A 143,220-nucleotide genomic window follows, 5' to 3' on the forward strand; every position below is an offset into this window, starting at 1 on the left:
TGTGTCCAAAATGGCACCCTATTCCCTATATATAGTGCACTACTTTTGACCACAGTCCAATGAGCCCTACGTGGCCTAGGTCAAAAGTAGTGCACTATATAGGGAATAAGGTACCCTTTGGGACACAAGCAATGTCTGTATTAAGTCTTCCTCCTTGGTTTTAAGTGCTTCCAAGCCATGTACCCATAACTGTACCTAATGCCTAATACTGTACATGTTGTCTTGGCAAAAGTCCCAGTCAGAACCACCATAACATGACACCGCGGATAGTGAAGGGACTCAAGGGAGGTCAAACAACATGTGAGGTCAATGGCGTGGTCTATAAATGGGGTGTGAGCTCCGTGGCTCAGTGAGTATGAGGAACAATGAGTGGTTAGAGTCAGCGGGCGGAGCGGGCCAGATGTGGCATGGTGAGGCTGAGCGGGGAGACAGATTTACGTCTCTTTCTTTAATGAGGTAACATCCTTTTCACTCATAAGACTTTTAAGAACCTTTTTCTCCCACGTGCGAGGAAGCAGTTCTCTACCGAGGTGAAGGGAGAGAAAAACGGGAAGAGATATTGTCTAATTTGCTACGTCAACGTAAACAAAACGAAAGTAGTCAGTAAAGGGAGTTTCTGGCTATTCATGGAAAGTCAGATGACTCTAATAGCAATGTCAAGGGACTGTTCGACCGTTCATGACCGTCTACATTACCTCTTATCAAAGCCAAATGAGTCTACTACCAAAGAAAGCCAAAGCGTGATTAGAGCCCACAGTAGTGTGTTGTATAAATCTGAAGGCCCTAGATTGTTTTTTTGCCGAAGCAGTGGGCGGCCCTTTATGAGCCGCTAACATGAATGAAACAAGGTTTTAAAACAGAGTAGGTAACAGTGGATTTGTGTGGCTGCACTCTGGGGCCTCCTGAACACAGGGCTAGATTGTTGCTCGGTCCTGAATGGTTGAGTCAGCACCCTTTAACTCCTCGACTCCAGGTCTGAGTCCCAAATGGCACCCTAATTCCTTACATAGTGCACTACTTTTGACCCGGAACCTGTGGGAAAAGGGTGGCATTTGGGATGAAACCCTGCACTACAGGCTCTCCACTTTTACTCGACAATGTTTGAACGGTGTTGAAGGACCCTCGGATGAAGAAAAAAAAACACCCATATCATTCATGAATGGGTGTTGCTTTCTGGGCTTTCCATAATGAAGGAGGGAGAAAATGTCACAGAGGACCATGAACGACAAGAGTGTAAATAGAACTTCTGGGAAAGTGATGTAATCCGGTGCTCCGGGTCATGCAGAGATGTTATTATCTCGGTTTGGGGTTCATTAATCCCGTGCGGAGCGGCCCGATGACAGGGTTTCCACCTTGTCCCAGCTGCCTGGACCTGCCAGCTGATTTAGGAAGGCTCCCTGCCTTGGTATGTAAACCATTTGCAGCAGGAATGTATAAGCAAGCCATAAAAAGAGGATTTGGGCTGAGACACACAAGACAGATCGTGCCATAAAACAATGCGCCCCATCTCCAGTGGCCAACGGTGGTTCTCACCGGCAGAGGGGAGCCCGCAGGTTCAGAGTTCGCCCAATGACAGACCATAGATTTGAGGGGGAGCGTGTTTAAACCTGAGAATGGATTATTATCCCAGAACATTTCAATCCTCCTCAAAAACAAACTAAATATAATACACGACTCTCATGAGGGGTACTTAAAGGCCCAATGCAGCCGTTTTTATCGCAACATCAAATCATTTCTAGGTAAAAATTAAGTTCCTTACTGTGATTGTTTTCTATTAAAATGGTCAAAAATAAACAAAATAGCTTCTTAGCAAAAAGCAATTTCTCAGGCAAGAAAGGACTGTCTGGGAGTGGTTTGAGTGGGGAGGGGGGAAATGAAAACTAACTGTTATTGGCAGAGAGGTTTGGAACTCTCTTTCTTATTGGTCTATTAACTAATTTACCGGCTGGTGATGTCACCAGGCAGGCCAAAACTCCATCCCACCAAAAAAAAACAGGCTGACATTTCAGGCGGTCTTTTCAAACAGCTCTTACACTAAAAGGGCATTATCACAATTTTCACAATTTCACAGTATTATTCCAACCTCATAGTGTGGAAATATACATAAAACACAGGACAGTCACATTTTTGACTGCACTGGGCCTTTAAGAAGAAGACATGCACAGAAGAAGAAAGAATATCTCAGAAAATCTAAATTCAGCCAGTCAAAATCATGGCTCCGTGGCAGATTTTTTTTTATTGTTCGTAATTGGCATGCACAGAAATAGACCTACAAGATGGGCTCGCATGCTATGAGAAGAGTTCACAGGAGATCCGTGCACACTGCTCTCTCCATCCATCCACGTCTCTCTCTCTCTCTCTCTCTCTCTCTCTCTCGCGCTCTCTCTCTTCCACCCTGTCCATGCATTACGTGTGGATAATTACATTTTTTTTCTCTCCAGATATTCTGAATAAAAGTGAAATAAGTAATTATAATTTATATTATTTTACTTGATAGGGACCATGTACAACAGTTATTGTACCAGATTTAATGACATAGTTAATTTTAATCTGCAGTCCCTGTGTTCAATATTGAATCAATAAAGATCAACGAAAGACAGGATAACATTTCTCTCCCATTAAACGACATCTGATCCAGGACCAGTGTCACGCCTTGACTCTGGGGACTGGTATTTGTTGAGTCAGGGTGTGTATTTTCTGTGTGGTATGTTCCTATGTTGTATTTTCTAGGTTTAGATCTAGATGGTGTAGATCTATGTTGGCCGGTGTGGTTCCCAATCAGAGGCAGCTGTCGCTCGTTGTCTCTGATTGGGGACCATACTTAGGTAGCCTATTGGCACTAGTGGGTTGTGTTGTGTTGTGTTGTGTTGTGTTGTGTTGTGTTGTGTTGTGTTGTGTTGTGTTGTGTTGTGTTGTGTTGTGTTGTGTTGTGTTGTGTTGTGTTGTGTTGTGTTGTGTTGCGTTGCGTTGCGTTGCGTTGCGTTGCGTTGCGTTGCGTTGCGTTGCGTTGCGTTGCGTTGCGTTGCGTTGCGTTGCGTTGCGTTGCGTTGCGTTGCGTTGCGATGCGCTGCGCTGCGCTGCGCTGCGCTGCCTTGGACTTCACGTTTCGTTTTGTTTGTTATTTTGTCGTTGTGGTTAATATTTAATAAACATGTATGCATATCACGCTGCGCCTTGGTCCGTCCCCTCTGTAAACTAACGTGTCCGACCGTACATCTCCTCCACAAAAGAGAAACGGACACCATTACACAGGAACAAAACACACAAACCTTTAACAAAAAGGTTCATTGTTAAACAACAACTTTTTGCCTTTCCAGCATAAATCAAGTAACATTGAGCTCCCTTTGTTCATTAAAAAAATATCCTTCATTTTGGTGGCAGCCAGGCAGCACATATAGTCTTCATGCAAATGAGTGAAATGTATACAGAGAATTACAACATGTCATACTGCATAAGACAACAGCTGAGCAGAGAGTTCACAGAAACCTGCGCTCAGGCAAGGTAGAAAGCTTTTTCTTTTTTATAAATTGCCCAATGGGTCTACATTACACAGAGATGATTTCCTACCTTCCTAAATAGCGAAGTGTACTAAATATCCAAGTGAATTGGATTAAAGTATATATACGTTTTAGGGAGGATAAATCAACAATGTTATCACTGCTGAAAACTGGCATGGACAGAGATAGGAAAGTAGTGCTTCCTATTACATACAGTGAGGGGGAAAAGTATTTGATCCCCTGCTGATTTTGTACGTTTGCCCACTGACAAAGACATGATCCGTCTATAATTTTAATGGTAGGTTTATTTCAACAGTGAGAGACAGAATAACAACAAAATCCAGAAAAAAGCATGTAAAAATTTTTATAAATTGATTTGCATTTTAATGAGGGAAATAAGTATTTGACCCCTCTGCAAAACATGAATTAGTAATTGGTGGCAAAACCCTTGTTGGCAATCACAGAGGTCAGACGTTTCTTGTAGTTGGCCACCAGGTTTTCACACATCTCAGGAGGGATTTTGTCCCACTCCTCTTTGCAGATCTTCTCCAAGTCATTAAGGTTTCGAGGTTGACGTTTGGCAACTCGAACCTTCAGCTCCCTCCACAGATTTTCTATGGGATTAAGGTCTGGAGACTGGCTAGGCCACTCCAGGACCTTAATGTGCTTCTTCTTGAGCCACTCCTTTGTTGCCTTGGCCGTGTGTTTTGGGTCATTGTCATGCTGGAATACCCATCCACGACCCATTTTCAATGCCCTGGCTGAGGGAAGGAGGTTCTCACCCAAGATTTGACGGTACATGGCCCCGTCCATCGTCCCTTTGATGCGGTGAAGTTGTCCTGTCCCCTTAGCAGAAAAACACCCCCAAAGCATAATGTTTCCACCTCCATGTTTGACGGTGGGGATGGTGTTCTTGGGGTCATAGGCAGCATTCCTTCTCCTCCAAACACGGCGAGTTGAGTTGATGCCAAAGAGCTCCATTTTGGTCTCATCTGACCACACCACTTTCACCCAATTCTCCTCTGAATCATTCAGATGTTCATTGGCAAACTTCAGACGGGCCTGTATATGTGCTTTCTTGAGCAGGGTGACCTTGCGGGCGCTGCACGATTTCAGTCCTTCATGGCGTAGTGTGTTACCAATTGTTTTCTTGGTGAATATGGTCCCAGCTGCCTTGAGATCATTGACAAGATCCTCCCGTGTAGTTCTGGGCTGATTCCTCACCATTCTCATGATCATTGCAACTCCACGAGTTGACACCCTGACACCCTTGGAGAGCTCTTTGGTCTTGGCCATGGTGGAGAGTTTGGAATCTGATTGATTGATTGCTTCTGTGGACAGGTGTCTTTTATACAGGTAAAAAGCTGAGGTTAGGAGCACTCTCTTTAAGAGTGTGCTCCTAATCTCAGCTCGTTACCTGTATAAAAGACACCTGGGAGCCAGAAATCTTTCTGATTGAGAGGGGGTCAAATACTTATTTCCCTCATTAAAATGCAAATCAATTTATTACATTTTTGCCATGCCTTTTTCTGGATTTTTTTGTTGTTATTCTGTCTCTCACTGTTCAAATAAACCTACCATTAAAATCAGCAGGGGATCAGATACTTTTTTCCCTCACTGTATCTATATGGACATAAATATATATATTCACATGCTCTGTATTCCTGCCATTGTACGATAGTGTACACTCTGTCTAATGCATGGCAGACATCATGTGTCAGAGACAGAGGAGCTGCCATAAAAATGCCCCAGAGGAAGAGGAAAGAAAAGAGAGCTGGGAGAGGGAGGAGGAAGGGGAGGAGGGGAGGAGGAGGAGGGGAGGGGGAGGGGAGGAGGGGGGGGTGAGGAGGGGGTAGGAGGGGAAGAGGAGGAGGAGGAGGTGGGGAGGGGGAGGGGAGGAGGGGAGGAGGAGGAGGAAGGGGAGGAGGGGAGGAGGAGGAGGGGAGGGGGAGGGGAGGAGGGGAGGAGGAGGAGAGGAGGGGAGGAGGAGGGGAGAAGGGGGTAGGAGGGAGGAGGAGGGGAGGAGGAGGAGGAGGGGAGGGGGAGGGGAGGAGGGGAGGAGGAGGGGAGAAGGGGGTAGGAGGGAGGAGGAGGGGAGGAGGAGGAGGAGGGGAGGGGGAGGGGAGGAGGGGAGGAGGAGGAGGGGAGGGGGAGGGGAGGATGGGGGGGGGTGAGGAGGGGGTAGGAGGGGAGGAGGAGGAGAGGAGGGGAGGAGGAGGGGAGGAGGAGGAGGAGGGTAGGGGGAGGGGGGGAGGAGGGGGGGGGAGGAGGAGAAGGAGGGGGGGGAGGGGAGGGGAGGGGAGGGGAGGGGAGGGGAGGGGGAGGGGAGGGGAGGAGGGGGAGGAGGGGAGGAGGAGGAGGGGAGGAGGAGGAGGAGGAGGGGAGGAGGAGGAGGAGGGGAGGGGGAGGGGAGGGGGAGGGGGAGGGGGAGGAGGGGGGAGGGGAGGAGGAGGGGAGGGGAGGGGGAGGGGAGGAGGGGGTAGGAGGGGAGGAGGAGGAGGGGAGGGGGAGGTGGGGAGGAGGGGAGAAGGGGAGGAGGGGAGGAGGGGGGAGGATGGGAGGAGGAGGAGGGGAGTAGGAGGAGGAGGGGAGGAGGAGGAGGGGAGGGGGGGAGGGGAGGGGAGGGGAGGGGAGGGGAGGGGAGGGGAGGCGAGGGGAGGAGGGGGGAGGGGGGAGGGGGGAGGAGGAGGGGAGTGTGGTGGTGTCTGCTTTTTCTCAGGAGCGATGCTGCAGAGTGAGGCCGACGTGGAAAAGCCAGGGAATGGGAAAGCGGTGCGAGCGGGGCAGAACCTCCAGCCCTAAGCATGGCTCCAAACCCACCCCAGGCCCACGACCCAGGACAGGGACAGCACGAAGCCCTGGTCCCAGAGGCGGTTTGGGTCCAGATGAGACCCTGGGCCGGGGCCAGGCTGTGATGGCCCATCCTGGGTTCAGACGAGCAAGGTGGTTCACTGGCTGCTCAGCTGAGATTTTCTCTTCCCAGAGAATTTCCCCCATAACGAGGTTCAAACAATATGGACAGATGTGTTCCAGGCTTCCATTATTTATATTATGTAAAAAAAAAACTGATCTAAAAACATCTGAAAGTACAATATTGTCATACACCTTGATGGATGAATAACAATATTACATTCGATACAAGGATCGTTATTTCTCTCAATGGAAACACATTGAGGTAGTGTATATTTTTGAATGGAAGAGTCTCTTGAAATATTCCCTCCCATCAATTTCATAGGGAATTGGTCCCTATTGTAGAAATCAAAACAGGAGAGCACCACGACAGCAGTATCCTCTTTCCTTTGGGAAGTGAGTCCACTTCCTCTCAGACAAGACCTCAAAGTGCCACGGCCCAGACAGAATCACTGTAATTCACATGAAAATAACTTCATTTGTTGGTGTGGTATGGCGTTCAAAACACTCACGTCGCTCTCTTTGCATTACGTTATCCTGTGGTCATAATGCTATTTTGTTGTTTTGCCACACACACACACACACACACACACGTTCCCTCTGTGATTATTATACACATACTGTAAATGGGAAAGTCCAGACTGCAGATAGCGGCTACCTCACCGAGGCATGGCATCCATGGCTCATAATCAGCCTGCGTCCCAAAATGTCACCAGATTCCTAAGATAGTGCACTACTTTTGACCTGGGCCCATTGGACTCTGGTCAGAAGTAGTGCACTATATAGGGAATAGGGTGCCATTTGGGACGCGGCCCGCCCGAATGTCATAACATTAGCGCAGAGATTACCATGGTTATGATAAGCGATCCAATCAGGAACAGCATTGCTGTGATAAGGATCCAATCGAGCGTTGGTCTGAGAGCTTGTCACTGCATTCAGGTGGCAGATCTGACATTATCGTGCAGCCTGACGCAGATATACTTTTTAGGGTCTATTCAGATACATGTAGATGCTTCCGGGAGGTGGACAGGACAGGAGACTGCATGGCGTGGGCACATTATCAAGTCATACCCCTGTCCTGGTAACCCAACTGATTCGGACCAGCGAATCGACATGCCTTGCAATGCTAGCCTGGTCCCAGATCTGCTGTCTCCTTCTATAGCCTGGTCCCAGATCTGTTGTCTTCTTCTATAGCCTGGTCCCAGATCTGCTGTCTCCTTCTATAGCCTGGTCCCAGATCTGCTGTCTCCTTCTATAGCCTGGTCCCAGATCTGTTGTCTCCTTCTATAGCCTGGTCCCAGATCTGTTGTCTCCTTCTATAGCCTGGTCCCAGATCTGTTGTCTCCTTCTATAGCCTGGTCCCAGATCTGCTGTCTCCTTCTATAGCCTGGTCCCAGATCTGCTGTCTCCTTCTATAGCCTGGTCCCAGATCTGTTGTCTCCTTCTATAGCCTGGTCCCAGATCTGTTTGTGCTCTTGCCTACTCCTTGTCACTCGTTGGCACATATCATCATCATGTCTGGCGTGACAATTCCATAAGGAGTTGTCAGGAGAGGGTGGAATGCCAGAGAGCAGAAACAGGCTATTGTAATGCAAGACACTTATGATAGCGTTTAGGGGAATTTTTCACTCCATGGCCTTAAGAGTGGTATGCTACACCATCTTTTTGATCCTCTTACAGTTCACTGAAAACGTTTTTGCCTCGAACAAACAGGTTTTCCAGATGCTTACAGTAACAGATTCACTTTGCTCTTTGAGATTTTGCCACATGCCTCTCAGTCCTCCTCTCTGCTTCTTGGTTTCTCTGTCAGTCTGTGTGATGTGTAACTTTGTTAAACCTAAACTAACCTCTTACAATGCTCCCTCCAGGAAAGCTAATGGCAATCTCACATCTGTAGCTCATTCATTGGTTTTAATGAGCGGAGAGACTCCAGTATGAACGAACAAACATGACCTTGAGCGCCTACCTGTTTCTACCATTAAAGGCAATTAGTCCTACAAACACAATGACAACAGCACCATTATAGCATACACCGACACATAGTATTATAGAATGGTACATAAAAACGGATCTTTAGTACAAAATGTTACTTCCAGTATCAACTAAGCCCTTTAAAACGAACTTCCCAGGGTCACATCTATAGGATGATGTTTTTTGTGTGTCAACGCTGTTCTCCCAAAATACTCTGCAGCATTTTGACATAGAGCAGCTGTGCTCTTTTAAAATGACTCCTGTGAAATCATTAGTGCCAGTCCCGTTGGTGGTCTCAGGAGCCGGGACTGTAAAATGGGTGGTGGTGGGGGGGGGGGGGGGGGTATTTGTGTGGGGTGTCTCGTGTCTGCCCAGAGATGGGGCTGGGGCTGGTATTCTGCTGGGGCTGCTGGGTAGGCTTCTGTCCAGACCACTGGTCTCGCTCTCCCTGGCTGAAAACACACAGCATAAATCAGCTCCGAGGGCACCAGGGTCTCCCAACCTCATCACTGCTGTAAACAATCACAAGAATCTACCCCAAATGTACCTCGCCGAGCCACCCTCACCACATTCCAGCCGGATTGTCTTATCTTTATTGGTGGAGGATGGGAGGAAAAACACAACACAGCGACCGACGGTCACGAGGGTGATGCATGAGAGAGATGCTGCTTGAGATTGAATGGGGACAGGGAGACGGCCAGGGAGGCACATGAAGCCAAAGTGCATATTTCCCCGCCCTAACGAGCAGCCGTGGAGAGAGACTGTCTGTTTGTGTGCATAACGTTTAATCAATTTGCATTTAGAAGTTTCATGCGAGAGATGGTTATAAGGGAATACGGTAAAGAGAAGAAGAGAGGGAGCATACTGTGTGGAATAGTTATGCCATGCTGAGCACGTTAGCTTTGAATCATTCTGGGGATATTTGTTTAAAAATCTGAAGTCCAGAGTAAGCATTCTGAAGAGGGGGGAAACGGCACCATTGAAAAATCTACATGATGACACAAATAATTCCGAGGAGAATTCATAACACGGTCAAGATGGTTCCTATGACCTATTTTGGATGTTTCCCCAGGCACAGCTAGAAAAGACAGAGAAACAGAGAGAGACAGAGGGGGAGAGCGAGAGAGAGAAATAAAGAAAGGAGAGAGAGAGAGAGAGAGAGAGAGAGAGAGAGAGAGAGAGAGAGAGAGAGAGAGAGAGAGAGAGAGAGAGAGAGAGAGAGAGAGAGAGAGAGAGAGAGAGAGAGAGAGAGAGAGAGAGAGAGAGAGAGAGACAGAGAGAGAGAGCGAGAGAGAAATAAAGAAAGGAGAGAGAGAGAGAGAGAGAGAGAGAGAGAGAGAGAGAGAGAGAGAGAGAGAGAGAGAGAGAGAGAGAGAGAGACAGAGAGAGAGAGAGAGAGAGAGACAGAGAGAGAGAGCGAGAGAGAGAAATAAAGAAAGGAGAGAGAGAGAGAGAGAGAGAGAGAGAGAGAGAGAGAGAGACAGAGAGAGAGAGATGGGAGTTCAGAGGTAAAGGCATACGGTTAAGAGGTCACTGTTGGTGCCAGGGACCAGGGTCTTTCAGTGCTCCTGTTGGTGCCAGAGACCAGGGTCTTTCAGTGCTCCTGTTGGTGCCAGGGACCAGGGTCTTTCAGTGCTCCTGTTGGTGCCAGACCCCAGGGTCTTTCAGTGCTCCTGTGGTGCCAGAGACCAGGGTTTTTCAGTGCTCCTGTTGGTGCCAGACCCCAGGGTCTTTCAGTGCTCCTGTTGGTGCCAGAGACCAGGGTCTTTCAGTGCTCCTGTTGGTGCCAGGGACCAGGGTCTTTCAGTGCTCCTGTTGGTGCCAGGGACCAGGGTCTTTCAGTGCTCCTGTTGGTGCCAGGGACCAGGGTCTTTCAGTGCTCCTGTTGGTGCCAGGGTCCAGGGTCTTTCAGTGCTCCTGTTGGTGCCAGGGACCAGGGTCTTTCGGTGCTCCTGTTGGTGCCACAAGATGCCCGAGCCTATCCAAGACTATGAGGACGCTGATGCCTTTTTAGTGTTGAAAAGTGTTGGCTACAGCGAGCTATAGAAAAATATGACCAGTATTATATTTCATATCTGTGTAGTGGAAGTCTTAATCAACAGTGTCAGGTTTTCTTTTCAAGAGGCTGTGTCTGCATTGGTCGTTTCATACTGACAGGAGAACTGTGAGGGGCAGATACTATACAAATGGAGGGTATATTAAATGGAGTGATTGTAAATCATTCATTCTTCTTGAGATACCTGTGAAAATTGAGCCTTCCCACTGGGCACAGACATCAAATCAACTTGTATTCCACATTGGTTCAACATCATTTCATTGTAATGACATGGAAACAATGTTGATTCAACCAGTGTGTGCCCAGTGGGACGGCTCAACTAAATAAAATGGATAGAAATGATGACAAGAAATGAAATCTAAATCAAAGAACAGCGGTAAAAAAACAAAAAAACATTCCAAAAATAAATTGTAAAGGCAAAATAAAAAGCAGAGGTAACGATGTAAAATACTTGCAAGTTGCAAACTGTTGAATCAAATACAGTCTAATGTTACTAGAACAATGTAGGCTATATCCAATAATATTGAAAATGTCAAGCAAAACAATTCTGGTGCACTCGAAAACAACAGAGTTGGCCAAAAAAAATGACACTGACATTCGGATTATCGTTGCAATTTAACAACTGAACACCAATTATTTGATATGGTCCTACATCTTACTGACCGTGAAAAGGAAGCTAGCTGATCATGACTGCATGGCCACTTCTCTGACAGCACAGCCATTCATAATGGGCATATTGTTGTGACTGATTATTTCTCGTGACCGTTGGCATTAACATAGGTGACGTTAAAATATGTAGCCAACTGCCCTAATGTAAACAGTGGCCTTCCAAGGAGTGCTTTTATGGAATACGTGCGCTAAACAGGAACGTGACACCGCTGATTTATTACTATATTTAGATAAGAAATGCAGTAAATGGTTTCTAAATAGCGTCAAGGTCATACAATGTAATGGGATAATGTTTTAGGCTGATAGAGATTAGATGGTATGTTAGTATGGGGCTGTAGTAGGCAGCGATGCGGAATGCTACTTGACTGAGCTATGGAGAATGAATAATACTGAGCCCGAAGAGAGATAACCGGCGCGTTCCTTTCAGCTGCCCCCCTCGCGACTGGCTCTCCCGTTATAGCGTCGTTGAAGCACGTGACGCTACAGCTCTCCGTGTAGGCCCAGTGTATTTGTACACACGCGTTACACAAAATATTTACAAAATATTCACACACAGAACCGTCATTCATTTTAACCCCAAGACCATAAACATTAATTCAAATTGTGCGTCATGCGTTTGAATTGTAAACATTTAGCCTATGAGAAAATGAATACTTTTATTACATTTTTTTTTTTTTATAACATTAATGTTTTTGTAGCATATCAATACTTAGACTATATGCTGTTCCCGCATATTTTTACTTGATAAAAATGTAATTACTTGAACAGTGAATAAATAATCTCATATCAGAAGCCTCTCCAATTAACGGAATACAGACTAATAAATAATGTATCCTTTCCATGTTTATAATATAATAATAAGCCATTTAGCAGACGCTTTTATCCAAAGCGACTTACAGTCATGTGTGCATACATTTTTACGTATGGGTGGTCCCGGGGATTGAACCCACTACCCTGGCGTTACAAGCGCCATGCTCTACCAATTGAGCTACAGAGGACCAGGTCACATTAACTGCATGGACATTTTAATAATAACCTCTAATGAATGTGTGTTATTGTGCAAACAAGTAGACTTATTTGACGAAATAGGCAGCTTCGAAATGTTTATATTTTATTCCCAAATAGGACCAATATTCCAAAAGATTCACCGTGTTGAATGTAAAAAGTAACTTGCTAGATTTACGAAACGATGTTATCATTTCATTATTCAGAGGACACACAAATATTAGGCTACACTTTTTTCCCCCTATTCAGGTAAACTCATCAAGTGAGGTCATTATTTAAATTACCTTTATAAATTAAGTTTCTATGGTTTTATATGATTAGGCATTTATATAAAACTATAACAAAGGTTGATTCTACAGTTCCGGTATGATTAAAAGCAAAAAAAAAATTAAAAGCATGGTTAGAATGGACCGTTTTTGGATTGGGTAAACAACAAAAGGAATTGTGTGATGGGACGATTTCAAATGTAGGGGGTGAAAGAGCAGAGAACAAAACAATTGACGCATTTGAAAGGTTAATTAATAAAACATTTGTTTCCTAATGTTCTTGTAGGGTTGGCACTGCTCAGTCACACATCTCACCAATGAGAATACACAGTTTGCGCACTAACCGAGTAGACCATATTATCAATTTTGCAAAATAATAATGTTAAGATACACCATTGCATTTTATTTCTAATGTAGGCCTATTACCTATACGTTTTGCCTACACGTTTATTTAGCATTTCTATCTCTAGCCTACATTATATTGAATTAACCATTTCCCTTCCTCAAAGTATTTCACATCTAATTGTATTAGATGTGAAATATATTACAAAGCCTATATGCTCACAAAGAAATAAGCTACAACATGTATGCAAGGAACTTATTTTTTCCACAAATGCATGTAATATAGGACCAATGGAATCCATGCTGAACGAAAACACAATATTTTACTAACTGAAGCAAAACATAAATATAAAAATGATAAATTCTGAGTGTGGGGAAAAACCGCGCGTAAAGGCTGCAGAGAGCTCATTATGGAATCCGCAGGAGCATTTTCCACTATGAGTGTTCGAATTAAACATGAAAACTATGCTCTTCTTCGGGTTGAAAGGGGAACAGGCCGTGCAAATTACGTATTGGTTTGCGTCCGCTCGCATACGGGTTTTGGTTGTGGCACCATGGCACATGTTATTGTAAACCTCGCTGACTGCGCTGCTCTCCCACACTCTCCACCCCAACCTGTGGCCATCTCACCTCATTGGCTGACTGGTCATTCTGTTGTTTTGGAAACCATATAAACCTGAGGCCCAGCACCTTCAGCAGGGTCAAATTTCTTGCGCAAATGAGAGCAATCCCACGAAAAAGGAGTGCTCTCCAGATTGCCAAAACCTGTCTGGATTATACTCCTTCACTTCACACGTAATTGTTCTAGTCTATCAGAATGACGACGGTTTCTCAACAAACTTGACTCTTTTTTATTTATTTAGGAGAAACGTTTAAAAACGTGTGTTGCTTGTCTTATGTGTTTGTATTTGTTATAGTGAAGGTCTTCCTATGTCAATTGGAGCATCATTCGCTAATGTCACTTTCTCCTGATCACTATAGCATTGGTCAGTGACGAGTTTTACCAACCTCAAGACTCCAACAAAAGACCTGCTGGGACCTGTGGAGATTTTTGTTTATCTATTTTTAAAAAAATGAACCTTATTGGGAGCTACCAGCATCATCATCTGATGCACGAGACCTTTCCATTCGTCCAGAGGTGTCATCAAGATACCCCGTACTTCCAAAGCTGGGTGGTGAACCACGGCGAAGTCCCTCCTGATTTCCAGATCCAGACGCCGTACTCCACGGAGTTTGGGGCTCAGGGTCCGGCTCACGACAGCCAGCTGGACGCTCCCTCAGCGCGCACTGGGAAGAGGAGAGCCTCGGGGCCGAAGAAGGAGCGGAGGAGGACGGAGAGCATCAACACTGCGTTCGCTGAACTGAGAGAATGTATACCAAACGTACCCGCAGACACGAAACTGTCCAAAATTAAAACGTTACGACTAGCAACAAGTTACATTGCCTACCTAATGGACGTGCTGGCTAAAGACACTGGGGAGACGGAGGGATTCAAGGCCGAAATCAAGAAATATGATAACAGAGATTTGAAACGGAAACGGGAAACGGTAGGCTATGTGTACTAAAATGCTTATTCTGAAAACTTTGTAGGCCTAAAAAGTCTTTATTGGAATTTACATTCTGCCATCAACCTAAATTACTTTAATCGTTATTGAGTGTATTTAAGGCGTAATTAAGGAATATGCACCTTCGTGATTGTGGTTTTAATTGTTGAAACAAAGTTGAGGCCATAATGTTGCAATTACTATATAGGCCTATTCATTTGATGTTCAAATAATTTGCTTAACCACGTTTGTTGACTCTTCAAAGCGAAAACATTTCACTGTATAGAACAATGAAAGTCATTTTAGAATCCCATATCAGAGTTATATTTTTTGCTCAATTGAACAAGCCTGAGAAGGCCTTTAAAGATACACAGTCGAGCACTATGATCCTGCTAGCCTGGTTGTTAAATAGTAAATGTAGGCTAATTTGTGTGTATTTAATTCAGACCATGTCAATTTACATTGAGTTAAAAGTCAGTCAGCAATACAATTGCATAATGCTATATCAATATTCTAAACCACCATTTTCCTTTCTTTCACAGAACGAGGACCTGCAAGAGTCATTAGGAAACGAGAAAAAGTTCAAAGGACGGACAGGTTGGCCTCAGCAAGTCTGGGCTTTGGAATTGAACCAGTGACTGTTCTGACCTCATTGAGCAGAGCGGCAGCAGAAACCCACGCAGACTCCGTATTCAAGCACTTCGCTGCAAGGAATACAACCACTTATATACACATCTATAGGCCTTCTACGTGCAATGTTCAAATTCAAACAAGGTAGACTTGGTGAAATGCAATATTATGCAAATGATTCAAAAACTGCCTGGATACCTTTTCTTTGTCATTTGTATTCTTTGATAGAATATAAATGAAAGTTAGGCTATATAGCTTAGAATAAATATTTTTGGTTGTGGATAGGCCACAATACCGAACGGAGAGACTGACACCGTGGGATATGTGCGGTGTTTCTTTATTCTTTACGCGGCAATCAATGTTCAGCACTATTTTTTTCTGCTATGCATTGTCTTGTTATAGTAGTGTCGACTTGTCGTGCTATGTCTTGTAAATATATTTTTTTGGGAATCTACCTCAAATTAATGTAACTGTCCCTTTGAAATAGAAAACTACAGGTATATTTTACTTCCAAAGGACACAGGTGGCTAATTATTAGACTATATATTTGAATCTGACGAAATTGTTCTTTGTGTGAATTGGATGTAAAATTATATTAATAGATGACTTAATAAATGAATGACATAATTCATCACAACATCGTTGTAAAACGGCAATGAAATCATTCAGTGCTTCAAAAGAATGATTAGGTATAGGCCTCCAAATCTTGACATGCATATCCCTAGGCTACTATTTATTAATTTATTTTATTTGAGGATACATTCTCTAAATATTTACATTTTTTTATTGATACCAATCATGAGACACATCCGAGTAATGGTACAGTTTGGTAAAAAAAAAATGTTGGTTACAAATGGTACAATTTAATCATAGCATGTGTGAAAAATAAAAAAAGGCTGTGGAAGACCATAAGAACACCCATTCCCTCCCACTACCCCAGGTCCCCATACCGCTGACCCTCGAGGATACATTCTCTTATTTTGTTTCTTCAATCTTTTGTTTTATGGTAATGTACTAGATAACATAAGGGTTTGAGGTGCAGTAGTTTAACATATATAAACACATGCTTCAGTGTGCTGGGGTCCGAAGTAAAATAAATAATCAGTGGCATATATCTCTAGCCATAATTGATATAGGCGAGAGAAGTCATATGCCATTTGTGATGGCAGTTATAGGCTATTTTCTTGGGTATAAGCTAAAACATTTGATTGGCTCTATACGATATTTACCACATTCTGAAATTAATTATAGATCAATATAGGTCTATAGCAATTCAGTTGAAAATGTAGACGAAAAACTAATATTTTGTTACGTTCAATTTACGGTTATATATACCATTTTGGCATGGGACAGACGCACGCTGTTTCGCCTGAACCAATAAAACTGTCTTTCGATTGACTTATCAGCCCACAAGATAAACTCGTCCCATCAATCAATCAATTTCAAAGCATAGCCTATACCAGGGTTTCCCAAACTAGTTCCTGGGGCCACGTTTTGGTTTTTGTCCTAGCAGCTGATTCAAATAACCAACTCATCATCAAGCTTTGATGATTTGAATCAGCTGTGTAGTGCTTGGTGCAAAAACTGAAACGTGCACCAGAGATGACGTAGGGCTATTATTTCAATGACGCAAAAACATATAGCCTTGAACAAAAATGTGCTTATAGATCACTCAGCAACTATTTTTAAATATTAGGACAGCATAATATTGGTTTGGTAGTCTATATTTGCAGAGCCCTATGCACATACAGTGCATTCAGAAAGTATTCATACCTGTTGACTTGTTCCACATTTTGTTGTGTTACAGCCTGAATTCACAATGGATTAAATAAAACATTCTCACCCATCTACACACAATACCCCATAATGACAAAATTAAAACATGTTTTTAGAAATGTTAGCAAATTAATTGAAAATGAAATACAGAAATATCTCATTAACAAAAGTATTCACACCCGAGTCAATACTTTTGTAGAAGCACCTTTGGCAGCGATTACAGCTGTGAGTCCCTAAGAGGTTTCCACACCTGGATTGTGCAACATTTTCCCGTTATTATTTTCTAAATTCTTCAAGCTCTGTCAAGTTGGTTGTTGATCGTTGCTTAGATTTAAGTCAAATCTGTAACTCGGCCACTCAGGAACATTCACTGTCTTCTTTGGCCTTGTGTTTTAGTTTTTGTCCTGTTGAAGGGTGAATTCGTCTCCCAGTGTCTGGTGGAAAGCAGACTAAACCAGGATTTCCTCTAGGATTTTGCCTGTGCTTGGCTCCATTATGTTTCTTTTTTATCCTGAAAAACTCCCCTGTCCTTAACGATTACAAGTATACCCATAACATGATGCAGCCACCACTGTGCTTGAAAATATGAAGAATGGTACTCAGTAATGTGTTGTATTGGATTTGCCCCAAACATAACGTAATTGCTTTGCCACATTTTTTGCAGTATTACTTTAGTGCCTTGTTGCAAACAGGATGCAATGTTTTGGAATATGTTTTATTCCATACAGGCTTCCTTTTCAATCTGTCAATTAGGTTAGTATTGTGGAGTAACTACAATGTTGTTGATCCATCCTCAGTTTTCTCCTATCACAGCCATTAAACTCTGTAACTTTTTTAAAGTCACCATTGGCCTCATGGTGAAATCCCTGAGCGGTTTCCTTCCTCTCCGGCAACTGAGTTAGGAAGGACGCCTGTATCTTTGTAGTGACTGGGTGTATTGATACAACATCCAAAGAGTAATTAAGAACTTCACCATGCTCAAAGGGATATTAATTTTCAGCATAAAAAAAAAAAAAAAACTTTTACCCATCTACCAATAGGTGCCCTTCTTTGCGAGACTTTAGAAAACCTTGCTGGTCTTTGTGGTTGAAATTCACTGCTCGACTGAGGGGTCTTACAGATAATTGTATGTGTGGGGTACAGAGATGAGGTAGTCATTGAAAAATCATGTTAAACACTACTATTGCGCACAGAGTGAGTCCATGCAACTTATGTGACTTGTTAAGCATATCTTTACTCCTGAACTTATTTAGGCTTGACATAACAAAGGGGTAGAATACTTATTGACTCAAGACATTTCCGCCTTTCATTTTTAATTAATTTGTCAAATTGGGGATATTGTGTGTAGGCCAGTGACAAAAAAACCCAACTCAATTTAGGTGGTTCAAATACAGTTCATTGCTCTCAAGTTGAGACTTTCTACGTTGTGCCTGTGTCAGTACAGCAACTACATTTGCTTTTGAAATAATACATTATAATATATATATATATATATATATATATATATATATATATATATATATATACATATAGTAACAATGACGCATTTTCAACCCTAATGAACACAGCTTCAATTAATTGCTTAAAATGAGTCTCAAAAGCTGAAAGCATGAAAATGACACAAAATCCAAAAACTGTTGAAATAGTTATTTCCCACCAGACACAACTTTACATAGAAATCTTACAATCAAGGATGAACTAAAGTACTGTTCTTATATTTCTCACAAATAACGATATAAAAAGAATGAAAACAGACATAAAATAGCTATTCGGGATCCACAGGACGTTCCTACGGTTAAGGTAAGGGTTATGGCTAGGGGTTAAGGTTTAGGGTCTTCCCAGGGAAGCCGGATAGCACTAGCCATAAGTTGTATAGGCTATATATGGCCCGTCTAACCCATTTGGTCCTACAGGCAAGAAACCGGTTCCTCCAGCAAATAGTTGCATCTGCGCACATGCAATGGTCTTAACCAGGCCAAGTTCATTCCACATCAACGAATCATGTACAGGCGGCAATATTTACTTTGGAAAAAACACGTGTCATTCTCTTATTGCATAGCCTACGAAATGTCACATGTAGGTAACATGTCAGGTTTCAGCCCTGTTACCTTCATGTGGAGCGGGTCTAGCATTGTTTCTGCCTGCCCCCCCCACTGGAGCCCAACAGAATGCTGCTGACATCTAGCGGTAGATCTAGTAACCACACAGACAGACAGACAGAGAGAGAATAATGTATGCATGTGGTAGAGGTGCACTTTAAATCTGCAATACTAGTGATATGGCTGCATAATTACATCTCACTGTATGTGGTTGCAAAAGCATGAAAGGAGAGCGGTTTGTCAGTTACTAATCCTATCCAGCTACTAAATCAGAAGAGAGAGTGACTGGCCCCACAGCAAATAAAGACAAGCCATTATCTATGTACAATACGTTTATTAAAATGCAATACGCAGCCATATTTAAATACGTCTTATCTATTACAAGTTCGGTTAATGCGGCACAGCCAATACAGTATTAACGTAGTACAGCCAATATGTTCAAGAGGGGGAAATCTACATGGCACTAACAAGGCTACAAGCAAAAACAAAAGCCATCGATACTTCTGCAACGACACACCTGACATGGCTGGCTGATGATGTAGGATGGAACACAGCAGACATGGCTGGCTGATGATGATGTAGGATGGAACACAGCAGACATGGCTGGCTGATGATGATGTAGGATGGAACACAGCAGACATGGCTGGCTGATGATGATGTAGGATGGAACACAGCAGACATGGCTGGCTGATGATGTAGGATGGAACACAGCAGACATGGCTGGCTGATGATGATGTAGGATGGAACACAGCAGACATGGCTGGCTGATGATGATGTAGGATGGAACACAGCAGACATGGCTGGCTGATGATGATGTAGGATGGAACACAGCAGACATGGCTGGCTGATGATGATGTAGGATGGAACACAGCAGACATGGCTGGCTGATGATGATGTAGGATGGAACACAGCAGACATGGCTGGCTGATGATGATGTAGGATGGAACACAGCAGACATGGCTGGCTGATGATGTAGGATGGAACACAGCAGACATTACTCCTTTCTTAGGACTTAAATAAAGGCCAGGGAAAATTGAAACAACTCAATACTAAAAGGCATTACCATATCGTCTGTGGAGAGACTCAAACAAACCAGCAAACCACAGTGTTGAAGTGGAGAAGAAACTACCAAATCAGTGACACAGAGGAAGCTAAAAGTAAATTGTATTTTTTTGTTGTACAACTCCCATCTTCCTCCAGTGACTATAATTGGTACTGTTATCGTGTGTTCACTAGACACACACATAATTTCAACACTGTGCCAGGAAAGGAAATGGACTTGACAGCCGAGGGGGACATGATTGCTCAGAAATACATTCCAATAGAACAGAACAAACATATTGTGAACACTAAAGCAAAGTACAGCCAGTGCTCGTGTGCACCGTGAAAGCAATTTAGGTGGTTCAAATACAGTTCACTCTGTTAGTACAGCAACTACATTGGCTTTTGAAATAATACGTTATAATATATATATATATATATATATATATATATATATATATATATATATATATATATATATATATATATATAGTAACAATGACGCATTTTCAACCCTAATGAACACAGCTTCAATTAATTGCTTAAAATGAGTCTCAAAAGCTGAAAGCATGAAAATGACAAAATCCAAAACTGTTGAAATAGTTATTTCCCACCAGACACAACTTTACATAGAAATCTTACAATCAAGGATGAACTAAAGTACTGTTCTTTATATTTCTCACAAAAGGTAGTGAGTAAAAGAAAAGACAAATCATAGAAAATCACCACCAATACTTGAAAAAGAGCTTGTGTTTCACTGAAACGCCACTTCAGTCTGTGTGTGTTTCACTGAAACGCCACTTCAGTCTGTGTGTGTTTCACTGAAACGCCACTTCAGTCTGTGTGTGTTTCAGCGTAGAAGACAGGAGAGGGAAAAGTCTGAGTGAAAAAAATACAATTTAAGAAAATAAGACTCGGCCCAAATGCTACATCGTTCAACATCCTCAGTCTTCACATGCATGTCACACCACTGGATGACACAATGAGTACGAGCTGGACTCCAGAAAATGTACAACGCTTCCCAAAACCCTTTCAATTATCTTTTCATTCACAAAACGCACCCTGTCCAGTTTATTGATATCTTAAGTTTGTACACTCTGGGTTTGGCACAAGCATTAAAAAATAATAATAATAATTGTTAACAGTCGACGCAAAAAAACTAAAAATACCAAACATCTTTACGGCAGCTATCATACATTGCATTCTACGTGTTGCTGAAATCTTCATACTCTGTTCATTTTGTACATATCGGCATATTCACATTACAGCATTACATTACCCTGCGGAGTCTCAACAACGGTCTTAAAATCAGGTTCGGCTGCCTGTCGGAAACACCTTGTTATCAAACACACGTGTCCATGTCCAAGTCTTGGTATGGGAGGTTCACTGGTGGCCTTTACTCCAGCGGTTTGCTGCCGTCCGACTTCTGGTCCATTCGGCTTTTGGTGCTCTTCACCATATAAATAAAATAGGACAGAGTCTCCTTCTCGTTCACCGGGATATTCCGGAAGTGACGACTGACAGTCTGAAAACAAATAAACATTGAGGCCAAAATCACTAAGTTACCACAGAGGAGAACAACGTTCTGTATGTAAGAGATTACATTAGAGAGAAAGAGGAGGTCGGTGCAATCAGTCTATTGATTGAACATCCAGTTGTTTTCTGCCCACTTTAATAAAAACATTCTGTCAAAGATGAGTGATATTGAATATAGAATGTTATATCTAAGAGCAGGAGGCAAGACCAACAAAAGACCAAGTGGGATCATCAGTCTGTGACCAAAACATTGAGTCCCATACTGTCAAGGATTAGAACTCGATGTATAAATTCACGAGACGCGTTTCTAGGAGACATTCAATCCCCTCTAAACCCAAAACACAGAGATCATTCGATTTAAAATAACAAGCGTGAGGGGAAATAAACATCCTCTGTGTAGTTTCACCCAGCTCCATTCAGGCTGACGGTTCCACTCAATGTGGGCGGCACATGGAGAGCTGTAATTGGTTGGACCTGTTGGCGTGTGCTTTATTAATGAGGTGACAGGCTCATTAATGGAGGTCTTGGGCCTCTCTACAGCCTGGGGAAACATTCAACTTTACAGGGCAGCTTCATTTATTTCAACCAGCTCCCGCAACCCCCCCAGCACCGGGTCAGGCTGGAAACACCATAAAGGGGTTTTTGTAAGGACGGGGCTCGAGCCAGCTGCAAGATTACATGTCGATTTCACAAATTCTCCTAACAATCCGTCTATGTCCAATTACTGTGTAATTGGGCTCCCACACCACATACATCATGGTAAATAATAATAATAATAATAATAATATAGGGGTATGGTCGCACCTACTGAGGATGAGGGCACCTCTTTAGAGGATACTGGACTTCTTAGAAGAGGAAAAGGACTATGAATAATTGTCTCGACGAAACCCCAAGACAGAAGTTAACTCTGTTAGAGCTAAATCCTTCCGAGACAGCTTACCATGTTCTTTGGACGGGATATATATATATATATATATTTTACAGGACTGCATTGCTGTACAAAAATAAATGCAAGTGTTGAAATCTGTGACGTAAGATTTTTTTTTTTTATAGTCCACCTACGATCATTGCGGCAATAAACAATGCACCGTTTGTCCTATGGATTTATTAACACTAAGCAGTCCATGCCAAAATTAGGTTGGAATAAGCTTATTTGGACAAGGAATGAGAGTGACATGAGTAGTTTGACCACCCTTTGGGTTTAACTGCCGCTTATCCAATCAGATGTTCTGTTCTACCAGCCAGCACAGAGCAGATGTTGCGGTTTGTTTTGGGTCACCGCTGGGAGACTTGATAGGTTGTAGTCCAGTATTATGAAGTACATCTAGATTGCAAAATTATCAATACACCATATAGGACAATACATGAACATATTCATCAAAGGGAAAAATGTTGCCTGAACTCATCTTTAGCTGGAAAATGTTGTTAAGATGCGCCACTGGTGTGTAGACTGTTACCAGTCTATGCTATATTACATTCATCTTACAGCTGTGGGTTTACTGGTCTTCCTTGCTTTAAAAAAAAAACACTCGCACTTGTATTTCTTACTAGCACTAATTTTTGCTAACAGTCGTTAAATTTTGAGAAAAGTTTTACTTGCAATGACTGTGATACGTGGTTGTCTTAGCTACCTTAGTTGAATGCACTGACTGTAAGTCTCTCTGGATAAGACAGGAAGCTTAACGACTACAATGTAAATGCAGGTCTACCTCGGCCAGTTGGGCCTTGTTTAAGCCAGGTCTGGTCTGCAGCTTGTAGTGTCTCTTGTAGCGTCTCAGCGTGTTCACCTGGAGCTGGAACAGGTCCACCTGACATCACAGAAACAACCGACCGTCAGGAAAGACTGGCGTGTTACCCATAAAGGATTGAATACCTTTAAGCACATTTTACTGTTCTCTATCACATTTTTTGTCATTTTAGCAGACGCTCTTATCCAGAGCAACTTACAGTTAGTGAGTGCATAAAACATTTTTTTCATACTGCCCCCCCCCCCCGGGAATCGAACCCACAACCCTGGCGTTGCAAATGCCATGCTCTACCAACTGAGCTACATCCCTGCCGGCCCAGCTGCGCCACTCTATCAATTACATTTCACACAGAAAATGCATAGAGATTTCATACTATTAGGAATTTGCAACAATAGCCATCTTATATTGTCTTTCATATCGAGTGGCGCAGTGGTCTAAGGCACTGCATCCCAGTGCTAGCTGTGCCACTAGAGATCCTGGTTCGAATCCAGGCTCTGTCGTAGCCGGCCGCGACCGGGAGACCCATGGGGCGGCGCACAATTGGCCCAGCGTCATCCAGGGTAGGGGAGGGAATGGCCGGCAGAAGAAAAATGTTTTATGCACTCACTACCTGTAAGTCGCTCTGGATAAGAGTGTCTGCTAAATGACTAAAATGTATTCAACTTGCTGGTATTTTCTTCAACAATTATGTTTCCTATTGAGAAGCAATGTCATGCTTTAGAGTCACATGATTTAAGTGAAGACAATGGGCTTGTTTTCCAGCCTGTTACCTCTGGAACTTCCAAGTCATGGTCTGGAGACTCCCCTCCGTCGTCGCTAGTCTTCCTCTTCCTCTTGTTACGAACACTCTGGATGAAGTTTTTATGGAAGTCGCATATGTAGAGGTGTCGAACCTAAAATAAGACAGATATATAATTATGATGATGCACAAGTGGAAAAAAAACAAATCGAAAATTCACAAGAAAGTTCTTCTTTGGGTGTGACAGATGTTGACACTATGCCAGTTTAACTCCTCATAACGTACGTTTCCACATCATTTTGTGGTTAGCGAGGACCCTTGTAGCACCGAGCGCCGAAAGACAGAGTTCGATCTCGTCTGTGGCGGATACATCGTATACATTTCGCAGCTGGATCTTACAGACAATTAGCTATACACTACGGGACTTTTTTCATTCAACACACTTGCTTGTAGCCAAATAGAACTGCCTGATCCTCAACTTTTGTGTCTTTCCCACCGGACAACCTATAGCTTCCTTAGTAACAGCCATTTTAGGGAGTGGAGGCGTGGAAAAAACTGTCTACGCAGGGTGAAACAGCCAGCCAAGGCTCGGATTGGAGGTGGGGGAGAAACCTTTCTAGTTTTGCTGTCCCACTGGCTGCTACTCCAAATGAAACCATAAGCAGTCAGAGAGAAGTCCACCATTTTTCGTGACACATAATTATGGCGCAGAACAAAACCATAATAAAAGTGTGAGGTTGAATTTGACAAGCTTGCTCGATTAGCAAGTGCTTGGCTTGCTTAGCCAGCTGGTAGAGGGGATGTCTAGGGGGCTAACTACATAGTCTCAAATGGTTGGGACAACTAGTTAGCAATAAAACACTTACGCTTTTGTCGATGTCCAGCTTTAGTTTTTTCTGCGATATGCTTTTTTGGATACGCTTGCTGAAGGAGGCGTTTCCAGCTGATCGTCCGCAGCGCTCACCGTCCTCAATCAAACAACAAGTCTGGCCGTAAAACGGCGGCGCTGGTGGGCCGTCGTGGCTGTCTTCTTCTGTGCTGAACCCGTTCATGATTGTTGGTTTGGGGACTGTTCTTGTAAAAACCACTGAGAACGTTATTTTCTCCTCCCACAATGTCCCCTTTCTTCTTTACAGACAAGCGTTAACTAGGAAAAGGCTGTTTTTCTCTCAAATTAAACAACAATGCGGAAAAACTATAACAATTAAAATGACACGTTAATGAGATTCCTCGTCGAGCTGGAAACGGTCTATGGCTAAAAATCCATTCCACAATACAGGCTAGAATGGCTAGCTAGCTAAGCTAGCTGTGCTCACGAACAAATTCCTGAGCCGACAACGGTGATGTCGATTATGTACAACGCGCAACCGTTACTTTTCGCTCATTCGTACATGCAGCTCTAACCGGTTAACACGTATCAAACTAAATCGGAACACAAAAATCGTCTTTCACCGATTAAACAACTTTGAAGAAATCACGTATTTCAGACTTCACCTCAATAGCCGCGGTATTCTTTCAGAACAGCTTGTACAATGAACATGTCCCTGCTCCTGCAGCGGAAGTTCTTCCTGGATCACTATTGGTCATTTTCTAATAGAGGTGGAATTAACGTGTTTGTATTGCTCTTCGGTTGGTTAAAAAAATATGTCAATCATTCAGTTGTTGCTTCCTGGATCAGGATGCGTATTTGTTTTGTATGAAAATACGAGTCTGACATAGCCACTGTGTTGATGTGTAATCTTCATACTGAAAAACAGACATACGGGATTTTAGTGTGCATATACTGATGTCATCATGTACTATGATAGTCATATTATTTAAGTCTGAATACACTGTTGATGTAGTCTCCTTTCGAATACGATTTCATAATGCATTCGTTTGGACATCTGCAACACAGAAGTCATTTTGTTGTTGCATGTGATGACTGGAACTAAAAACTTGCTCAGCCAGTCCTGGGCCCGGTTTCCCAAAAGCATCTTAAGGCATTAGAACCATTGGTTCTAACGATGAATTTAGCTTTGCGATCCTTTTGAGAAACCGGGCCCTGGATAGTTTCTTCTTCAGAAGCCAGTAGCATTATATGAATAAAAAGTGGATTCAAAACAGACAAACGACAACATTTGAGTAAAAAAAAAAAAAGTGACGATCAAACAGAAAAACACTCAATTCCAATACTGCTGCAAATAAAATGGTGGTTCGAGATCACGACTATGGCTGGCACAATGCGCAAGATACATTCACTGCTTAAAAATTGGGAATCTTTTAGGAGACAAACGTCATCCTCACTATTTAACTAGTCAGAGGAGTACTTAGCTACAGTATAGCAAAACAGTAAGCGCTGTTGCCATGTAGCTTTCACATTCACATGCATGTTGCATTCTTTTGCCACCAAGAGCAGCCAAAGTTTGAACCTAAATTGGAAAGTTTTGCAAGAAATCCCCTTTATGTGTGAAAATGTAATGCAGACTATAAGAAGCTATAGGTATGAAATTATTAGTTCGATGACGGTAAAGTATAGTACTGTTCTGACGTTTGCCTTTGGGTCAGCTAACAATCACAGGCCTGTGAGGATAAACTTCTCATATCACGCCATCTCCAGGTTCTTCATGAACATCGCACGAGTTGGTTGCCAGGTCAGAAGTAGAAAAAAAGTCACAGCACAAATTTTCTAATGCATATTAATAAATATTCTTTATTTTGTCAATTTTACACATTGCGCCCTTCTTAACATTACATCCAATCCCTGTTATAAATGGATGTTTTACTGTAAAATCTGTTCAGATGTCATTTCTGTACACATTTATTGGTACAACTTTTTTCCACTAAAATGAAGTGTCACAGAGGAAGAGACCGAGACAAATTGGAAAATGCGAAAACAAAAACAAAACGACTGACTACTAACAGCTAAACCCTAACGTCACAGCTTGCAAGCTTAATTATCAGATCCACTGTGCTCTAAACCAGCAGCCCTACAAAATGAGACCAGAAAGAAACAGCTGGGTTTGGTCAGGGTGGGGAGGAGGACAACAAGGACGGTGTGACAAGGTAAACAGGAAGAGGTGAAAAGAGAGGAGAGAGATAGACAGAGTGAAGAAGAACAGAGGTGGGAAATTAAGAATCACATTTACTTCAACCAAATGGGGGGGGGGGGGGGGGGAATAAGGAATCATTGAACAAGACACCAAAATGTACTACTGAATTCTTTCTCCCTATAAAAAAGGTGGCACGAGCAGAGCAGTGGTAATCTGGTAATCACCATGAGTGTTGTCCCATTAACAAGATTTCACGACAGAGTAGTGCAACAGCAGCTAATTCATTAATTGACGCTGGTGGTGGCGGCAGCAGCAGCGAACCAATCTCCACCTCCGCGGCAGTACTTGGTGAATTTATCTTTCAGGTGCTGTCGGTACTGGTCGCGGTTGTTGTAGAAGGACTTGTTGTTGTCCACAAACGACTGGATCTCGTCCTGCGTGAGGCAGTTCTCATCATCTGAAGTCACTTCAGAGTCGTCCTGTTTTTAGTACAAAAAAAAGCGCTGATCAATGGACCTTCCAAACACACACACACACGTTGAATCATATTTTACATCCTACAGCGCCACTCAAAACTAGTACAAATAATGACATCGACACTGAAGTGACCATCACAGCTTTTGGAAAAACGTCACTGACCAGTAGTTCCATAAGACTCTTGGCATTGGTATCCTCCTGACCACAGATATTTGCCTCCAGACAATAGCTCGTGTTCTTCCGATGTTCTCCCCATGGCAGTGCAATGCTAGAACAGGTGTCGAGGCACAACTGGGCACACGTCTCTTTGGTTCTGCACACCGGTGACGTTGCAGCAGTGTTTTGCGCTCTCCTGTTCTCTTCCACAACACAACCCTCTGCATTTGGACCCTGTGGAGAAAAAAAAAAAAGAGAAAAAGTTTACGTTTTGTTTAATAGTTTCCACCTGAGAAGCAACGAATGACATGTCCTGATCACACCTCTGACTAGGCTAACATATCATCAGGAAAATCTGGCTATGGGAAAGGTCCATTTCAATTATAGGCTATATGAATGGAAAATGATGTACTAAAAGCAGGAATTTCTGATAAATCACATCTACGACATTCTCATCTCACCTGATGGTAAGACAACAAGCCCTTGTTCTTCCTAGTCTTCTTCTTCTTCTTCGTGTTTTCTTTTGAGTTGGCCCAGCACTCCACACAGCTGTCCACCCCGCCGTCCTCCTTGTCTTCAGCACAGTGATGACCACACAAGTAGTCTCCTTCAGATGACAAGAAGACAAGGAGATGACAGGTACGCCACATTTAGAGCCTTCCACAAAATGAAAATGACAGCAACACTACTAGGGATGGAACAAATGGGGAAAAAAATCATAAAGGTTTTAACTGCATTTTTTCCATTGAAAAGATATAAAAAATTCATAAAATTTCACGTGAATAGCGAGGGAAAGCTGTATCTCGCAATGGAATGCTGCATCTCGCAATTTCTTGGCTTGCCATGTCTGATAACTTGAGTAAAGCAGAGGCTATCATCAATGAATAGGCTAGGATATTCTAGAAGCAACAGACCAAAGACTGAACATACACTGGCATCATTAGCAAAGAGCAAGAGCAGGCAATGTCGTCGTCGTCTTGCAGGCCTCGCAAATTCACCAAAGTTGCCTAAAGTTCACCTCTTACTCTGGTTTTATTTAAATTACACAACTTACCCCAGGCCTCTATAGCTTATCGTCTAGTTAGGCCATAACACAGAAAATAATGTTTTGTAATAACTGCACTGTGATTTAAAATTTTGTGGGGAAAAAAGAAAAATTTAACATTTTTCAGGTAGGGATTTTTCTTAACGTTAAGGATCCCAATTTCAAATTTACACACCTAGCCACTACTATTTTTGGACCATTAACTGAAAATGGACCAACCTGCTTCGTCGTGGTTGCAGATTCCCTCAGCGCAGGCGACGTCAGAGCCTTCCTGTGAACCAGGCTCGCTGCCTTCCATGCTAGAAGAGTAGCCACAGTCACTCCCATTGCTGTGAGGTGACAGACCTGGAGAAGGGGAAAAAAAAGAAGAAAAAAAAGTTGCTGACAAGTGTATAAAATTGAGCACACAGCCATGCAATCTCCATAGACAAACATTGGCAGTAGAATGGCATTACTGAAGAGTTCAGTGACTTTCAACGTGGCACCGTCATAGTATGCCACCTTTCCAACAAGTCAGTTTGTCATATTTCTGCCCTGCTAGAGCTGCCCCGGTCAACTGTAATGGCTGTTGTTGTGAAGTGGAAACGTCTAGGAGCAACAACGGCTCAGCCGCGAAGTGGTAGGCCACACAAGCTCACAGAACGGGACCGCCGAGTGCTGAAGCGCGTAGTGCTTAAAAATCGTCTGTCCTCGGTTGCAACATTCACTAGAGCTCCAAACTGCCTCTGGAAGCAACGTCCGCAAAATAACTGTTCGTCGGGAGCTTCATGAAATGGGTTTCCATGGCCGAGCAGCCGCACACAAACCTAAGATCACCATGCGCAATGCCAAGCGTCGGCTGGAGTGGTGTAAAGCTTGCTGCCATTGGACTCTGGAGCAGTGGAAACGCGTTCTCTTGAGTGATGAATCACGCTTCACCATCTGGCAGTCCGACGGACAAATCTGGGTAAGGCGGATGCCAGGAGAACGCTACCTGCCTGAATGCATAGTGCCAACTGTAAAGTTTGGTGGAGGAATAATGGTCTGGGGCTGTTTTTAATGGAGTCGGGCTAGGCCCCTTAGTTCCAGTGAAGGGAAATGTTAACGCTACAGCATACAATGACATTCTAGAGGATTCTGTGCTTCCAACTTTGTGGCAACAGTTTGGGGAAGGCCCTTTCCTGTTTCAGCATGACAATGCCCCCGTGCACAAAGCGAGGTCCATACAGAAATGGTTTGTCGAGATCGGTATGGAAAAAAACTTCACTGGCCTGTACAGAGCCCCAACCTCAACCCCATCGAACACCTTTGGGATGAATTGGAACGTCGACTGCGAGCCAGGCCTAATCGCCCAACATCAGTGCCCAACCTCACTAATGCTTGTGGCTGAATGGAAGCAAGTCCCCGCAATGTTCCAACATCTAGTGGAAAGCCTTCCCAAAAGAGTGGAGGCTGTTATAACAGCAAAGGGGGGACCAACTCCATATTAATGCCCATGATTTTGGAATGAGATGTTCGACGAGCAGGTGTCCACATACTGTTGGATATATGTACACACACACAAGGGTTGGGCGATGTAGGGGTCAATTGGCAGGAAAAACACAATATAAAGTACACATTGGTTATACCAGAACTGTGATTTGGTGAATAATATCATTCTAATAAAGATGTGGGAACAGCAGCAGACCTGACCGAAGTCACTTGCAGCGTACGCAAAAAGATTCAGGGAAAAGGATGGACAGACTACAAACCTCAGTCAACATTTACAAGTCCATCGTCCTGCTCAATTCACTACTCTGGGGCAGAAAAGGTGAACATTCTGGTGGTCCCTTCCAGACATGGTAAATCAACTAGACCTGATGGTTCCTCATTGCCCTTTTATTTGTTTTGATGTAGCCTATATTCAAATCCAGATTCATCTTATTGGAAATACACCCTGAAGGCATAGAGACACAGACCCGAGCACAGAGAGAGAGAGAGAGAGAGAGAGAGAGAGAGAGAGAGAGAGAGAGAGAGAGAGAGAGAGAGACACACAGACCCGAGCACAGAGAGAGAGAGAGACACAGACCCGAGCACAGAGAGAGAGAGAGAGAGAGAGAGAGAGAGAGAGAGAGACACAGACCCGAGCACAGAGAGAGAGAGAGAGAGACACAGACCCGAGCACAGAGAGAGAGAGAGAGAGAGAGAGAGAGACACAGACCCGAGCACAGAGAGAGAGAGAGAGAGACACAGACCCGAGCACAGAGAGAGAGAGAGACACACAGACCCGAGCACAGAGAGAGAGAGAGAGAGAGAGAGAGAGAGAGAGAGAGACACAGACCCGAGCACAGAGAGAGAGGGAGAGAGAGAGACACAGACCCGAGCACAGAGAGAGAGAGAGAGAGACAGACCCGAGCACAGAGAGAGAGAGAGAGAGACAGACCCGAGCACAGAGAGAGAGAGAGAGAGAGAGAGAGACACAGACCCGAGCACAGAGAGAGAGAGAGAGAGAGAGAGACACAGACCCGAGCACAGAGAGAGAGAGAGAGAGAGAGAGACAGACCCGAGCACAGAGAGAGAGAGAGAGAGAGACACACAGAGCCGAGCACAGAGAGAGAGAGAGAGAGACACAGAGCCGAGCACAGAGAGAGAGAGACACAGAGCCGAGCACAGAGAGAGAGAGAGAGAGAGAGAGACAGAGCCGAGCACAGAGAGAGAGAGAGAGAGAGAGACAGAGCCGAGCACAGAGAGAGAGAGAGAGAGAGACACAGACCCGAGCACAGAGAGAGAGAGAGAGAGACACAGACCCGAGCACAGAGAGAGAGAGAGAGAGACACAGACCCGAGCACAGAGAGAGAGAGAGAGACACAGACCCGAGCACAGAGAGAGAGAGAGACACACAGACCTGAGCACACAGAGAGAGAGAGACACACAGACCTGAGCACAGAGAGAGAGAGAGAGACACAGACCTGAGCACAGAGAGAGAGAGAGAGAGACACAGACCTGAGCACAGAGAGAGAGAGAGAGACACAGACCTGAGCACAGAGAGAGAGAGAGAGACACAGACCTGAGCACAGAGAGAGAGAGAGACACAGACCTGAGCACAGAGAGAGAGAGAGACACAGACCTGAGCACAGAGAGAGAGAGAGACACACAGACCCGAGCACAGAGAGAGAGAGACACACAGACCTGAGCACAGAGAGAGAGAGAGAGAGAGAGAGAGAGAGAGAGAGAGAGAGAGAGAGAGAGAGAGAGAGAGAGAGAGAGAGAGACACAGACCCGAGCACAGAGAGAGAGAGAGACACAGACCCGAGCACGGAGAGAGAGAGAGACACAGACCCTAGCATAAGCGAAAATATTCTGTCAAACCTTAAGACTTATTTGCAGTTTTTGCACTGTTTTTAGGTTATTTTCGTACTTATTTTGTTTAGGCTACTTTATTTATTTTGTAACTTGTACGCCTATATTAAGGATTTGTACAGTTCGATATGCAAAAGGCATATCCTAATAAGCTTAGGCTATTAGTTTAGCCTAAGCCAATGTTCATTCCTTTTTTTAGGTGTGAAAAGAGTGTCAAAGAATGTTATTAATAATCATTTGTTTTATCTGATAGGCAAAAGGCATAGCCTGGATAATAGGCCTATTTGTCATATGGGATAGCGGTTTGCTGATGTCAACGTTGTGAACAGAGTGCCCCATGGTGGCGGTGGGGTTATGGACAGGCATAAGCTACGGACAACGAACACAATTGCATTTTATCGATGGGAATTTGAATGCACAGAGATACCGTGAGGAGATCCTGAGGCCCATTGTGATGCCATTCATCCGCTGCCATCACTTCACGTTTCAGCATGATTATTATTTGTATTTTTGTTTAGGTATCTGAAGAACAGATGCATATCTGTATTCTCAGTCATGTCAAATCCATCAAATTAGGGCCTAATTTATTTATTTAAATTAACTGATTCCCTTATAAAACTGTAACTCAGTTAAATCTTTGAAATTGTGTTTGCGTTTGTATTTTTGTTCCGTGTAAATGCACAATTTGTAAGCTATTAAAAAGTTGTTTGTGAGACAACTACAACTCATCATTCATTAATTTTGTGTTTCCGATTATTGAAAGTGCTTCTACGGGAGCTTATATGTCATATTGCTCATTGTGCAATTAAAAAGGACATTAATAAACGCTTCGTAAATATTATAAATATAAATGTATACGTTTAATTTGTCAAAGTAACGTTTAGCCTACTGCAACTTTTGACAGTAGGCTATGTGTAGGCCTATAGGCTATTATTGGCTATAGGTTTTGCCAGGAGGGATTTTCTTGACGACACAATTTATTTTTGCCTACACTTTGGTCAAGTAGAGCAGTAACGTTTCAGGCTATTTCCAACTACCTAATTCCATTAGTCTCTCTCATTATTACTATGTTTTTATATAGGCTATTCGCAAACAACTTTCTGAGACGGAACTCCAGTTAGACCTACAGATTCATTTCGATGGTTGATCGTGGGAAAAAGTAGGCTATGCCGAGGCCAACAAGACGCATTCAAATCAAAAACGGGGATTGGGGAGAAAAAGGAAGATGAGAAAACAATAAGCCAGACAACGGCGTGTCCGCAATAAAAAAGGCCAATGATCAGCATTATGCTAATAGTCTAACTAGCACTGACTGTATGTGTTGAACATTTCCGGCCAGTTGGCATGTCGCCCTGTGCGTTGGTGTGCCCTGCCAGACTCCGGCGGCGCAGTAAAAGTTCAAATATGCTAAAAAAACATAACTTGTGACGTCACGACGTCGTCACCGTCGACGATGGCTGTCGAACATGGTCAAAAATCAGCCAGCCCTAATATACACCATCACAGTCAGTATGGGTACACATCCCGACCCCACCGATATTCTGCCTCGCTACGTCTCCTTTCATTCTATCTGTCTGAATAAAGTGAAAACACTGAAACATATACACAAAGAGCTCAGCCTGTTGATTCATCAACGGGGACTGAAGATGACATTTACATTTTAGTCATTTAGCAGATGCTCTTATCCAGAGCGACTTACAGTTAGTGAGTGCATACATATTTTTTTTTCTCCATACTTGCCCCCCGTGGGAAACGAACCCACAACCCTGGCGTTGCAAGCGCCATGCTCTACCAACTGAGCTACACGGGGCAATTAGCTGTCTAGCTATGATATAATACATCACATTTCCTATTGAGATTTACATTTAAAATTGTACATGGTCCCTTCATCAAATAAATACATTTCAGAAATATGGCCATCATTGGGTAAGATTGATCTTACCAAGGGTCAGGTGTCTGGTCTTGAGTGATGGTTGGATGGTGGTGGCAGCATTACCTTTCTTGACTTTGGGAGAGCCCAGGATGGGCACGTTGCCGTCTGGGCAGCTGCAGGAAGTAGGGCTCTCGTTGCTGGTGACGACGACCTCCACACAGCCGACATGCCCCCCCTCCCCCTCTCGGCTTCCACAGGCCTTGCAGCCACCACCACTCTCCACAGACTCTAATGAACCCTGTGTGGGGGGGATAACAGAGAACGACAGGACAGCATTAGAGTAACATATCGCTAAATGGCCTCGACCACAGAAAGGGAAGGCAGTGTTATAGGCAGGGAGAGTTAGGGACTTAAACACTGTCTGGACATTTGATAGCTATATTTGCCATTTAAAACCTACTGATGGCATTTTGAATGTCTTAATGTGACAAACACAGGGTGTGAATAACAACAAGGTCACAAACAGAATGCATTATTAAATCAGTCAATAACATGGTTAGCCTGGATGAGGTTAACCAGATAATGTGGAATAAGTATGCCGATGGCATGCAAGGACAGTTTCCTATAACAGTCTCCAGGGCGGCAGGTAGCTTAGTGATTAAGAGCGTTGTGCCACTAACCGAAAGGTCGCTGGTTCTAATCCCCGAGCCGACTAGGTGAAAAATCTGTCGATGTGCCCTTGAGTCGCTCTGGATAATTGCTCCTGTAAGTCGCTCTGGATAAGAGCGTCTGCTAAATGACTAAAATGTATTTCCTTGTTGTCATGCTGCCTCAGTGCTCCGTGTTTTGTGTGTGGTTACCTCATCCAGGCTCTTGTCCTTGCCCTCGGCCTCCTGCACAGACACGTCGAAGCTGCACTTGTTTTTGCGTCGGTTCTTCTTCTTCTGTCTCTTCTTCTCCTGCTTCAGCTCCTTGGCCCTCTCCTCCTCCGACAGCTCCTCACACAGCTGCTCCAGGCGACTGATGCCCTGCACCTTCTCCACAGCCGTCTGGGGGAAATGGGTGTTACCAAGTCGTTATTATAAAAAGACGAGTTCTCAAATAGACTTACCTGGCTAAATAAAACATGATATAAAAAGTATGTCAAATGAGTCAATACATACACTGTGACAATGTCACCACATTGTAAACACAGACTTGTGTTGGATGGGAAAGCGCTCTACATACATCACTTCCATCAACAAACCTGTCCGTGTCACATCAGCGTGTTATTGGTGGCCTAAATGCTGGCAGGCATTGCGCAAACAAACAAACCTCAAAGCTTTTGCGTAAAGCGTCGATGCCAAGGTAGAAGAGCATCTGCCAGGTTTGCTCCTCTGCCCTCAGTTTCTGCCAGATTCTGTGCAGCCGCTCGTACAGGTGGATGCCCAGGCAGGTCAGCACCTCCTCTTGTGCAATGTCAATGGTCTTGGCATGCCGCTCTCTGCGTCTAACGAGAGAGGGCAAGAGAGTTGTGAGAATTTGCATGTTACTTCTATATGATGGTCTTTAACCAGCAACCAAAAAGGTAGTGGAAGAACTGCAACTAAGTGGAGTGACTGGATCATACTTTACTACTACGGTGCCGGACAAATATATTGGCACCCTTGCACTTTCCTTAATTCCCAATTTCTTGTAAAATAACACGAAATGTAACACCATGTTATTGGATTTTAAACATTGGAGAACTTATTATATTTTTGTAAACTGAAGTTTACAATTTAAAAATAAAGAAATCGCATGGACAAAATTATTGGCACCTTTGGCTCAGCCTGGGGACCACTAGTGGCTCAGCCTGGGGACCACTAGTGGCTCAGCCTGGGGACCACTAGCGGCTCAGCCTGGGGACCACTAGCGGCTCAGCCTGGGGACCACTAGCGGCTCAGCCTGGGGACCACTAGTGGCTCAGCCTGGGGACCACTAGCGGCTCAGCCTGGGGACCACTAGTGGCTCAGCCTGGGGACCACTAGTGGCTCAGCCTGGGACTTGACCAGTTGTGACTGTCAGAAAATATATTTTGTATTATTTAACATACTAGCCACAACAGCAAGTGTTAGATAGCCGTTTCATCTATTTAGCCTTAAAATGTGCAACAGTAGATCGGTTTCCATCCAATTGACACAAAAAGATCCCACCTTGTCTAGAGTATTTAGTTTTGTCGACATTTGGAAAGTTCACCGACAAATTTGCGGTTTCCATCAGGCCTGTCCTGACATTTTTTAATCCCACGTACTTTACTCCCGTAGAAAGGTTGGATGGTTGGACAGCTTCTTTTAGCACTACCAAGGGATGGTGACCTGAGTATAAAGGATTCAGACTTGGACACTAGGGACCAGACCTCGGGGTGTAGTGACGTGACTACATCACTGCCCTGGGGATAGTACTTGGTTGCACAGCCTTTGTCCAAGACAACCGCAGACAAACGCTTCTTGTAGCCATCAATGAGCTTGCAGCACCGTCTACTGGAAGTCCTGCCCACTTTTCAGCAGCAAACTGCTCTAATTCTTCAATGTTGGAGGGGTGCCCTCCACTAAATCAAATAAACAGAGTAGCAGCAGCGTAAGAGAGGTGGTGGGGTGGGGGGGGGGAAACAATGCAAATAGTCTGGGTAGCCATTTGATTAGCTGTTCAGAAGTCTTATGGCTTGGGTGTAGAAGCTGTTAACCTCTACGGGATCGGTGTCCCGTATACGGACGGTTGAGCTAACGGGCGCTAATGTGATTAGCATGACTGTTGTAAGTAACAGCAAACTTTCCAGGACATAGACATGTCTTATATGGGCAGAAAGCTTAAATTCTTGTTAATCTAACTGCACTGTCCAATTTACAGTAAAAAAAAAATACCATGCTATTGTTTGAGTGCACAACAAAAAACTTATCACGGCAACTGGTTTGATACATTCACCTCTGAAGGTAAATCATGTACTTAGATTCAGTAATCTTGCTCTGATTTGTCATCCTAAGGGTCCGAGAGATAAAATGTAAAATTGTTTTGTTGGGTAAAATGTGTATATTCAAATGTAGGAACCGGGTTCTACAGTTTGAACCCCTGCTGTCTCTGGCTCCACACCCCACCCAGCCATCTAGATGTGTGAAAGTTAGTGTATAAGCTAATGATCCATCATGTATTACATTCCTGGGAGTGTGTAAACTTACATTTTGTATTACCATATCATTTATGTATGTTCTCTATAGTTATGTACTTGAAAATGTATCAATTGACCAATTTGGCACATTTTGGCAGACTTGATACAAAATAGTCCAGTATTGCAACGCTTCACTGGATCAATCTGAAACCTTGCACACACTTGATTGCGTCTAAACTGCAATATTATATTGTGGCCTTTCTCTTGCATTTCAAAGATGATTACAAAAAAAAGTTTTGGGGTTTGTATTCTCTTTTACAAGAGCTAATGTGTTATATTCTCCTACATCAATTTCACATTTCCACAAACTTCAAAGTGTTTCCTTTCAAATGATATCATGAATATGCATATCCTTGCTTCAGGTCCTGAGCTACAGGCAGTTAGATTTGGGCATGTCATTTTAGGAGAAAATTGAAAAATAAAGGGTCCGATCCTTAAGAGGTTAAGAAGCCTTTTGGACCTAGATTTGGCGCTCCGGTACCGCTTGCCGTGCGGTAGCAGCGAGAAGAGTCTAGGACTAGGGTGGCGGGAGTCTGACAATTTTTAGGGCCTTCCTCTGACATCGCCTGGTATAGAGGTCCTGGATGGCAGGAAGCTTGGCCCTAGTGATGCACTGGGCCGTACGCACTACCTAGTGCCTTGCGGTCGGAGGCTGAGCAGTTGTCATACCAGTCAGTGATGCAACCAGTCAGGATGCTCTCGATGGTGCAGCTGTAGAACTTTGAGGATCTGAGGACCCATGCCAAATCTTGTCGTGCCCTCTTCCACTGTCTTGGTGTGTTTGGGCCATGATAGTTTGTTGGTGATGTGGACACCAAGGAACTTGAAGCTCTCAACCTGCTCCACTACAGCCCCGTCGATGAGAATGGGGGCGTGTTCGGCCCTCCTTTTCATGTAGTCCGCAATCATCTCCTTTGTCTTGATCATGTTGAGGTTGTTATCCTGGCACCACACGGCCAGGTCTCTGACCTCCTCCCTATAGGCTGTCTCATCTTTGTCGGTGATCAGGCCTACCACTGTTACGTCGTCTGCAAACCTAATGGTGTTGGAGTCGTGCTTGGCCACGCAGTCATGGGTGAACAGGGAGTACAGGAGGGGATTGAGCACGCACCCCTGAGTGGCCTCCGTGTTGAGGATCAGCGTGGCAGATGTGTTGTTACCTACCCTTACCACCTGGGGGCGGCCCGTTAGGAAGTCCAACTGCTGTTTTCTGCGCTCGCTGGTTTTGGATGTGATTCAGATCTGGACTCTTCGCTGGCCTCTCCAGAATAGTCCAGCATCTCTTCTTGAACTGTTCCTGGGTGCTTTTTTTGATGTGTGTTTGGGGCCTTCAATGGAGACCCAGTTTTCGGACACCGTGTTGGAACGTTGGACTCCAAACCACCTGCTGATGTCATGATGCCTTGGGCACGTTCGAGGCCCCCCAGTACCAGAGACAGCAAAGCAACCCCGCAGCATTATCAAACCTCCCCCATCTTTGACTGTAGGGAGGGTGTTTTCATTTCATGCTTAAATTTGGTCGTCAGTAAACATAGCACTGATCTGTATTGCCAAAGAGCTCCAATTTTGTTTTATTAGTCCACAAAACATTCCCCCCCGGGATTTAAGTTAGTTTAGGTTTTACAGAAGTTCAATCTGGCTTTCTTTGTGTCTCCTTCAGCAGTGGGGTCTTTCTATGTTTTACCAAAGGCCAAGTAAACCATTAAAAATAGAACACTCTCCCTACAATCAAACATAAAAATAATAATATGCCATTTTAGCAGACGCTTTTATCCAAAGCGACTTACAGGCATGCGTGCATAAATTTTTATGTATGGGTGGTCCCGGGGATCGAACCCACTACCCCGGCGTTACAAGCGCCATGCTCTACCAATTGAGCTACAGAGGACAACACGGGGGAGGATCGATAATGCAAGACATGAACTCTGCTGATTATCAAGGTGTTTTGGAGTGCAATTTTCAACCCAGTGTCCAAAAACGACTGTCTCTCTGTTGAAGATTGTGGGTCTTCCAGCAGGACAACAACCCCAAACGCACATCAAAGGCACCCTGGAATGGTTCAAGAAGGAACGCTGGACTGTTCTTGAGTGGCTGAATCCCATCCAAAACCTATGGCAAGTGCTGAACACAGCAGTTGATGGAGGGCACCCCTCAAACATTGAAGCAATAGAGCAGTTTGCTGCTGAAAAGTAGAAGGTGGTCCAGGCCATTTGTAAACTGAACAAAAATAAAATTGGTTCTGCAATGTTGAAAATCCACTAATGTGTGGAGACCAAATAATTTTTTAATTGCAACTTATTTCAGAAGAAATACAGAATTATTTAAGAACAGTTTATACGGTGCCAATGTATTTTGCCAGCACTGTAGGTTACTACATGTGTTTAGAACAAAGGAAAAAGGCAGCAGTTTACATACTCGTAACCTCCGGAGAACTCGGGCTCGGCCCGGCCCAGGAGATGTGCCATGAAGTCAGTCTCACAGCAGACGTGGACGTGGCGCTCGTGGGGACAGCAGCGAAGCCCCTCGTACAAGGCAGCGCAGTAGCCCTTCTCTTTAGTGCAGTCCAGCTCCCCTACAAGGATGTTGTACGCTCTCAGTACCTTGTTCTTGCAGTCAGTACAGAACCTGAAAGGAAGAGAAGGGAAGATTAAAACATTAGTACAATTTCCCAAGCAGTCTAATGCGAAAATAAAATAAAGCCCATTGGATGTAAACAGACTATATTACTTAAAACCATTACCATGACTTACCTGTGCTTGCGCAAGTATGTTTCCAGGGTCTCCAGGAGGCAGGCGCTGTCGATCAGGACGACCTCGTCCCTGCACTCCTGAGACATGAGCTCCCACACATCCATCCAGCTTCCCCTGTGAGCAGCAAACCCCCATTGTTGACATCATGCACGATTCAACCAATGCATTATTTCAATCAATAAACCTATCAAGTCAGCTTCACAATAGAGGTGACGAAAAGGTAATGCGTGCCAACTTAACATTGGCAAGTATTCACTGGATAAATCCTGATTAAAAATTAGCTTTAACTCAGAAGTATTTTACTTTTGAAAAACGTAGATCTTCACAGATGTACATGTACACAACATAATACAAGATGCTGACAATGAACTCAACTACTTCAGACTGGCGATAACTAACTAGCATCAAGAAATGTCAGTTAGAAACACTCTGAATGAACAAGCAGTGTTTGCTTTGCTGCCTACCTGCTGGGGGCCGGACAGCGTCCAAAGGGAAAAACGACGCTACATCTGCTGTCTGTCTTGGCTCCTCCATCTTTGTTGTTCTCTAAACCTAGCATTTTGTCTACGCTCCCTTCTCCTCTAAAGATTCAGAGATACCTCAAAGACACTACAATACTGCACATCACAAATGACTATTACTGTAGCTTGAAATGGCCTAGTCTGGCCCTGGTGTGACCAAAATGTGGACGTTCAGCCTACATTTCATTTACAAGATCTGAGAGAAGAGGCTTTACAACTTTTTTTTTTCTAGAATTGTATCATCATTCATGACGTCACAAGTCCAACACAAGCAGTTTAATAGATAATAAATAGCGGTGGTAAATGTGACTCACCCCAAAGGCTTAGGTTTGTGTGTGTCTAAGGAGTGCAACTGGCAGCGTTTATTCTTTTTGCTTTTTGGAATGGCATTGATCGTGTCATTTAACTTTGACCTACAAAAACAAAACAACAACATTATTTTATCTTCCAGTCTGACACATTATTTATGCTAATAGTTTACCATAAAAACATAGCGGTCAAATTGTTTCAGTACTTACATATGCTAAACCAAAAAATCTTCCAACACACAAACACAGCTGATTCTGACAGGGATGCGAGAAATTGGATGTAATATTTATGCTGTCAATCGAGGGCACAGTTTTGAGAGATTGTTTCTTAGGCAAATTGGCCAATAAAGTACAGATAAAAGAGTTGGTCTGGAGACAGGTCAATAAAAGGTAGGCTACACAAGAAGCAGTCTGACAGGCCAATAAAGTATGATGGTTACAGGAGTATGAGTCTTGTGACAGGTCTCTCACTCACCCGTGGACGTAAAAGAGGGTGTAGAGCATCTTTGCGTCGGCCATGCAGGCCTTGGTGACAGACAGCACGCCGGTGGGCTTCACAGTGAGGGGCTCCAGGGCCGGGTTCCCGGACTCCACCAGCTGGGAGAAGAGGCGCTCCACACTCCGCCTGCAGCCCACACACGGCACCAGCTGGGCCAAGGCGCTGAACACCTCCCTGGAAGTTACCATCATGGCGATGTTCAGGTCCTGCTGCTTCAGCATGCTGTGATGCTGAGGGGAGGCAGAGGCAGGCAGGCACACACGAGTTAGACACCACTTGACTTAGTACTGTCTTAGTACTGTGTGTAGTAGCTAAGTGGTGAAGAAATAAAGGCCTAATCCTTGAGCAAAGTAAGACAACCAGTCTTAAAGGTAAACATTATCAAGCCATGTTTGAAAGGTACACTCAAATCTTCTAACTGTCACAGCACTCACTCACCTCAACAAACTGCTTCATCTGAGAGCTGTTGATCTGGTGAGTGTCAAGGTTCATGACACTGTCAGTAAACTCCATCACCATCTGTAATAACAAATTTAAAAAAAGGGACATATATTCATAGTGAAAGTGTCATCAGCACATGACTGGGGGATGCTACACCAGCTATGTAAAGTAGCGCAAGTAAAGCTGTCCACTAAATGAATGCTCTTCCAACATTAACCTGTCCATACAGTTCCTGCATAGCCAACATATGTGCATGCTCAGTATCTAATATACTACCACTGCTCAAATGATAACCATTTAGGCAAGCCACCCACCCAGCTAACTAGCAACCGCATACAATTAACAGTTTGCAGTCGTGATTAGCTTGCCGGTTAGCTGGTCAGTTAGGCTAGCCTAACAGCTCAGAAACATAATTCAAAAATACATTACATAACATACATCAGGGAATCATTAAATTCATGACCGCTCGAGATAGCTCGGTATGCCAAAATAGCTAGCTAGCAAACAATATTGCTGACTGGAAAGCCGGTTGGAGAATCGGGCTAGCTAGCTTGCTAACGCTAGTTGTTGGAGAGGCCTAGTAACAGTAGTCCTCTCGCTCGCAACTAACGTCAAGGCATTTGACCTGAGTTTCTTGCTCGACATAGATAGCTTCTTTCAGAAGAGTGACTGATTGCAAAGCCTTCAAACTACAGCACCGTGTGCGAGACGGAAACACTGCACTTTCTTACCGTGAGAGTGTCATCGATGTACAGGGGAATCTGTCTTGCGAGGAAAGGGAAGTCCTCTTCCCCGTCCCTGCAAACCGCAACCAGGCGCGCCATGTTTTCCAGCTCCTGTCGTGGTGGTCGCAGTACTGCCGGTATACAGTGGGGACAGATTGAGCAAATCCAACAGTCGCAGTTTCACCAATAGTTAGGGCTAACGTTTACGTCGCGGGTCATTTCAATTTCGATGCCTTGTCATTGCATAATATCAAAAGTTAAAGTTAGCTATGTAAGTTAGCGAATTATAAATTGGAAGGTGACATTGCAATGTACCGTTAGTTAACTAACTAGTTAATGATTTGAAAATATGATAACGGCAACAATTTAGCTAGTATTCCTAAAACGCTTACACATTGCAGTAAGTCTATGACCATATTGGCTAGTTAAGTGGATGCTAATAAATGCTGGCTAGCTAGCGTGGTGCTTACGTTAGCAAAGTTAGCTAGCTAGTAAGAGAACTTCAGTTGTTTTGAAACTGAGGCGCAATCTTTAAGAAAATACAAAAACTACAGTCATGACGTGTTAGATTACGCAATTGACTTTGTTTATATTTACTAGTAACTAACTATGTGGTTAACATTATTTGTTAAGTTAGCTAACTACCAACTACGTCCAGGGTCTGAGGAAATTATTATCAAATTGAAGCGTCAGAACGCCACAGATAGCTGGCTAACGTTAGCTCTCGCCTCAGACAGAGTGCGTCAACAGATCTGTCCATGTTCTTAAAAACAGACACTTCTTTCCGAATTTACACGAGTATAATGACATTATTTTTTGTAAACACAAGTAATCATCGTACATTACTTACCCGCTTTTAAAAGTTGCCTTTTTAATACAAAAAAACAAACAAGTGCGACGGTCACAGAGGTGTATGCGCCAGCGGCGGAATATTCATGTAACCTTTGCACTCAAGACGTACGAACAAAAATAACTTCCGGGCAAGGTTCGCGCAATCCGTGTTTCTTGGGACGTCCTTAACCTTAACCTAGTCTATAACCTTAACCTAGTCTATAACCTTAACCTAGTCTATAACCTTAACCTAGTCTATAACCCGTTTTGGGATTTTGGAGGTATGGCAACGCAAGACCAAAGATTTAGTATAACTAAACCAAGATAGACCACAGCCCGCCGTTTCAAATGAGAACAAAGAGTCATAGTGGGCAGAACAAGCAAGGCGGTGGGCAGAGCCAAACACGAGCTAGCGAGATCCTATTGGTGCGTTCTAGCATATATTTGCATATTTCTGTTAGGCAACGCCTACTCTGTGAAGTGCGCGTGTGCAAAAACTAAAATTCGCCTTTATGCTCCTAAACAACTCCATTAAAAAAAACTTTGGCTAAGGGTAAAGTCTAAAAAACGTAGTCCAATCTGTTCGTAACCTATTGTAGTTTTGGGAACAGATAACTGTATTGAGATCAAATCTTTCATCGATGAGAAAAGTAGCAGAATGTCGGCCAAAATCCATCTCGTTCCATCTTCTCCCACTGCCAGCCACTGGGCTTCCTCTCACTACCATATTTGGTAGTGGAAACGCCAAGCGGATGCTTCACATTTATACATCCGGTGAAATATCTGTCTCAATGTTCTATCTGTGTCGAGGCTACTTTTACCATAACCCTTGCCTAACCTTAACCCAGCGTTTCCCAAACACTGTGCATGTTTTGGTTTTTGCCCTAACTCTACACAGCTGATTCAAATGATCAAAAGCTTGATGATTAGTTTATTATTTGAATCAGCTGTGTAGTGTTAGGGCAAAAACCAAAACTTGCACAGTTTTCTCTATGATAATATATTTGATCAAAGTGACATTAAATGTGAATAAAAACGAAACATTTGAAAGCATTTTATTATCAAGAGATCATATTTGTACAACATCTTTGCATAATATTTACAACGGCAACTTCTCATTTTAATACACCAATAGTAACATGATATTCTCTAACCAAATTTAAATAAGTACTGCCTTGTAACCAACATCGGAGAAGGCGTGTTTGCAGAGGGGCGTGGTTTATATAGCTAGATAGCTACTGTACTGATGCCAAAACGCATTTCCCCACCAAATGTTCCATAAAATGTACTTGTTGCAGATAAAAGTCTGTGCGTGATGACGTAGTGCACATACAAATTACTTTTGCGGTTAAATTCCCATGTACCGAATAAAAAAATAAAATAGTTAAATGGGTTTCCATCGCTACTGTATATAGCGATTGTGCCCACTCTGGTCTTGGCACGTGCGCTCTAGCCAACAGCTCGCAGATATGGACAAAAGAGTGAGATTATTTTTATTTGTCAAACGGTAGTCAAGCATCGATCATCATGTCACCAGAATAAGACCCTCGATATTAATTGGAAAGGAGCATCAAGCTCATCACCTTGCACTTTCAAGTTTACTTCGATATTTTTGCGCATAAAGGCGTTTCCACCACCATTTCTCGCATAATTAATTTTACAGACACAAAAAGATCCCACCATGTCAAACGAACACATTCTGTCTGCGTTTATACAATTGTACTAAAACTACCAGTTTTCATCACAGCTGTCATGATTATGTATTTTTTTATACGGTATGACTTTACTCACATAAAAACTGGATGGAAACGTGGTTACTGATGTTTGAGTTGCTTTGTGTATTACCAAATTTGCTTCAGATGATTTTGCTGCAACATTGAATCCACAATTCATGAAATAGGCGTTTCAAAAGAGCTGTCTGTCAAGGCGAGCTCATAAATATAAGATCCCCACCGGCTCAGCCTGTCTTTTCAAACTTCCTGGTAGGTAGCCATGAGAAAAAAAGTACTTTTTCAACAACAACAAAAATCTAACCAAGAAAAATATAATGGGTGATATTTTAGTTACTTAAAAGGCAATTTTACATGGGAATCAGAATGACTGTTTGGGACCTTTAACACCAACTATAATATGGAAAACAATGTAACAACAAGAAACACTCCAGTTTATTTGAATAAGTCTTTATGACTGTTAAAATAAGAAGAGGTCAGTCATTGTAAAGAGAACAGCACTGTGCTTACCAGAATTTTACTGTGATTTTCATGAGATGTAAAATGTACATCGCAAAACTATTTATGAACATGTATGACAGCAAAACACACACAGAAATGTAATCACTACTGTTGAATGTATCTACTAGCACATTTGTGATTCCAGTCAGTAAATTGGCAAGCATGAAAAACAACAACTGATTACGGTTCACAGCTTGAATGAGACAAAGTCCCTCAACTTTCTTCTCCATTTTCTCCTCGGATGCAGAAGCTTCCTTTCTACAAGGATACCAGGAAGAGGACACCAATGAACAACCTGATACCGTTTTCATAAAAACCAAAATAACATCAGCAGTTGCTAAACAGGACAAGAAAAACATTGACTGGGCAATGGTCCAGAGGCAGAATGGTAGATTGGCCATCCTGCGAGACACTCGCTCAACAGAGGCCTGACATAGGACCAAGGTAGTATACAGTACAGCACTAACCAACAAGAGATTCCAAATCACTCTGATCCACTCTTTGACCTGTGTCCTTGGTCGCATTATGTACAGTCCAATCTGGACCCCTGCCATGTAGATGGCTATGTAGCCCACAACAGATGAAACCCCCTCCTTGTTGGCTTGCAGAAATCCTCCTGTCCTGTCATCGTTGTGGATGATGGAATACTTCAGCCCAGACATCTCCAGGGTCACTTGGTAAAGCCCTCCAATCAGAAGAGCCAGGAGCCATGACCTGTTGACAGGGAACAGAGCCAAGAGAACAGAAGCCCCTACTCTGACTATGGCTAGGGTGAAGAAGAAGTTCCAGTGCACACCATACTCTGACACGTGCTCGTGGTAACCAGACATTTTGACGCTCACCAGCCTGGCCAAGCCTAGAATGACCAGGGGCCAGACAGACATGAACTGTTTTACCACTTGGCTTAACTTGGATCCTGAGACTTCCTTCCTCCGTGCCTCTGGGCAGACGAGGGCGTTAGCGAGGACATATGCTCCGACACCAAAGTCCATAACCCCTGTTCCGTAGGTTTCCGTTTTCGCATAGCGTCTGGGGAACACGCTGAAGTCGACAGCTAGAATGCTTATGGCCGTTTTCACATTGACCAGGACTCGAAAGATAGTCACAAAGGGGACCTGGTCGCACTGAACATGGCTCTGGAAGAAGCTCTTGACAGCGGTTGCCCTTTTGGTACGGTAGATATAGCATAGCACAGCCCCACACACAACCGCCAGGCCCAGGATGACTAGGTGAAGGATGTCACTCAGAACGGTGCACGATAAGACCAGTGGTAGTATGATCATGGAGAAGTCCAGGACGAAGTGGGCGATCCAGGGGAGGGGGAGCACCCCCTTGCCCAGATGGTATAGAATCAGAAACAGTCCTCTGCTGATCAGGCACAGTGGGGCCAGAAAGGAGCCCAGGGCAACTTCCCCAAGGCTGGTCCCATTCAGATTGCTGACGAATGCCTCCTTCAATTCCCTCGGGCTTGACATTTCCTACAAAAGGAGGAAAATAAAAATCATCATAAGGACATCCCTACCATTACCCTAACCCAGGGTTCCCCAACTGGCAGCCTGTGGGCCGAATTTGGGCCGCATTTGATTTTATTTGACACCCAAGTTTTCTGAGCAAGAAAAAAAAATTGTTGGACATAAAAAAAAGACTAAAAACATCAGCAAATCAGCTCCAAGTGATTTTAATTTTGGAAATCTGTTCCAAAGTATTCCCACGCATAATAGCGAGATATACTGTACGTGATTGTATACAAATGTAAGCAAGGTTTGAAATTATTATGTTTTAGTCAAATATATATATGTATGCACTCACTAACTGTAAGTCGCTCTGGATAAGAGCGTCTGCTAAATGACTAAAATGTAAATGTAAATATATCTGTTTGGGCTTCTTGGGGTACATTTTTAGTCTACAAATGATTTGCAATTATGTTCCGGCCCCCTGACCATCAGCTCAATTAAAAAAAAAAACGGTCCGTGACTGAATCTAGTTGATGATCCCTGCCCTAACCCATAAACATTTTTGTCATTTAGCAGACGCTCTTATCCAGAGCGACTTACAGTTAGTGAATGCATACATGTTTTGTTTTTTTCATACTGGCCAAACCCTCCCCTACCTTGGACGACGCTGGACCAATTGCGCGCCGCCCATGGGTCTCCCGGTCGCGGCCGGCTGCGACAGAGCCTGGACTCGAACCAGGATCTCTAGTGGCACAGCCTTAGACCACTGCGCCACTCGGGAGTCATGCAAAAAACCCTACCCTAACCCTTAAAGTTAAACTCAGCGAAATAACATTGCCACTAGCAGCACTGCAGATATTGCGGTAAGCGAGATGCATGACTTCGCTCTCACACAGTTACACACAGTATCTGCGCATGTGCATGGGTTCGCTTCAGGGTAAATCCATTTGAATTCCATCACTTTTTGACAGCACCCCTTCAGATTTGAACAAAACCTTCCATACATATTTGCCCATTGTAGAAGCGCTCAGAAAGTGGCTTTTTAGACCTGAATGCCAAAACATTCAAGAGATAAAGGTGCTCAAAGTTTACCCATTTTGCATTCCCCACCCTACCATGAGACATTCATGTCTTCATCACTGAAGAAGATCAACGGTTGAGATATTGTTTAAAGCTTACAAACAGGGTTTTCAAATTATTTTATAATGTCAAAAAAAAAAAAAAAAAATGTATGTTGTTGTGCCCTTGAGCAAGGCATTTAACCCTAATTGCTCCTGTAAGTCACTCTGGATAAGGGTGACTAAAATGTAATGGTGGGGTATACAAAATGGGCAAACTTTGAGCACCTTTATCTCTTGAATGTTTTGGCATTCAGGTCCAAAAAGTCACTTTCTGACCATTCTTCCATGGGAAAATATGTATGGAAGGTTTCGTCAAAAAGCGATTGAACTCAAATGATAGAGTCTAGTGATAGAGGCTAGTGATAGAGGCTAGTGATAGAGGCTAGTGATAGAGGCTAGTGATAGAGGCTAGTGATAGAGGCTAGTGATAGAGGCTAGTGATAGAGGCTAGTGATAGAGGCTAGTGATAGAGGCTAGTGGCCAAAAGTCTGTATTACCATGGGCAGCGCCATTGAGGGCTTCCACCGAACGGACTGGGTGGATTGTGATAGCCGGTTAAATGGCGTCCCTTGACAAGGCAAGAACAAGATGTACAGTGCATTCGGAAAGTATTCAGACCCCTTGACTTCCACATTTTGCTACGTTACAGCCTTATTCTAAAATGGATTAAATGCACACAAAAAAATCCTCATCAATCTACACACAACACCCTATAATGACAAGGCTGTTAATTATTTATGCATAGTCACTTTAACTCTACCCACATGTACATATTACCTCAACTACCTCAACTAGCCGGTGCCCCCGCACATTGACTCTGCAACGGTACCCCCCTGTATATATAGCCTCCCTACTGTCACTTTATTTTACTTCTGCTCTTTTTTCTCTCAACACTTTTTTTGTTGTTGTTTTATTTTTACTTTTTTTGTAAAAAATAAATGCACTGTTGGTTAAGGGCTGTAAGTCAGCATTTCACTGTAATGTCTGCACCTGTTGTATTCGGCGCATGTGACCAATACAATTTTATTTGATTTGATTTGATTTGAAAACAGTTTTTTTGTTGCAAATTTATGAAATATAAAAAAACAGAAATAACTTATTTACATTAGTATTCAGACCCTTTGCTATGAGACTTGAAATTGAGCTCAGGTGCATCCTGTTTCCATTGATTAACCTTAAAAATGTTTCTACAACTTGATTGGACTCCACCTGAGGTAAATTCAATTGATTGGACATGATTTGGAAAAAGGCACACACCTGTCTATATAAGGTCCCACAGTTGACAGTGCATGTCAGAGCAAAAACCAAGCCATGAGGTCGAAGGAATTGTCCGTAGAGCTCCGAGACAGGATTGTGTCATGGCACAGATCTGGAGAAGGGCACCAAAACATTTCTGCAGCTTTGAAGGTCCCCAAGAACACACTGGCCTCCATCATTCTTTAAATGGAAGAAGTTTGGAACCACCAAGACTCTTCCTAGACCTGGCCGCCCGGCCAAACTGAGCAATCGGGGGGAGAAGGGCCTTGGTCAGGGAGTGGGGATATTTTTCAGCGTCAGGGACTAGGAGACTAGTCAGGATTGAGGGAAAGATGAACGGAGAAAAGTACAGAGATCCTTGATGAAAACCTGCTCCAGAGCGCTCAGGACCTTCCATCAGGACAACAACCCTAAGCACACAGCCAAGACAACGCAGGAGTGGCTTCGGGACAAGTCTCTGAATGTCCTTGAGTGGCCCAGCCAGAGCCCGGACTTGAACTCGATCGAACATCTCTGGAGAGACCTGAAAATAGCTGTGCAGCGACGCTCCCCATCCAACCTGACAGAGCTTGAGAGGATCTGCAGAGAAGAATGGGAGAAACTCCCCAAATACACGTGTGCCAAGCTTGTAGCGTAATACCAAACTAGACTCGAGGGGAAAAAGAGAGGCAGAGGAGGTCTAAGAGAGAGAGGGGAGGAAGAGGGTGAGCTTGAGTCGGTTAAAAATGGCGGAAAAAAGGGAGATGGTTTGTTAAAGAAGAATGGTAGAAAGTGTAAGTAGAGTGAGTTGAAGACAGGAGGAGAAATGGAAGTGAATGAGGGCGACGTATCGGAGGTGGTAGGTGTGGTGTGCACCAAGGGTCAGGATAAAGATCAGTCTGTGACAGAAGGAGTGAAGTTTTTTGAAAAAGTGGACCCTTGCCTTTTGGCTGATCCATTTGTGGTTTCAGGGTGGGTGAAAACAGATTTGGGTGCTGTGGAATCGGTGAGGGTAACCAGAAGTGGTCTAGTGATAATTGTTTGTGTTTGTGCTGGTCAGAGGGAGAAGGCGCTCCGTGTTAAACGAATGGGGGCAAGAGATGTGAATTGTTTTGCTCTCAAGAAAAGGGCGCCATTGAAAGGAGTGATTACTGGGGTAGTGGTAAATGTGAAAGCTGAACAACTGAAGGGGAAGATTCCCGGTGTTTGTGATGCTCGTCGTTTGGTGTGACGCAGACAGGGTGGCGTGAGTGGAGAAACAGAAGAGTCATTGTCTGTTCTTTTGAGTTTTGATGTTGAGTCTTTGCCTGACAAAGTGATGTTAGGATATACAAGTTATCCTGTACGAGCTTTTGTGCCGAATACATTACATTGTTACAGGTGTCAAGCTTATGGGCATGTGGCAACAGTGTGTAAGAGGGAGGTGTGAGAAGTGTGCAGAAGGGCATGAGACAAAGGAATGTGTAGCATTGGGGAAAGTAGTGGTATGTGTTAATTGTAGGGGTGCCCATGGGGGCTGGGGATCAGAAATGTCCCGTGCGAGAGAGGCAGGTTGAGGTTTCCAGGGTTAGAGTAGCGCAGAAGTTGTCATATGCTGAGGCAATTAAGAAAGTAGATGAAGATATGTTAAGGGGGAGGGATCCTGAGAGGAGTGGTGTGAGTAGTAGATCTGTACCAGTACAGAGGGATAAACCAACAAGGGATATATGTTTCAGTAAGATTGGATTTTAGCCATTTATAGCAATGGTTATCAACTGTACTGCAGGGATGGACCGTAAGTCACAGAAATTAGAGGTTGTGGTGGCATCTGCAGAGAGGTATTTGGGTGTGCGAGATTTGACGTCAGCAGAGTTACAGGGTGTGATAAGTGGCGGTGTCCCATAATTTCAGGCTGTTGGCCTGAAGTAGGACTAAATAGATTTAAATAGTGGAGTATGATATTTTTTTTGTGCGTGTAGCGATAGATGGTAGGGTATTTTTTATTATTTTTTTCAAGCAAAGTATAAGGGTGTTCTACTCCATTCTAGTAGGTGGCGGTAATGCAACAATTATTGGAAGCCAACCGCATTAAACCTCAAACAAGAAGAAGACGGCTTCCACCATTTTAATGTAGTCAACTTGGTCGGACTTCCAACTTCATTGGCTGATCCCGCCTGGTGACTGTTGGGAGTCATGTCCAACCGGGTCATCAGGAGGGATCAGCCAATTGTAAAGAAGAAAATTGACTACTTCCAATGGAGATAGGGTCAATAGCGCTGCCACAGAAGCTATAATGGCACATACAACAATTTTACCATTCACGCTTATGCTTGGTAGGTATGGGACCAAAACAGCTGTTTTTAACTTCAATAGAAGTTTACCCTTGCGCTTCAACGCAAGTAGAATACACAAGTTGCAAGTTCGAAATGTAGTTGTTGGGGAAATTGACCCACTATGCTGTTTACTTTGTGCACCTACGTCATATTACGCCATACCGCTGAGTCTACCTTTGATGCCGCGTTCAAATCAACTGGGAACTTGGAAATCTCCGACTTTTAACTTCAGTGCGTTTAAGACAACTGGGAAATCGGAGAAAAAAACGAGCGTGGATTGGTTAAAATCTTTTGAACGGTCATCCAACTCGTCGGAAACTCGGGCCTTTCTGGAGTTCCGACTTTCCGACCTAATGATCACTGACGTCATGATTTTCCCAAGTTTTTTTCCCAAGGATCCGTTGAGACTTTTCCATAAGGAGCTAGCTAAGCAGCTACCTTAAGTACAAGCAGCTGAAGTACAAGCAGATCTGTTTACTTGTATGCCAACCAACCAACTAATTATTTCATTACAAAATGTGATTACAAGATTGAAAATCATTGATGCCTCAATGAAACAAGTCTAGAGACATTCAGCGACAAGTCTGGCTAGCCAGCATTTGGCACTAACATCATACACAGACATACTTCATTATTTTTCACCTACCGCACTTTCCTTCGGTAGCTAGCGTGGTTCAAAACAAATATACGTTGATAATACATTAATCATCCTAGATTAATCAGAGAAAATGTAGCCCACATCCTCGATGAATGTATTTAAAAAGCAACCGCAGGCGGGTGTATTGATATTTCCGCGTTCTGCAGTTGGGCGTTTCTGTGTCTATGTGACCAGGAGGACGCGTACTAGGTTGTGGCCAATTACGTTTCTCTCAAGTTTCAACAGCCCAAGTGTGTAAAACGAGGCGGGGAAAGTGCTTTTGTCCTTCACTGTGGAATTTTATGACAGAGGGAAAGCTTCACATTCCATGTCAAATGGCGGCGGAACAGTGAGACAGACTATGGATCCTACACGTCTAAACTATATATATTAGTCTGATTCACTGTCCTTTATAGCGTTTTTGCCTGGTGTCAAGAACAAACTCCTTGACAGCAGCATCGCTTGTTCTACTTCGCAAGGGCGGCGGGACAAGTTCCAAATCCATGAATTCTGAGAATAGTCAGCGCATAGGAAATGGACATGGGGGAAAGGTAGGCGAAAACAGTGGGCCTTTTGAGCACTTTGGTAGTTAGTTGTATAGAAAGTGTTTTAATGAATTCCAAATCTCTCAATGAATCGACGTCAATGTATTATTAACTAAAGTCGGCGTTATCTTGCATTGATAATGTTCTGAATAAAGGAGCTTGTTCAGCAGAGGGGAGGGAGGGGGGGACCCTAGTCTAGAACAATAACATTTTGCCCAGCTGTTGCCACACCTGTGTAGCACATCTATGCTGATATGCATCAGTTAATCTGTAACTGTCATGAATCTCCTCACAGTTTCATAGAATTTACCAAATTCGATCATCTAGAGTTGTCTTCATTCAGCCTTTTGAAAGATCTCCAAGACAGTTATTTTCAACCTTACTGACAATTTTAAATTGGCGACATGCAATCATCACTTGTTACAATCAATTGAATACAAACATTTAAACATTGACAATGGAGCAAAATGCACCCCATTACAGCCTCATACTGTTACGCTATGCAGTGCTGAAGGAAGAGGCCAAACATTTCATGAGAGCAACATAACTTTTTAAAGACATGATTTGAAGCTACACACAATTTGTTTACAAAGTCTCATACCACAAAGAAAAACACAAATAGGGGAGTAAATAGATCCATGGTTGTTTTGTTATGATAAGGTAAGACAATTGTATCATGACAGTGCTGATGGTATGTACATTTTAGAAAGAAAAAGAAGCCTCTGCACACACATTGCATGACATTTTGCATACATCTGTTGCCAGACTTTATATTTAACTGCGCACCATTTGAAGCATTGGGGTGGATTTAACCAATCCGATAAAGATGTATAGAGAACACACTAACTAGACACTGAGGATAAGCAAGGTAGCTGGAGATTAAACGTTTATTTTGTCGAGTGTAAACCTACAACTGTCTTTGTGGTCACCTGACAGAAGCTGTGGTGCGGTTTGTCTTTGTCATGGTAGGCCGGTCAGTTTTGTCTTTGTCATGTAGGCCGGTCAGTTTTGTCTTTGTCATGGTAGGCCGGTCAGTTTTGTCTTTGTCATGGTAGGCCGGTCAGTTTTGTCTTTGTCATGGTAGGCCGGTCAGTTTAGTCTTTGTCATGGTAGGCCGGTCAGTTTTGTCTTTGTCATGGTAGGCCTGTCAGTTTTGTCTTTGTCATGGTAGGCCGGTCAGTTTAGTCTTTGTCATGGTAGGCCGGTCAGTTTAGTCTTTGTCATGGTAGGCCGGTCAGTTTTGTCTTTGTCATGGTAGGCCGGTCAGTTTAGTCTTTGTCATGGTAGGCCGGTCAGTTTTGTCTTTGTCATGGTAGGCCGGTCAGTTTTGTCTTTGTCATGGTAGGCCGGTCAGTTTTGTCTTTGTCATGGTAGGGCTGTCTGCTGGATGGTGGTGTTGTTTGCGCTCTAAACTTTTTTTAATTGAACATATATGTGGTTATCTTTTTTTGAATTGTGTATGCAGTAACAGAGTGATGCTGAAACTCAGATTTTTCACTTTAAAATGTATGTTGTATGTCAAACACGAACCAATGATTGCGAAGTTAAACAAACCATACAACTCTATGCACAAGTACTACTCTTAACAATTACCACTGAACATTTTTACAAAAACACATTTACTTCTAGAACATTGCGGATGCAAAGTTTGGTAACAGAATGACAGAACAAACAGTCATTCTGTTACCAAACTTTGCATCTGCACTGTTCTTCAAGTTAATGTGTTTTTGTAAAATGTGTTCAGTGGTAATTGTTCAGTCTTATTAGATTAATCTCAGCACAATGCCCTCACTTAATGCTAACGCCCTTTGTTATGATACAAACCTGCGTTTCTGTGGAATAATACAGGCCACTGGTTTTAACCCTGTTCCTCCCTTTCCCTTTGGGTTACTACAGGTGAAAGGAGGAGTCGGGAAGAAGTCTGGACATGCTCACAGGAAGTCTCTGAATGACTCACTGGAGGGAGAGGTCAAGGCCTTCCTCATAGACGAGGGCCAGCTGCACACTTATGATGACCTCACCAAAGTCAACCCCGTGACCCCAACAACAGGTAGAGAGGCCCAAAGCCTACCTCTTGTTGGAGAGGGTCAGACATGGCTCAGCAGCGGTCAAGCTTGTTTTGCGTTGGAAATGGAACTGACATTTCCTAGGGACTTAAATGATGGTTCCTTTTTGAACATGTTAATATAGGTACTCGTTTAGGCTTTCTGTTTTTCCTGTTAATGAATGTGTAATCCCTGTGTGTTTTCTGTGGCAGTGCTGAAATGCCTACAGGCCAGGTACAGCGCTAAGGTTTTCTACACCCATGCAGGCTGCACCCTGGTGGCCCTCAACCCTTTCCAGCCCGTCCCTGGCCTCTACTCCCTGGATGTGATGAAGGAGTACCATTGTGCCCCACAGCCACAGGTATTGGACAACCATTAGCCTCTTTATCAGAGGCATTACCATGGCCTTTTTGGTTAATGTTTATACAATGTTATATCTACAAACACCGACTACTATATTTCATTTTAGCAGTGCCAAGTTCCTGTAACATGACTCTTAACACCTTAAACAAAGTCTGTTGGGTAAATTTAATGTTTAATAGTTTAAACAACATAGGGATGGGTCAATGCCAAACGGAAAGGAGTCCATTTCATGCATTCAACAAACGTCTCTAATATTTTTCTTTGTCTGGCCAGGAGTCCAAACCCCACATCTTCATAGTGGCGGAGGAAGCCTACAGGAACGTACAGGGCCAGGTGGAGCCCGTTAACCAGTCTCTGGTGGTCAGCGGAGAGAGCGGCGCAGGAAAGGTAAACTTTATTAACAATCAACAATGGTGGATAGAAATGTATAATATTCTACTGCCTCACTGATTACAAAAAGCAACAAAGCATTCCAAATTCATTGTCCATTATCATTCAGCTTTGTGGGTCTTCTTTTTTGGTCCTTTATTACTGTGAAGTGTTAATAGTGGAAGTTTAACATATGTTTAGAATGTTTTAAAGTGACCCTGAATAATTTCAAACCACTGTCTCTTTTATTCTTTACCAGACATGGACCTCTCGTTGCCTCATGAAGTACTATGCCACGGTGGCAGCCTCTTCCTCTCTGCTGAAGAGGCAGGAAACTGTGGAGAGGATAGAGAAGAGGGTACTGGACTCCAACCCCGTCATGGAGGCTTTTGGTGAGACTGGAAACTATTTTAGTTTTTTTAATATAAACTTTAACCGGGACAGTACGCAATCATCAACAATTCAGACAATATTGGGATCAAGGTGTCTGTAACCATCTAGTCAGTGTGGTTCAGTGACGTGTCCAGTTGACGTGATGGTTGTTGTTGCTATAGTGGACACGTGCTGATTCCATGCTTTGTTTATTTACTGGGCCCCTGTTTTATATAGGCAACTCCTGCACCTTACGGAACAGCAACAGCAGCCGCTTTGGAAAGTACATCCAGCTCCAGCTGAACCGGTATGTCTGGTTGTGTTTCTTTCTTTTTGTAGCTGATCCTAGATCAGTCCTGTTTAGTCAAGTGGTCATTGATGACAATGACCACAATAGTTGACAAGATGGCACAAACAGATCTGGGACCAGACTAGATCACTGCAGACACCTAATAAATAAGTTGACGAGAAATGAGAACGGAATAAGCTAACTGACAGGGTAGTTTTTGTGCTGACGACACAACCAGCGCCCTGTTCAAACAAATGTCTTTGTCATCGCAGCGCTAGCTGTGCCACTAGAGATCCTGGTTCGAATCCAGGCTCTGTCGTTGCCGGCCGCGACCGGGAGACCCATGGGGCGGCGCACAATTGGCCCAGGGTCGTCCAGGGTAGGGGAGGGAATGGCCGGCAGGGATGTAGCTCAGTTGGTAGAGCATGGCGTTTGCAACGCCAGGGTTGTGGGTTCGATTCCCACGGGGGGCCAGTATAAAAAAATTAAAAATAATGTATGCATTCACTAACTGTAAGTCGCTCTGGATAAGAGCGTCTGCTAAATGACTCAAATGTCAAATGTAAATTTGACCAGGTCTCAGCTGCTGGTGGGGGCGTCAGTACAAACATACCTACTGGAGAAGACCAGGGTGGCTGGACAACCAGCTAATGAGAGAAACTTCCACATATTCTACCAGGCAAGTTAAAGGCACACTCTTGACTACAAAGATTAATTCTAAGTTAATGTTAATTAACTGTAGTTTAATTGTAAATGAAGTAATATCGTGTGTGTGTGTGTGCCTGGCCTCCGTACATGTCAATACATTTAGTGTCTGATATATAGTGAAATTCTATTCTTTTCAGATGATGGCAGGAGGCAGCGATGAGCAGAGGAGGGACTGGAAGATGCCTCATGACCAACGTTTTGTCTGGCTTCCAAATGCTGACAAGACATTGGAAGGTACGTTTGTTGTGTCCTCATCCCCCAGCCAGTAGATTAAAAAACAATATAATATAATAATAATATAATAATAGCTTCTAATCGTTTGCATGTAATGAATGTAAAGGTACCATGTATTAAAAAATATATATATATATATTCAGGTCAGTGTTCCCAGGTACTGATTTTACTCTTCTCTTCTTCGCTTCTTTGTCTACTTCTTCTTCGCTTCTTTGTCTTGTTTTGCAGAGGATTGTTTTGATGAGACTGTAGAGGCGATGGTACACCTGGGCATCAATGCCGAGAAGCAGGGACATATATTTAGGGTATAATGATATACATTAAATCACCTAAAATGATTCTGAAGATGATTCTGTACTTTCTCCACATAATCACTCCATAAATATATTTCTACCACAACTCCCTGTCTTAACAGATACTAGCAGGTCTTCTTCAGTTGGGGAACGTGACTTTCTGTTCTGCCATGGATGAATCACAACCTTGTGACCTCGAGAAGCAATCCAAAGGTATTTCATCTGATATTACACTAGATCAACTTTCCATTCTGGTGTCTTAGACTTCAATTCGGTTAAATTCAATTTAAACTGTGGTCTGACTCCTTTCTCAACCTTCCACCCTCGTGTTTTAGACATCAGTTCAGCTCCAACGTGGTCTGAACAATCAATTAATCAATCAATCAAATTTGAAGACCGTTTTACATGAGCCCTGCTGTCTATCCTATAGTCTTTGTGCAGCGTTGTGCAGCGTTGCTGTGTGTCCCGGTGGATGAGCTTCAGACATGTCTCAGCGTACGGACCCTGAGGGCAGGGAAGCAGAGTGCTCTCTTCAAGCCCTGCTCCCTGGCAGACTGCAGCGTCAGGAGGGATTGCCTCGCCAAGGTCATCTACGCACAGTGAGTCAGACTAACAGAGAGGACACATTTCCTTCATAACCTCTTTTATAATCACTCCTATGTAAAAATCTGTCAAATGTTCAGATCTGAACCAGGTTGTGATTTTCAATCACTTTATTTTTTCCTAAAGCAGATTCGGAGAGTGAATACTTATTAGAAAGCATGCATTTGGGCTGAGGTCCAGCTCTTGTCTGTTGTGATGAAAGATTACCTGTCCTTTCCCTCATCAACTCCATTCTGAAAATATCACACCCTTTTAATGTGTACTGTAACTACAAAGGAATCAGACATTGTGTACTGAATGTTTTTTTCAATTTTTCCAAACAGATTATTTGAATGGTTGGTTACATTCATCAACGACAGCATATGTGCAGACAACTCCACCTGGTGCAACTTCATAGGTAAAGAAGTTATTTTCTATTGCTTAATCTCTCCCATATTACTAATTAAACATGAATCCTTGGTGTTTACTTGTCTCTCAGGCTAAAGCCGAATCTGTTCTTTTGGTTATCTTTCCTTTGTAATAACACCAGGGTAGTGGGTTCGATTCCCGGGACCTCCCATATGTAACGAAAATGTATGCACACGTAACCGCTTTCGATAAAGTGCCTGCATTTATTATTATAGTTCTTCTTTGTCTCCAGGTCTGCTGGATGTTTATGGTTTTGAGTGCTTTCAGTTGAACAACCTGGAACAGCTGTGCATCAACTACGCCAACGAGAAACTGCAGCAGCACTTTGTAGCCCACTATCTCAGAGCCCAACAGGTAGCCGTTAGGCTAAATTAACCTTTTCCACGTTGACCTAGTGAAATGTCTTCTATTTTTTTCTAGTTTAGCCTCTACAGCAGGGGTATTCAACTCTGACCCCTAGAGGGTCCGGAGCCTGCTGCTTTTTCTGTTCTACCAGATTAATTAATTGAACAATGGGGGGGGGGGGACTGGCTTCGAGGTCCAGAGTTGTTTTGCTGGCTGTAGGGCTATAGGCTCCGGTCTCAGAGTGTTAACCTGTTTAGTAGAGTGTGGAAATAGAACGTGGAAGAACTGGATGTTCCAATTCGGAATTTGCCTCGAGGGTGTGGAACACTTTTTTTGTAGCATAAGAGAATGTTGTCTTTAGTTATCTAGTGCTCAACAGTGAAGCCTCTCACCCTTAGGAGGAGTACGTCTCCGAGGGATTGGAGTGGTCGTTCGTTAAATACCAGGACAACCAGGGCTGTCTGGATCTGTTGGAGGGCAACCCCACTGGAGTGTTCTCTCTCCTCAATGAGGTGTGTACATCAGTGGAACCTCCTAGAACAGTGGATCCCAACTCCCGTCCTCCAGTATTCGCCAACAGCACACATTTTATGTTATAGCCCCCGGACAACACCTGATTCAACTTGTCGTGGGCTTGATGATTAGTTGTCAAGTAGAATCCAGGTGTGCTTGTCCTGGGGCCGCAACAAATATATGTACTGTTGGGGAATACTGGAGGACCGGAGTTGGGAAACCGCCGCTCTAGAATACTGTTATTAGTTCTACCTTTTTTATAAAGTAATTTTTTGTCCAGAAAAATATATCAAGTTCTTTTGGTTGTTTACTTTACTCACATGTCTTTGTCCGTTAACCCATCCACCCATTCAGGAATGCCTTCTCAACCGAGCCTCCGACGCCAAGCAGTTCAGGGTTCGCTTGGAGAAGGAGCTGTCCGACAACAGCAGTATGAGCTGGGACAAGTTCGGCAAGCTGCCCCACTTCACCGTGGCTCACTACGCTGGCAAAGTCTCCTACCAGATAGAAGGCATGATGGAGAAGAACAAGGTTCGTTGGAACAGTGCTGTGGAAGGTGCTGCTAACCATTCATAGCTGATGGCAAAAATACTATTTTTGGATTACAAGACCCACCTGTGCCGCCGACTATAATGGATTACTGTGACACGTTTGGTCCATTCAAACACTACTGTATATGCACTATGGAAGTCTGTGAAAGATGCTGGCCCTACATACTTCATAGCCAAAGGACGTTGCAAGACTTAATTTCATGAGAATACTTAATTAACACCAAACATACTGTGCATTCGGAAAGTATTCAGATCCCTTCAGACACATTGTTCCCCCCCCCCCCCCCCCTCATCAATCTACACACATAAAACCATAATGACAAAGCAAAAACAGGTTTTTTGATTTTTTTTTAGCAAATGTATTAAAAATAAAAAAACGGAAATCCCATTTACATGTGGAAAAAAATGAGGTTCTGAATACTTTTACGAATGCACTGTACTTCATTGCCAAAGGACATTGCAAGACTTAATTTCATGAGAATACTAAATTTTTTCTCTCCACTAACACTATTTGAAAATGTATGCACTCACTAACTGTAAGTCGCTCTGGATAAGAGCGTCTGCTAAATGACTAAAATGTCAATGTAAATATGCACCTTTCTCCCTCTATAGGACCCAGTGCCCCCAGAGCTCATCCACCTGCTACAGAAGTCTGAGAACCCTCTGCTTCACCAGCTGTTTGCTGACAGAGACCCAGCGGACCAAGGCACCAGGGGGCTCAGACAAGTGGTCACTGTGGTCTCCAAGTTCAAGGTGAGGCACAAAATCCTAGACGTTAGGATTCCTTCTGTTTTGTAGCGTTGATCTGGTTCTGTGGTATTCACTTTGTTCCGGAATTCCTCAGAGCCTCTTTGTTCCATATTTCATGGATGGTATATTGTCTCCCTATAGAACTCTCTGGAGAGCCTGATGAAGATTCTACACAGCACCACTCCTCACTACACCCGCTGCATCAAACCCAACACAGACTGCAGGCCGCTCACCTTCGTAAAGGAGGAGGTAGGAGAAAGCGACTGCTTTGACTTGGTAACAAACCATGAAAACGCATGAATCATCACTACGTCTTTGTTCAGTAGATGTCTTTTTTATCTTCTTGGAACACAAAACGTGACATTCGGAAAAAATGAAATGTGCAATTGATGACTCAGATATTGGTCACTAGGCAAAATCGTATGTTCATTTAATAATTTTATGTTATACAATTGTCTTATAAAGCTGTTTTTGACTCATCGTTAGGTCATTATGCAACTGGAGGCCTGTGGGATTGTGGAGACCATAAACATCAGCGCAGCAGGCTTTCCAATAAGGTAAGGCGACTGTAAGGTGCTCTGGATAAGAGCGTCTGCTAAATGACTAAAATGTAATTATGGCCGCAAAATTCTGGTAACTTTCCAAGGTAATCCAGAAATCCTGGTCGGAGGATTTCGGATTTCTTGCTTATTCCCTCTAAGTCCAGGGATCTTCCAACCTGGTTTTCTGGATTTTGGGGGAAGTTACCAGATTATTTTTTTTTTTTGCAACACTATAGAGAGCAGATCCCTTACCTGAACTGGGCTTGAACCTAGGAACCTCTGCACAACTACACAACAACTCATCAGTAGGGCGGCAGGTAGCTTAGTGGTTAAGAGCGTTGTGCCAGTAACCGAAAGGTCGCTGGTTCTAATCCCTGAGCCGACTAGGTGAAAAAATCTGCCGATGTGCCCTTGAGCAAGGCACTTAACCCTAATTGCTCCTGCAAGTCGCTCTGGATAAGAGCGTCTGCTAAATGACTAAAATGTAAATGTCAATCAGTACCACTGACCCTATAACACAAAGCCTTTTTTAAACACAATAGGGGTTGTACTGAACAAAATGTCCTCTTGATTTAGACTGCCCCTTTCCATTTCTTTTTGTTTTGTTTCTCAATGCAGAATTCCCTACACGAGTTTCATACAGCGTTATGGACTGATTTCCAACTGGACGTTGTTTTCTCAAGGGGCTGGTGAGAATGGTAAGTCTGACATCAGGAGAGATATACTGTAGTAGTGTGTGGTGTCGTTATGCCTTCTGACATGTACAGTGCCTTCAGAAAGTATTCGGACCACTTGACTTTTTCCACATTTTGTTACGTTACAGGTTATACTAAAATGGATTAATTCCCCTCATCAATCTACACACTACCAGATAATGACCAAACCAAAATAGGGTTTTTATAAAACAAAATACAATAAAAACTGAAATCACATTTAAGTAAGTATTCAGACCCTTTACTCAGTACTTTGTTGAAGCACTTTTTTTTGGGGGGGGGGGGGGGGGGTCAGTTCTGGTGACTTTTTAAAAGGACATTCTACTCTAAAATACAATTTCCACCTCCAGAAATTAGCCCAATAACTCATTGGTAAAATTATTTGTTAACATTTATTTTAACATATTGGGCCATGTACAGAATATAGCCTATTCATGGTCCATATTATCAGGAATGCTATTAGTAAAAAACATGATCACCTTTAGCCCAACGGATGCAGCAAAGTGCATATAGTCTGAAGCATGGGGTTGCCTATCTGCATAGGTGATCAAATACTTATGTCATGCAATAAAATGCAAATTAATTACTTAAAGATCATACAATGTGATTTTCTGGATTTTTGTTTTAGATTCCGTCTCTCACAGTTGAAGTGTACCTATGATAAGAATTACAGACCTCTACATGCTTTGTAAGTAGGAAAACCTGCAAAATCGGCAGTGTATCAAATACTTGTTCTCCCCACTGTATCTGCATTTACCCTATTGGGCTAATCATTAGCCAGATCTCAAATGTGATCTTTTAACTAGTTATTATCATTGATTAATTTTATGTCCCAAAAAACTTGCATAAACACTGAATATAATGTAGGCCTACCTGTTAGGGTAACATGGGGTAAAAAGCCCTCTGCCTGTACTTCTCACAGAAACCAATTAATGTCACAATTTTTCCACCAAACACTTACCCTGGTTTCCACTACTCTTGCTCAACAAAAAAATATGATCTGTCTCATCACAATTTAAGTCATTCCAAATAAATGATTTTGAGGTAGTGAGGCGTTGGACCCCCCAGTCACCCTACTATTGACCGGTGTTACATTTAGCCCCACTCTCCCCTATGCACCCCCTGCAAATTGCTGCGCCATAAACGTGCTTAACCATGCTTCTGCTCAAAATCCCCGGGTTTAAAATGGCGCAGGTTCCGCATATTTAGGAGTTGAAAAATAAATAAAGTAGGAATGGAAAGCTGGGATTCCCCTCTTTTTCTCTATTTAGCAAAAGCCATTAAAACAGCTGTTTTTGCGATTAAAAGAATTGTTGTGCATTGACTGCTTGTCAGAATGCATGTTTCCCTCCCTGTGGTACTTATAACATGAATGTACCACGAGAGGAATATTTATCTAGCATAGAACACAACAACAAGCAGACTTGGTAAATAGATCAACTATTCTACTATGGGGTTGTCAGATTTGTCTATTTATTACTTGTTTTGTTTGCAGAGAAAGTACATGTGGAATGTTCTAGCATCTTCAAAATGCGCCTCAGCAGAAATATTTTTTCATTTTCCATATTTTTTGTTGTTGCGTGGTGGCAATGATTTTGCCGTGGCGCAGCACCACAGCAAAACGAGTGCAGCGGAAACACTGGGCAGCGATTACAGCCTCGTCTTCTTGGGTATGACGCTACAATCTTGGCACACCTGTATTTGGGGAGTTTCTCTGCAGATCCTCTCAAGCTCTGTCAGGGTGGATGGGGAGCGTCGCTGCACAGCTATTTTTAGGTCTCTTCAGAGATGTTCAATCGGGTTCAAGTCCGGGCTCTGGCTGGGCCACTCAAGGACATTCAGAGACTTGTCCCGAAGCCACTCCTGTGTTGTCTTGGCTGTGTGCTTAGGGTTGTTGTTCTGTTGGAAGGTGAACCTTCACCCCAGTCTGTGTTCCTGAGCGCTCTGGAGCAGGTTTTCATCAAGGATCGCTCTGTACTCCGTTCATCTTTCCCTCAATCCTGACTAGTCTCCCAGTCCCTGCCGCTGAAAAACATCCCTACAGCATGATGCTGACACCACCATGCTTCACCGTAGGGATGGTGCCAGGTTTTCTCCAGATGTGACGCTTGGCATTCAGGCCAAAGAGTTCAATCTTGGTTTCATAAGACCAGAGAATCTTGTTTCTCATGGTCTGAAAGTCCTTTAGGTGCCTTTTGGCAAACTCCAAGCGGGCTGTCATGTGCCTTTTACTGAGGAATGGCTTCCGTCTGGCCGCTCTACCATAAAGGCCTGATTGGTGGAGTGCTGCAGAGATGGTTGTCCTTATGGAAAGTTCTCCCATCTCCACAGAGGAACTCTGGAGCTCTGTCAGAGTGACCATCGGGTTCTTGGTCACCTCCCTGACCAAGGCCCTTCTCCCCCGATTGCTCAGTTTGGCCAGGCGGCCAGCTCTAGGAAGAGTCTTGGTGGTTCCAAATGACTTCCATTTAAGGCCACTGTGTGTTTGGGGACCTTCAATGCTGCAGAAATGTTTTGGTACCTTTCCCCAGATCTGTGCCTCGACACAATCCTGTCTCGGAGCCCTATGGACAATTCCTCTGACCTCATGGCTTGTTTTTGCTCTGACATGCACTGTCAACTGTGGGACCTTATATAGACAGGTGTGTGCCTTTCCAAATCATGTCCAATCAATTTAACTTACCACAGGTGGACTCCAATCAATCAAGTTGTAGAAACATCTCAAGGATGATCAATGGAAACAGGATGCACCTGTGCTCAATTTCGAGTCTCATAGCAAAGGGTCTGAATACTTATGTAATAAATAAGGTATTTATTTATACATTTGCCAACATTTCTAAAAACCTGTTTTCGCTTTGTCATTTTGGGGTATTGTGTGTAAATTGAGGGAAAATAAACAATTTAATCAAAATTTTGAAAAAGTCAAGGGGTCTAAATACTTCCGAATGCAATGTATTCATACCTCTTGACTTTTTCCACATTCTGTTGTGTCACAGCCTGAATAAGAAATTAATTAAATTGAGATTTGTTGTCACTGGCCTACACACACTACCCCACAATATGAAATTGGCATTATGTTTTTTGAAATGTGTTTTTTTTTTTTTTTAAGTAAAAGCTGAAATGTTTTGAGTCTATGTATTCAACCCCTTTTGTTATGGCAAACCTAAATAAGTTCAGGAGTAAAAATTAGCTTAAGTCATAATAAGTTGCATGGACTCACTGTGTGCAATAATAGTGTTTAACATGATGTTTTAATGACTACCTCATCTCTGTACCCCACACACACAATTATCTGTAAGGTCCTTCAGTCGAGTAGTGAATTTTAAACACAGATTCAACCACAGAGACCAGGGAGATTGTCCAATGCCTCGCAAAGAAGGTCACCTATTGGTAGATAGGTAAAAAAGAAAAGCAGACATTGAATATCCCTTTGAGCATGGTGAAGTTATTAATTACACTTTGGATGGTGTATCAATACAGCCAGTCACTACAAAGATACAGGCGTCCTTCCTAACTCAGTTGCCGGAGAGGAAGGAAACTGCTCAGGGATTTCACCATGGTGACTTTAAACTCTAACTCTTGTAATTGCTGTGATAACACTGTAGTTACTCCACAATGCTAACCTAATTGACAGAGTGAAAAGAAGGAAGCCAGTACAGAATAAAACATATTCTAAAACATGCATCCTTTTGCACTAAAGTAATACTACAAAAATTGTGGCAAAGCAATTAACTTTTTGTCCTGAATACAGTGTGTTATGTTTGGGGCAAATCCAATACAACACATTACTGAGTACCACTCTACATATTTTCAAGCATAGTGATGGCTGCATCACGTTATGGGTATGCTTGTAAGCTTTAAGGACTGGGGAGTTTTTCAGGATAAAAAATAAACATAATGGCGCTAAGCACAGGCAGAATCCTAGAGGAAAACCTGGTTCCGTCTGCTTTCCACCAGACACTGGGAGATTAATTCACCCTTCAGCAGGATAATGACCTAAAACCCAAGGACAAATCTACACTGGAGTTGCTTACCAAGAAGACTGTTCCTGAGTGGCCGAATTATTATTATTATTATTATTATTATTATTATTATTATTATTATAGTTTTGAATTAAATCTGCTTGAAAATCTATGGCAAGTCCTGAAAAATGGTTGTCTAGCAATGATCAACAACCAATTTGACAGAGCTTGAAGAATGTTGAAATGAAGAATGGTCCTCTGTAGCTCAATTGGTAGAGCATGGCGCTTGTAACGCCAGGGTAGTGGGTTCGATCCCCGGGACCACACATATGTAAAAAAAAAAATGTATGCACACGACTGTAAGTCGCTTTGGATAAAAGCGTCTGCTAAATGGCTTATTATTATTATTAAATGTTGAACAATTCAGGTGTGGGAAGCTCTTAGACTCACAGCTGTAATCGCTGCCAAAGGTGCTTCTACAAAGTATTGACTCTGGTGTGAATACTTATGTAAATGAGATGTATTTATTTCATTTTCAATAAATTAGCAAAAATGTCTAAATACATGTTTTCACTTTGTCATTATGGGGTATTGTGTGTGTGTGTGTGTGTAGATGGGTAAGGGATAAAAAAAAAAAAAATGTAAATCAATTTTGAATTCAGGCTGTAATGCATCAAAATCTGGAATAAGTCAAGGGGTATGAATACTTTCTGAACGCACTGTAACTCCAAAGAAAACAAACCGTTGAATAGTGAACTCTTTGGTCATGTGCATAGTCAATACTTTTATCAGAATGAATACAGGTTCTGTTATCTTTGTACTCTCTTGCTGATGGCTCTTTTCTTTCCCCTATCCTGTCCCCTGTCCTGTCCCCTCTCCTGTCCCCTCTCCTGTCCCCTGTCCTGTCCCCTGTCCTGTCCCCTATCCTGTCCCCTATCCTGTCCCCTATCCTGTCCCCTGTCCTCTCCTCTCCTTAGAGTTCATCCTCTACTCTCCCCTCCTACTCTGGCGCTCCTTAGAGTTGACTTTTCTAAAAGATGTTTCCAACTATTTTATAATCTCTCAGGTAAACGCATGCTTAAGCAATTTCTTCATTGCATGCTGTGCTTTTTCCTTCTCTGACGTTCCCCGCCGGCTCTGACTTGCTGTCAAAATGAATTATCTGTCCTACTGTCAAGTCGATGCCGTTTGTTTTGTATTCCAGAACGGAAATATGTGTTATGCTAATTTTCCATTGTTATGGGGTGACACTTAATCCTGTGTAATGCTCATCATCTACATAGTTTTACCTCATACCTTGGTTTACAGGCTACCATCAAGTGTTTATACACAAAGGGCATTCATTGTGTGGTTTGGCAGTCGAAACAGAATGGGGTCAACAACATTCACGTTAACCTTGAAGCAACCATTTTTTAAGTGCTACCTCGAATGAAAAATATCAGGCTGTGGTAAAAATCTGGGCAGTGTTTCGGCATGCAGACTATCGTGTCATGGTATGCTATGTAAGATGTGTTCGACTCTGCCATGTGTCTAAATGCATGCAGTCCTTCATATAGATTTCAGTCTATGTCTCTAACCCCTCCCCCTCCCCCCCCCCTCCTCCCTCAGGATTGGAGGAGAACAACAAGGATGATCTTGGTTCGGCTGTGGCTGATATTCTCAGGGTGGTGTTAAAAAGTAACTCTCTCGACCCCTCGCACCATAGCGACAGCGAGACCCGCAGCTCGCTGGTGCACTGCGGCAGGACCAAAGTGTTCCTGACTAATTCCACGGTGAGTTGGTCTTCAGCATCATAGTCGGTTGAATTTACATCTGTGATTTGATTTGATAACAATGAGATTTAATAGTCTTGAGTGAAGTCCAGTTATGTATACTGAACAAAAATATAACCACAACATGCAACAATTTCAATGATTTTACTGAGTTACAGTTTATATAAAGAAATCAGTCAATTGAAATAAATAAATTAGGCCCTAATCTATGGATTTCACATGAGTGGGCAGGGGCGCAGCCATGGGTAGGCCTGGGAGGGCATAGGCCCACCCACATGAGCACCAGGTCCAACCACTGGGGAGCCAGGCCCAGCTAATCAAAATGAGGGTTTTTTTTCCCACAAAAGGGCTTTATTACAGACAAATACTCCTCAGTTTCATCAGCTGTCCGGGTGGCTGGTCTCAGACAATCCCGCAGGTGAAGAAGCCGGATGTGGAGGTCCTGGGCTGGCTGGTTGCATGTGGTCTGTGGTTATGAGGCCGGTTGGACGTATTGCCAAATTCTCTAAAACGACGTTTGAGGCAGCTTATGGTAGAGAAATTAACATTCAATTCTCTGGCAACAGCTCTGGTGGACATTCCTACAGTCAGCATGCCAATTGCACGCTCCCTCAAAACTTGATACATCTATAGCATTGTGTTGTACATCTATAGCATTTTAGAGTGGCCTTTTATTGTCCTCAGCATAAGGTCCACCTGTGTAATGATCATGCTGTTTAATCAGCTTCTTGATATGCCACACCTGGCAGGTGGATGGATTATCTTGGCAACGGATAAAATGCTCACTAACAGGGATGTAAACAAATTTGTGCACAACATTTGAGAGAAATTGTTTTTTTGTGTCTATGGAAAATTTCTGGCCTCCTTTTTATTTCAGCTCATGAAACATGGGACCAACACTTTTTAAATGTTGCATTTATATTTTTGTTCTGTGTAGTTAGTTTGTGTGATTCGTATGTTAAGAAGCCCTCTAATCCATACACTGTAACAGGATCACATTGTTGAGTGGAGCATAAAAACTCAAAACATCCCACTGGGCACAAACTGCTTGAAACAACATTGTTTCCACATCTTTTCAACAACAACAAAATTAACGCGATGACACTGAATCAATGTGGAAAACCGATTTTTGGATTCGCAAAAAGTAATCAACGTAAAGGAATTTCGAACGTGTCTTTTTTTTAGTCTAAATCCAAATGAGATGGTTCAAATGTTTCTTGAATTCACGTTAGTTGACAACTAAAACAATTTGTAAATCAAAAACTAGACGTTGAACTGACGTCTGTTGCCCAGTGGGATAGGTCACAGCTGGCATAGCCACGATAGTCTGCGGACCGTTTATGTCACCATGGGCCGACCAATAGAACTGAATGGGATCTCTACCCGGCCGACGGACTATTGAGGGCTCGGCCACCGTGAACTATGAACTCAGCTTCGGTGGCCTCCAGACAGTTGTCCTGTCCATAAGCAGTGTACCGTGAGTCTGGGATGGGCCTAATCCTCAGCACTGATCTAATCTATAGCTGGAGCTGATGGAGGAAGGCAGAAACAGGGTGCGCTCCCAGAGGGCCTTCTCTATCCAGTGCTGCTGGCACAGGCACAAACAACGCAGACGTCACGCCGCGAGACGGGCCTCCACCCTGATCCAAGCAGGTAAGGTCAAGACCTAAATCTCTACCGGCCTGTGAGGAGAGGGAGAGGTCACAGTATACTGCTCGGTAACTATGGCCTCGCTCCAACTGTGTCTGCCATCACTTCTGTTATGCGAATGGGATCATTGCATGGCACACAGGTTTTCTTAAAGCTTTGGTACACAGCTCCACTGCTGTATGTACAGTAACCTCCTGTCTTGGTCTGGCTCGACCTGGCTGTTCCTGTCTAGGTGTCCTGTCTTAGTCTGGCTCTACCTGGCTGTTCCTGTCTCCTGTCTTGGTCTGGCTGTTCCTGTCTAGGTGTCCTGTCTTAGTCTGGCTCTACCTGGCTGTTCCTGTCTAGGTGTCCTGTCTTAGTCTGGCTCTACCTGGCTGTTCCTGTCTAGGTGTCCTGTCTTGGTCTGGCTGTTCCTGTCTAGGTGTCCTGTCTTAGTCTGACTCTACCTGGCTGTTCCTGTCTAGGTGTCCTGTCTTGGTCTGGCTGTTCCTGTCTAGGTGTCCTGTCTTGGTCTGGCTGTTCCTGTCTAGGTGTCCTGTCTCGGTCTGGCTGTTCCTGTCTAGGTCTCCTGTCTTAGTCTGGCTCTACCTGGCTGTTCCTGTCTAGGTGTCCTGTCTTGGTCTGGCTCTACCTGGCTGTTCCTGTCTAGGTGTCCTGTCTTAGTCTACCTGGCTGTTCCTGTCTAGGTGTCCTGTCTTGGTCTGGCTCTACCTGGCTGTTCCTGTCTAGGTGTCCTGTCTTGGTCTGGCTGTTCCTGTCTAGGTGTCCTGTCTTAGTCTACCTGGCTGTTCCTGTCTAGGTGTCCTGTCTTGGTCTGGCTGTTCCTGTCTAGGTGTCCTGTCTTAGTCTACCTGGCTGTTCCTGTCTAGGTGTCCTGTCTTGGTCTGGCTGTTCCTGTCTAGGTGTCCTGTCTTAGTCTACCTGGCTGTTCCTGTCTAGGTGTCCTGTCTTAGTCTACCTGGCTGTTCCTGTCTAGGTGTCCTGTCTTGGTCTGGCTGTTCCTGTCTAGGTGTCCTGTCTTAGTCTACCTGGCTGTTCCTGTCTAGGTGTCCTGTCTTAGTCTACCTGGCTGTTCCTGTCTAGGTGTCCTGTCTTGGTCTGGCTGTTCCTGTCTAGGTGTCCTGTCTTAGTCTACCTGGCTGTTCCTGTCTAGGTGTCCTGTCTTGGTCTGGCTGTTCCTGTCTAGGTGTCCTGTCTTAGTCTACCTGGCTGTTCCTGTCTAGGTGTCCTGTCTTGGTCTGGCTGTTCCTGTCTAGGTGTCCTGTCTTAGTCTACCTGGCTGTTCCTGTCTAGGTGTCCTGTCTTAGTCTGGCTGTTCCTGTCTAGGTGTCCTGTCTTGGTCTGGCTGTTCCTGTCTAGGTGTCCTGTCTTAGTCTACCTGGCTGTTCCTGTCTAGGTGTCCTGTCTTAGTCTACCTGGCTGTCTGACCAAGAGGCACCAGCTGGTAGAGCCTGCAACATTGTTCAGATGACTACGGGTTACTGTACCTAAATCCTTATGAAGGGAACAGAACAACACCTTGACCATACGTTTCCCCTGAATCACATTGATGTTAATGTTATCTAGATGTACCTTTTGGTGATCAGATCTCGATGATTTAATCCAGATAAGGTGTTCATTTATACAGATTGCAGCATTTGACACAGCTGTCAGACAAAATGGTGCATGTATAGAATGCACTGTTGTCTTGATATTATTACATTTACATTTAAGTCATTTAGCAGACGCTCTTATCCAGAGAGACTTATTATGGGAGTTACTGTTCGGTTGTCTGTGATGGATCTATAGAGATACGATGTAAATGTGTTCTTTCTAATTCTGTGGCTGTATCATTATCTGGTCGCTTCTCCTTCCCCCCCTGCAGTGGTGAGGTCATGGCTGGTCAGGAGAGCGATCCAGAGGTGGCACAGGGCAGCCATAGTGCTCCAGAGGTCCTGGAGGAAATGGAGGGTGAGTAGAAGTGCTGCTGGCTTCTTGCTAGGTCACCCTCGCACAAAATGGGTTTTTAACCTCAAGGATCTTTCCTGGTTAAAACGAAGGGTCAATTAAAATAGGTGGCATGCATGATTTTCTTGAATTCAGTGGCTCCCATCCTCGCTGTCTGAATTCTAGGACCGTGTGTTTAACTCAAGTGGCCAGTTCTTCTAAGTAGGATTTTTCTCCTTTCCTACGGGAATGAATTCATTTTGATTTGACATGTAAAATACAAACAGTTGCTTCAGTCAAAGGAAATAAACCATACACGCATTAAACACAAAGTCAACCGTTTTTTTTTTTTCCTCCATTGTGGTCCTCCTTGTCAGACGTGAAAGAAGGAAAAGCTAGTGCAGGAGCTGTGAATGACTGTACTGACTGTCCTCGTGTTGCAGGCGCTGATGGACGCCCTGGCTGAGGCAGAGCTGGACGACGCAGAGGATCTTCAGGAGGAGGCCGTGCCACCAGAGTTGGACCCCATCCTCCGGGCCAGGGGCTTGGTGCAGCTCTCCAGCATCCAGGAGCCCGTCATGGTGCGAGGCTGGCCCATGGGCCTGGCCCTGGCCTCAGCCCCCACCGTCACTGTGTCCATGACCGCGACGGGCTTCCAGAAGATGATGTCTGTAATGGCCTGCCTCAACGGACACTGCTTCAGGACCGGGGAGTACAAGGTGGAGACCAACCAATTCAAGCAGGGGGTTGCCTCCATCAGGGCTCAGCCCAGGGTAAGACCACAATCTCTCCCCTCCAGACAAATATTTGAAATACTTGAGGCAAGCGAAGTCGAGCGCACCTCAAATATACATTTTTTTGAATTATGTATTTGACCCAGGTATTATACTCTCCTCACACAGACCATTCCCACCTGTATTCACATTTGTGATACTGTATTGTTGTTATTTCTGTACAGATTCATTGTGATTTTGTGGTCCTTTCTCACTTCATTTAGGGGTCTATTAAGCTCCACTACCAGCGATCTCCACTGCTCTACGCCGATATGCATCCAGACAACAAGCATGATGGAGTGACAGGATTGAACCAGATACTGCTAGAGGGTACCTGAATGGGATCCATTCTATGTTCCTGCTTTATATCCAACACTTTAAATGAGCTGCCTCAATTATATAACTGCACCTTTTGATATGTACTGTAGATGGAGATAATGGTCCTAGAGAAATGGTCTTGTAGGACTGTAGCTGCCATATTGGAAATATTTGTTGATTGTTGGAAAGTCTCAGGCTTCATGACCACTTGGGTGCCTTTCTCAAAATCCGTGGTGTTAAACTCAAGAATGTACCGTGGGTGAACTTGCCATTTTTATTTATGGGTAGAGGGAAGCAGTTGCTTTTGGGATATTTGTGGTACTCCTTTTGCAATGTTAAAGATCATGTTTTAATTTTAGATATTGCTGCATTGTTTAAGTTATTGACATGCCTGTTTTTTAGAGGGAAATTATCTATAAAATGTTATTTTCATCAGGGATACATGTTCTGTTTAAACCACATTCTGGATTTTTTTATATCTGTACACTTGAGCTCACTGACCAAATCGAACTAATTTTAGCATAGTCAACTACAGATCAAGAGAAAGCTGGGCATTTACACCAAATCCAGTGTATTTTATGGCACAAGCTTCATTATGAGATCTTTATTAGAAGAGGTACACTACAGTGTTTTGCATACATGGGAATAGTATGTCTTTTAGTGTTAATAACCAAACGGCACGACAGAAACACCCAATGTTTTGCTGTATTTATTTGAAAAGAACCATTGATGTGCCACATTGCTTGAAATGCCATGACGATGTTTATTTGCCAAAAAGGATTGTATACTTTTGACCTTTATTTTGCTACTTCGCCACTACAGTAGTTACCTTTGCCTTGTCCAATACCTTCTACTAGAGTAACTTATCTTTTGTAACCCACTGCTAATATAATCCTTCCTTGAATTACGTTTGTATTTTGAACCGACTAAACAATAGTTCTTGTTACGTTTAAGGCCATTCAAAGCCATACCCAGACCAAATGTGTTATGAAACATTGCTAGCTACTTGGTGTTTATATAGCTGTACCAAGAACCCTTTTAAAAGACCTGACTTAGCTAGTTGTCTTTGCAATACTGTAGTTCCAAGTCAAAATAAATATTTAACAAATTGGTATACTGCTTTGTATATTTACACAGTAGAAATAAACCGAAGATAATTGTTTTTGTAAAAAAAAAAAAAAAAAAAAGAATTATTGACTCCGTGTGGGTCATAATAGGGTATTCTGCAAGTACATTTTAATCGTTTTTCTCAACAATCTGCAAGCATTGATCTGATAGCTCAACAAACAGAGGCTCTTGCATGGCGGTCTTCATGGCGTCTGCTTTGCTCTCGGCCGTGTCCACAGAGCGCATCAGCTGACAGAGGTGGGGGTTCCGGAGCAGCTCTCTCAGCTCCTCCGACTTGCCTGTAGAGAAGCATAAACAATGGTATTACAGCAGACGTTAGAACAACATTTCATACAGTAAAACTCGTCCATTAATAATGTATTAGTGGACAATATGGCAGCCAAGTGACTCATGTACCCAGTAAGTTACAGGGGTTTAAAAGTTCAGAGTGCAAACGGAAATGTCCCAATGCATTTAGTACCTAATAGTCGTAGCCGCTGAAGTGGAACTTTATCTGTATGGTCGTCATCATCATCAAGGACATCTTCAACGGTCCAGGGATCTTCTGCTGAAAGAACCAGACAGAGTGTATAGTCGAACGGCTGTATTTTACACAGAGCGTCAAACAAACGTGATAAACAAATGTGTTGCCTGATAGAAAATGAGGAAAACAGGTCCCAACGGATAAAGCATAATTCTGTGTGCAATGTTTAACTTCTGAACATCTCACCAAACTGAGTACATTCCTGGGAATTGATGAGAAGGTTCTTAGGCAGGTAGCTTAGTGGTTAAGAGCGCTGTGCCAATAACCGAAAGGTTGCTGGTTCTAATCCCCGAGCCAACTAGGTGAAAAATCTGTCGATGTGCCCTTGAGCAAGGCACTTAACCCTAATTGCTCCTGTAAGTCGCTCTGGATAAGAGCGTCTGCTAATTTTTTTTTTTTTTTTTTTTTTTTTTTTTTTTAGTCATTTAGCAGACGCTCTTATCCAGAGCGACTTACAGTTAGTGAATACATTATTTATTTTTTATACTGGCCCCCCGTGGGAATCGAACCCACAACCCTGGCATTGCAAACGCCATGCTCTATCAACTGAGCTACATCCCTGCCGGTCATTCCCTCCCCTACCCTGGACGACGCTGGGCCAATTGTGCGCCGCCCATGAGTCTCCTGGTCGCGGCCGGCTGCGACAGAGCCTGGATTCGAACCAGGATCTCTAGTGGCACAGTTAGCACTGCGATGCAGTGCCTTAGACCACTGCGCCACTCAGGAGTGCCTCCTTACTAAAATGTAAAAAATGTATAAGATTGGCAATTACATTGACCATTATAACCTACCATTGCCGTAAGCTCCATTTAGGTCTTGAGCAGGAGGAGGCACTGACTGTTTTGGGGGCTGGCAGGTATCTGGGAAAAGAAAACATCATGGTAGACTGTCATGTCATGATCCACATGATACCTCAACTGTGATAACGCATGTTATCTGCTATTGCTCTATAGGTTATTTATGAATGATAGTCACTTCAAGACTATAGGTACTAATGTAATGGAAAAACAAACGTTCTTACCATTGGCCTTGTGGGTCTTGTAACAACTGAGAGAGCAGCTGAAAAACAAAACAAAAGGTCAAAATGTGGAACAGAACATGACAGACAAATCATATAATGCATGTTTTGTAGCTAGCTAGCTAAATTATGTAGCTTTAGTAGCGGTACCTAGCTAGCTGTTTTTTAAAAATCTGCAGCAGAAGTACAAACAAGAAGAAATTATACTCACTATCTGATTCTACAGGCCGGACATCGGTATTTGGGTGTCTCTCCACTGCACACATTGCAGATCTGCATTTTGATTATAATATTCTAAACAAATTTCACGTGGAACACAATTCTAATATGTCGACTGCTAGCTAGCTAGAAAAACAGACACATGTTGGTAAAAGGCGTGACGTCATCAGGGGTGAGGGGTGAAAGTACCGCCCACTCGTGCTAGTCGCAATACTTTAGGGACACCTACAGGCCAGGGAGAGTAAAGGGGATACCTAGTCTGTTGCACAGGCGAATGCGTTCAACCAACATGTCTTTCGCGTTAAACTGCCTTACTGAAGGGCAGATTTTTCCACCTTGCCGGCTCATGGATTTGAACCAGCAACTTTTCGGTTAATGGCCCAATGCTCTTAACCGCTAGGCTAACTGCCACAAGGATATTTGCACTGCCAGTGCCTCCAAATGTAGAAAGGGAAGAAAGCACGATTTAGCGAGGAACAATGTCTTACTGGGATTACATTCACATTTACATAATTTAGCAGAAGCTCTTATCCAGAGCGACTTACAAATTGGTGCATTCAATTTAGGATAGCCAGTGGGACAACCACCCTTTTTAGGGGGGGAAAAGGTAGAAATGAATGAGAAAGTGGAAAGACGGATAGAGAAAGTGATGAGGCTGAGAGAGGAGATGGAGAGTGAGGTGACTGTCTTACATTTGGGATTCATACCAAATTTCACAGTGATGGGGAGTAGTGAACTGTTGGTAGAGCATGGCGCTTGCAACGCCAGGGTTGTGGGTTCGATTCCCACGGGGGGCCAGTATGAAAATGTATGCACTCACTAACTGTAAGTCGCTCTGGATAAGAGCGTCTGCTAAATGACTAAAATGTAATGAACTACAGTATATGTATACTGAACAAAAATATAAACGCAACATGTAAAGTGTCAAAATTTTCCATACTCACAAAAAAGCTTATTTTTCACAAATTGTGTGCACAAATTTGTTTACATCCCTGTTAGTGAGCATTGCTCCTTTGCCAATATAATCCATCCACCTGACAGGTGTGGCATATCAAGAAGCTGATTAAACAACATGATCATTACACAGGTGCACCTTGTGCTGGGGACAATAAAAGGCCACTCTAAAATGTGCAGTTTTGTCACACAACACAATGCCACATATGTCTCAAGTTTTGAGGAAGCTTGGAATTGGCATGCTGACTGCAGGAATGTCCACCAGAGCTGTTGTCAAATAATTTAATGTTCATTTCTCTACCATAATGTCGTTTTAGAGAATTTGGCAGTATGTCCAACCGGCCTCATAACCACAGACCACATGCAACCAGCCAGCCCAGGACCTCCACATCCGGCTTCTTCACCTGCGGGATCGTCTGAGACCAGCCACCCGGACAGCTGAGAGAAACTGAGGAGTATTTCTGTCTGTCATAAAGCCCTTTTGTGGGGGGGGGGGGGGGGAAACTCATTCAGATTGGCTGGGCCTGGCTCCCAAGTGGGTGGGCCTATGCCCTCCCAGGCCCAACCATGGTTGCGCCCCTGCCCAGTCATGTGAAATCCATAGATTAGGGGCATTATTTAAAAACTAATTAGGGTGATTTGAGTCACATCATACAGGTATTTCGATCAGATAAATGAGGGTCAACTTCAATCATCTCTCTTTAAAATCACCATCTCTTTATTTCTGCCTTTTAGTCACAATACAGTACATCTTACACTTTAAACCAAACAGTATCATAACAACATAAGAGTCCTAGAGAGGTCTACAACCATTAAAAACAAACTGTTCTTGCACACTGCTGTAACTGGAGACCACCCAGGTCTGGTTACAGGGGTGCAACATGTGGAATAGGAGTGCCCTCGAGACTAAATGCCAAGGTGTGTTTCCATGCAGGCCAGCATTGCAGGTAAAGTCACAGTCAACTCCGTTCACTGGGTCAGAAGGGTCAGGAAAGGCAAAAATACATATTTAGACCACGTTCCAGTTCAATCTTCAGTTAGGGTTCAGATCTGTATAGAAGGGAGATAATACATAAAGAATAATAAGTCCTTGTTCAAGTTCAACAATTAACAATAGTTACACCGATTTGTTATTGGGTATAAATGCTGTTAATCCAGAATGTCAAAAACTCCACCCAATGCATTTGACACGGTTCTTTGTTCGTCTTAAAATGGCAGCTGGACAAGTACAACAACAGCTCAGAGGGAGAAGGACATGAACAGACATGTTTATACGCAGCATTGTTCACACGAAAATTGGCACATTTTCATCACATTTTCCATATCTTTCATAGTTCTACAACATTACCTGAGACGAATTCCATCAAGATGAACTTTTGGTTCTCCTGCGTTTCAGTTCACTGTTTTGATATTTTTCGGCAATTTTTCTCTCGTGCCCAGCAGGGATATGGCGATTGGTGTTCAGTCCGATTTCTCTCTTGGTTCTACCTTTTCCACCCGCATGACATGAATATTCGGCTAGGTTGTAGTAATCATATTGGTCGTAGTGTGCTTCTTCGAAAAATGCAAATATTTCGATGTCTGTTGCCATAATTTTAGGAGAGGCAAATGTTGTTAGTGCAGTACTCTAGTGAAGTCTATCAGCGGTGCAAAAGCTGAAGTAAACAGATGATGTCACTCACTGTTTATATGCATAACGTCACATGATCAAGAGACGACTCTGATTGGCCCATGTCAAGGTCCCTTCGTTTTACAAGGCTGCGTTCTCAGTTTTTCCCCCAGTGGGAAGCTGCTATTTACCTATTTACAGTATGTATTCGCTCTATGCGGGATCAACTCGATTCTTGAGAGGATGGTCAGGGGGCCGGAGCTTAATTACAAATAATTATTAGACTGCAAATTGACCGCAAGAAGCCCAAACAGATATAACATTTGACTAAAACAATCATTTCAAGCCTTGCTTACATTTGTATACCATCATATTGTAATGACCTGGCTAGATCATAAATTAACAAATGTCCAGACAGAGGATGGAGTTTACGAATTCCCGGTTTATTAACCGAACTCAACACAGTATAAAAACAACAGTGACCATCTCTTGTTAAGACAAGACGTAAGAGAGAGAACATTGGCTAAGCATGGTCTTAAACTTGCGATGCTCCACCCCCCTGAAAGCCTGTGACAGAGCAGAGGCTATGATACAGGTGGTTGTGCACTTGACGTGTAACTAAAGGGTTCAATGTAGCACGACAAGATCTGCTTATTGGTCAGTTAACCAATAATTATTTGCCTTCTTCACAATTTGCTTTGGGAGCTCGTACATAAGACATTACATTTTACATTTTAGTCATTTAGCAGACGCTCTTATCCAGAGCGACTTACATATATGAATACATATATTATTTTTTTATACTGGCCCCCCGTGGGAATCGAACCCACAACCCTGCCGTTGCTCTATCAACTGAGCTACATCCCTGCCGGCCATTCCCTCCCCTACCCTGGACGACACTGAGCCAATTGTGCGCCGCCCCATGGGTCTCCCGGTCACGGCCGGCTACGACAGAGCCTGGATTCGAACCAGGATCTAGTGGCACAGTTAGCACTGTGATGCAGTGCCTTAGACCACTGCGCCACTCAGGAGACTCAGGATGCAAAAAAAACAAACATTTATTTATTAACAGATGGGTCATAATAATGATGAAAAAATTATAGTAATGCCAGCAGAATAATTACAACAGAAAATATGAATATTGAAATATTAATATTGTAATTGTCAGACAGACTTCAAATGTATATAGAATGTATGCTGGAAGTAGAGGCCTAAGCATTGTCGGTCACTAGTTTACTCCAATTCAATCAATTTTATTTTATATAGCCCTTCTTACATCAGCTAATATCTCGAAGTGCTGTACAGAAACCCAGCCTAAAACCCCAAACAGCTAGTAATGCAGGTGTAGAAGCACGGTGGCTAGGAAAAACTCCCTAGAAAGGCAAAACCTAGGAAGAAACCTAGAGAGGAACCAGGCTATGAGGGGTGGCCAGTCCTCTTCTGGCTGTGCCGGGTGGAGATTATAACAGAACCATGCCAAGATGTTCAAAAATGTTCATAAGTGACAAGCATGGTCAAATAATAATCAGGAATAAATCTCAGTTGGCTTTTCATAGCCGATCATTAGAGTTTAAAACAGCAGGTCTGGGACAGGTAGGGGTTCCATAACCGCAGGCAGAACAGTTTAAACTGGAATAGCAGCAAGGCCAGGCGGACTGGGGATAGCAAGGAGTCACCACGGCCGGTAGTCCCGACGTATGGTCCTAGGGCTCAGGTCTCTCAGTTGGCTTTTCATAGCCGATCATTTAGAGTTGAAAACAGCAGGTCTGGGACAGGTAGGGGTTTCGTAGCCGCAGGCAGAACAGTTGAAACTGGAATAGCAGCAAGGCCAGGCGGACTGGGGGCAGCAGGGTGTCATCATGCCCGGTAGTCCTTACAATTAGGGAAGGGGTGGTGGGGTTGGAAAGTAATAAAGGGAAATATATTTTTTTATGTGTATATATATATGTATATACATGTATTTATATGTATGTGTGTATGTATGTATATGTGTATATATATTTGCGAGATAATTACATTGATGGAAGTTACAATCTATCTGCAATATTAAAGTTGATCTACCCTCTAAAAAAAATAAAAAAATGTTTGCCAGACAGACTTTACAATTTATACTGTATGCAAGGTAGGTAGTCACACGTCCATTACTATTATAAACATCATAGCAAAGCAATAGTTACCACCTAAGCATTGCTGTATTGATCAATCAGTTTGAAATTTAATCTCTCCACCTGATGGCACAGGAGTGCTTCACGAAAGCTTGATGTCTATGGGTGCTCCTTACTCTTCACTCGAACCATCGAAGTCCATTTCCTTTCTTATATATACTTTCTGGCAAATCTCCTAATAGCTTTGACATTTCTAAACTGTCCGTTTCAACCATTTAAGGGAAATATGATCTCCTACCGTGCGTTTGTGAGTGAGAACACAATCCCAATACCGAGATACATGCAGTAAATCTACCATGATGACACAGTATTAAATATGTCTATTGGCTGTAGACTGCTATCGGGGCCTACTGGTCAATGCGAGTCAAATCTAGACATGTACAGTAAACATATGACACTGTCCACTTTCACATTCCATGTGTATTGTATTTGCAAGACATTCTACTGCACTGTTGGAGCTAGTAACAAGCATTTCGCTGCACCCGCCAAAACACCTGCAAATCTGTGCACGTGACCAATAAATGTTTTACTCAGTATGTGGTCCTCTGTAGCTCAGCTGGTAGAGCACGGCGCTTGTAACGCCAAGGTAGTGGGTTCGATCCCCGGGACCACCCATACACAAAAATGTATGCACGCATGACTGTAAGTCGCTTTGGATAAAAGCGTCTGCTAAATGGCATATTATTAGAAATTATCTCAAACTCTAATATCTAACAGTACACGACCGAGACACTGAGAGGCAGTATGACCCAACTGCTAAAAACATTTTAAAGCTATGTGCTACTCTTGCTCAGAGGCATGGGAGGATTGCCATACATGTTCATTGAATTTATTTTTGTAATAGATTAGATTGGTCTCAGAGATCAAGGACATGGGGAGCGCCAGCTCTTAGATAGAGGTATAGTTTTATTATCATAGACCAACACTAAGTCTAGCTGACCAGCAATGTGATAAATACAGTCAAACTCTGTTACAGGTATGATATGGGAAAATGTTCACGCAAATTTTTAGATGTACACGAACATATTTCCCGTATTAGCACTTTGGCAGGCCCCTTGTACAGTAGACAAGGGGTGGCGAGACCATGACACTTTGGTGACACGCCCCTGCCCTGGTGGTGTGGGCGCGTCCTGACGCTGTTTCCACGTCGCAGTTCTCGTTGTCCCCAATGGTAAGCGGTTGCGTGTACGACTCTAGCTAGGCCGGAGAAAGATGGCGGCGCCCGTCCTGCGAGTGTCCACCCCTCGATGGGAAAGAATAGCCAGGCTCCTTGTTTGCGTCTTGGGCATATTGTTGTCCTTATACGCCTTTCATGTGGAAACTGAAAAGTCTAGAGACTCGAATTATCGGGCCATGTGCGACGTGAGCGATTCTATCAGCTGTTCAAAAGTCTTCACCTCCAGGTAAATTTTGAATTCAACAGCGGCGCCGAGTAGCAGCAGCGCTCTGAATGAGACGGGGCGGTTTTGTGGCATTGTGGGAACGGCTTTGCCAGCTGAACTGTCATTTTCTTCCCCGCATGCGCTCTTTTTTTAGTACATTTGCAATTTCTGTAAAAACTGCAATGGTTTTCGCCAAAAAAAAACGTACAAAAGTTACAATCAGAAGCTTGCTTACTATTGATAACAAACTTAGGCTGGCATGTTTTACTGTAGAAGCTAGTGTAGCTTTTTAGCCAAATTGCTAACGCTACTTATTCACCAGCCAGCAACTAACTAGCTAGCTACTAACTGGCTGTTTGTTTGCTAGATGCCAGGAAGTGGTGTTTTTTCATTTCAATGGATGCACATTTTACACACTTTGTTTTCCTCCAAACTTCATTATATTGCTAAATTAGCCAACTACCTAGCTAGCGAATACGGCGCCACCGCCGGCAGCAAACTATATTGGCTAGTTACTAAGTTAGCCTAGCTAGCTAGACGAAATCGGCGTAACCATTCAGCCCGTTTTGTGTAACTTGTCTAAACATGTGTGAATCAGCTGTCTAATCTAACGTTACCCATTAAATAAGTTGGATAGTACCTCAAGCACGTTTTCCAATATCTAAAACTGATTTAAAAAGCCAAACGGCAATGTTAGAAACTATAGGCTACATTTGTATAGGACCATTAACTATATCAAATATGGCCCATGGGGGCCTTGGATTCCGTCAATAAGATTAGTTGAATTGTCAGCTGTAGCTCAGTTGGTAGAGCATGGCGCTTGCAACGCCAGGGTTGTGGGTTCGTTTCCCACGGGGGGGCCAGTATGAAAAAATGTATGCACTCATTAACTGTAAGTCGCTCTGGATAAAAGCGTCTGCTAAATGACTAAAATGTAATACGTCAATGACAATATGAACAACCTGTTCCTTAGATTGGGGAAATGCATATAATTGTATATTGACAAAGCTGAAGTCACATGACCTGTTTGGATTTCATCCTTAGTTCACTTGTCATGTGCCCTAGTCCACGTGATTTTAGGGTAGCTACAAGGGTTATGTGAAATGCACACTCCTGTTTGATGTTTAAGGTGGACGGGCAATGTCAGGTCTCTGGGGGGGAATACAGGGACGAGATATTTCAGACGTGGTGCTGGAGTCATGAGAACAACACGTGATGAGACCATCAGTTTCTCAACCACACACTGCCTGCCGAAGGCCATCATGATGCTTTGAATAACACCCGACCTAAACCAGTTCATTTATAGTGGCATAATGTACAATATTTTGTCTCAAGAAGGAGCGTTTTTTTTTTTTTTTTTATAGCAAAGAGAGAAAAGAGACTGGATGCTCTTGGTCTGTGTGGCATCTCTGAACTGTATACAGAGGAACGATTTACATTTTAGTCATTTAGCAGACGCTAGGGTTAAGTGCCTTGCTCAAGGGGACATCGACAGATTTTTCACCTAGTCGGCTCGGGGATTAGAACCAGCGACCTTTCGGTTACTGGCACAATGCTCTTAACCACTAAGCTACCTGCCACCCTATAGGAAAGGAGGCCTATAGCCTTTACCATGTAGCATAACTGCTAGACCAGAACTGTTATAAATACTGCAGGACATTCGCCCAATAACCTTTGTTAGCATTCTTGGAAAAATCATTGTAATAGCTTCTTTAGGTGTCAGTGGCTTGCTCAGGTAGTCTTTTTAAGAGGCAGTATAACTGTCATGACATTTTCCCATCGGCTTTGAAAGGAATGGTTTCCATATTCCAAGTTGTTCACACAAGAATTCAGCTGGACTGCTCCATGGTTGTATAGGCCTGGCCTTTCCAGCTGGCCTTCTGAATGGTTGTATACAGTGCATTCGGGAAGTATTCAGACCCCTTCACTTTTTCCACATTGTTACGTTACAGCCTTATTCTAAAATGGATTAAATGAATGCTTTCCCTCAACAATCTACACACAATACCCCATAATGACAAAGCGAAAACAGGTCTTTAGACATTTTTGCAAATGTATAAAAAATAAAAAACAGATACCTTATGTACATAAGTATTCAGACCCTTTGCTATGAGACTTGAAATTGAGCTCAACTTGATTGAAGTCCACCTGTGGTAAATTCAATTGATTGGACATGATTTGGAAAGGCACACACCTGTCTATATAAGGTCCCACAGTTGACAGTGCATGTCAGAGCAAAAACCAAGCCATGAGGTCAAAGGAATTGTCCGTAGCGCTCCGAGACAGGATTGTGCCGAGGCACAGATCTGTGGAAAGGTACCAAAACATTTCTGCAGCATTGAAGGTCCCCAAGAACACAGTGGCCTCCATCATTCTTAAATGGAAGAAGTTTGGAACCACCAAGACTCTTCCTAGAGCTGGCTGCCCGGCCAAACTGAGCAATCGGGGGAGAAGGGCCTTGGTCAGGGAGGTGACCAAGAACCTGATGGTTACTCTGACAGAGCTCCAGAGTTCCCCTGTGGAGATGAGAGAACCTTCCAGAAGGACAACCATCTCTGCAGCACTCCACCAATCAGGCCTTTATGGTAGAGCAGCCAGACGGAAGCTACTACTCAGTAAAAGGCACATGACAGCCCGCTTGGAGTTTGCCAAAAGGCACCTAAAGGACTTTCAGACCATGAGAAGCAAGAATTTCTGGTCTGATGAAACCAAGATTGAACTCTTTGGCCTGAATGCCAAGTGTCACGTCTGGAGGAAACCTGGCACCATCCCCACGGTGAAGCATGGTGGTGGCAGCATCATGCTCTGTGGATGTTTTTCAGCGGCAGGGACTGGGAGACTAGTCAGGATCGAGGGAAAGATGAATGGAGCAACGTACAGAGAGATCCTTGATGAAAACCTGCTCCAGAGCACTCAGGACCTCAGACTGGAGCGAAAGTTCACCTTCCAACAGGACAACAACCCTAAGCACACAGCCAAGACAATGTAAGAGTGGCTTCGGGACAAGTCTCTGAATGTCCTTGAGTGGCCCAGCCAGAGCCCGGACTTGAAGCCGATCTGGAGAGACCTGAAAATAGCTGTGCAGCGACGCTCCCCATCCAACCTGACAGAGCTTGAGAGGATCTGCAGAGAAGAATGGGAGAAATTCCCCACAGCTGGCCTTCTCATGGTTGTATAGGCCTACCCACGGAGGCAACACCGATAAAGCATGATGGCAAAATGAAAAACAAAACTTAAGTGCTGTGAGCTGGTGACACTCTTGGCCCTAAAAGTAGTCCAAATAAACATTCAGTACTATATCTGTATTATTCTTTGCTGTTGACATTCAGAAACACTCTGGTTGAATTGGAGCTGGTAGGAAAGACACTGGTTGAATTGGAGTTGGTAGGAAAGACACTGGTTGAATTGGAGCTGGTAGGAAAGACACTCTGGTTGAATTGGAGCCGGTAGGAAATAAATGGGTCACATCTCTCTTGTTTACTGTTACAGGGATGTTGACGTTGTCATGAACTTATTGACTGTTACAGACCTCTTGATGAGCTATTGGGTAAAAGTGCGGTCTATGCAGTAGTGATGTTTATCTTGTAAAATTAGTGTGCATTTCGACCTCCCGGGTGGCGCAGCGGTCTAAGGCACTGTATCGCAGTGCTAGAGGCGTTACTACAGACCCGGGTTCATTCCCGGGCTGTGCCACAACCGACCGTGGCTGGGAGTCCCATAGGACGGCGCACAATTGGCCCAACGTCATCCGGGTTAGGGGAGGGTTTGGCCGGCGGGGCTTTACTTGGCTCATCGCGCTCTAGCGATTCCTTGTGGCGGGCCGGGTGCCTGCAGGCTGACCCCGGTCGCCAGTTGAACAGTTGTTTCCTCCGACACCTTGGTGCGGCTGGCTTCCGGGTTAAGCTGGCGGGTGTTAAGGAGCGCGGTTAGGCGGGTCATGTTTCGGAGGACGCATGACTCCACCTTCGCCTCTCCCAAGCCCGTTGGGCAGTTACAGCGATGAGACAAGATCAAAAAAGGGGGTAAAATACAAAAAATAAAATAATTCTATGTGCATTTCGTTACCCTCTTGCCAGAAACAGTCAACCCTGTCATTTTTCGAGTGAAACATTTTGGAGTCAGTTTACCTTGAAGTCTGCTGTCTGAAGGCTGGTTTGCCAGTTCAGGGCTTCCCTCTGAAGACGTGTAACCAGGACCAGTGCTTGTTGCGTCACTCAGGACTTCCAACGTACTTGGTTATCTTTCTTCTCTGTCATTTCCACTAACCAAGGAAACAGTGTGTTCAGTGAATGCCTGCTTTTTACTTTTATGGTTATAACTAGTAAATTACACAGTTTAGGCGACCTATTACACTGCCTTATCAGAATATAAGTTAGTATTGTAGACTCGTTTTATCATTTATAGTTGTAACTTGTAATTGACACCGTTTACGCTACCTAGCTATCACCTTATCAGAATCTAGACCAATAATACGCTACCTAGCTATCACCTTATCAGAATCTAGACCAATAATACGCTACCTAGCTATCACCTTATCAGAATCTAGACCAATAATACGCTACCTAGCTATCACCTTATCAGAATCTAGACCAATAATACGCTACCTAGCTATCACCTTATCAGAATCTAGACCAATAATACGCTACCTAGCTATCACCTTATCAGAATCTAGACCAATAATACGCTATCTAGCTATCACCTTATCAGAATCTAGACCAATAATACGCTACCTAGCTATCACCTTATCAGAATCTAGACCAGGGGTGTCAAACGTCCGGCCCGCGGGCCGGATCAGGCCCGCAAACGGGTTTAATCCGGCCCGCGAGATGATTTTGACAAAAAAAAGAAAAGAAAAAAAAGAGTACAAAATTTGTAAAGTATAAAAATGCGCTGCAATTTTTCTATAAAATAAACTGCTGTTCCAATTGCGTCCACTGGATGGCGCAATAGCAATTGTGTTAAGCAAGCAAACTGTTTATACCGGGGCAGAGCAAGTAGGTCAAGCACGTGCAGCCAATGAGCTACTTTGTTTTGCCCGCAATATTTATTATGGCTTCTACTTTTAACATTATGTGCTTTGGCACCCTCATTGCCCCAATATGTCTCTGTCAAAAAAGAGAAAAGTGGACGCAGAGTGCAGAGTGTTCCAAGAAAAATTGTCATCCTATTTATTCACGGAATTGAATGGAAAGCTGTATGTTTGGTGTGTTCAGAGCATGTTGCAGTGCTGAAAGAATATAACCTTCGTCGCCACTATGTGTCTTCATGCCGACAAATATGACAACTTTCAAGGACAGCGGAGATGAGAGAAGGTGAATGAACTGTTGGCGGGTCTGAAGAAACAGCAGTCTGTGTTTACTCACAGCCGAGACATCAGTGACGCTGCAGTGAAAGCTAGCTACCTCATTGCTAATGAAATCGCAGTGGCTTCAAAACCATTTAGTGAGGGTGAATTTGTAAAAACATGCATGATGAAGGCAGCGGAGATTGTGTGCCCTGAAAAGCGTCAGGCTTTTGTAAATATCAGCCTGACAAGAAACACAGTTGCAGACAGGATTTCCGATCTTTCAGTGGATTTGGACAGCCAGTTGAAGCAAAAAGTAAAGTCATTTATTGCGTTTTCGGTTGCAATTGATGAAAGCACGGACATTACAGATGTTGCACAACTGGCCATTTTCATCCGCGGAGTTGATGACACATTGACCGTCACCGAGGAGTTCGTGGAGTTGGTGCCGATGACAGATACAACGACAGCAGCTGATATTTTTACCGCACTCGTCGGCGCGCTGGACAGGGTCGGAGTGGACTGGTCCCGCGCTGTCAGCCTGGCTACAGATGGTGCGCCCTCAATGATCGGGAAAAAAGCAGGCGTTGTGACAAAGTTCAGAGAGAAAGTGCAATCTGCAAATGGAGGACGTGATTTTTTGACTTTTCACTGTATTTTGCACCAGGAGGCTTTGTGTTGCAAGTCATTAAAGATGGATAACGTCATGAAGGTGGTCATCCAAACTGTTAATTTCATCCGATCCAGAAGCCTGAATCACCGTCAGTTTGACAGCCTTCTCAGAGAGAAAGACCACATCTATGGCCTGCCATACCACACTGAGGTAAGATGGTTAAGCCGAGGTGCTGTGCGGAGGCGTTTCTTTGATTTACGAGAAGAAATTGAACAGTTCATGGAAGAAAAGGGCAAACCAGTGTTAGAATTTCATTCCGCAGAATGGATGCAGGACCTTGCATTTATGGTGGATGTTACAGAGCACCTGAATAACTTGAACAAACATCTGCAAGGGCGCAACAAAGTTGTCACGCAGTATTATGACAGCATATGTTCTTTCAAGTTGAAGCTGTCATTGTGGGAGACGCAACTTGCCGGTGGTGATGCAGCTCACTTCCCCTGTCTGAAAAATGTGTGCGCGACCCAACATGTGGCAGACATGAAGCGGTTCAAAGATAAAATAACGGGACTGTTACGGGAGTTTGAGCAACGCTTTCAGATGTATGTTTATATGTTTTTATGTTGATGTGCTATTGTTTTTAATTGATTTTATTTTATTTGTATATTTAACCTATTCTTGACTCTGTGGTTCTTGCACTTGTTTGGGGAACAGGATCTCATGATTTTTATCTACATTTCTGCCTGAGAAATGACACCCTGATATAGTTCTGTGATCTGTGATATACTTCTGTGAATCACTGAGGCATTGTGTGTTTGTGTGTTCTTTGTCCTCAGAACTTTCAAATAACTTGAGGTGTTTTATGATTAATAGTGATGTTGTGCTTTTGGACACTGTCCTCAGGCTCCAGCTTTATGTTTATATGTTTTTATGTTGTGCTATTGTTTTTAATTGTTTTTATTTTATTTGTATATTTAACCTATTCTTGACTCTGTGGTTCTTGCACTTGTTTGGGGAACAGGATGTCATTATTTTTATCTACATTTCTGCCTGAGAAATGACACCCTGATATAGTTCTGTGATCTGTGAAACAGTTCTGTTAATCACTGAGGCATTGTGTGTTTGTGTTCTTTTTCTTTAGAATTTTCAAATAAACTTGACGTGTTTTATGATTAATAGTGATGTTGTGCTTGTACTATTTTGGACACACTGTCCTCAGGCTCCAGCTTTATGTTGTATGTTGATCGTATTAAAACAAAGAAAACAATCTGAAGTTGTTTTTAAGTTATATATACCATGATTTTTCCAGTCCGGCCCACTTGGGAATAGATTTTCCTCCATGTGGCCCCTGAGCTAAAATGAGTTTGACACCCCTGATCTAGACCAATAATACGCTACCTAGCTATCACCTTATCAGAATCTAGACCAATAATACGCTACCTAGCTATCACCTTATCAGAATCTAGACCAATAATACGCTACCTAGCTATCACCTTATCAGAATCTAGACCAATAATACGCTACCTAGCTATCACCTTATCAGAATCTAGACCAATAATACGCTACCTAGCTATCACCTTATCAGAATCTAGACCAATAATACGCTACCTAGCTATCACCTTATCAGAATCTAGACCAATAATACGCTACCTAGCTATCACCTTATCAGAATCTAGACCAATAATACGCTACCTAGCTATCACCTTATCAGAATCTAGACCAATAATACGCTACCTAGCTATCACCTTATCAGAATCTAGACCAATAATACGCTACCTAGCTATCACCTTATCAGAATCTAGACCAATAATACGCTACCTAGCTATCACCTTATCAGAATCTAGACCAATAATACGCTACCTAGCTATCACCTTATCAGAATCTAGACCAATAATAGCTGGAGCTCCTTGGACATTTGTTTTTCGGGGTAATTAAATGTACTTGTCAATTTATCACTGCAATTCATCAACATCACGATTACCAACAAATGTCCATTTGTTTCTTCCAATTCCTCTCCCTGTGTAGGTGGGGTCGAGGATTTGGACTGTTGGGCTCGATCTTTGGAAACGACAGTGCAATGAACCAGCCAAACAGTGTCTACGGAATTGTATTTTATGTCTTTCAACTGTTACTAGGTAAGACTTTGTTTCCACAACCACAGGCTCATGCTATTCAAAGTATGGAGAGATTTTAGGTGGAGAAACAGATTTTTTTTCTGGATCAAAAGGGGGCACGGTCATCAGCGCGGCTTAATTTCAGAGAACATTTTAGAGGCCCCCATCCTGACGGTGTAGAGACATTTTAGCATTTTTAAGCCAATTTCCTGCTATTTTACAAATTTCTCTGTCGAGCTGAGAGAAAATGTTGCAGTTTTAAAGCAAATATCCTGCGATTCTACATTCTGCCATGGAGATGAGAGAATTTTGCAGTTTGCCAAATAAATGCATTTTAGGGGTGGTAAAACTTTTCAGTGTAAACTTAAATGACCAAAACCAGTTATAAAGTATGTAAAAAAAGATATTTGACCTATATATTTTTATACTATTAGATCATCTTTAAGAACTTATAAAAACTAGACAGTCAGGGAGAATCAAAAATTTAAAAAATGTATTAACATGGGGCCCCCCCATTTGATTTGAGTCACTCAGATAGCATAAGAACATGACGTAAGCCATGGTAAAATGTGTAGAATTGCAGGAAATTGGCTTTAAAACAGCTACATTTTTGTCTCTGCGGCCAAGAGGAGGGCCTTTAAAAACCTGCTAACCTACTAACTGACTGGTCTACGGGGCCTGGGGCCTACTAACTGACTGGTCTACGGGGCCTGGGGCCTACTAACTGACTGGTCTACGGGGCCTGGGGCCTACTAACTGACTGGTCTACGGGGCCTGGGGCCTACTAACTGACTGGTCTACGGGGCCTGGGGCCTACTGACTGACTGGTCTACGGGGCCTGGGGCCTACTGACTGACTGGTCTACGGGGCCTGGGGCCTACTGACTGACTGGTCTACGGGGCCTGGGGCCTACTAACTGACTAGTCTACGGGGCCTGGGGCCTACTGACTGACTGGTCTACGGGGCCTGGGGCCTACTAACTGACTGGTCTACGGGGCCTGGGGCCTACTGACTGACTGGTCTACGGGGCCTGGGGCCTACTAACTGACTGGTCTACGGGGCCTGGGGCCTACTGACTGACTGGTCTACGGGGCCTGGGGCCTACTAACTGACTGGTCTACGGGGCCTGGGGCCTACTAACTGACTGGTCTACGGGGCCTGGGGCCTACTAACTGACTGGTCTACGGGGCCTGGGGCCTACTAACTGACTGGTCTACGGGGCCTGGGGCCTACTAACTGACTGGTCTACGGGGCCTGGGGCCTACTGACTGACTGGTCAACGGGGCCTGGGGCCTACTAACTGACTGGCCTACTAACTGACTGGTCTACGGGGCCTGGGGCCTACTGACTGACTGGTCTACGGGGCCTGGGGCCTACTAACTGACTGGTCTACGGGGCCTGGGGCCTACTGACTGACTGGTCTACGGGGCCTGGGGCCTACTAACTGACTGGTCTACGGGGCCTGGGGCCTACTAACTGACTGGTCTACGGGGCCTGGGGCCTACTAACTGACTGGTCTACGGGCCTGGGGCCTACTAACTGACTGGTCTACGGGGCCTGGGGCCTACTAACTGACTGGTCTACGGGGCCTGGGGCCTACTAACTGACTGGTCTACGGGGCCTGGGGCCTACTAACTGACTGGTCTACGGGGCCTGGGGCCTACTAACTGACTGGTCTACGGGGCCTGGGGCCTACTAACTGACTGGTCTACGGGGCCTGGGGCCTACTAACTGACTGGTCTACGGGGCCTGGGGCCTACTAACTGACTGGTCTACGGGGCCTGGGGCCTACTAACTGACTGGTCTACGAGGCCTGGGGCCTACTAACTGACTGGTCTACGGGCCTGGGGCCTACTAACTGACTGGTCTACGGGGCCTGGGGCCTACTGACTGACTGGTCTACGGGGCCTGGGGCCTACTAACTGACTGGTCTACGGGCCTGGGGCCTACTAACTGACTGGTCTACGGGCCTGGGGCCTACTGACTGACTGGTCTACGGGCCTGGGGCCTACTAACTGACTGGTCTACGGGCCTGGGGCCTACTAACTGACTGGTCTACGGGCCTGGGGCCTACTAACTGACTGGTCTACGGGCCTGGGGCCTACTAACTGACTGGTCTACGGGGCCTGGGGCCTACTAACTGACTGGTCTACGGGGCCTGGGGCCTACTAACTGACTGGTCTACGGGGCCTGGGGCCTACTAACTGACTGGTCTACGAGGCCTGGGGCCTACTAACTGACTGGTCTACGGGCCTGGGGCCTACTAACTGACTGGTCTACGGGGCCTGGGGCCTACTGACTGACTGGTCTACGGGGCCTGGGGCCTACTAACTGACTGGTCTACGGGCCTGGGGCCTACTAACTGACTGGTCTACGGGCCTGGGGCCTACTGACTGACTGGTCTACGGGCCTGGGGCCTACTAACTGACTGGTCTACGGGCCTGGGGCCTACTAACTGACTGGTCTACGGGGCCTGGGGCCTACTAACTGACTGGTCTACGGGCCTGGGGCCTACTAACTGACTGGTCTACGGGGCCTGGGGCCTACTAACTGACTGGTCTACGGGCCTGGGGCCTACTAACTGACTGGTCTACGGGGCCTGGGGCCTACTAACTGACTGGTCTACGGGGCCTGGGGCCTACTAACTGACTGGTCTACGGGGCCTGGGGCCTACTGACTGACTGGTCTACGGGGCCTGGGGCCTACTAACTGACTGGTCTACGGGGCCTGGGGCCTACTAACTGACTGGTCTACGGGGCCTGGGGCCTACTAACTGACTGGTCTACGGGGCCTGGGGCCTACTAACTGACTGGTCTACGGGGCCTGGGGCCTACTGACTGACTGGTCTACGGGGCCTGGGGCCTACTAACTGCTTTGCCACCTGGTGCTGTGCTGCCTCAGAACAAGAGGCCCTTTAACCCAGTTTACTACACGCTGATTTGACTAACACAACAGTGGTGAGCGAAACGTACTGTGAGGCAGTGTGGTTAGATTGAACATGTCTATACAGTGCATTCGGAAAGTATTCAGACCCCTTCACTTTTTCCACATTTTGTTACGTTAGTCTTATTCTAAAATTGATATAATTCATTTTTTTCCTCATCAATCTACACACAATACCCCATAATGACAAAGCAAAAACAGGTTGCAAATGTATTAAAAATAAAAAACAGAAATACCTTATTTACGTAAGTATTCAGACCCTTTGCTATGAGACTCGAAATTTAGCTCAGGTGCATCCTGTTTCCATTGATCATCCTTGGGATGTTTCTACAACTTGACTGGAGTCCACATGTGGTAAATTCAATTGATTGGACATTATTTGGTTTCTGTTGCTCCAAATTCTTGTGACTTGTTTAACACATGACATTAGAATTTCCCCTGTTAACTAAAAACCGATAGCTTTAACCTCATCCTGTAGCATTCCTGCCCCTTGTACAATATGGTATAGTATGGTACGGTATGGTACGGTATAGTACGGTACGTATAGTATAGTATGGTATGGTACAGTATGGTACGGTATAGTATGGTACAGTATGGTACGGTATGGTATGATACAGTATGGTATGGTACGTATAGTATAGTATGGTACAGTATAGTATGGTATAGTATGGTACAGTATAGTATGGTATAGTATAGTATGGTATAGTATGGTATGGTATAGTATGGTATGGTACAGTATAGTATGGTACGGTATGGTATGGTACGGTATAGTATGGTACAGTATAGTATGGTATAGTATGGTATGGTACAGTATAGTATGGTACGGTATGGTATGGTACAGTATAGTATGGTACAGTATAGTATGGTATGGTATAGTATGGTATGGTACAGTATAGTATGGTATGGTACAGTATAGTATGGTACGGTATAGTATGGTACGGTATGGTATGGTATGGTACGGTATGGTATGGTATAGTATAGTATGGTATAGTACGGTACAGTATGGTACGGTATAGTATGGTACGGTATAGTATAGTATAGTATGGTATGGTACGGTATAGTATGGTATAGTATGGTATGGTATGGTACAGTATAGTATGGTATGGTATAGTATAGTATGGTACGGTATAGTACGGTATAGTATGGTATGGTACGGTATAGTATAGTATAGTATGGTACGGTATAGTACGGTATGGTATAGTATAGTATGGTACGGTATGGTATAGTATGGTATAGTATAGTATGGTACAGTATGGTATGGTACGGTATATTATAGTATGGTACGGTATAGTATAGTATGGTATGGTACGGTATAGTACGGTATGGTATAGTATGGTACAGTATGGTACGGTATGGTACGGTATAGTATGGCATAGTATGGTACGGTATGGTACGGTATAGTATAGTATGGTACGGTATGGTACGGTATAGTATAGTATGGTATGGTATGGTATAGTATGGTATAGTATGGTATAGTATAGTATGGTACGGTATAGTATAGTATGGTATGGTATGGTATAGTATAGTATGGTACGGTATGGTATGGTATAGTATGGTATGGTATGGTATAGTATGGTATGGTACGGTATGGTATGGTACAGTATAGTATGGTACGGTATGGTATGCTATGGTATGGTATGGTACGGTATGGTATGGTATAGTATGGTACGGTACAGTATAGTATGGTACGGTATGGTACGGTATAGTATGGTACAGTATGGTACGGTATGGTATGGTATGCTATGGTACGGTATGCTATGGTACGGTATAGTACGTTACGGTATGGTACGGTATAGTATGGTACAGTATGGTACGGTATGGTATAGTATGGTACGGTATAGTACGGTATGGTATGGTATAGTATGGTATGGTATAGTATGGTACGGTATGGTACGGTATAGTATGGTACGGTATGGTATGGTATGGTACAGTATAATATGGTACGGTATGGTACATTATGGTACAGTATATTACGGTATAGTATGGTACGGTATAGTATGGTACGGTATAGTATGGTATGGTATAGTATGGTATAGTATAGTATGGTATGGTATAGTATGGTACGGTATAGTACGGTATAGTATAGTATGGTATAGTATGGTACGGTATAGTACGGTATGGTATAGTATAGTATAGTATGGTACGGTATTGTACGGTATAGTATGGTATGGTATGGTACGGTATGGTATGGTACGGTATAGTATGGTACGGTATGCTATGGTACGGTATAGTATGGTATGGTACGGTATGGTATGGTACGGTATAGTATGGTACGGTATGCTATGGTACGGTATAGTATGGTATGGTACGGTATAGTATGGTACAGTATAGTACGTTACGGTATGGTACGGTATAGTATGGCACAGTATGGTATGGTATGGTACATTATGGTACGGTATAGTATGGTACGGTATAGTATGGTATGGTACGGTATAGTATGGTATAGTATAGTATGGTATGGTATAGTATGGTACGGTATAGTACGGTATAGTATGGTATGGTATAGTATGGTACGGTATAGTACGGTATGGTATAGTATGGTATGGTACGGTATAGTATAGTATGGTACGGTATGGTATGGTATAGTATGGTATGGTATAGTATGGTACGGTATAGTACGGTATAGTATAGTATGGTACGGTATGGTACGGTATGGTATGGTATGGTACGGTATGGTATGGTATAGTATGGTATAGTATGGTACAGTATAGTATGGTACGGTATGGTATGGTACAGTATAGTATGGTACAGTATGGTACGGTATGGTATGGTATGGTATAGTATGGTACGGTATGGTATGATATGGTATAGTATGGTACAGTATGGTACGGTATGGTATGGTATGGTATAGTATGGTACGGTATGGTATGATATGGTATGGTATGGTACAGTACAGTACGGTACGGTATGGTATGGTACGGTATGGTATGGTACGGTATAGTATGGTATAGTATGGTATGGTATGGTACAGTATAGTATGGTACAGTATGGTATGGTACGGTATGGTATGCTATGGTATGGTACAGTATGGTATGGTATGGTACGGTATGCTATGGTACGGTATGGTATGGTATAGTATGGTACGGTATGGTATGGTACAGTATGGTATGGTATAGTATGGTATGGTACGGTATGGTATGGTACGGTATGCTATGGTACGGTATAGTACGTTACGGTATGGTACGGTATAGTATAGTACAGTATAATATGGTACGGTATGGTACATTATGGTACAGTATATTACGGTATAGTATGGTATGGTATGGTACGGTATAGTATGGTATAGTATAGTATGGTATTGTATGGTACGGTATAGTATGGTATGGTATAGTATAGTATGGTATGGTACGGTATGGTACGGTATAGTATGGTATGGTACGGTATAGTATGGTATAGTATGGTACGGTATAGTATGGTATGGTACGGTATAGTATAGTATGGTATGGTACGGTATGGTATAGTATGGTACGGTATAGTATGGTACGGTATAGTATGGTACAGTATGGTATGGTATGGTACGGTATAGTATGGTACAGTATGGTATGGTACAGTATTTGTGAGAACTATGTTGGTCCCTGTCACCTCTAATGTAATTTCAGCACTATGAATAGAAGCCTGATCCAGAACCAGAAGGTGTCTGTTTAGAACGTCCTCTACACTAGAACACCTGTCCTCCTCCTTCCTCTAACGACGTTCCTGTGTCCTGTCATTCATCTAGCTCACTGGTTCATTGTCTTAAGCAGATCTGGGTTCAAACACTATTTGCTGCCATTTTGCTGGGCTTGATTTAGCTTGCCTGGCTTAATCGCCCAATAGAAGAGTCCCCAAAACTGCAAACTCCACCCATGTGGCACTACAGGCAGGCTAGAGCAAACGCATGAAAGTATTTGAAAGATTTTCAAATAGTATTTTGAACCCAGGTCTGGTCTTAAGATGTCCATCTCTTCAGCTGAAGGGTGCAGCCAGAGATTTGTGGTGGTCAGTGGTTACTCACTAGAGCTAGCTTACAATGAGGGGCCTATGGGCTGCATAGCACAGACGCCACCACTAATGGGTGATGGGTCACCTGACGGATGAGTCCCAAATGGCACCCTATTCCCTATATAGTGTACTACTTTTGACCAGAGTCCAATGGGCCCTGATCAAAAGGAATGCACTATATAGGGAGTAGGCTGCCATTTGGAACGCATTGTCTATCTGAAAAACTCTTATCCCTCCGAGACCCTTGTTACTTTCAACAGCTGGGGGCTCAGATTTAAAGGTCAGAAAGATGGCCAGGTGTCCAATCTCTGTATTTATATTTGTGATCGTCAAGCATGACAAATAGGTAAATATGTCAGTTAAGTGCCAAGCCTTAAAGCTGACTGCCTCTCATACAAGGTCACCTGAGGAGGGCGCGGAACTTATTCCTCCCTGATTATTACAAGGTCCAGGCATTTTATGACCACCATTTTATCCAATACTCTTGCTTTGGTCTTTTTCAACGTAGTAGTGTTTGTCAAAGTGATTTATATTTCTTCACTGCTAGCCTCGCTCGGCATATCTTACTTGCTTATTTGTACACGTCATGTCAGTAGCCTAAGCCCCTGCTCTCTCTCTCTCTGGTTGGTTACAGGAATCACCGTGAGTGCGATGGCTGCCCTGATCCTCATGACGACGTCCATCCTATCGGTGATGGGCTCTCTCTACCTGGGCTACATCCTCTACTTTGTCCTCAAGGACTTCTGCGTCATCTGTATCACCACATATGCACTGAACTTCATTCTCTTTATGCTCAACTACAAGCGACTGGTTTACTTGAACGAGGCCTGGAAGCAGCAGCTTCCGGTCAAACAGGACTAAAATGGGGGTGGAAAATACAATACGTGGAAAATATAACAAAAAAAAAATAGTAATGTGACCTCTTGAACAGAACATTTTGACTTGCCACCAGGAGACCTTGCTTCCAAAACAATGTTTATTCTGCTGTGTGTTATTAAAAAAAATGTTTAAAAAAAAAACAAGAAGACGACCAAAAAAACTAAAACATGTCCGGGCGAGACATCTCAAGTTCATTGTTGCAGAAATGATGGAAGGATTTTAAAACGGGGGAAAAAAATCTCTTCAATTTTTTTTATTTGTGTTTTTATTTATGCTCCCCTTACACATAATAAGCAAGCAGGAACGCAAAGGCAGAATATCCAGTCTTCACTGTGAACGATGAGAGGACGGGACACCCCTCTTGAACAAAAAGGACCAGAACATGGAAGAAAACTGGGACTTTTTTAAAAGGCCTATACTTGAAATAGATAGGAACGACCTGTTCCTGCACACCTGGACCGGCTCCGGAGGCTAGCTGCAACGTTACTACGACCTGAGCGGAACTGAATAATGGGTCAGAATACAAAATGCATGATCGTGGGGATTATAATCGTACAGTTGGCATCATAGCTAGGATTCCATGAGGAGAGCGAAACGGTTAAAACTCAACACCATACAGAATCGTGTTTTTTTTTTTTTTTTTTTTTTTACGTTTACACTTTACAGCAAGTTTGTTTTGTCTTTTGATAGGACCACTAATATTAAACACGGGCGAATGTGAGAAACTGTGTAAATCAGACAGTTGTTTCTTTTTGTCTTTTTTTTTTTATTCTGTAAATAGCTGCTGAGCAATATTCCAGGTTAGATTGTGGTTGACATAGACTTTAAGTTAAAAAAAAATATATTAACATGTTAGAAAGAAATCACAAAATGAGGAACAAAGAAGTGACTGAAGTCAAGTCGTCATCTAGGTGAATTAAGTCAGTCTGAAGATGTTTTGCAGTCAGTGTGGCACATCTTTAATTTCCTGTAACCCCAAGCGATGCATGCTGCACAGAGTTGCGTTGATTCATGTGCTCACTGATCACTTTCTTTAATCTCTTTCTCAGAAGTCTTTAACTCACTGAGGTCACAAAGCATATGATATGTCCTTCCTCAGTCTTCAGAGCAGGGTTGTGTTCATTAGGCAACGCAACGTTTTCATTTGTAAGTCGCTCTGGATAAGAGCGTCTGCTGAATGATGTAAATGTGAAAAATAACGTTTTGCACTGGGAAATGAAAATGAGGGTTTCTTATAGGCTGGTTAGCTGACAATGTCACGAAAACAATGCGCGCGCGTCATTGGGCCAGAAGACCGTGTTGTGAGTCTGGGATGGGCAGATGGTTAGCAACAATGACATGCAGCTGCCATGTGGGGAATCGTAGGTGGCTCGTTTCAGTTAGTTTTATCTTGTTCTTGATAGCATAGTCTTGTTTTGAGGTGTTTTGACTGATGTCACATCTATGCTAAAATTTGCTAGCTAACTAACCAATAACTGTAACAATGTACTTGAGTCAAGTGCTCATTGTGCAAATATATTTATGTTTTCAATAAACATTGGCGACGAAATATAGATTGTGTCAACAATCTAAGCCAACCCCCGTCTGTTTTGACCCATAGTTGCGCAGTTTTGACGCTAAACAACCAACCCTTCTATTGTCCGGGGAGTTCCCCGTTTCAGTCGGTTTTCTTCGGTCTCTGGTGCCTAATGAACATGACCCTAGTTAATTTCTTCTCTGCCAAGATGACGTCTTCCTCTACAATGCACTTCCCTGTCTTCTTCATTATGTGTGAAAAGCGTTCCTGACATGCTACTGGACCAGCGGGATCCATGAAGACTTATGTGCCTGAAAGAGAATTCCCTTTATTTGGTTGGGTGGAGGGGTGTATGTAAATGAGACGGGAATTCCCTTTATTGGGTGCAGGGGTATATGTAAATATTTCACCACTCCCCCCCCCCCTCATTGTCTCACCATTTTTACAAACTAAATTGTGTACTTAAAATGCCCTCACCCCTCTCGTGTATAGTGTAATGATACGGTAGCACAGGCTGCGAAACTAACTGTGATTGTCAGCTCAACGGTGGCAGTAGTAGTAGTAGTAGTAGTAGTAGTAGTAGTAGTAGTAGTAGTAGTAGTAGTAGTAGTAGTAGTAGTAGTAGTAGTAGTAGTAGTAGTAGTAGTAGTAGTAGTAGTAGTAGTAGTAGTAGTAGTAGTAGTAGGCCATTCCGTTAAGGAAAACTCTTAGGCATTTTTGCAGGTTACGGTTGTCGATTTGAGTAATAAGGTTCAGTCTCTCTCTTTAGTGTTACAACAGCACTATCTGTACCTACACTTTGGGGAAGGAAACCACACAGTACTTGGTGTCCTTACCACTACCTCTCAGTATTGCCCAAGGTGTGTGAAACAACCCAAGCCCGTTGGATCGTCCAGCGCCAAGGGAAGCAGAGTGGCCGATAGATCAGCTTAAAGCCATTCAAACCCGAAGTTTGTTGGTGAAGTTACTATCCAGATTCATGGGTAGTGGAACATCCCCTGGCTCACATTGAACAATCTCATTGATACTGTTTTAGATGGGCACTCAAACACAGACAGCTACACCACGTATTGGCACATTTTTTACACCGGTTGGTTTTATGATACGGTGTCCTTTGTACAAGATGGTCAGCGTCTCATGTCCCTATGTGTCTATCATCATGGAATGCAAATTTCTAATAGAAAAGGGGCACTTGTTTCATAATGGCAGAGGTCTAAACGAAGATGGTGGTGGTTGATGATGATGCAAATGACTGCTTCCTGAATGTTAAAGCACGCCAGGCCATCAGTTGTGAATGGTGGGTTTTGCATGATGGAATATGAGGTACTTATTGGTTACATATTGTCTGCATTGTAACTCACTCACTAGCGCTGAACAAGGTTTTCGACACACACAAAAAAAAATTACTGTATTGCCCTGTTGCATCAGAATTTTAGCAGCGATACGCTCACTGAGGTCTTTGGGACGAGATGCCATTTTGTGCACGATGATGCCGATCAGGTCTAAAGCGCCACTCCCAGAGGTTGATTTACAGTGATCTGGTTGTACACTAAAGACTTCCCTAGGGGTTACTCACGGAGTCCATGTTGGCAGCCATCGTATAGGTCCTAAAGTCGGTGCAACCAACTTTAAATAGACGTAATAATAGTCCCACAGTTACTCTGTTCCAGAGAGGTGGGTGGAGTGTGTTTGGTTTATTGAGTCACACAAGTCAAAGTCCCTAAAAAAAAGTATCTTGTTGAATGTGTTCCTATTGCTAACCTGTTGAACGACGAGTCAACACATTTCATGTATTATTTTGTACACGTATTAATCAAATCAACAGAAATACAGCTAAATGTATAATAAACCCTCGCCTAATCTTTAATCCACGAGTCCTGTTCATAAAGTGTTGAATACATTCTAAAATGTCCCAAGATTTAGAACCATGACAGTCGTGTTCACTGCATCAACAAATGCCATCAAAAGTGCCTTCTGTTGGATCACGGGGCCTTGAGCGGTTAAAGAGAGACCGTAAAATAAAGCCTTGTGAAAGTGACGAACGCTGACAGTGATTGGCTCTCCTGCTTGCCTTCCTAAATATGTATTTCTGATCATTGGACCCCACCACCAACCCACTTGTCAATATCCACAGCATTCTGTAGATATCCTGGGTGCCAGTCTGTTAATGCTGTCTTGCCAACTCCTTATGGAAATGTCATGGCTTGGCAATGGAGTTGGTAAAAGCACTAACAGATCAGAGGCCAGGGGTGTAATCATTACGCTGATTCCTTTGCAAAATGTTTTATCAAACTGTTTACGCCAAACGGAGAGCGCAAACGAGTTTCTATTGGACAAATCCAGATAGATCTCTCCACGTGTCTTTCCATTTGCTCTGTTTGGTTCTTAAACGGTAAACGGTTTCTGTAATGAATCCATCCCAGGCTACCCTATAAACTACGTGGGGTAGAAATTACTCACCAAAAAGCCCTGTCTTGTATTTAAACAGTTATTAATGTTTATTTTATTTAGTCAACTTTATTTTCACTAAATGTTAATCTTTAATTTATGTTATTGGAGTAAGAGGACACTTGTTTCTGCTATAAAATACATTTGTCAGAACTACAAGATTGTAAAGTTCGTATTTCCTTCTCTGTGACTTTGTGTGAATGGACTCCATTGGTAACGACACCTTTTAGCTGTATAGACAACATCCTGGGTTATTTTAGTAGAACAATATTGGAGGTCTAGGAATCCATGTGTCAGCGTCAAATTTATTTTCAATCAAGTTTGTTTGTGGGAGGAATACTGTAGGTTTGCTTCTGCATTTGCCAAATAATAAGTTGGACAAATGCTGTATTTTCTTACATGGGGAAAAAAGTGTTACGTGAATGGTAGATTGGATGGGTACAGAGAAACGATCGGATGAAATCGACTATTTGATTAACTTGTGAGAAACTGTTGCGAAAGTTGACACTACAGTGAACATTTTAAATTGTGTCATTGTCGTGTGGAAATGGTCTACCATTAAAACATTCCATCTGAAGTGACTTTGCTGTGCCTCTTCTTGTAACATCTCACTCTTGAATTAATATTTCACAAAATATGTAACCAAAAACACAACATGTAATCTTGGCAACCAGAACAAAATCAATGTTAAGGCTGTCACTCAAAATGTAACATTGTTTGGTGTTAAAAATAACTAATACTTTGAGAGGATCTCTTTAAAATGCATTTGATTGATAATACAAACAATTTCCTGTAGTATTCAACGCCATATATTCAGGCTTTGTAGAAACCGGTCAATGTTAGGGGGGTTATAGATGCCGCAAAGCACTGGGATGGTAACGTCAAGGTTTACAGTATAAAAGGGAAAGGATCGACTGGTAAGGATGGTTTTATGCTTTAATGTGGACTACCCAAGGCTATATTGAAGAATCTCTACAGTTCATTATCTAGGACGTAAGGAACTAAATTACACCTGAGGGGTATCCTACGAAGCAAGCTAGATCTACTCAGGGTTTTCTAAGGCTGGCTTCACATTCCAGCTCAGGCTTCATCCGTACTAAAACGGTGGATATTGCTCGTTCGCCTACGGCTAACTCAAGCAGGCTTGTAACTGCGCATGCATGTCGCACATGGGCTTGTCGAACACCTAACTTAACAATGCTGAAACATCAAACCATTGACAAATCAGTGCCAAAATCAAAATGGTTATTGGTTACGTTTGAGTCATTTAGCAGACGTCCTCAACCCTGATTCGTAGTACAGGCCTCAGGCAGAATGTTAGGGATGATTGGAATGTTCCGAAAACAAAGACTGATTGTTGACAAGGTAGCGCCCAATATCTGGCATGCTAAACTCCATAACCACCCCAAAACCACCAATAATACTGATGCTGATGATGAGAATTAGGCCATTTAATTTGACGAAAGTGCATAGATTGTCAAGTCAGAGCACAGTATATGTTTCTTAGTTTATATATAAAATCAAGGTTATAAATACAGTGGGGGAAAAAAGTATTTAGTCAGCCACCAATTGTGCAAGTTCTCCCACTTAAAAAGATGAGAGGCCTGTAATTTTCATCATAGGTACACGTCAACTATGACAGACAAATTGAGAAAAAGAAATCCAGAAAATCACATTGTAGGATTTTTTATGAATTTATTTGCAAATTATGGTGGAAAATAAGTATTTGGTCAATAACAAAAGTTTCTCAATACTTTGTTATATACCCTTTGTTGGCAATGACACAGGTCAAACGTTTTCTGTAAGTCTTCACAAGGTTTTCACACACTGTTGCTGGTATTTTGGCCCATTCCTCCATGCAGATCTCCTCTAGAGCAGTGATGTTTTGGGGCTGTCGCTGGGCAACACGGACTTTCAACTCCCTCCAAAGATTTTCTATGGGGTTGAGATCTTGAGACTGGCTAGGCCACTCCAGGACCTTGAAATGCTTCTTACGAAGCCACTCCTTCGTTGCCCGGGCGGTGTGTTTGGGATCATTGTCATGCTGAAAGACCCAGCCACGTTTCATCTTCAATGCCCTTGCTGATGGAAGGAGGTTTTCACTCAAAATCTCACGATACATGGCCCCATTCATTCTTTCCTTTACACGGATCAGTCGTCCTAGTCCCTTTGCAGAAAAACAGCCCCAAAGCATGATGTTTCCACCCCCATGCTTCACAGTAGGTATGGTGTTCTTTGGATGCAACTCAGCATTCTTTGTCCTCCAAACACGACGAGTTGAGTTTTTACCAAAAAGTTATATTTTGGTTTCATCTGACCATATGACATTCTCCCAATCCTCTTCTGGATCATCCAAATGCACTCTAGCAAACTTCAGACGGGCCTGGACATGTACTGGCTTAAGCAGGGGGACACGTCTGGCACTGCAGGATTTGAGTCCCTGGCGGCGTAGTGTGTTACTGATGGTAGGCGTTGTTACTTTGGTCCCAGCTCTCTGCAGGTCATTCACTAGGTCCCCCCCGTGTGGTTCTGGGATTTTTGCTCACCGTTCTTGTGATCATTTTGACCCCACGGGGTGAGATCTTGCGTGGAGCCCCAGATCGAGGGAGATTATCAGTGGTCTTGTATGTCTTCCATTTCCTAATAATTGCTCCCACAGTTGATTTCTTCAAACCAAGCTGCTTACCTATTGCAGATTCAGTCTTCCCAGCCTGGTGCAGGTCTACAATTTTGTTTCTGGTGTCCTTTGACAGCTCTTTGGTCTTGGCCATAGTGGAGTTTGGAGTGTGACTGTTTGAGGTTGTGGACAGGTGTCTTTTATACTGATAACAAGTTCAAACAGGTGCCATTAATACAGGTAACGAGTGGAGGACAGAGGAGCCTCTTAAAGAAGAAGTTACAGGTCTGTGACAGCCAGAAATCTTGCTTGTTTGTAGGTGACCAAATACTTATTTTCCACCATAATTTGCAAATAAATTCATAAAAAATCCTACAATGTGATTTTCTGGATTTTATTTCTTCAATTTGTCTGTCATAGTTGACGTGTACCTATGATGAAAATTACAGGCCTCTCTCATCTTTTTAAGTGGGAGAACTTGCACAATTGGTGGCTGACTAAATACTTTTTTCCCCCAATGTATTTGAAGCCTTTAAGTTGAACCAGCAAGTATTCAATCCCTATCGTGGAGGTTTAGCGTTACAGACTTATTGAAATGTAAAGGCAATGTTAGCGGAGACTGCATTCACGGTAAACGCTGCATACACTGCATTCGGAAAGTATTTAGACCCCTTGACTTTTTCCACATTTTGTTAAGTTACAGCCTTATTCTAAAATTGATTAACTAATGTTCCTCAATCTACACACAATACCCCATAATACCAAAGTGAAAACAGGTTTTTAGACATTTTTGCTAATTTACACAAAAATTTAAAAAACTAAATACCTTATTCACATAAGTATTCAGACCCTTTGCTATGAGACTTGAAATTAAGCTCGGGTGCATCCTGTTTCCATTGATCATCCTTGAGATGTTTCTACAACTTTACCTGTGGTAAATTCATCTGATTGGACATGATTTGGAAAGGCACACACCTGTCTATATAAGGTCCCACAGTTGACAGTGCATGTCAGAGCAAAAACCAAGCCATGAGATCTGAGACAGGATTGTGTCGAGGCACAGATCGGGGGAAGGGTGCCAAAAAATGTCTGCAGCATTGAAGGTCCCAAAGAACACAGTGGCCTCCATCATTCTTAAATGGAAAAAGTTTGGAACCACCAAGACTTCCTAGAGTTGGCTGCCCGACCAAACTGAGCAATTGGGGGAGAAGGGCCTTGGTCAGGGAGGTGACCAAGAACCTGATGGTCACTCTGACAGAGCTCCAGAGTTCCTCTGTGGAGATGGGAGAACCTTCCAGAAGGACAACCATCTCTGCAGCACTCCACCAATCAGGCCTTTATGATAGAGTGGCCAGACGGAAGCTACTACTCAGTAAAAGGCACGACAGCCCGCTTGGAGTTTGCCAAAAGGCACCTAAAGGACTCTCTGACCATGAGAAACAAGATTCTCTGGTCTGATTAAACAAAGATTGAACTCTTTGGCCTGAATGCCAAGCGTCACGTCTGGAGAAAACCTGGCACCATCCCTACGGTGAAGCATGGTGGTGTCAGCGTCATGCTGTGGGGATGTTTTTCAGCGGCAGGGACTGGGAGACTAGTCAGGATCGAGGGAAAGATGGATGGAGCAAAGTACAGAGAGATCCTTGATGAAAACCTGCTCCAGAGCGCTCAGGACCTCAGACTGGGGCGAAGGTTCACCTTCCAACAGGACAACAACCCTAAGCACACAGCCATGACAACGCAGGAGTGGCTTCAGGACAAGTCTCTGAATGTCCTTGAGTGGCCCAGCCAGAGCCCGGACTTGAACCCGATCGAACATCTCTGGAGAGACCTGAAAATAGCTGTGCAGCGACGCTCCCCATCCAACCTGACAGAGCTTGAGAGGATCTGCAGAGAAGAATGGGAGAAACTCCCCAAATACAGGTCTGCCAAGCTTGTAGCGTCATACCCAAGAAGACTCGAGGCTGTAATCGCTGCCAAAGGTGCCTCAACAAAGGTTTCTAAAAAACCTGTTCTTGCTTTGTCATTATGGGGTATTGTGTGTAGATTGATGAGGGGGGGGGGGAACGATTTAATCCATTTTTGAATAAGGCTGTAACATAACAAAATGTGGAAAAAGTCAACGGTCTGAATTTTTTCCGAATGAACTATATGTCGGCTCAATCGGAAATTACCTTTACATTTCTATCACGCAATCTTCAGCCATCCAGACTGAATAGAGCCCTAAAACAAATGAGACAGTTAAAAAAAATACATGATCTTTCTTTCATACAGACATTTATTTACACTGACACGGAACAGCATGATGATTCACATTCATGTATGAAACTGGTTGATCCCTGAATTAAGAGGAAAGACAGACATTTCATGCGTCAACCAATGGTTGTTCAAAGCCCAGGCGAAGTCGTCTCAAAGCCCAGGCGAAGTCGGCTCAAAACAAAAGTGACCTAATTAAGCACGTGGAGTAATGAGAAGGATTCTGTGTTTTCACATGCAAAAGTGATTGCTTTGGATAAAAACGCTTTATCTGCCTTCCCAATGAAAACTAGTTTGAAAATTCAATCATATATTTTATGGAAAAGAGATGCGTGTTTCTGGGCAATGCACCATGCTGCCTTGTTGACAACATGACCGAGCAGCGTAGATGACTGTTCTCTCTCACTGCTTTTCACCGTTCACGTCACGGGCCATAGACCGTTGCCCTATGGCTCAGCATATTCAAATCAAACTGACTGACAGATTGCTATAACATATGTGGCGTTGTGAGATCTACCAGGCATCAGCAACGCCTGAGCAGAGGACCGCACCCAATGGCTGTGTTTACACAGGCACACCAATTCTGATCATTCTTCCACTAATCAGATCTTTTATCAGAGCTGCTGATCTGATTGGTCAAACAACCAACCAAATTAGTGAAAGGAATATCAAAATTGGGCTGCCTGTGTAAACGCAGACGTTGGTTCTGGTAATTTATGTGCTGTGGTGTGCATAGCGTTCTAGTTGTCATGTTCTGAGTCGGAGTAGCTCCATACAAGGGTGTGTTAATTAGGCACCAAACAGAACAAAACAGAGAAGGACAACCTGGACTCGTCCAATAAGAAATGCTTGTTTTTGTTTTTCGGTTGCAAAACGTTTTGAAATGTTTTGTTACAATGTGCAGGGTTTTGCGCTACTGAATACGACCCAGGTATGTCAGGGGTATGTGGCCAGGTAGCAGGGGTACCTGGCCCAGGTGGGCAGCAAGCCCGTCTCATTGGCCAGCCTCCAGTACCTCTCCCTCAGGAGGAAGGCCCCAGCTTTGGGCTGCCTCTGCCGGCTGAAGATTCCCTTCTTGTTGCCCACCACGCGGGTCACCGCTGCAGAGAGAGAAGGAAAAGGTTAATTTCCTAAACAAAATGTTTCAGCCCTATAGATCTGTACATTACTCTGTTACAGAAGACAAGCAAACAGGGGAACTATCAACAAATTCAACACCACCAAATTCCAGAGGTGTAGACTCACTCGAGGCACGTGACTCGAGTACACAGTGCCTTCAGAAAGTATTCAAACCAGACGGCACAGTTTTCTAGTTTTTTTTATTTATTCATGGACAGCCAGGGGCACACTCCAACACTCAGACATAATTTACAAACGAAGCATTTGTGTTTAGTGAGTCCGCCAGATCAGAGGCAGTAGGGATGACCAGGGATGTTCTCTTGATAAGTGTGAATTTGACATTTTCCAGTCCTGGTAAGCATTCATATATAATGTAACGAGTACTTTTGGGTGTCAGGGAAAATGTATGGAGTAAAAAGTACATTATTTTCTTTAGGAATGTAAGTAGTACTTTAAAGTATTTTTACGTAAGTACTTTAGACCACTGACCATACCAAACATAACATATCATACTAATTTGAGTGTCCTGTATTGTTACATCCAGTCTATGAGACCAGGCTGTCCAAAGTGATCATGCGCGGCGCAGACAGAACATGCTTTCCATCTGATCCGGCAACCTCCACTGCATAGATGCAGGCCGTGTGATTCTGCTTGCTCTGGACACTAGAGAAGTGATTATTGGCTGCTAACATGAATGACTTTCAGCAACAACAAAAAAATGCAGGTGTAAAACACAGTTTATTTCTGTATCTTAAAGTTTTGAAAATGCATTGCCGTTTATGGCTGTAATGACGGGCTACATTTACGTCGAAAGCTTTGAACCACTGCTTTTTGGGGGTCGCAGGTCAAAAAGTTTGAAAGCCAACAGATTGTTGATTTGCTGTATAGTGATTGGCTCGGGTGCTGCATAAACATCACATGGTAGGGAGAGAGGATTTCCATAAATGAATATGCGGCTCCAAAAATAGTTTGGTGATCAAGAATATGAACTGTTTACTTTGCAAGCTCACCAGCAATGGGGCATCAAGCAACAATTACTAGCATAGACCTATTGGTCTTTTGGCATGTCAAAATTGCTTGAAATTAACAATTTACTTATGAAGCATTTGGAATATGTAATTATTTTTTTTTACAAAAAATACTAAAAACTAGGGCCAGGACGATACCAGTATCGCAATGTTTTTTTCCGTGGCAAAAATGAAAACACGAAGCAAACCACAGTCTTTGATCTTGTGTAGCTTGGAAAATAAATACATGTGACTCTGGATGACAACATAATGTTTGCTTCCAACATTAGTGCTGTTTTCCTAAAGAAGTTAAATCGGCTTCGTGTTTTATTTCGTGTTTTGTTTCCTTGCCACGATACTAACGAGTATTGCGATACTGGTATCGTCCCGGCCCAAGTAAAAACACCAGCAAATCAGCTCCAAGTGATTTTAATTTAGGAAATATGTTCCAAAGTATTCCCACGCATGATAGAGAGATATACAGTACCAGTCAAAAGTTTGGACACACCTAGTTAATCAATGGTTTTTCTTTATTTTTTACTATTTACTTCATTGTAAAATAATAGTGAAGACATCAAAACTATGAAATAACACATATGGAATCATGTAGTAACCAAAACAGTGTTAAACAAATCAAAATATATTTTATATTTGTGATTCTTCAAATAGCCACCCTTTGCGTTGATGACAGCTTTGCACACTTTTGGCATTCTCTCAACCAGCTTCACTAAGAATGCATTTAAACTAACAGGTGTGCTTTCTTAAAAGTTAATTTGTGGAATTTCTTTCCTTCTTAATGTGTTTGAGCCAATCAGTTGTGTTGTGACAAGGTAGGGGTGGTATACAGAAGACAGCCCTATTTGGTAAAAGACCAAGTCCATATTATGGCAAGAACAGCTCAAATAATCAAAGAGAAACGACAGTCCATCATTACTTTAAGACATGAAGGTCAGTCAATACGGAACATTTCAAGAACTTTTAAAGTTTCTTCAAGTGCAGTCGCAAAAACCATCAAGCGCTATGATGAAACTGGCTCTCATGAGGACCGTCACGGGAATGGAAGACCCAGAGTTACCTCTGCTGCAGAGGATAAGTTAATTAGAGTTACCATCCTCAGAAATTGCAGCCCAAGTAAATGCTTCACAGAGTTGAAGTAACAGACACATCTCAACAGTGGGACTATCATTTGTTTTTCAACAGGACAATGACCCAACACACCTCCAGGCTGTGTAAGGGCTATTTGACCAAGAAGGAGAGTGATGGAGTGCTGCATCAGATGACCTGGCCTCCGCAATCCCCCGACCTCAGATGGTTTGGGATGAGTCGGACGACAGAGTGAAGGAAAGGCAGCCAACAAGTGCTCAGCATATGTGAGAACTCCTTCAAGACTGTTGGAAAAGCATTCCAGGTGAAGCTGGTTGAGAGAATGCCAAGAGTGTGCAAAGCTGTCATCAAGGCAAAGGGTGGCTACTTTGAAGAATCTCAAATATAACATATATTTTGATTTGTTTAACACTTTTTTAGTTACTACATGATTCCATATGTGTTATTTCATAGTTTTGATGTCTTCACTATTATTCTACAATGTAGAAATCAGTAAAAATAAAGAAAAACCCTTGAATGAGTAGGTGTGTCCAAACTTTTGACTGGTACCGTATGTGATCGTATACAAAAGTAAGCAAGGTTTGAAATTATTATATTTTTATCTGTCAATTTGCAGTCTACAAATTATATTTAAATTATGTTCCGGCTGCCTGACCATCCGCTCAAGAAAGAATCGTCCCGCGCCTGAATCCAGTTGATGATCCCTGGTGTAAACCGTCCTGGTGTGCCACACCGACTCCTGCTGACTCGGAGCTTACCAAACACTGGGAGCTTTAAATACAATTCACATAAATATCAGCACCGTTTTCAAATCACTGGCCTGGTTTCAACTTCTACTGCCCCCACCATCACACTACTAACTCTTCCTTACTCAGGGAAATAAATAACCTGTAGGACTGGAATAGGTTGAAAGTGTCGTCATACCAACCATTGTTGTCAAACCTACCATTGAAGCTGGTTGTCATACCATTGCCTGTTTAGTTCAGCTAATCTTTGTCTTTACTCAGGGCTCCATTCAAAATCGGTATGGCGGAAGTTCATCGCTATAATGCGATTGAAATGTAAAGGTAATTTCCGGTTGAGCCGAAAATACTGTATGCAGAGTTGACCGTGAATTCACCCTGTAGCTCAGTTGGTAGAGCATGGCGCTTTGCAACGCCAGGGTTGTGGGTTCATTTCCAACGGGGGGGGCCAGTATGAAAAATGTATGCACTCACTAACTGTAAGTCGCTCTGGATAAGAGCGTCTGCTAAATGAGTAAAATGTAAAATGCAAATGCCAACGCTGGAACATTGCCTTTCAATTTAAATCGCGCTACAGCGCTGAAGTTCTGCGATACGGATTGAATGGAGCCCTGAGTAAAGACAAATATTAGCTGAACTAAACAGGCAATGGTATGACAACCAGCTTCAATGGTAGGTTTGACAACAATGGTTGGTGTGACGACACATTCAATCTATTCCAGTTATTTATTAATTCCTCCTTACTCTGTGCTGTCATGAAGTCAGCAAAGTTCCAGATGAGCTCTCCGATGAGATACTCCTTCCTCTTCCGGTCAAACACACCATGGTAGTTCTGTAACACTATCTTCTGGTATTCCTCGGTGAACATCATGGGAGGATCCTGTAAAAAGACAACAATGTGGCTTTTCATTTCAACTTTTATTTCTGCTGATCATTCAAACTTCAACCACTTAAAAACGTTCAATTCATAGGTTTCAACCAGTGTTCTACCCCTCTGTAGCTCAGCTGGTAGAGCACGGCGCTTGTAACGCCAAGGTAGTGGGTTCGATCCCCGGGACCACCCATACACAAAAAAAATGTATGCACGCATGACTGTAAGTCGCTTTGGATAAAAGCGTCTGCTAAATGGCATATTATATTATTATTATTATATATTATAGGTGCTTGACAGAGGTCTTTGTTCAAGCACATTTGACAAACTGGTATCCAGACCATTGTTCGCCTCAAAAGAGAGACCTTGAAATCTCAGCAAATATATATATATACGCCTGTTTGCTTTAGACAATACCTTCCGTTCTTCTGTCTGTTTTCTGTCCTGTGAGGACATGACGTGTGACGTAGAACAACGAAGAAAGTTCCGGAATACTCACTGTGTGTAGCCCTGGGACCACGTCGGCTCCATATTCACTCTGGATGATGGGTTTCTGGTACTTCCCGTACCAGTTCTCAAACTGGGTGTTGAGCTGCAAGGGGATGACCTCCAGGTGACCTGGGTCGCTGTACCAGGAGAAGTAACTGTTCACACAGATGACATCCACATAGGGAGCCTGGGGACGAGAAGAGCAGAAATACATGGTTAACGGTGTCACGGGGATCAACAATTCATTGGCATTGAATTCCCGTTGTGATGTATGGAACGTTACGGTGATAACTGGTGGCGCCTAGGTGTAAACGTGTTCCAATGGGAGAAGAGGAAGAAATAGAACCACTGGTACAGTGTTGGGCAACTTGTTACGGTATACATCTTCATTGGCATTGAATTGCCATTGTAATGAATGGAATGTTACCGTCATAACTGACGTGCTTAGCTTAGTCACTGACACCACTGATAAACTACCGTCTGGTAAGACATTCAGTAAGACATTCCTCTTACAGAGTTATCTGCAGCAGGGAGTCACTGTGGCTGCAGAGTCAGACCTCCTGGGTCAGACCTCAGTAAGCCAGGATGATTGAATCAGGGCATAGGTATGCCTTCAAAATAGCTATATATTTAGGCAACAAGCACAGTCAAATAGGGAGACTTAAGGCTCTTTTTCAGTTTTCCTCGATTCTTCAGATCCTCTCTTCTCAAAACACATTGGAAGAGGTCCAAAATTCGCCCTCTGACCTCGTCTTTCAATATGTTTCGAGAAGGAGGATGCGAGGAATCGAGGACAAGCAAATTGAGAGAGCCATAGTTCTGTGAAGAATCCTTTATAATCATAACAGAGAAACACAGTGAAGTCTCACCCCCTTGTCCCTGGCAAAGTTACTGGCTGTGATAAAGGTGACAGGTCGAGTGACATCCAGAGATTTGGTATGAGCTATCAGTGTCCTGAAAAGACAAAACAAAAACATTTAGTGAGAGCAATTGTTTCCTGTTCCAAGATGGGGTAGGGGTCAGAGGGTCGGGGTCAGAGGGTCGGGGTCAGAGGGTCGGGGTCAGAGGGTCGGGTCAGAGGGTCGGGGTACAGAGGGTCGGGGTCAGAGGGTCGGGGTCAGAGGGTCGGGGTCAGAGGGTCGGGGTCAGAGGGTCGGGGTCAGAGGGTCGGGGTCAGAGGGTCGGGTCAGAGGGTCGGGGTACAGAGGGTCGGGGTCAGAGGGTCGGGGTCAGAGGGTCGGGGTCAGGGGGTCGGGGTCAGAGGGTCGGGGTCAGAGGGTCGGGGTACAGATGGACTGAGTGAGGAAGAAAGGACCTAGAAGAAGAAAATGAGTCTAACAACTCAGTCTTATAATATCAGGCTCTCTTTGTTGACTATGACTACACCACATAGTTAAGTACTGTAATGGCAAGAAACTGTATGAGGAAATTCCTGCTGTTTGGGTTCAGTAGTACTCTGACTGCATTCCACACGCCAGTAAGCCATTCTACCAGGACATGCTCAGACTCACCCATACACTTATCTCTGCCATATGATGAATAAGCATGCAAAGTACACACCCACCCACCACCACGCACTCATACACACATGCGTGGGTTTTCCAGATGAAAAGCCAATACCAACGCTGCTTGAAATACCTGAGAAATTGTAGCCTTCAAGGCCTTGCCCGGTTCCCTCCTCAAGCTGCCCTCGGTGATGCTAGGTAGTCCTCCCCAATAAGAACACATAGCCTACAATATCTCTATTAATGCTCTGTTTCCCTTCCTTTATGATGTCACCTTTAATGCTCAGTTTCCCTTCCTTTATGACGTCACCTTTAATGCTCAGTTTCCCTTCCTTTATGACATCACCATTCATGCTCAGTTTCCCTTCCTTTATGACGTCACCATTAATGCTCAGTTTCCCTTCCTTTATGACATCACCATTAATGCTCAGTTTCCCTTCCTTTATGATGTCACCATTAATGCTCAGTTTCCCTTCCTTTATGATGTCACCTTTAATGCTCAGTTTCCCTTCCTTTATGACATCACCATTAATGCTCTGTTTCCCTTCCTTTATGACATCACCATTAATGCTCAGTTTCCCTTCCTTTATGACGTCACCTTTAATGCTCAGTTTCCCTTCCTTTATGACATCACCATTAATGCTCAGTTTCCCTTCCTTTATGACGTCACCATGAATGCTCAGTTTCCCTTCCTTTATGACGCCACCATTAATTCTCAGTTTCCCTTCCTTTATGATGTCACCATTAATGCTCAGTTTCCCTTCCTTTATGATGTCACCTTTAATGCTCAGTTTCCCTTCCTTTATGACGTCACCTTTAATTCTCAGTTTCCCTTCCTTTATGACATCACCATTAATGCTCTGTTTCCCTTCCATTATGACATCACCATTAATGCTCAGTTTCCCTTCCTTTATGACATCACCATTAATGCTCAGTTTCCCTTCCTTTATGACATCACCATTAATGCTCTGTTTCCCTTCCTTTATGACATCACCATTAATGCTCTGTTTCCCTTCCTTTATGACGTCACCATTAATGCTCTGTTTCCCTTCCTTTATGACGTCACCATTAATGCTCAGTTTCCCTTCCTTTATGATGTCACCATTAATGCTCAGTTTCCCTTCCTTTATGACGTCACCATTAATGCTCAGTTTCCCTTCCTTTATGACGTCACCATTAATGCTCAGTTTCCCTTCCTTTATGACATCACCTTTAATGCTCAGTTTCCCTTCCTTTATGATGTCACCTTTAATTCTCAGTTTCCCTTCCTTTATGATGTCACCTTTAATGCTCAGTTTCCCTTCCTTTATGACGTCACCATTAATTCTCAGTTTCCCTTCCTTTATGATGTCACCTTTAATGCTCAGTTTCCCTTCCTTTATGACGTCACCATTAATGCTCAGTTTCCCTTCCTTTATGACGTCACCTTTAATGCTCAGTTTCCCTTCCTTTATGACGTCACCATTAATGCTCAGTTTCCCTTCCTTTATGACGTCATCATTAGCTCGTTAATGTGAGAACCGAGAAGAAGACGTTTGTTTTTAACTGACAATTTGTTCACTACAACGTCCCTCCACCATTATGTGAATGTGCATTTTAAGAAACAAGGACGCACATTCACGGAAAGTGATTGAACGCTAACGTTCTCTTACTTTAAATATAATCCAGCAGGGGGCATCTCAGCGGCTGGCTCATTGGCTACAGACCACATGACCACGGAGGCGTGGTTCTTGTCCCTTCTCACCAGTTCGTCCATGACCACCAGGTGATGAGACAAGGAGGCGTTCCCAAAACTACGGCTGGCGGACAAGAGAGGGCACAGGGTTAGTGGCTGTCCCAGAGACACAGAAGACCTGACTTAATGCTGATGCTAGATTCTATCCATGATGTAATGGGCAGAGCATCGATTAATATTGCTAAGTTTTATGTGGTGTATACACTTAATAGTAACTGTCCATTAAAATGGTAAAATGGTAAAGAGGTTTAAAATAAAAGTGTGTCTTTAAAAATGTCTGGCACACTCGTTGTGTGGAAAACACCTGAAGTTATCTCTTCAAACGTTGCACTAGCAGTGTATTCATTACGGAAACCGTTTACTGTTTAAGAACCAAATGGAAGCAAACAGAGCAAAACGAGTTTCTATTGGACAAATTCAGGTAGGGCCCTCCCTGTTTGGTTCCATTTGCTTCCGTTGAAGAAACGTTTTGCAAAAGAATCGACTGAATGAATACACCCCTGGGGACCGTGTAACCTTTAACTGACCCTTCAGAGAGATCACAGAAACTGTCACCATGGCAATGACTTACATGTCTTTGATGCCCACCCCGGGACACTCGTCGATGACCACGATGCCATGGCGGTCTGCCATCTGCAGGATCTCCTCAGCGTATGGGTAGTGGCTGGTCCTGAACGAGTTGGCCCCTAGCCACTTCAACAGGTTAAAATCCTTCACTATCAGGGGCCAGTCCAGGCCCTTCCCTCGGATCTGACACACAGACACAGAAAGCAGGGGCAACTGTTGAGACCTATTTCCATTGACCCTTTAAAAGATCATTCCAAAATGCATGACTGAGAACTACTGAAAATAGTTTCTGTTAAAAACACAGAGAAATTGATAAAAACTTCTAATCAGCTTCAACATTCATTACTTCTATATCTTGGCAAATATGTAACACAACCTGCTGGACATCAGTTGTCCACCCAAGACAAAACAGTGTTTTGCTGCCCTCTAGTGGTACCACTCAGTACTTACATCAGCATCCTCATGTTTGTTGACTCCATGGAAATAGAAGGGTTTGTTGTTGATGAGGAACTGTGTGTTGGTGACCTGCACAGTGCGGATGCCCACAGCCAGAGCATACACATCCTCACAGACAGAACCCTCGCTACCTGTCGTCATGTGAACCTGGAAACAAATTAGATGAGGAGCATGTTCAGTGAGGTGGAATGTTCAGAATGTTGCAGATAGAAATGTAAAGAGTTTATTTATTTTAACCTTTATTTAACTAAAGCAAGTCAGTTAAGAACAAATTCTTATTTACAAATGACGGCCTACACCGGCCAAACCCGGACGACGCTGGGCCAATTGTGCGCCGCCCTATGGGACTCCCAATCACGGCCGGTGGTGATACAGCCTGGAATCGAACCAGGGGGGTCTGTAGTGACGCCTCAAGCACTGAGACGCAGTGCCTCAGACCGCTGCGCCACTCGGGAGCTGACAGTACCAAATCTGCACGACATAATGATATTTTCTAGGCCATATATTTCTATCTGAACATTCTGTAATGTTGCACCCTCATGAGCAAGCCCTAGCCAGGAGAATAGCTCCAGTCAGAGCCCTCCCATTAACAACACAGGAAGTATCGACGGTGTGATGCTGAGTTGTCAAACTAAGGCGATGTTCATGGTGGCGGTGACTCGTCACACGGAAAAGGGTAATACATGAGAACAAACCACTGAATATTTAGAAATCGGTTAGCAAGTGCTTTTATTTCTCTAAATAATATACACTGAACAAAAATACAAACGCAACATGCAACAATTTTACTGAGTTACAGTTCGTATGAGGAAAATCAGTCAATTGAAATAAATTCATTAGGCCTTAATCTATGGATTTCACATGACTGGGCAGGGGCGTAGCCATGGGTGGGCCTGGCATAGGCCCACCCACTTGGGAGCCAGGCCCAGCAATTCAGAATACGTTTTTCCCCACAAAAGGGATTTATTACAGACAGAAATACTCCACAGTTTCATCAGCTGTCCGGGTGGCTGGTCTCAGATGATCCCGCAGGTGAAGAAGCTGGATGTGGAGGTCCTGGGCTGGCGTGGTTACACGTGGTCTGCGGTTGTGAAGCTGGTTGGACATACTGCCAAATTCTCTAAAACAACGTTGGTGGCGGCTTATGGTAGAGAAATGAACATTCAATTCTCTGGCAACAGCTCAGGGGGACATTCCTGCAGTCAGCATGCCAATTGCACGCTCCCTCAAAACTTGAGACATCTGTGGCATTGTGTTGTGTGACAAAACTACACATTTTAGAGTGACCTTTTATTGTCCCCAGCACAAGGTACACCTGTGTAATGATCATGCCGTTTAATCAGCTTCTTGATATGCCACACCTGTCAGGTGGATGGATGATCTTGGCAAAGGAGAAATGTTCACTAACAGGGATGTAAAGAAATGCACAACATTTGAGAGAAATAAGCTTTTTGTGCGTTTGGAAAATTTCGGGTATCTTTTATTTCAGCTCATGAAACATGGGACCAACACTTTACATGTTGCGTTTATATTTTTGTTCAGTATAATTAAAATGACATGGTAGTTCACATACGTTTGATAAAAAGTTACATTAAAATAAAACAAACACTAAAAGGAACAGACACTGGATCACCGAAGCCTTGTGAAATGCAACTACGAACATAACCCAACTTACCTCCATAGAATACAGATAACCTGGGTTCTCATGCATTAGATACGGCCACCACAGGCTGACGTCCGTCACCTTGAGGACCCCGGAGGGTCCAGTGGAGGAGGCAACCGAGCGGCCATCTTTGTCTGAGAGTGTCACCTTCAGCGTGGCGTTGGAACTGCCCAGCACTGACACCTGGTAACTGACCATCCCTAGACCAAAGGGCAGAACAGGAGAGACCAACAACACCTTAGTACACTAGTGCCATTTTTCACAACATTCCATAGTTACTGGAATCAAGCAGAAAAGGACAATGTGAAAAGGACATAGCCAAGTCAGCACGGTATGGTTTTGGTCGGCGCGATAGTGTAAACAGGGTATGGATGAACTGGGGAATGAATAGGCCTAAACAATCATTTGAACAAGTGAATGAGAAAATGTATTTATTTTTTATTTTTTTTGCACTCACCAATGTTGTCAGCAAAGGTTGTCAGCACTGTGATGTCATCCACATACGCCTTAGGAGTGGTATACAACACCACAGGACGGTGCAAACCAGCATAGTTGAAGAAGTCAAAGTTGGTGTTTTGCACAACATAGTCAGCAGGATACCTGTAGACAATATATGGACACAACACAGATTTACATTTAGATTTGGATTCCAAAACCAGATTTCTTCCCCCTCAAACATCAGAGAATGCATTGTTGCATACTTAGCCTCAACCTCAGCCTTTCTAGGTTTGGTCTCCAGAACATCTAAAATTAAATGTCTGAGAACGTGAGATTACACCCAATTTGCTAAAAACATTTGAATATATTTTCCCATTGAAAGCAAGTAAAATCTGTCAGTCACTTCACCTGGTGGGGTCGTCAATATGTTGGATGGTCCCTGGGGGCAGGGTCTGGAGAGTCAGGGTGTTGTTGACAGCTATGGTGATCCTGCAGGCCACACCTGGGTCCTTTCGGAGGACGTCACCTATCTCAGCCTCGAAGGGAAGATGGCCGCCCTCGTGCTCTGTTATTTTGATCCCATTCACCCACTGGCAGCGAAAAGAGTGTGAGAAATATAGACTGTTATTCCTATGTAGCCAGAGTGACAGTCTATGTACAGTGGGGAGAAGAAGTATTTGATACACTGCCGATTTTGCAGGTTTTCCTACTTACAAAGCATGTAGAGGTCTGTAATTTTTATCATAGGTACACTTCAACTGTGAGAGACGGAATCTAAAACAAAAATCCAGAAAATCACATTGTATGATTTTTAAGTAATTAATTTGCATTTTATTGCATGACATAAGTATTTGATACATCAGAATAGCAAAACTTAATATTTGGTACAGAAACCTTTGTTTGCAATTACAGAGATCATACGTTTCCTGTAGGTCTTGACCAGGTTTGCACACACTGCAGCAGGGATTTTGGTTGTCGCTGGGCAATACGGACTTTCAGCCCCCTCCAAAGATTTTCTATTGGGTTCAGGTCTGGAGACTGGCTAGGCCACTCCAGGACCTTGAGATGCTTCTTACGGAGCCACTCCTTAGTTGCCCTGGCTGTGTGTTTCAGGTCGTTGTCATGCTGGAAGACCCAGCCATGACCCATCTTCAATGCTCTTACTGAGGGAAGGAGGTTATTGGCCAAGATCTCGCGATACATGGCCCCATTCATCCTCCCCTCAATACGGTGCAGCCGTCCTGTCCCCTTTGCAGAAAAGCATCCCCAAAGAATGATGTTTCCATCTCCATGCTTCACGGTTGGAATGGTGTTCTTGGGGTTGTACTCATCCTTCGTCTTCCTCCAAACACGGCGAGTGGAGTTTAGACCAAAAAGCTCTATTTTTGTCTCATCAGACCACATGACCTTCTCCCATTCCTCCTCTGGATCATCCAGATGGTCATTGGCAAACTTCAGATGGGCCTGGACATGCGCTGGCTTGAGCAGGGGGACCTTGCGTGCGCTGCAGGATTTTAATCCATGACGGCGTAGTGTGTTACTAATGTTTGTTTTTGAGACTGTGGTCCCAGCTCTCTTCAGGTCATCGACCAGGTCCTGCCGTGTAGTTCTGGGCTGATCCCTCACCTTCCTCATGATCATTGATGCCCCACGAGGTGAGATCTTGCATGGAGCCCCAGACCGAGGGTGATTGACCGTCATCTTGAACGTCTTCCATTTTCTAATAATTGCACCAACAGTTGTTGCCTTCTCACCAAGCTGCTTGCCTATTGTCCTGTAGCCCATCCCAGCCTTGTGCATGTCTACAATTTTATCCCTGATGTCCTTACACAGCTCTCTGGTCTTGGCCATTGTGGAGAGGTTGGAGTCTGTTTGATTGAGTGTGTGGACAGGTGTCTTTTATACATGTAACAAGTTCAAACAGGTGCAGTTAATACAGGTAATGAGTGGAGAACAGGAGGGCTTCTTAAAGAAAAACTAACAGGTCTGTGAGAGCCGGAATTCTTACTGGTTGGTAGGTGATCAAATACTTATGTCATGCAATAAAATGCAAATTAATTACTTAAAAATCATACAATGTGATTTTCTGGATTTTTGTTTTAGATTCCGTCTCTCACAGTTGAAGTGTAACTATGATAAATATTACAGACCTCTACATGCTTTGTAAGTAGGAAAACCTGCAAAATCGGCAGTGTATCAAATACTTGTTCTCCCCACTGTACATACACAACACTGTACCTTTTACAATGAGGGATGTACACTGCAGATAAACTCATACAAGAGGAGGTTGTGGAGTTACATCTATCACACAAGGGATACAGAATGGCAACTTATAATAATATGCCATTTAGCAGACGCTTTTATCCAAAGCGACTTACAGTCAGTCATGTGTGCATACATTTTTACGTATGGGTTGTCCCCGGGGATCGAACCCACTACCCTGGCGTTACAAGCGCCGTGCTCTACCAATTGAGCTACAGAGGACCGCAGAATCTTGAGCTGAAAACAAGTGGTAGAAGATTTGTGAAATACTCACAGCCACTGAGTAGTAGTGTGCACTCCCGACCCTCAGCACGACTCTGGTTCCCTCACCAGACAGCCATCGTGAGGGTACCAACACCTCTCTCTCATACCACACCCAGCCAATGAAATCCCTCAGCCGTGGATCCTGGGTGATGTCGTTGTAGCTGGCAGGCACTGGCATGTCAATCACTGGACCAGTCTAGACAAACAGATACAAATAGAGTGAGAGAAGAAGAAAAAAAAAGGGGGCGGGAGGAATGAATAACAACAAATGTTTACTTTACAATCATTATGACTTGAATTATCATCAAGACAGTTTACACAAAGTATTAGCTCAAATACGTGCAAAGACTTAGCGAAACAAACAGTTTTAGTTGGTGTGAAGTTTCAACATAGACTACAGTTTAGCTGTTTTTTTTGCAGACTAGAGATGGGCTAGTCTGCAAACAAAATGATTATTCAATCAATGTTCCCCAAATAGACCACGCATTAAAGGCGTGGCAGATAACTATTCTGAACAAACAGGACTCGTAGTCCACATGCTTTTTTGCGACGATTTAATAACACAATATCCATGTCACATAGTTTAAATGGTTTATTACACAATGGATGTTCATGTTTACCTCTGCAAGGCGACTTCTGTACCATGCCTGTTCAAAGCCCAGGTTCCTGTTGTGCGAGAGATCGGCTCTGAAGGTCCACAGCCCGTTCAGATCTTTCATCTCTCGGGACGACGACTCTCGAGGGAAGAGCATTCCACTGTCCCGAACATGAGCGACATCCCATGCTGCAGACAGGAACACAAAATAGTTGACTAGCCTTCTAAACCGCTCCATTTTCACAGCTAACAACAAACGACTTTGGCTTGCAGAAGTTACAGTCACATGACCAGCTCTAACGTAAGTCATGTGATTATACAGGTATTTGAGTCATTCGAACTTTCCCAAAACACAACAAAAAAACCTACAACTATTTATGTACCATTTTATTTGTCTACGCATTAATGCACAAGTATTTGTGAGGAAGAATAATGTTTTTGTAAAATTCTCACGCACCAACAAAAATGCAATGCTTGACTCTGGCCACTACGCGGAGCCTAACACATGAGATGTCATGCTTTTCATAAAGATTAAGAAATGTATGTGTGCAAAAAAAAACGTGTAAACCTCTCCAAGGCCATCATTATTGATGGCAAACAGAAAGGTGTATATTCATTATTTGTGACTGCGGTTCACTACCATTGTTGGGATTGGAAACATCATGGATCTGATTTCACTGCACTTGATGACATTGGGGTTGAGTGTAGGCTACTCTAACGCAACAAACTGAACCATGGCCCAACAACAACTACAACTCAAGGAGAAACTTAATCTGGATGAACCCCAGCTAATTCGGTAACTATCAAGACCAGGGGTACTCAAGTACTATTTGAGAAGGTCCAGACACACAATTCCTAGGTGGTAAAGGTCCGGGTGGATATTGTCATTTATCGGCGTAATAACAAACCCCCACCTCGCGACCCATGCGACCCCAAACTTCAATGAGATTTTCCTCAATTCTACGCATTTATCATCCTGAACTTCTCGTCAGATTGACACGTTTAATCAGTGGTCAACCACCCAGATGGCGCCATTGATCAATAATAAGTGGAGCACAATCTAGCCTTTCAGAGCATAAAATGAGAGCAAAGCATAGGATGTATAGCAGGGTTCTTCAATTCCGGTCCCGGAGGGCCGAAACACTTCTGTTTTTTATTTCTACCTGGTAGTTAATTGCACTCACCTGGTGTCCCAGGTCTGAATTAGCCCCTGATTAGAAGGAGAGGATGAAAAACAGAGATCTCATGTGTCATGTCCAATGAGAGAGAGGATCTGTCTGTCTCATATCCAATGAGCGAGAGGTATCCTCTGGCTACGAGGTCACAGCCTATGGAGTGAGATTCCCAGTGAGGTCATAGAGGTATAGAGGCACCACAGCCTTGTCTCTGGGACGTCGTGTAAATAAATAATCCAACCTAAATTAGTGTTTATGTTATTGCTGAGTTTAAAGTTAATTTCCTGTCTGAGTCTAGTTCCTCACTCATTGTCATTGCTTGTGAAAACATTTTCTTTCTGAATGAAATTAGTTAATTAGAAGAATGGTCAAGTGAAGGTTACTGCTGACCTAGGCTTGTGTAATTTGTTATGTCACTTAATGCTGAGCCAGTATCCTTCCATGTTTCACTCATATACCCATTCATGGTCCATGCCATACAGTATAAAATAATATGCCATTTAGCAGACGCTTTTATCCTAAGAGACTTACAGCCATGCGTGCATACATTTTTTTTTTTTTTTATGTACTGGTGGTCCCGGGGATCGAACCCACTACCTTGGCGTTACAAGCGCCGTGCTCTACCAGCTGAGCTACAGAGGACCACAGGATAGATGGTTTTAGTTTATAGAAGTAGTATGAAACTCTTGGATATGAGGCATTTAATTAGACCGTTTCATCCGTCCCTATAGGCGACTTTCCCCAATGTTGGTATGGTGCAGAACTGAACCTTGAGGGATACGCAGAGTCCTTTATATAATCCATGTGCGTCATTCATAAGTTTACTCCACTATAAATAATGAAAATCACTAAGTTTAGGCTATATATTAATTATGCTATGCATCGTTCCAGTGTGTGCGTAAGTGCGTGCGTGCATGTGCAGCGGTTTGATGACTCAATGAATTGGTCAAGGCTCAGCTGGGGTGTATTCATTAGTCGGATTCTGTTGCAAAACATTTCCTTTGTTGCTAAATGTTTTTGCAACTGAACCCGTTTACTCCACACGGAAAATGTTTTGCAACGAAAACAAGAGTTTCTATTGGACAAATTCAGGTAGGTCCCTCCCGTTTCGTTCCGTTTGCTCTGTTTGGTTCCTCGAGTAAACGGTAAACGGTTTCTGTTGCAAACTGTTTTGCAATAGACCAAACGTTTTTCAACAAAATTCGACTAATAATTACACCCCTGGTCTCATTAAGATGAAAGAGAAACTGAATTGACCCTCTGATCTCTGGTCTCATTAAGATGAAAGAGAAACTGAATTGACCCTCTGACCTCTGGTCTCATTAAGATGAAAGAGAAACTGAATTGACCCTCTGACCTCTGAACTGTTGCAATTAACAGAAACCTCAGATGGCACTCTTACCTGGCATCAGTGCTACAGGCGGTCTTGTCACCCCAGGCCAGGCATAGGGATACAGACCTTGATTAGAACTTAATATATGCTATGCAGAGCATCCTTCCACTGTTATGGGTTGAATATGAGCTAGACAGAGGTCAGGGCAGAACATTTTTTTAATTCCCAATTTACTGTTATTTAAATAGGAAGTCCATATGACACTATGGCCCAGAGCATATCAATCACATGCCGTTTCTTTTTAGAAGAACAACACTCAGTCCATTTCTGCTGCATCGTATTTTTACTTTGAATAAAACGTTTTTAGGGTATTTCCAAAATCCTCATCCGTTGCTTATGCTTTTGCTCTGTTGGTGCAAAAAAATGAAGCTTTTACCGCATTACCGCAACAGGTTAAATTGTCCAACCATCATTTTAGCATGCGGGAACCCTTGACGTCATCAAATTCCACCTCAACAGAAAAGTTCTGTCTAAAGAGCAGAATAGAGAGAGAGAGAGAGAGAGACTTTCTAAAATCATTGTATAAAGTTTCTTGCTGTTGCTCCTTGCAATATGAAGAGAGGAGCACCTTAGCTGGTCCCAGATCTGTGTTTGCTGTTTTGCCAACTCCTATGGTCATTGTCACACCAAACAACCATAGGAGTTGGCAAGACGGCACAAATAGATTTGGTACCAGGCTATCTTAAATGTCATGGGCTGGATTGGACTTCATTTGTTGGTTCATTTCATGAAATTGGGAGTACTTTAGCTTTTGGTGTTATTTGGGAATAGATACAGAATTGCGTGCAGGTCATCGGCGGCTGACATTATATGGTTTTCTATTGGTCTTTATTCAACATTTACAGTTTTTTCTGAATGCTTAAGCGCTAATCGTGATTCTTGTAGCACAATTTCTAAAACTATTAATACGTATAGCAAAACCACTCACTGAGTTTGCAAAACTAAAAGGACAAACACTGCTTTGCACTCAGTTTACAATTTTGTAACACACACTTTGCAAAACTGTAGGCACAATTCACTGCACAACACTCTTTTTGCAGAACTTTAAACACAACTCACTGCTTACACTCAATTACCAAATTTCCAACACACTCCTAGCAAAATTATACACATGTATGGCTATCATTAACACTATTTTGCCAACTGTCTGGCACACTTGCACATGTGAAAACTGTTGTAGATAATTAGTTCACTTTGCAATCAGCCTAAGCACTATAAATAAGCCACAGGTAAGCTGTCTGTGTGGAGTACAATGGAAGGAGCAGTAAGAGGGAGAAGAGTGAGAATCAGAGGAGGCCGAGGAGGCCGAGGGAGAGGACGTGGAGTTGAAGAAGTTGGAGGAAGAGGACGTGGAGTTGAAGAAGCGAGAGGGTTAGAGAAAGTTAGAGGAAGAGGACAAGGAGGAGCAAGAAGAGGACGAGGAGGGGAAAGAGGAAGGGTAAGAAGAGTAAGAAATAGAATAACTGATGACATCAGAGCTACAATAGTGGACCATGTCATCAACCATGGGATGACCCTGAGGGAAGCTGGCCAACGGGTTCAGCCTAATTTGAGCCGCTACACTGTGGCAAGCATCATTAGGACATTTCGAAATGAAAATCGGTAACTACTTTGTAGCACTGCCATACTCTAATGAGAAACACAACAGTACCATACATGCAAAAATACTGAAATTGTTACTTTACAGAATTGCTAGACGTCCAGATGTTGGGGGCAGAGGAAGAATGTTCACTCCAGAGCAAGAGACCCATATAGTGAACATGGTGATTGCCAATAATGCAATAAGACTGCGCGAAATACAGCAGCGCATAATTGATAATGACACCATCTTTCAAAATATACACAGTGTAAGTATTTCTGCACTAAGTCGTGTACTTGCGCGCCACAGAATAAGAATGAAGCAAATTTACAGAGTTCCTTTTGAGAGAAACACAGAACGTGTAAAGCAACTGCGATATGACTATGTGCAGGTAAGCTATAGTGTCATTGGTTCTGAATTTGGAAGTGCATACTGTAGTGCTGTGCATGGGCCTGATGTGTTGCATTTGTTTTGTCTTGTCCAGAGAGTGATGGAACTAGAAGCAGATGCCATGGGACATGAGCTACTTTTTGTAGATGAGGCCGGTTTTAACCTCAGTAAAACCAGGAGACGTGGCAGGAACATTATTGGACACCGTGCCATCATCAAGGTCCCAGGACAACGTGGTGGTAACATAACCATGTGTGCAGCTATAAGCCAAAATGGTGTTGTTCACCATCATGCAACCTTAGGCCCATACAACACTGCACACATTATTGCATTCCTGGACACCTTACATGACATGCTCACTGTTCAGAGACCAGAGCATACCCGATATGTCATCATATGGGACAATGTTAGTTTCCATAGGGCTGCTTTGGTCCGCAACTGGTTTACAGACCACCCATTCTTCATGGCACTCAACCTCCCTCCATACTCTCCATTCTTAAATCCCATCGAGGAGTTCTTCTCTGCCTGGCGCTGGAAAGTGTACGACTGTCATCCTCATCAACAGGTAGCCCTTTTACAGGCAATGGAGGAGGCATGTGGAGATATTGACCAGGCATCATGTCAGGCCTGGATACGGCATTCAAGGAGATATTTTCCCCGGTGCCTTGGACTGGAGGATATCGCATGCGATGTGGACGAAATTTTGTGGCCGGACCCAGAAAGACGACATGATGTAGGCTGATTGTTTTTCATTTTTTTGTGAAATTACTATTTTGTGTTCTGACTTAGTTTTTGTTTTGATGAGTGTGAATAAACACCAATACTTGAAGTTTGGATCCTTGTATGTTTACATGACACTATGACAAAAGTATGACCTCAAATTGACATCTGTACACAGAGAAAGCAAAAGCCAGATGTGTTTTGTATTCATACCATCAGTGTGTAGTTGGCACATTGTGTGCTTAGTAGATGATGGCTTGTGTTTACTGTTTGATACGAAAACACAATTTTTAAGAAGGTGTGAAGAGTTAATCTAGCTGTGTTCGCTTTTGCAAGAGAACTACAATGTTTTGATAATTGGGTGAAAGGTTTTCTTATTTGTGTGTAGAGTTTTGCAAAAATAGCCAATAGTTACAAAAAATGTGCTTAACCAATCAGAAAAAACTGTAATAGTACATGAGGTGGTGTTACGTGAATGTAAAAGTAGTGTTTGGGGAGTGTGTTTTAAAGGGTGCTATCCATGCATAATTGATAAGTAAGCAAGTGAGAGAAAGCAAAAAGAAACAAAGAAACAAAGAAAGTGCATGTCAGAGCAAAAACCAAGACATGAGGTCGAAGGAATTGTCCGTAGAACTCCGAGACTGGATTGTGTCGAGGCACAGATCTGGGGAAGGGCACCAAAGAATTTCTGCAGCATTGAAGGTCCAAGAACACAGTGGCCTCCATCATTCTTAAAGGGAAGATGGAACAACCAAGACTCTTCCTAGAGCTGGCCGCCCGGCCAAACTGAGCAATCGGGGGAGAAAGGCCTTGGTCAGGGATGGTCACTCTGACAGAGCTCCAGAGTTCCTCTGTGGAGATGGGATAACTTTCCAGAAGGACAACCATCTCTGCAGCACTCCACCAATAAGTGAAGGGGTCTGAATACTTTCTGAATGCACTGTATATCAGAGAGAGAGACAGACAGAGACAGAGACAGAGACAGAGACAGAGACAGAGAGAGAGAGAGAGAGAGAGAGAGAGAGAGAGGCAGAGACAGAGACAGAGAGAGAGAGAGAGAGAGAGAGAGAGAGACAGAGACAGAGACAGAGACAGAGACAGAGACAGAGACAGAGAGAGAAAGAGAGAGAGAGAGAGAGAGGCAGAGACAGAGACAGAGAGAGAGAGAGAGAGAGAGAGAGAGAGACAGAGACAGAGACAGAGACAGAGACAGAGAGAGAGAGAGAGAGAGAGAGAGAGAGACAGAGACAGAGACAGAGACAGAGACAGAGACAGAGAGAGAGAGAGAGACAGAGACAGAGACAGAGACAGAGACAGAGAAACGTAGGCTATACAGAAAAGGACCAAATGCTAAACATTTCAATGTAGATCCTTATCTGTAGTAGCCTTATTTGTTTTGGGATGTAACACATCCATCACTGAAATCAGCACATGATTTATGAGCTCTTTAAAATACAGAAACAGACGATGGGAGACATAGATCAGGGCAAAAGCTCCCTGGAACACACCGTCTACAGTATTATCGATGGTGGTGGGGGGCAATGTTGATTTACATGTAACATGTTGATTTACATGTAACATGTTGATTTACATGTAACATGTTGATTTGATGGATGGCTTCAGTCTCTAGGTGATACATACAGTGAAGGAGGAAATAGCTTACATAATACTTTCCCTGTGATTAACCCTGTTCATCCATGCGATTAGATCCGATAAAAATGTGTTGTGTACAGTACGGCTGTTTGTATGAACAACAAGTGCGTAACAACGCATGACTACACATTAGTGCAACTGGAAAACAAGCTGCTTGCTAACTAGCATGGACCAGTGCATTGTGGATATTCTTCCGGTTTTTCCCCAAGTCCAATATACCCTTTCTGCTTCCTGTCTCTGTACATTGTCGGCCCTTGGTCGGCCACTGTTCAGGTCACAGTAGATAAATAAGCAATCATTGACAGCCCTGTCTGAGTAGGACACTGATCTATAGGCTTGGAACACCTGAACATTCATATGTTCTTATCCTAACAATCCCCCTGTTTACACTGCTCAGACCCCTTCTAATCTGGTTGCCTGTGTTTTTATGTCAGTGACAGGCTGGACACTCATTGACTGAATCAGTAAATTAAAGAATGTGGAGGGGAGGGAATGATATTGAGGGGAAGCACATGGGGGGGCGGCGTCACTTTGTAGTTTCAGATGACGAACTGGATGTGCCATACCAACGTGTCATGCCAACGTGTCATACCAACGTGTCCTGCCAACAAGGGGGCAGAATGTGGGGGAGGGAGGACGGAAAGATGACACGAGCTGTCCAGCACCAGAAGTTGTGCCCGTCGTCCGGTGAACATGTGTTGGAAGGTGAAACAGGTCATTCTGGGAGCTCATCATCGTGTGCCCTCCCTCCCTCCCTCCCTCATGACTGATCTCCTCTCCCCTCGCCAGGCTCTCTGTCCGTCTGCCATCCACAGTCAACGCACAGCAACTCCAAAAGGAATGTTACATGACAGATGCAGGGATCCATTTTTACAGATAACTTTAACACATCAAGGGTTTTTGGCCAATTTGGCTGACTTTTTACAAAATGGTTGCCGTATCTATCTAGACCCTATCGCTCTTGTCATGCCTGTACAGTACGCACAGTAGGACAGTCACAGTGGTTGACCCTGGGGTTATGTTACACCCCCACGGTCTGTATTGTCCAGTTGACGTTATGATTCCAATGTTACAGTTAGCTCTGACACCTGTGGTCACGTCCATCCTTCAAACTGAACGTGTCTACTGCCCCCTCCTGGTGCTGGATGGAGAGGAAAAAGCTGAAACGCTAAACGCATTCTTTTAAATTCTCACTCTTTCATGGATAGAATGTCATTGAAGACCATTGTATAACATTGTTCAGTTGTAGTAGTCCCAGTGTTGTGTTGTCTCGTTGGAGGAGGGAGAAGGTAGCTTGGCAGGCAGGAGGCAGACCATATAAGGCTGTAGTGGAGTGTGTCCATGCCTGGATGGCTCCATCTCTCTCTCTCTCACACACACACACACACACACACACACACACACACACACACACACACACACACACACAGACACACACACACACACACACACACACACACACACACACACACACACACAGCAGCAGCAGCAGTGGCAGCAGATTGGCTGTGTGGGCGCAGACGTGACAGTGTAAGAAGCCATCTCTGAAGTCCCACTGAGTCTCCCTCTGTGCCAAGGCATCACGCTGCCAAAGCTCTGCACTGTGGCATGAATCACTGCAGTGGCACCCTCGCTCCACTAGACTACCATCTCCACCACTAGACTACCATCTCAACCACTAGACTACCATCTCCACCACTAGACTACCATCTCCACCACTAGACTACCATCTCCACCACTAGACTACCATCTCCACCACTAGACTACCATCTCCACCACTAGACTACCATCTCCACCACTAGACTACCATCTCCACCACTAGACTACCATCTCCACCACTAGACTACCATCTCCACCACTAGACTACCATCTCCACCACTAGACTACCATCTCCACCACTAGACTACCATCTCCACCACTAGACTACCATCTCCTCCACTAGACTACCATCTCCACCACTAGACTACCATCTCCACCACTAGACTACCATCTCCTCCACTAGACTACCATCTCCACCACTAGACTACCATCTCCACCACTAGACTACCATCTCCACCACTAGACTACCATCTCCACCACTAGACTACCATATCCACCACTAGACTACCATCTCCTCCACTAGACTACCATCTCCACCACTAGACTACCATCTCCACCACTAGACTACCATCTCCACCACTAGACTACCATCTCCACCACTAGACTACCATCTCCACCATCTCCTGATCTATGGAGATGGTCTATGGATATTGTTATGGCTAGGGTTAGGGTTGAACCAGGATGTGGACATGAAGCTAGGGTTAGGGTGGTGGTTAAGGGTTAAGGTTCAACCGTGATGTGGAAATGAAGCTAGGGTTAGGGTTAGGGTAGTGGTTAAGGGTTAAGGTTGAACCAGGATGTCGACATGAAGCTAGGGTTAGGGTGGTGGTTAAGGGTTAAGGTTCAACCGTGATGTGGAAATGAAGCTAGGGTTAGGGTTAGGGTAGTGGTTAAGGGTTAAGGTTGAACCAGGATGTCGACATGAAGCTAGGGTTAAGGTTGAACCGGGATGTGGACAGCTGTGGTAAATGGGTCCTCACAGAGGCTTCAATCCTCCCACTGTCCAAACATCGCAGGAAAGATATACAGTGCCATGAAAAAGTATTTGCCCCTTTCTGATTTTCTCTATTTTTGCTTATTTTTTATACTGAACGTTATAAGATCTTCAACCAAAACCTAATATTAGATAAAGGGAACCTGAGTTTGAAGAATTTTTGGAAGAATTTTCTATGGACAGATGAGTCAAAACTTATTGGACGACATGGGTCCCATTGTGCCTGGTGAAAACCAAACACTGCATTCCACAGTAAGAACCTCATACCAACGGTCAAGCATGGTGGTGGTGGTGTGATGGTTTGGGGATGCTTTGCTGCCTCAGGACCTGGACGACTCGCCTTAATAGAAGGAACCATGAATTCTGCTCTGTATCAGAGAATCCTCCAATAGAGAATGTCAAGCCATCCGTCTTTGAGCTGAAGTTGAAGCTGAAGCGCAGCTGGGTCATGCAGCAAGACAATGATCCAAAACATACAATCAAGTCTACATGAAAATGGCTAAAAAGCAACACATTTGAAGTTTTGGAATGGCCTAGTCAAAGTCCAGACCTAATCCAAATTGAGACGTAGCAGGACTTGAAATGAGCAGTTCATGCTTGAAAACCCACAAATGTCGCTGAGTTAAAGCAGTTCTGCATGGAAGAGTGGGCCAAAATTCCTCCACAGGAACAACTACATGAAGCGTTTGGTTGCAGTCATTGCAGCTAAAGGTGGCACAACCAGTTATTGAGTGTAAGGGGGCAATTACTTTTTCACACAGGGGCATTGGGTGTTGCATAACTTTGTTTAAGAAATATATGAAATAAGTATGTAATTGTTGTGTTATTTCTTCACTCAGGTTCCCTTTATTTAATATTAGGTTTTGGTTGAAAATCTGATAACATTCAGTATCAAAAATATGTAAAAGTAGAGAAAATTAGAAAGGGGGCAAATACTTTTTCACAGCACTGTATCACTGTCTCATAGCTGACCCTGACGGGGTCATTTGGATGGGAATGGCTATGGATTGTGTTTTCTGTTTGTATGTGTGCGTTTGGTTTTACTATCCTTGTGGGGACCAGAAGTCCTCACAAGGACAGTAAAACAAGGAACATTCGGACAAGTGGGGACATTTCGCTGTTCGGTCCTCACAAGAAAAACGGCTATTTTAGGCTTAGGGGTTAGGTTTAGGGCTCCCGAGTGGCGCAGCGGTCTAAGGCACTGCGTCTCAGCGCTTGAGGCGTCACTACAGACCCCCTGGTTCGATTCCAGACTGTATCACAACCGGCGGTGATTGGGAGTCCCATAGGGCGGCGCACAATTGGCCTAGCGTTGTCCGGGTTTGGCCGGTGTATGCCGTCATTGTAAATAAGAATTTGTTCTTAACTGACTTGCCTAGTTAAATAAAAGTAAAAAAAAAAAAAAAAAAAAGGAGTTAAGGGAAAATAGGATTTTGAATGGAAATCAATTGTTTGGTCCCCACAAGGATAGTAAAACAAACGTGTGTGTGTCAAATAAAATTGTGTTAGTCGTATCCTTCGTAAACAACAGGTGTGGACTAACAGTAAAATGCTTACTTTCCAACAATGCAGAGAGAAATAATAGAAAAGTTAAACACGTAATAATAGATACAAAACGAGTAACGCTGTGTGTGTGGACTACACAGTACTACTCAATTATTTACTTATTGATTGGATCCCCCACCCTCCCACTCCCGCCGCCAATTATGCTTGGTTTGGCCCGGTCCTCAAGGCGTGTAAGAAGAACGAGCAATATATCCCCCTTTTCTCTCTCACTCTCCTCCCTCTTCCTAACAACCCCCTTAATTCTGTCAGTTAACTTTTAACACATAAAGAAGTACTGTCACATTTAACATGATCAATTCATGAGCATGAATAAGAATTAAATAGAAAAAGATAGCCTATTTTTCAAATGGAGAAGGTTTCTACTGTGAAGTGAAGTGAAGCGATGCGCATCTCGCGTGTGAGTGCGAAAAACGAGCGATAATTGGTAATGGTTATATTGGGCTCAATTTTGCGACTGTTCCCCCATGATGAAAGGGGGGCATGACTGAAAAAGTTTAGGAAGCACTGATCTAGCTAATGATTAGCACAAATACAGATAGGCAAACCAATGCTTCAGCCTATTGATTTATAGACACTATGCTACATCAGTTGGGCTACAGGTGATAATGCAGTAACACTTTGGATAGTTCATCTGTAGATGCTCTACAGACTATCTACAGACTATCAGTAACATTTCAACTAACCAGTGTTGAGGAGAAGTGAACTACATGTAGTTCAACTAGTAATTGTATTATATTTTGCAGTAACTTGGTGGTAGTTGAACTAAATTCTAATCTAGGTAGTGTTTTCAGTAATGAATTCCTTTTTTTTGCCATGTATCAAAATATGGGTGAAATAGGCTATAATCTCCTCTCTTTCAGCATCAGCCCTTTCTAATTGTCACTTGAAACACTGTTTTGTGTTTAATATGCTAAATTACACATTCTGTTAACATCTGACTGTACAGTGAACTGTTCTTGCAATTTGTAGTCTATGACATTTCAGATTAGGATATGATCGTTTATCACAATACAAGCCGTTCAATACAAGCCGTTACACAACGTAGCAAACGTTCAATCGAACTGAACGCAACCCAGAACTGACTTTTTCACAGTCATTCTACAAAAAATTGCCAAGCGTGGTTAACCGTGGTAACCAACAGTTTCAAGTAATATAGAAATTATTGGTATTTCAGTTTGGTTGGGATATTGACCAAATTATCAGGAAAGTTTTGGATGTATTCTCCCTTCAAAATGCACCACAAACAACAATTTCACAGCCATTTCTTTAAAAAATATCTAATGGGGGGGGGGGGGGGGCAAGCCCCGGGGGGGGCAAGCCCCACGGACCCCCCTAGAAGGGTGTTGAGCCCGGAACCCATTGACCCTGACCCCCGCAATATGCAACACAAAGTTACGACCTTGATGTCGTGTGACAGGAAATGGAGTGGGAAAACACTAACAGCTCCCAATCGAGGTTGGAGGTCAGAGGTCAATGACCTGGATAATGGGGAAACGAACGCCTTATCATTTTTCCACATTGAGCATTGACATTGAGGGGGAGGTGTGTTTCATTTTTCCTCATTGAGCAGTAACACTGAGTGGGAGGTGTGTTTCATTCAGTCTCCCGAGTGGCGCAGTGGTCTAAGGCTGTGCCACTAGAGGTCCTGGTTCGAATCCAGGCTTTGTCGTAGCCGGCTGCAACCGGGAGACCCATGGAGCGGTGCACAAATCGTCCAGGGTAGGGGAGGAAATGGCCGGCAGGGATGTAGCTCAATTGGTAGAGCATGGCGTTTGCAACGCCAGGGTTGTGGGTTCGATTCCCACGGGGGGCCAGTATAAAAAAGTGATGTATGCACTCACTAACTGTAAGTTGCTCTGGATAAGAGCGTCTGCTAAATGACTTAAATGTAAATGTGTGAGCAGTGACACTGAGGGGCAGGCTAGGTGTTTCATTTTTCCTCTCCACCACCAGGAATATTTCCTTGATAATTCATTTATTTCAAAGAAGATTAAATTAAGCCAGGTCAGGTGGACCTTAGTAGCTGATTCCTAAATCTCTATTAAACCTGTTGAGATACCTTCCTCTCGTCCTTAGTACGCTATTGCACCACTTGCATTCTCAGGTGATGTGTATTGTAGTCACACGCTCAGTTAGATCATTGGTTCCCAAACTGTGGGGCGGGTCAGCAGTGGGGTCAGGGGCCCCCCCCCCAAAAAAAAAAAAAAAAACATATATACTGAACTAAAATATAAACGCAACATGTAAAGTGTTGGTTCCATGTTTCATGAGCTGAAATAAAATATCAAAGACATTTTCCATACGCACAAAAAGTTTATTTATCTAAATTATTTTGCACAAATTTGTTTACATCCCTGTTAGTGAGCATTTCTCCTTTGCCAAGATAATCCATCCACCTGACAGGTGTGGCATATCAAGAAGCTGATTAAACAGCATGATCATTACACAGGTGCACCTTGTGCTGGGGACGATAAAAGGCCACTCTATAATGTGCAGTTTGTCACACAACACAATGCCACAGATGTCTCAAGTTTTGATGGAGCGTGCAATTGGCATGCTGACTGCAGGAATGTCCACCAGAGCTGTTGCCAGAGAATTGGATGTTTATTTATTTACCATAAGCCGCCTCCAACATTGTTTTAGAGAATTTGGCAGTACATCCAACAGGCCTCACAACCTCAGACCACGTGTAACCACGCCAGCCCAGGACCTCCACATCCGGCTTCTTCACCTACAGGGATCGTCTGAGACCAGCCACCTGGACAGCTGATGAAACTGAGTAGTATTTCCGTCTGTAATAAAGCCCTTTTGTGGGGGGAAAGCTCATTCTGATTGGCTGGGCCTGGCTCCCCAGTGGGTGGGCCACCTATGGCTGCGCACCTGCCCATTCATGTGAAATCTATAGATTAGGGCATCATTTATTTATTTCAAATGACTGATTTCCTTATATCAAATCAAATCCAATGTTATTTGTCACTTGTGCCGAATACAACAGGTGTAGACCTTACAGTGAAATGCTTACTTACGAGCCCTTAACCAACAATGCAGTTTTGAGAAAAATAAGTGTTAAGTAAACAATAGATAAGTAAAGGCAGTGATGCAACCAGTCAGGATGCTCTCGATGGTGCAGCTGTATAACTTTTTGAGGATTTGAGGACCCATGCCAAATCTTTTCAGTCTCCCGAGGGGGAATAGGCTTTGTCATGCCCTCTTCACGACTGTCTTGGTGTGTTTGGACCATGATAGTTTGTTGGTGATGTGGACACCAAGGAACTTGAAGTTCTCAACCTGCTCCATTACAGCCCCGTCGATGAGAATGGGGGCGTGCTCTGTCCTCCTTTTCCTGTAGTCCATATGAACTGTAACTCAATAAAATCGTTGAAATTGTTTATATTTTTGTTCAGTATATATAGTACCAGTCACAAGTTTGGACACACCTACTCATTCAAGTTTTTTAAAACTATTTTCTACATTGTAGAATAATAGTGAAGACATCAAAACTATGAAATAGCACATATGGAATCATGTAGTAACCAAAAAAGTGTTAAACAAATCAAAATATATTTCTTCAAAGTAGCCACCCCCTGCCTTGATGACAGCTTTGCACACTATTGGCATTCTCTCAACCAGCTTCATGAGGTAGTCACCTGGAATGCATTTCAATTAACAGGTGTGCCTTGTGAAAAGTTAATTTGTGGAATTTCTTTCATTCTTAATGCGTTTGAGCCAATCAGTTGTGTTGTGACAAGGTAGGGGTGGTATACAGAAGATGGCCCTATTTGGTAAAAGACCAAGTCCATATTATGGCAAGAACAGCTCAAATAAGCAAAGAGAAATGACAGTCCATCATTACTTTAACACATGAAGGTCAGTCAATCCAGAAGTTTCTTCAAGTGCAGTCGCAAAAACCATCAAGCGCTATGATGAAACTGGCTCATGAGGACCGCCACAGGAAAGGAAGACCCAGAGTTACCTCTGCTGCAGAGGATAAGTTCAATAGAGTTAACTGCACCTCAGATTGCAGCCCAAATAAATGCTTCACAGAGTTCAAGTAACAGACACATCTCAACATCAACTGTTCAGAGGAGTCTGCGTGAATCAGGCCTTCATGGTTGAATTGCTGCAAAGAAACCACTATTAAAGGACACCAATAATAAGAAGAGACTTGCTTGGTCCAAGAAACACGAGCAATGGACATTAGACCGGTGTAAATCTGTCCTTTGGTCTGATGAGTCCAAATGTGAGATTTCTGGTTCCAACCGCTGTGTCTTTGTGAGACACAGAGTAGGTGAATCTCCGCATGTGTGGTTCCCACCGTGAAGCATGGAGGAGGAGGTGTGATGGTGTGGGGGCATTTTGCTGGTGACACTGTCTGTGATTTATTTAGAATTCAAGGCACACTTAACCAGCATGGCTACCACAGCATTCTGTAGCGATACGCCATCCCATCTGGTTTGTGCTTAGTGGGACTATAATTTGTTTTTCAACAGGACAATGACCCAACACACCTCCAGGCTGTGTATGGGCTATTTGACCAATAAGGATAGTGATGGAGTGCTGCATCAGATGACCTGGCCTCCACAATCCCCCTACCTCAACCCAATTGAGATTGTTTAGGATGAGTTGGACCACAGAGTGAAGGAAAAGCAGCCAACAAGTGCTCAGCATATGTGGGAACTCCTTAAAGACTGTTGGAAAAGCATTCCAGGTGAAGCTGGTTGAGAGAATGCCAAGAGCGTGCAAAGCTGTCATCAAGGCAAAGGGTGGCTACTTTGAATAATCTAAAATATATTTTGATTTGTTTAACACTTTTTTGGTCACTACATATGTGTTATTTCATAGTTTTGATGTCTTCACTATCATTCTACATAAAAATAAAGAAAAACCCTTGAATGAGTAGGCGTGTCCAAACTTTTGACTGGCACTGTATATATTTTTTAAAGGTACTCAGTCCGGCTTTAAACTTACTGTTGAAAGTTGTAATAGTAGAATGCACATGGTGCAATTTCGAAATTGGGTAGTGGATCATCAGTTCCTCTTGTCATGTTATTCATTGCATACCTTAGAGAGCTATTTAATGTAGAAAATGTCCAGATAAACTAGCCCATGTCAGCTGACGTTTTTTTATTTCGTTTATTTTTTGGCCATAGACATTGTTGTAATTTTTTTGTCACTCAGATATCACATCAATACACATTAGACATGGCACATTTTATAGAATTGCAAGAAAACGTGCTTTAAAACTGCAACATTTTTCTTTGCACCCCATGACAAAATGTGTAGAATTGCAGAAAATAAGCTTTAAACCTGCAGAATTGTCTTTACCAACAAGAGGGATGTTTACAGTTTGTGTCATGAACAGAAATGGCGCGTGCAGGATTTTCCCCAATGCTGGAAGGAGGCCGCTGATTGAAGAAGTTTGGGAACCCCTGAGTTACATCACTCCGGCTACATTTACGTCATTTAGCAGACGCTCTTATCCAGAGCGACTTACAGTTAGTGAGTGCATACATAATTTTTGTAAAGTATTTTTTTCATACTGGCCCCCCCCGTGGGAATCGAACCCACAACCCTGGCGTTGCAAGCGCCATGCTCTACCAACTGAGCTACACGGGGCCCATGTAAGCACATCTCAACAGTCTGTCTGTAAAGTTATGGTTAAAAATAAACACTCTCTCCTCTTCTACCCCCCCCCCCCCCACATCTCGACAGTCTGTCTATAAAGTTATGGTTAAAAAGAAACACTCTCTCCTCTTCTACCCCCCCCCCCCCCCACATCTCAACAGTCTGTCTATAAAGTTATGGTTAAAAAGAAACACTCTCTCCTCTTCTACCCCCCCCCCCCCCCCCACATCTCAACAGTCTGTCTATAAAGTTATGGTTAAAAAGAAACACTCTCTCCTCTTCTTCTGATTAAATACCGTTTCAGATGATGGAGTAAACAAGGTTTGGGTTTTGATTGACAGGTCATTAGACGAGCCCACCACCTCAGTGAAGCGTTTTTTTTTAAGCTTCTCGCTTGCATCACAAATAGCAAACTATTCTCGGGATAGTGCACTACTTTGGGCCCTGGTCAAAAAGTGATGCACTGTATATGGGAATATTATGCCATTTGGGACGCTTGTCATTCAGTCACCTTGATGGAATACTGTGGCACTTTATTAGATGGAGGGAATGAATTAAACAGGAGATGAAAGAGAGAAGAAAACCCTGATAGAGGTGCAGTAAACGTGGGCGGGCGGAAGATCTTCAAAGTACTCCTCTGCTCCTCCTCCTCTCCTCTCCTCCTCCTCCTCCTCCTCCTCCTCCTCCTCTCTTCTCCTTCTCTCCTCATCACGATCGTTTGTCTTTGTACGCCTAAGTGTGACAATGCCACATGAGAGAGAGAAATGGAGCTTGGGGAAGTGAGAGAGAAAAAGAGAGAGAGATGGAGAGAGAAGAGAGAGAGATGGAGGAGGGCGAGAGAGAGAGAGAGAGAGAGAGAGAGAGCGAGAGAGAGAGAAAAGAGGTATCGCTCTCATCCCCCTCTCTGTTGTTGTGGAAGTGTGAGTGTTGAATAATGCATGTCTGGGCGTTGAATAATTAATAGGTGAGTGTGATTAAAGGGATGCATGCTAATGAGTGTGATTAAAGGGATGCATGCTAATGAGTGTGTGGTGTGTTGTGTGTGTTCCTGCGCACGCCAGTGGGGCTTCCCCAGTTGTGGGCCACTTGCAACTAAAGACCCCACCAAAATATCCACAGTCAATATCCAGCCTCCTTGGGGGGCGGCAAGGTAACTATAATCAGATAATGTTAGCTGACTCTGAGCTGCATGTTGAAAACAAAACGACACCTGTTTGGGCGCGCAATGGATTTTACTGATGCTTCCTCTGGCGTCTGTGCTTCCGTTCTTCTGTCTTTGAGAGTTTTTGTTCCTCCAAACCCAGCAGGATTACATAAACTGCTGTGTGGGTAAATGAAGTGGAACGCCAAGAAGGATCCATGTTCATCCTTCAGTGGTGTATAATGCATTTGGCCAGCAAGCCACACTACCCACATGAAAAAAAAGACTAGTTTACTATAGATTACTACAGTACTTACTATAGAATTATGTAGTAAACTAGTATACTGTAGAATACTATACTACACACTGTAGTATCCCTCGATCATGTGTAGTACTTGGTATATAATGTTGTAGTATACTGAAAAATACTATAGTAAATACTACAGTATTATCTGCAACAAAAACAAAAAACACTTCAGTACACCTTTATAACTATAGTAAATACTACAGTATTTAATTTGTATATACCCTGCCCATTCCCCTCCCCCATATCCCAATTTGTGCCACCCGTAAGTGAGAAACCTACATGCCAAGTATAGACGATATAGTGTGTTCCCTATTAATGATAGAGAAGACCAGAAGCGCTGAACTCTTTGTTCAGACCCCAGTCCTACCTACCTACCTACCTACCTACCTACCTACCTACCTACCTACCTACCTACCTACCTACCTACAGATTGTGGTCAATGTGCTCTTTTAGTATTTCTCCAGTACGTTTCCTGAAGGAGAAAGCCTCCACTTCTATGTCAAAGATAACACGACAAAAACACTATAGTAAATACGACAGTATTGTCCCCCAAAACACTACAGTGAATACATATTGTATTTATACCATAGTATACTGCAGTATGGTTACCAACATAATTAGAACATCAAAAAGTATTATTCTGTCATACCCGTGGTATACGGGCTGATATACAGTGGGGAAAAAAAGTATTTAGTCAGCCACAAATTGTGCAAGTTCTCCCACTTAAAAAGATGAGAGAGGCCTGTAATTTTCATCATAGGTACACGTCAACTATGACAGACAAAATGAGAAAAAGAAATCCAGAAAATCACATTGTAGGATTTTTAATGAATTTATTTGCAAATTATGGTGGAAAATAAGTATTTGGTCAATAACAAAAGTTTCTCAGTACTTTGTTATATACCCTTTGTTGGCAATGACACAGGTCAAACGTTTTCTGTAAGTCTTCACAAGGTTTTCACACACTGTTGCTGGTATTTTGGCCCATTCCTCCATGCAGATCTCCTCTAGAGCAGTGATGTTTTGGGGCTGTCGTTGGGCAACACGGACTTTCAACTGCCTCCAAAGATTTTCTATCGGGTTGAGATCTGGAGACTGGCTAGGCCACTCCAGGACCTTGAAATGCATCTTACGAAGCCACTCCTTCGTTGCCCGGGCGGTGTGTTTGGGATCATTGTCATGCTGAAATACCCAGCCACGTTTCATCTTCAATGCCCTTGCTGATGGAAGGAGGTTTTCACTCAAAATCTCACGATACATGGCCCCATTCATTCTTTCCTTTACACGGATCAGTCGTCCTGGTCCCTTTGCAGAAAAACAGCCCCAAAGCATGATGTTTCCACCCCCATGCTTCACAGTAGGTATGGTGTTCTTTGGATGCAACTCAGCATTCTTTGTCCTCCAAACACGACAAGTTGAGTTTTTACCAAAAAGTTCTATTTTGGTTTCATCTGACCATATGACATTCTCCCAATCCTCTTCTGGATCATCCAAATGCACTCTAGCAAACTTCAGACGGGCCTGGACATGTACTGGCTTAAGCAGGGGGACACGTCTGGCACTGCAGGATTTGAGTCCCTGGCGGCGTAGTGTGTTACTGATGGTAGGCTTTGTTACTTTGGTCCCAGCTCTCTGCAGGTCATTCACTAGGTCCCCCCGTGTGGTTCTGGGATTTTTGCTCACCGTTCTTGTGATCATTTTGACCCCATGGGGTGAGACCTTGCGTGGAGCCCCAGATCGAGGGAGATTATCAGTGGTCTTGTATGTCTTCCATTTCCTAATAATTGCTCCCACAGTTGATTTCTTCAAACCAAGCTGCTTACCTATTGCAGATTCAGTCTTCCCAGCCTGGTGCAGGTCTACAATTTTGTTTCTGGTGTCCTTTGACAGCTCTTTGGTCTTGGCCATAGTGGAGTTTGGAGTGTGACTGTTTGAGGTTGTGGACAGGTGTATTTTATACTGATAACAAGTTCAAACAGGTGCCATTAATACATGTAACGAGTGGAGGACAGAGGAGCCTCTTAAAAAAGAAGTTACAGGTCCGTGAGAGCCAGAAATCTTGCTTGTTTGTAGGTGACCAAATACTTATTTTCCACCATAATTTGCAAATAAATTCATTAAAAATCCTACAATGTGATTTTCTGGATTTTTTTTCCTGAATTTGTCTGTCATAGTTGACGTGTACCTATGATGAAAATTACAGGCCTCTCATCTTTTTAAGTGGGAGAACTTGCACAATTGGTGGCTGACTAAATAATTTTTTTCCCCACTGTACCATGGCTTTCAGCCAATGAACTGTAACGCAGTAAAGCTGTTGAAATTGTTGCATGTTGCGTTTATATATTTTAAAAGTAGAATTAAGCAGTACGTCTCGAGGGGGTGTGGTATATGGCCAATATACCACGGCTAAGGGCTGTAATATTGATACCATAGTATACAATAGTAGTTATACCATACTATACTATAGTATTTATACCATAGTACAGTGTTCCCAACTCCAGTCCTGAGTACACTCAACCACATTTTCACATTTTGCTGTTTTACAGCCTGAATTTTAAATGGATTAAACTGAGATTTTGTCACTGTTCTACACACGATACCCAATAATGACAAAGTGGAATTTGTTTGAAGAATTTGTTTGAAATTAATAAAGCATTAAAAGCCGAAATGTATTTTGAGTCAATAAGTATTCAACCCCTTTGTTGTGGCAAGTCTAAATAGGTTCAGGAGGAAAAATGTGCTTAACAAATCGCATAATAAATTGCATGGACTCATTCCATGTTCAATAATAGTGGTTAACACGATTTTTGAATGACTACCCCATCTTTGTACCCCACACATACAATTATCTGTAAGGTTCCTCTATTCGAGAAGTGAATTTCAAGCACAGATTCAAACACAAAGGCCAGGGAGGTTTTTCAATGCCTCGTAAAGAAGGGCACCTCTTGGTAGATGTGTAAAAATAAGAAAAGCAGACGCTGAATATCCATTTGAGCATGGTGAAGTTATTAATTAGGCTTTGGATGGTGTATCAATACACCCAGTCACTACAAACATACAGGCGTCCTTCCTTACTCAGTTGCCGGAGAGGAAGGAAACTGCTCAGGGATTTCACCATGAGACCAATGGTGATTTTAAAACAGTTACAGAGTTTAATGGTTGACTTGCAGCTGTAATCGCCACCAAAGTTGCTTCTCCAAAGTATTGACTCAGGGGTGTGAATACTTATGTAAATTTGATATTTCTGTATTTCATTATCCATACATTTGCTAAACATTCTAAAAGCAAAAAAAACGTGTTTTCACTTTTCATTATGGGGTATTGTGTGTTCATCCAACACAACAAAATGTGAAATAAGTCAAGGGGTGTATATATTTTCTTAAGGCACTGTATTTATACCGTAGTATACTATAGTATTTATGCCATAGTATACTATAGTATTTATATAATATTATACTACAGTATTTATTCAATAGTATACTGTGTTATTTATACCATAGTATACTACAGTATTATTCCATAGTGTACTATGTTATTTATTCCATAGTATACTACGGTATTTATACCGTAGTATACTACAGTATTTATACCGTAGTATACTACAGTATTTATACCGTAGTATACTACGGTATTTATACCATAGTATACTGCGGTATTTATACCAGGGAACCTGCAACGGGAACCCAAGATCCCATCCCCCGGTTAATTGGACACTGGAATTCCTGAAGTGGAAATTCTGGTGGCTCAACATGATTGAGGATGTGCGATCCTTCGTTATGGCCTGCTCCACCTGTGCCCAAAGCAAGTCCTCACGGCTCCAACCTCTGCCCATCCCCAGCCGGCCCTGGTCCCACCCGTCCCTAGACTTTATCACAGGGTTACCTCCTTCCCAAGGGCTCACCACTATCCTGGTGGTCGTCCATCGCTTCTCCAAAGCTGCCCATTTCATTGCCCTACCCAAGTTGCCCTCGGCCAAAGAGACAGCCAACCTCATGATTAACCCTGTCTTTCGACTACACGGACTCCCCCAGGACAATGTCTCGGACCGTGGACCCCAGTTCGTTGCGCGGTATTGGAAAGCCTTTTGGTCCCTCTTCGGGGGCGTCGGTGAGTCTCCTCTGGGTTCCACCCACAGTCTAAGGGGCATACTGAGCGGGTCGACCAGGAGCTGGAGAAGTGGGCATTCTGAGCGGGTCGACCAGGAGCTGGAGAAGTGGGCATACTGAGCGGGTCGACCAGGAGCTGGAGAAGTGGGCATACTGAGCGGGTCGACCAGGAGCTGTAGAAGTGGGCATACTGAGCGGGTCGACCAGGAGCTGGAGAAGTGGGCATACTGAGCGGGTCGACCAGGAGCTGGAGAAGTGGGCATACTGAGCGGGTCGACCAGGAGCTGTAGAAGTGGGCATACTGAGCGGGTCGACCAGGAGCTGGAGAAGTGGGCATACTGAGCGGGTCGACCAGGAGCTGGAGAAGTGGGCATACTGAGCGGGTCGACCAGGAGCTGGAGAAGTGGGCATACTGAGCGGGTCGACCAGGAGCTGGAGAAGTGGGCATACTGAGCGGGTCGACCAGGAGCTGGAGAAGTGG

The 143,220-nt window shown here is 43.4% G+C and overlaps 8 protein-coding genes and 1 long non-coding RNA gene across 13 annotated transcripts; 3 read left to right on the forward strand and 6 right to left on the reverse strand.

The window, feature by feature from the left end:
• Positions 1 to 13,618: 13,618 nt before the first annotated feature.
• LOC311142649 (heart- and neural crest derivatives-expressed protein 1-like) lies at positions 13,619 to 15,698 on the forward strand. Its single transcript, XM_084178303.1, has 2 exons — positions 13,619 to 14,263; positions 14,803 to 15,698. The coding sequence occupies exons 1-2, from the start codon at positions 13,790 to 13,792 to the stop codon at positions 14,896 to 14,898; spliced, it is 570 nt and encodes a 189-aa protein (XP_084034429.1). The 5' UTR covers positions 13,619 to 13,789; the 3' UTR covers positions 14,899 to 15,698.
• A 4,697-nt stretch (positions 15,699 to 20,395) lies between these two features.
• On the reverse strand, positions 20,396 to 25,381 carry LOC311142472 (histone deacetylase complex subunit SAP30L-like). The gene is made up of 4 exons (XM_084178122.1): positions 24,696 to 25,381; positions 23,861 to 23,983; positions 23,052 to 23,150; positions 20,396 to 21,331 (listed from the first exon to the last, which is right to left on the reverse strand). The coding sequence occupies exons 1-4, from the start codon at positions 24,879 to 24,881 to the stop codon at positions 21,203 to 21,205; spliced, it is 537 nt and encodes a 178-aa protein (XP_084034248.1). The 5' UTR covers positions 24,882 to 25,381; the 3' UTR covers positions 20,396 to 21,202.
• Positions 25,382 to 26,499: 1,118 nt separating this feature from the next.
• Positions 26,500 to 43,305, reverse strand: ggnbp2 (gametogenetin binding protein 2). 3 transcript variants are annotated; one of them, XM_084178696.1, is made up of 15 exons: positions 43,234 to 43,293; positions 43,009 to 43,179; positions 42,165 to 42,289; positions 41,431 to 41,511; positions 40,969 to 41,222; positions 40,500 to 40,598; positions 39,665 to 39,778; positions 39,330 to 39,539; positions 35,045 to 35,219; positions 34,591 to 34,779; positions 33,800 to 34,028; positions 28,759 to 28,884; positions 27,956 to 28,101; positions 27,501 to 27,728; positions 26,500 to 27,340 (listed from the first exon to the last, which is right to left on the reverse strand). In XM_084178696.1, exons 3-15 carry the CDS (start codon positions 42,255 to 42,257, stop codon positions 27,146 to 27,148), a joined length of 2,139 nt encoding a protein of 712 aa, XP_084034822.1. In that variant the 5' UTR covers positions 42,258 to 42,289; positions 43,009 to 43,179; positions 43,234 to 43,293; the 3' UTR covers positions 26,500 to 27,145. The 3 variants fall into 3 exon arrangements, with proteins under 3 accessions (XP_084034822.1, XP_084034821.1, XP_084034823.1); XM_084178695.1 differs by having other exon boundaries at positions 43,216 to 43,261; XM_084178697.1 differs by having other exon boundaries at positions 33,854 to 34,028; positions 43,009 to 43,305.
• A 723-nt stretch (positions 43,306 to 44,028) lies between these two features.
• On the reverse strand, positions 44,029 to 52,074 carry pigw (phosphatidylinositol glycan anchor biosynthesis, class W). 2 transcript variants are annotated; one of them, XM_084178389.1, is made up of 2 exons: positions 51,990 to 52,074; positions 44,029 to 46,698 (listed from the first exon to the last, which is right to left on the reverse strand). In XM_084178389.1, the coding sequence occupies exon 2, from the start codon at positions 46,693 to 46,695 to the stop codon at positions 45,226 to 45,228; it is 1,470 nt and encodes a 489-aa protein (XP_084034515.1). In that variant the 5' UTR covers positions 46,696 to 46,698; positions 51,990 to 52,074; the 3' UTR covers positions 44,029 to 45,225. The 2 variants fall into 2 exon arrangements, with proteins under 2 accessions (XP_084034515.1, XP_084034514.1); XM_084178388.1 differs by lacking the exon at positions 51,990 to 52,074 and adding an exon at positions 48,293 to 48,451.
• A 195-nt stretch (positions 52,075 to 52,269) lies between these two features.
• myo19 (myosin XIX) lies at positions 52,270 to 73,136 on the forward strand. The gene is made up of 24 exons (XM_084178489.1): positions 52,270 to 52,531; positions 54,422 to 54,575; positions 54,783 to 54,931; positions 55,207 to 55,320; positions 55,562 to 55,694; positions 55,912 to 55,981; positions 56,540 to 56,642; positions 56,809 to 56,905; positions 57,134 to 57,210; positions 57,321 to 57,411; positions 57,629 to 57,797; positions 58,125 to 58,198; positions 58,442 to 58,563; positions 58,953 to 59,066; positions 59,422 to 59,598; positions 60,231 to 60,371; positions 60,510 to 60,617; positions 60,855 to 60,925; positions 61,529 to 61,608; positions 67,194 to 67,357; positions 68,881 to 69,010; positions 70,872 to 70,957; positions 71,377 to 71,706; positions 71,931 to 73,136. Exons 1-24 carry the CDS (start codon positions 52,484 to 52,486, stop codon positions 72,042 to 72,044), a joined length of 2,916 nt encoding a protein of 971 aa, XP_084034615.1. The 5' UTR covers positions 52,270 to 52,483; the 3' UTR covers positions 72,045 to 73,136.
• znhit3 (zinc finger, HIT-type containing 3) lies at positions 72,718 to 75,080 on the reverse strand. 2 transcript variants are annotated; one of them, XM_084178490.1, is made up of 5 exons: positions 74,905 to 75,080; positions 74,697 to 74,734; positions 74,467 to 74,535; positions 73,613 to 73,699; positions 72,718 to 73,430 (listed from the first exon to the last, which is right to left on the reverse strand). In XM_084178490.1, the coding sequence occupies exons 1-5, from the start codon at positions 74,970 to 74,972 to the stop codon at positions 73,261 to 73,263; spliced, it is 432 nt and encodes a 143-aa protein (XP_084034616.1). In that variant the 5' UTR covers positions 74,973 to 75,080; the 3' UTR covers positions 72,718 to 73,260. The 2 variants fall into 2 exon arrangements, with proteins under 2 accessions (XP_084034616.1, XP_084034617.1); XM_084178491.1 differs by having other exon boundaries at positions 73,613 to 73,696; positions 74,905 to 75,055.
• Positions 75,081 to 76,562: 1,482 nt separating this feature from the next.
• On the reverse strand, positions 76,563 to 77,528 carry LOC311142392. The gene is made up of 2 exons (XR_014614296.1): positions 77,215 to 77,528; positions 76,563 to 76,916 (listed from the first exon to the last, which is right to left on the reverse strand). It is a non-coding gene; the product is annotated as an uncharacterized lncRNA (long non-coding RNA).
• Positions 77,529 to 80,745: 3,217 nt separating this feature from the next.
• Positions 80,746 to 101,377, forward strand: vkorc1l1 (vitamin K epoxide reductase complex, subunit 1-like 1). Its single transcript, XM_084178847.1, has 3 exons — positions 80,746 to 81,043; positions 88,945 to 89,054; positions 96,592 to 101,377. Exons 1-3 carry the CDS (start codon positions 80,853 to 80,855, stop codon positions 96,816 to 96,818), a joined length of 528 nt encoding a protein of 175 aa, XP_084034973.1. The 5' UTR covers positions 80,746 to 80,852; the 3' UTR covers positions 96,819 to 101,377.
• Positions 101,378 to 105,672: 4,295 nt separating this feature from the next.
• Positions 105,673 to 120,769, reverse strand: gusb (glucuronidase, beta). Its single transcript, XM_084177521.1, has 12 exons — positions 120,517 to 120,769; positions 119,907 to 120,092; positions 117,779 to 117,960; positions 117,390 to 117,532; positions 116,945 to 117,132; positions 115,264 to 115,416; positions 114,818 to 114,996; positions 114,164 to 114,310; positions 111,876 to 111,960; positions 111,017 to 111,193; positions 110,391 to 110,526; positions 105,673 to 106,773 (listed from the first exon to the last, which is right to left on the reverse strand). Exons 1-12 carry the CDS (start codon positions 120,727 to 120,729, stop codon positions 106,610 to 106,612), a joined length of 1,953 nt encoding a protein of 650 aa, XP_084033647.1. The 5' UTR covers positions 120,730 to 120,769; the 3' UTR covers positions 105,673 to 106,609.
• Positions 120,770 to 143,220: the final 22,451 nt, after the last annotated feature.

This window comes from Coregonus lavaretus (assembly GCF_964263955.1).
Source record: "Coregonus lavaretus genome assembly, chromosome: 15".
Taxonomy (NCBI): Eukaryota; Metazoa; Chordata; class Actinopteri; order Salmoniformes; family Salmonidae; genus Coregonus; species Coregonus lavaretus.

Coding starts and splice junctions, on each gene's coding strand:
- LOC311142649 (XM_084178303.1), top strand. CDS start 13,790: ATGAACCTTATTGGGAGCTACCAGCATCATCATCTGATGCACGAGACC. Junction 14,264..14,802: donor TGAAACGGAAACGGGAAACG/GTAGGCTATGTG, acceptor TTTCTTTCACAG/AACGAGGACCTGCAAGAGTC.
- LOC311142472 (XM_084178122.1), bottom strand. CDS start 24,881: ATGAACGGGTTCAGCACAGAAGAAGACAGCCACGACGGCCCACCAGCG. Junction 23,984..24,695: donor AGCTGGACATCGACAAAAGC/GTAAGTGTTTTA, acceptor GTCTTATTTTAG/GTTCGACACCTCTACATATG. Junction 23,151..23,860: donor ATGACTTGGAAGTTCCAGAG/GTAACAGGCTGG, acceptor CTGTGATGTCAG/GTGGACCTGTTCCAGCTCCA.
- ggnbp2 (XM_084178696.1), bottom strand. CDS start 42,257: ATGGCGCGCCTGGTTGCGGTTTGCAGGGACGGGGAAGAGGACTTCCCT. Junction 41,223..41,430: donor AGATGAAGCAGTTTGTTGAG/GTGAGTGAGTGC, acceptor GCCTCCCCTCAG/CATCACAGCATGCTGAAGCA. Junction 39,779..40,499: donor CACAAACCTAAGCCTTTGGG/GTGAGTCACATT, acceptor TGCTGCTCACAG/GGGAAGCTGGATGGATGTGT.
- myo19 (XM_084178489.1), top strand. CDS start 52,484: ATGAATTCTGAGAATAGTCAGCGCATAGGAAATGGACATGGGGGAAAG. Junction 52,532..54,421: donor GAAATGGACATGGGGGAAAG/GTAGGCGAAAAC, acceptor GGGTTACTACAG/GTGAAAGGAGGAGTCGGGAA. Junction 71,707..71,930: donor CCATCAGGGCTCAGCCCAGG/GTAAGACCACAA, acceptor CACTTCATTTAG/GGGTCTATTAAGCTCCACTA.
- znhit3 (XM_084178490.1), bottom strand. CDS start 74,972: ATGCAGATCTGCAATGTGTGCAGTGGAGAGACACCCAAATACCGATGT. Junction 74,735..74,904: donor CCGGCCTGTAGAATCAGATA/GTGAGTATAATT, acceptor TTTGTTTTTCAG/CTGCTCTCTCAGTTGTTACA. Junction 73,431..73,612: donor TCAGCGGCTACGACTATTAG/GTACTAAATGCA, acceptor GCTTCTCTACAG/GCAAGTCGGAGGAGCTGAGA.
- vkorc1l1 (XM_084178847.1), top strand. CDS start 80,853: ATGGCGGCGCCCGTCCTGCGAGTGTCCACCCCTCGATGGGAAAGAATA. Junction 81,044..88,944: donor TCAAAAGTCTTCACCTCCAG/GTAAATTTTGAA, acceptor CTCCCTGTGTAG/GTGGGGTCGAGGATTTGGAC. Junction 89,055..96,591: donor TGTCTTTCAACTGTTACTAG/GTAAGACTTTGT, acceptor GGTTGGTTACAG/GAATCACCGTGAGTGCGATG.
- gusb (XM_084177521.1), bottom strand. CDS start 120,729: ATGGAGCGGTTTAGAAGGCTAGTCAACTATTTTGTGTTCCTGTCTGCA. Junction 120,093..120,516: donor ACAGAAGTCGCCTTGCAGAG/GTAAACATGAAC, acceptor CTGTTTGTCTAG/ACTGGTCCAGTGATTGACAT. Junction 114,997..115,263: donor ACAAACATGAGGATGCTGAT/GTAAGTACTGAG, acceptor TCTGTGTGTCAG/ATCCGAGGGAAGGGCCTGGA.